General features: G+C 46.4%; 7 protein-coding genes across 13 annotated transcripts; 2 read left to right on the forward strand and 5 right to left on the reverse strand.

The window, feature by feature from the left end:
* Positions 1 to 802: 802 nt before the first annotated feature.
* atrnl1b (attractin-like 1b) lies at positions 803 to 48,167 on the reverse strand. The gene is made up of 29 exons (XM_037463480.2): positions 46,937 to 48,167; positions 44,947 to 45,030; positions 44,657 to 44,770; positions 44,448 to 44,576; positions 43,968 to 44,176; positions 43,323 to 43,497; positions 42,695 to 42,782; positions 41,862 to 42,117; positions 41,422 to 41,605; positions 41,185 to 41,339; positions 41,001 to 41,085; positions 40,569 to 40,783; positions 40,139 to 40,257; positions 39,871 to 40,003; positions 39,011 to 39,198; positions 33,085 to 33,298; positions 32,795 to 32,986; positions 29,890 to 30,123; positions 29,153 to 29,290; positions 27,187 to 27,280; positions 22,402 to 22,454; positions 20,952 to 21,046; positions 20,755 to 20,833; positions 18,936 to 19,093; positions 16,408 to 16,469; positions 12,994 to 13,072; positions 6,579 to 6,686; positions 1,680 to 1,794; positions 803 to 1,160 (listed from the first exon to the last, which is right to left on the reverse strand). The coding sequence occupies exons 1-29, from the start codon at positions 47,185 to 47,187 to the stop codon at positions 1,036 to 1,038; spliced, it is 4,131 nt and encodes a 1,376-aa protein (XP_037319377.2). The 5' UTR covers positions 47,188 to 48,167; the 3' UTR covers positions 803 to 1,035.
* Positions 48,168 to 52,000: 3,833 nt separating this feature from the next.
* On the forward strand, positions 52,001 to 77,735 carry afap1l2 (actin filament associated protein 1-like 2). Of its 3 annotated transcripts, none has more exons than XM_037464011.2 (20): positions 52,001 to 52,554; positions 60,992 to 61,120; positions 63,527 to 63,571; positions 64,716 to 64,807; positions 70,992 to 71,103; positions 71,836 to 71,919; positions 72,305 to 72,516; positions 72,910 to 73,089; positions 73,167 to 73,253; positions 73,362 to 73,446; positions 73,538 to 73,642; positions 73,795 to 74,006; positions 74,834 to 74,979; positions 75,073 to 75,184; positions 75,405 to 75,656; positions 75,770 to 76,049; positions 76,413 to 76,586; positions 76,680 to 76,867; positions 76,951 to 77,121; positions 77,255 to 77,735. In XM_037464011.2, exons 1-20 carry the CDS (start codon positions 52,539 to 52,541, stop codon positions 77,279 to 77,281), a joined length of 2,709 nt encoding a protein of 902 aa, XP_037319908.2. In that variant the 5' UTR covers positions 52,001 to 52,538; the 3' UTR covers positions 77,282 to 77,735. The 3 variants fall into 3 exon arrangements, with proteins under 3 accessions (XP_037319908.2, XP_037319911.2, XP_037319909.2); XM_037464012.2 differs by lacking the exon at positions 52,001 to 52,554 and adding an exon at positions 57,780 to 58,100; XM_037464014.2 differs by lacking the exon at positions 71,836 to 71,919 and having other exon boundaries at positions 52,003 to 52,554; positions 77,255 to 77,734.
* Positions 65,014 to 67,348, reverse strand: LOC119213028 (kelch repeat and BTB domain-containing protein 13). The gene has a single exon (XM_037464017.2). The coding sequence runs from the start codon at positions 67,274 to 67,276 to the stop codon at positions 65,786 to 65,788; it is 1,491 nt and encodes a 496-aa protein (XP_037319914.2). The 5' UTR covers positions 67,277 to 67,348; the 3' UTR covers positions 65,014 to 65,785.
* A 160-nt stretch (positions 77,736 to 77,895) lies between the features above and the next one.
* vwa2 (von Willebrand factor A domain containing 2) lies at positions 77,896 to 87,439 on the reverse strand. Of its 2 annotated transcripts, XM_037464016.2 has the most exons (14): positions 87,351 to 87,439; positions 85,291 to 85,352; positions 83,528 to 83,602; positions 83,172 to 83,305; positions 82,974 to 83,083; positions 81,500 to 81,697; positions 81,251 to 81,384; positions 81,037 to 81,166; positions 80,506 to 80,561; positions 80,290 to 80,397; positions 79,602 to 80,180; positions 78,971 to 79,522; positions 78,746 to 78,868; positions 77,896 to 78,617 (listed from the first exon to the last, which is right to left on the reverse strand). In XM_037464016.2, the coding sequence occupies exons 2-14, from the start codon at positions 85,340 to 85,342 to the stop codon at positions 78,487 to 78,489; spliced, it is 2,382 nt and encodes a 793-aa protein (XP_037319913.2). In that variant the 5' UTR covers positions 85,343 to 85,352; positions 87,351 to 87,439; the 3' UTR covers positions 77,896 to 78,486. The 2 variants fall into 2 exon arrangements, with proteins under 2 accessions (XP_037319913.2, XP_062416076.1); XM_062560092.1 differs by lacking the exons at positions 85,291 to 85,352; positions 87,351 to 87,439 and adding an exon at positions 83,772 to 83,830.
* Positions 87,440 to 87,801: 362 nt separating this feature from the next.
* Positions 87,802 to 97,598, reverse strand: tdrd1 (tudor domain containing 1). Of its 3 annotated transcripts, XM_037463574.2 has the most exons (25): positions 97,542 to 97,598; positions 97,045 to 97,218; positions 96,806 to 96,843; positions 96,658 to 96,718; positions 96,300 to 96,414; positions 96,091 to 96,157; positions 95,883 to 95,963; positions 95,610 to 95,789; positions 95,347 to 95,490; positions 95,064 to 95,229; positions 94,866 to 94,949; positions 94,425 to 94,601; positions 93,841 to 93,948; positions 92,630 to 92,800; positions 92,209 to 92,463; positions 91,849 to 91,980; positions 91,626 to 91,733; positions 91,220 to 91,384; positions 90,700 to 91,044; positions 90,494 to 90,616; positions 90,298 to 90,426; positions 89,085 to 89,252; positions 88,610 to 89,005; positions 88,391 to 88,434; positions 87,802 to 88,243 (listed from the first exon to the last, which is right to left on the reverse strand). In XM_037463574.2, the coding sequence occupies exons 2-25, from the start codon at positions 97,208 to 97,210 to the stop codon at positions 88,172 to 88,174; spliced, it is 3,495 nt and encodes a 1,164-aa protein (XP_037319471.2). In that variant the 5' UTR covers positions 97,211 to 97,218; positions 97,542 to 97,598; the 3' UTR covers positions 87,802 to 88,171. The 3 variants fall into 3 exon arrangements, with proteins under 3 accessions (XP_037319471.2, XP_037319473.2, XP_037319470.2); XM_037463576.2 differs by lacking the exon at positions 97,542 to 97,598 and having other exon boundaries at positions 90,298 to 90,423; positions 97,045 to 97,513; XM_037463573.2 differs by lacking the exon at positions 97,542 to 97,598 and having other exon boundaries at positions 97,045 to 97,513.
* A 556-nt stretch (positions 97,599 to 98,154) lies between these two features.
* On the forward strand, positions 98,155 to 117,953 carry ccdc186 (coiled-coil domain-containing protein 186). 2 transcript variants are annotated; one of them, XM_037463577.2, is made up of 16 exons: positions 98,155 to 98,306; positions 99,497 to 100,510; positions 100,706 to 100,832; positions 101,563 to 101,691; positions 102,930 to 103,142; positions 103,507 to 103,626; positions 104,228 to 104,332; positions 104,767 to 104,865; positions 106,199 to 106,285; positions 106,404 to 106,546; positions 107,391 to 107,646; positions 107,930 to 108,119; positions 109,128 to 109,226; positions 109,408 to 109,636; positions 113,146 to 113,365; positions 115,305 to 117,953. In XM_037463577.2, the coding sequence occupies exons 2-16, from the start codon at positions 99,561 to 99,563 to the stop codon at positions 115,386 to 115,388; spliced, it is 3,051 nt and encodes a 1,016-aa protein (XP_037319474.2). In that variant the 5' UTR covers positions 98,155 to 98,306; positions 99,497 to 99,560; the 3' UTR covers positions 115,389 to 117,953. The 2 variants fall into 2 exon arrangements, with proteins under 2 accessions (XP_037319474.2, XP_037319475.2); XM_037463578.2 differs by having other exon boundaries at positions 109,128 to 109,208.
* A 4,585-nt stretch (positions 117,954 to 122,538) lies between these two features.
* On the reverse strand, positions 122,539 to 124,700 carry adrb1 (adrenoceptor beta 1). The gene has a single exon (XM_037462814.2). The coding sequence runs from the start codon at positions 124,541 to 124,543 to the stop codon at positions 123,347 to 123,349; it is 1,197 nt and encodes a 398-aa protein (XP_037318711.1). The 5' UTR covers positions 124,544 to 124,700; the 3' UTR covers positions 122,539 to 123,346.
* Between the last annotated feature and the right edge of the window lie 3,797 nt (positions 124,701 to 128,497).

Consider the following 128,497-nt stretch of genomic DNA (forward strand, 5'->3'; position numbering starts at 1 on the left):
CATAGAAAAAAAAACAACAACAACAAGTTAACAGCCAGAGGAGCTTATCTTTATCAAGCTCCAAAATGGCATCACAACCCCCCCCCCCCCCCCCCCCCTGTCCCAATGTCCAAGTTCCACGGCTAAAAGACACAAGTACAAACTACAGCAAAGAATCAACCAGAACGGAGAAGCTTCAGCCGAGCACACCAGCGGATCAAATTTGTGATTTTCTTGGCGCATGAAACATCGGTTTCTCCTGAAGTTTTCCGTGGTTCAGTTGGGACGGCAGAAGGGTTCGTCTGCGCCTCCCCCGGTTTGCTTTCCTCGCTGACACGCCGCGGGCCCTGATCAGCGCGTCTCTGATACAGACCTGTAGTGTGCAGCGAATGCGAACGCAGAGCATCACTGGAAATTGGCAAAATACTTTTGAGTGGTCAATGGACTTGATCACGTGTTCATGGGGCGTTACAGTCCTCGGCTAGCGCGTAGTAGCCCCCCCAAAAAAGGCAGAACCATTGCAGTCTGTAGAGCAAAGGCCTGGGAACACTTTAGCACCATAGGATACCACTTGTCTGCAAGCTATTCTGTACATCTGCCAGCCACTACGGTTTCTTTGTTTTTGTTTTTTTTAAATACACCATTATTTCCAACCGAGGGGAAATCGGCCAAAACTTTAATACAATCGAATGTACAGACACCTTTGTTTGTCCCTCACAAACAAACAAGTGTGTTCACTGCTGGAGCTGCGATAGGTTCATCTGTCTCTGACGTCAGACAGGCAGGTCCCTTCAAGCGCCGACCCGTTTGCCCCCCCCCCCCCCCCCCCCCCCCAAAGGGAAGGGTTGTTCCAGTCGATCTATGTAGGTGAGAGCGGAGAAGTAAAAAAAAAAGCTTTTTGTCCTCTCGTCTCGTCCGTGTCTCGTCTCTGGAAAAGACCTCCAACCCGGGGGCTGCTGCATATCGGAGCAATGCGCCCTCAGGGTGGCATTAAAAAAAATAGGAAAAAAAAGAAAAAGAAGAAGGAGGGACCCGAATGGATGGACGGGCCGAGGTTCAGACGCAGGTGCCTTGGTGTGCTGGAGGGAGCGCTTTCCGGCTCTTAAAACCCTGCGACTTCTCCTTAAAGTCGGATGGCTTCTGCTGCGAAATGTCTATCAACGCACTCGCGACGATGATGCCTAGGGGGGGAGGGGGGGGGGGGGAAGAGAAAGAAAGAGAGCGAGACAGATGCATGAGCGTTAGTGGGCAAAATCAGGCATTTTCTACCGATTGCTTTGCTCAGGGAAATAAACACATCACAGGTGTGTGTGTGTGTGTGTAATTCTGCACACAAAGCTTCCGAATGCAACATTTATTCCTGTTGGGATCAGAATCACATTCTCAGCAGCACCACCGGGAGGAAGATTGGGCGCGTTTGATTTATTAGTGACGCAGATACGTGGCTGTGGAGGGATATCTGCTGTGATGTATGTTTAGAGTACTTTCTGACCATGTACACGGCGCGCTGTTTGGGATATCTCAAATGATTTATCGCTTCAGTGACGATTGTGAAGCGAAAACGTCTCAAATCAATGAGTGCAGGGAAATGCGATCGACCTTTCACATCGACATGATTGTGAATAGATTTACCGAAGTAAATATTCGAGGCCGTAGGCATGGACTAAAAGGACGATGCTTCGTGTGTGTGTGTGTTTTACCTGACTGTCCTGGCGGGGGTAGGTCTGAGAGCCCGGAGGGAAGACGCATGAGCACCGTCAACACAGCAGCTTTACCCCCCGAACACGGCTCCATCGCAACCGGCTTGGGTGCACCCTGAGAAGAGAAGAGGCACAGGCTCAGGGGGCCTGAGGAACAAACAGGGGCTCGCCAGTTTTATTTTTTTCGATGCCAAAATGACAAATAGACCTGGTTCCTGGACTGACCGCACCAATAATAGCAATCCGCGATACGGTAGGCATGATGCAAGTACTGTATGGACCCGAGTGCATGTAGCCTCACTTGGAAAGTTTGAAACATTGAAGAAGAAGAAGCAGAGCAACAGTCAGACATTATCCCTCCTCCTGAGACAAACGCTTTGATTGGACACACACTAAAAGCAGTCGTGTGTGTGTGTGTGTGTCTCAGACGGTCCACGTGTTGTGGCAATGACCTCTCCCCCCCCCCCTCACTTAATGGCCAAAACTGCTCGTCTCAAGCGTGAAAAACATGTCATCCCGATAATGAATGTCAGGGGTTTTCACAGCACGTTTTGGATGAGGGGATAGAAATTGGGGAATAATAACACCTCTGAATAGAATTTCTCTTTCCTTTTTTTCTACGCGTCGGGCTGAATTTAAAATGGAGATGACAAAGTCGGCGGCTGCAGAATGGTGGAAAAACACGGGTGCACGCGCACGAGCGAACGAGGGGGGGGGGGGGGTTCGTTTGTATAGACATGTTGCACTGGAGTTGGTTGTGGATGTAAAACGCGTTAAAAACCACTTGATCCAACATGCGTCATTTCGAATGCAAACCCGACTCCAAGCGCCTCGACGAGCTGCACACAAAGAGCATGTTTGTTGCATCTGCAGTTTGCTTCCTAGACGTGAGAAACTGGGGGGGCTTGAACGAGGACCTTCGTCATCACACAACAGGAGGAGAGAACTTTCGGAGATTCCGAGGCGCGTCGCTTTTTGACCTCTTTTGGGAATTAGAATAATTGTGCCGAGGTCATGAATGCTGTCAGAGTGGGCCCGGGTAATTTTCCATTTGCCTGTACTACTAATCACCTGGAACTAATGCGGAGGGACAGAGAGATGAGGTGACCGGAGAGCGGGACAAAGGTGAGTCACGGCGCAACAGGAAGGTCCCCTCGAATGTGAAGGACACAAAACGCAATCGTTAAATCGCCCGTTAAGCGGCACGCGGAGGTCCGCGTGACTTCGGAGCTTCCGTTTCAAGGACCGATTTCATTTCAAATGAAGAAAAACTCAAAAAGGCACATTACAGACATATTTCTGGCCGTATTGTTTTTTTTCTCGCATTGTCACTCGACCCCGATTAGGCCGAATGACCACAACGCAACATTGTGTTCAGGTATATGGATGAGCAAGAAGCCCATGGAGGATCCATCGGTGACATGCGAGGGCAATTAAAATGGCCTGCCATTTCATGACCACTGAAGCGATGCCGCTAATGAATAGCTACATACGCTACGTTGGTGCAGGGGAGCTAATTCAACCTGTGCCGAGTTTTGATATTGAAGCAGATTGTGTACCGCTAGCCGTGTACACATGGACCACTGGGTGAAACGTCTCTACGGATCCTGCAAATAGGGAGAAATGTTGGTTTGGAGGAGGGAACTGTAGCGGTGCCGCGTCGCTTACGTTGAAATAGTGTCGATATGTGCGTTAGTTATTGGAAAGGTCATACATGAAATGCTTGTAAGCCATTACAGCGATTTTTTTCTTCTCCTTCACAAAAGAAGAAGAAGGATGGTGTCTACCACCATCTCACGCTATGCACGAGGATCTCATGCAACTTTAAAAAGAACTTGATAATATCACTAGTATTAGTATTAATATAAATGTGGTACGGATTGTATTGCTTAGAACGGATTCTTGTCTTTTAATTGGGTGACCAAATGATGGCCACCCAACGGAGCAGGCAATTAAACAACGCAATGTTTGTTGTGCAATTTTTCAAACTATACAAGACCATCACATCATTATGGGATGTTTGCAAGGAAAGAATAAAACAAATCATTTTTGTTTGTGTGGAAGGCGGTAAAAACAGCACCTTCCTTCACCTCGCTCACTCCTATTTTCTCTGAAATACTGATATTAATCTTGGATAACAGAAATAATCAAAAACTAATTTATTAATTCAAAGTTAAATGGAAAAATATTTAGAGGAATTTCATTTCATTTCAATCATAGGCATTTTAAAAACACCTTTCTCCACGATCATATCTTTGCAGAGGAGGTTTACACATCCTGCATGTCTGTTTTGCATTACCAAAGCTGTATTGAGGTCATTCATAATCATCCCAGCACACAAACATGCACACACCGAGTGTGTGTGTGTGTGTGTTTTGCCTTTGGTGACATGCGTCATCCATCACACTAGCGGCCCGTTAGTGGTTCCATATGTCGAATGCTGGCCACAGCGAATTGAGACATCTGTGACTCCCAGAACAAGGCCGCACTTCTCGAGCCTCGACTGGTTCCCCTTTCCCGAAAGAAAGCGCCGTCTGCAGCACTTAAAGCTATGGTCGTCTCCGGGGGGGGGTGTGTGTGTGTGTGTGTGTGTGTTCCACAAACTCTGCTCTCAACTTTGTCCCCGAGGTAGAAAAAGAAAAATGCAAGCAAACCTCAGGGGAGAGAGAGAGAGATATTGGGTCTGAGGAACAAACAGGGGTGATATATGGATGATAAAACAGGAAACTAGTGATAATAACGCGACATCAGTGTCCTCTTTGACATCGACAATGGCTAAGTGGCACCAGATGCCGAGCAATTTACCTTTATAAAAAGATAATTGGGCCCCTTTCGTGTGGTTCACCCTCAGCTAGAGGCGAGGTAATCGAATGGAGCTGTATATGGTCCAAAAACCCGATGTCGAGTTTCCTTATGGGATGAGTCCAAAATACACTTCAATGATTAAAAAGCTGACGGGCTACTATGCCCTTGGCTGTGCTTTCATATATATACACCAACTCATCAGTTAAAGACACATCAGCCTAATGCAAATCCTTTCAACAGCTGCAGACTTAAATGGAATAAATTCATTAATCTAGTAATCAGTGAGTAAGCGCTGCAGCAACCTCTGAAAACACACATTTACATCAGAGGAGTGTGTGTTTGGCTTCGGCGTCCCTGCAAGGTATGCATGTGTGACCTTTCAAAAAGTCCCTGAGATATTCATGTCGCATTGTGACGGCCGCGCGTCTGGAATTAGCACGTCACACGCCGCTGAATGTCAGTCGAGGCCATTTCGGAGCCATCAGAAGCTGCTGGGAAATTTGCCGTGGAGGGAGTCAAACCAACATCCCTGAACGAGGAGCTGCTTCGAGAGATAAATGTAGGCTGAATTTACCACCTAGACGTCCACCACAGTGCTTCTTTGTTAAAGTAGTGGGTGGGGCCGAGAAACGGGACACACACACACACACACACACACCTCAAGGTGCTTTTCAGGAAGTTTCGTAGTAACTTCCTGCAAAGCTGGAAGGACGTCCAAGGATAAAAAGAAAGTTGAGCATTTATAGGTTCACTTTGCATCTTGAGAGGGTCAATAAGCAGAAGACTGGAGACTGTCTTTGTCCAATTATCGCTTCCACAGCAGCTTGGGACACCGTTCGCGGCGAAACCCCCCCCGGTTGATGCAGAGTGTCCGCTGCGTTGGCGCAGGAAGTAGGAGGAGCGCGGAATGACTTAACAACAGCTCGACGAGTGTGTAGTTAACACTTTAACTTAAATCTACGGTAGAACCGCTCGGATGGAGACGGAACCTCCCCCCCCCCCCCCCCCCCGTTTCAAAGTTCACCTGCAGCACTGGGAGAGCTAAAAGGCGTCTTCTCCCTCCACTTTCGCTCTTTACGTTGCCCTTCACGGCGCCGTAATGCATGCCGAGCACCACTTAGCTCCATGCGGTAATAGCCGCTGAAAGGTCTCTTTCGCGGTTGCCACAGTGGTTTTATTTCTCTCGGCGGCGGGTGACACAGAGACGGCTCCGGCTGAGGAGGCACTGTTGCTCCTTCGATGGTAATTTAAAAGACGCGCCTCCCCATATTGTCTTACGCTATGCTTTTATCCCATGTGTCACCGAGCCCCCTAGACTGTGCTCACCGATGTACGTTCGTCTATTTTTGTAGGAATATGAGGTCACGCAGCAACTGAACTGGGCTGAACGTTTTCAAATGTACGGAGAAGGCACCGGCTGTAAAGACCATACGGCCCGTTTGCAGAAAACAACCCAGGAGGACAAAAAAGGTTAAAAACCAAAACGGGTACAATGACATCATGGTTTGGAAATCTTTCCAATTCAGTGATGCTTTCCAAAAGTAATGAACAACTTTTTTTTTTTTTTTTTTTTTGCAAGAGGATTAAAAAGAAAAAATGTCTTTTTCAAAATTGGCACTGTGACATCATTTCACATGAAAGATGTATCGTATTGATTGGAAGAAGTCAGAGAGCCTGATAGCAGAACACATCTCGTATAAAAGGCACAGGGACTCGGGGAGAAAGGGCCGCTGCTGGCAGCTTTCTTATTGATGCGGGGAGCGAATCAAAGGCTGAAATGCTGCGAGTGGTTGACTACACCACAATAAGCTCCAATTATGTTGCCCCACAAAACCATTGTACGCATGTCAGTAGCAACACTAACACATCTAAGACCTATTGTATCAGATGCCAGGGCTGAGATGACAAGACGGGGCGGTCACATGGTCTTTTGTTGCTTGTCTAAGCAACAACTTGCAAAAATGGAATGCAATATGTAAACAGGAAATTAAAATCACTCAAAATAAAATAAATAAAGAAAACTCAATTGTTATGCTCTGTATGTTATTACGGTCAGTGTGTGTGTGTGTGTGCAAAGAAGCAGACAACACTCACATCGACCACAGGCTGCAGCAGTTCGGTTTCTTCTCCTCTGGAATCCAGTGCGACCGCAACGGAGGCGAACGGACGGCTGGCCATCTGCTGGCGCTCCCTCATCAGTTGCTGTCAAAAAAATCAAAACCCAGGTGAGCGAATCAAACAACAAGTAGGTGTATACATTATTTACACTTAATACACACGGCGAATAACTCTGTTGTCCCCCTAAGAGGGACGCGGTTTCTGTTGTTCGGGCCGAACGGAAGAAGCCCCCATTAATCAATATTGTAAAACAACTCGTGGCCAAACTTTCATCAGCAACTCAGTGTCTGATCAATATCTAAACAGGCCACCATTTTAGCACCAAGGACAGCGCTGATTGATATTGGATTTGTGATGGGTGTAAGTGTAAGTGTGCAACAGTATTAGGATCTAATTGTACTTTAGATTACTTCTTGATGATTGGCCTTAAGACCTGCCCTTCCTCTGCACCACACCAACATCCATAAAAAAGTAATACCAATACACTTTATACAGTGCAGAACAAAAAATAGATTCTTTATTGAGTGTGCATGCATCATTTCTCTTGTTCCGTATTACTGTGAAATCCTATTATCTAAATAGAAATAGCAAACATTATGTGAAGTAACATGGCTAACTGCATGCACCTGTAGTAACAATCATATTCGCAATTTAAAGAGCTGGGAGGGAAGTGTGTGGTTTTTTTTTTTTTAAGTCTCACCAAAACCAGAAAACACAACAACAAGAATAGGATGACTGAATAAAACACTGCAGCCCAGCGTGACTTCAAAAGGCAAAGGAGCATTTCATCAGCTAACTTTGAACCAACTCCCTCAACACTGCAACCCAAAGAAAGTCGGTTCCTTTTTACACTGATGTTACTCGGGTTTCTGTTACATGGGAACTGTTTGCTGTATCTGCTGCGCATATATAAGATCCTATTCATGGAGCTCCTGTAAAATGCAACAGGTGGACACCGTAAAAAAGTCACGGTTATCTCAACTCACATGGAGCTAATGGTAGAGTCTTAGTGTCATTCTAGCAGTCAGAGATGGTCGTCAGCTGGCCATCAGGAGCCTGCTTTTATCAACTGCCGTCCAAGATATTATTCGGTGAACCTACCTGCCTTTATTGCCGTGTGCCGCTTGTGAGGCATAGCAACAGTAACTAAGGGGCGTGCGGCTCTGCGAGGGGTCAATCGGCCAGAAGACGGAGCCGAAATCAAATCAAATGCTACAATAGTAAGAAGGAACTCTTCAACGCGGGCCCTTCAGAGGAAACCTGTGATTTCCAAGTGCTAGACTCGACTGATTAGACTATTTAAGCTTTTTCCAATTATCTCATACCATCACTCGAATGAAACGGCGTCTGTTTGGGTCGGCTGAGTGAGCAGCTTTCTCGTGGCCATCCTCAATGGGGATTTGTCCTTGGTGTAATAATAAACCCGGATATTCAAGTGTCCAGACCTCCTCCCCCGCACGCCCTACTCATTTTGAATGAAGTATTCATTAGTCTGGCTATTAATTGTCAAAATTTAAGAGGAGCTGGAGAGGTTGATAGCATCTTACTATCTAACAAGTGGGAAAAATTATCGTCTTAGGGGGACAGAGTAGAAAAAGGGCACCGCTTTCACGTATTATCGTTCGGCTCAGGGTGTACACAGAAAATCATTAAAGCTGATGGAAATGGCGGTATTCAATTAAAAACCTCGATTAGATATTTGGTAGCCAACAGTGACCCATTACCAGGACTAACAGGCTGATCAAATCAGCATCTCTCAAAAAAACCTTTAAAATGAATGCCCTTTAAACCTGTCGAACACACTGAAAGGCAAGCAACAACAAAACTTAATTAGTTGCATTTGTATTTCCTCCTTAATTTTTGTCTGCAGTAAACGGCCTTATGACACACTCCCATCTACAGATTTTTATTAAACCCAACCACATATGCGTAACATATCAGTCAAAAATGTGAAAAAGGACTGATGTGGGCGTTTTAAGTATATTCTATGCATCATAAATAATGAAATATTTGTGTGGTCAAATGTTCCTTCACGGGCTAGTTTCACAGACTCACTAATGGGGGTTGGGGGGGGGGGGGGGGGGGGGGGTCGGAAAAAAGTGGCAACCATTTCCATGTAAGGACCCTTTGGAAAACATTCCCTCGGGGACACAAAGCCGAAAAAAAGAAATTGAGATTGATCACTCGATCGATTTTTCTTTTTGCGGGTCCGATTTGAAAACTTTAAATCTGAGGGCCGATGTTAGATTGCTGTACACCTCTACTATTAAACATCATAACCGATAGATTTGAGCTGCGGGGCCACCGCGGGTCAAAATGAGAAATTTTTGCCCTTTTCGAAAAGATAAAAGCAGGATTGAGGGCCCGGCGGGGTTGTGGCAGAACAAGAAAACAGCTCACGGCTTATTATGGTCTCCAACTCAAGAGCTTCAAATACAACATCATTCATCCTAAATGTCAGATAGCAGTAATGTTATTTATCATGTTGCAGAATTCCTTTAAAGCAACAAGGCATAGGAGGGGAGTAGAAGCGGAGTCGGGAAAGGAAGAAAAAGGCATCATCAAAAATGTGCTCAAAAAAGGGCCAGAACAATACCAGGGAGACGCTGCGAAATCAACATTAATTCTGCAAAAGGCAAGTGCGGCTTGTGCAAAGACGCTGGGATTCTTTTCAGGAATACAAGCTGGAGCCATTCACGGCCGTGATAAGGGAGGACACGCGGCGCATTGCTATGCAACTCGATTCATTCTGCAAGTGGGTGCACAAATGATCCGTTTTGTGAACACAGCCCTTTCATGCCCGCCATTTGATTCTATGAAAGGGTGAGGGTCATCCCGTCTTTGAGCCCATTTCACACCGAAGCGGGTCACTTTGTCTTTTTTTTTTTCTTTTTTTTTTTAAAAGTCCACTGACTGAACACAAGACGCTGGCTTCCAAAAATGAATAAGACACAATAAATGATTTTACAGAGCCCCTGGGATTAAAGGAAGATATCCGCAGACTGCAGCCGTGTGGTGGAGTGGTTTTATGTAGGCGGCGGTACAGAGCTCATTAGGAACAGGAACAATACATACGATTGTGCTAATAGGATCTGTAATTAGGCTGATTTCTCATGAAATCACATTTTAGAATTCTGCCTCTGAAGCTCGGTAAGCCGTATCCTCAGCTGACCGCCCCGCACACAGGTACGCTCAACCGCCTCCGACTTCAGGGGAAACGATCGGGATGCACGCGCCAAGCGGAATGCCGGAGAATCAAGGTGACCCGGGAGCTTAGGCAGGAGCAGGATAATCTCATCACGGCCGATCGATGTCCGCTGATTGAGCCGTTCAGGGGGGGACGCGCGGAACGACACTAATATGGTGTGTCAGTTGTGTAGTGTAATGTGTTCCTCTCAGGTGCATCTGTGCGAGCATCCAGGACATCACGCGGCTGAGTAGTCGTCATCCGAATGGATCTTTTACAATGTATTTTAAGTAGTAAATGCATATTTTAAACAATGAAAAAGGAGGTCTGGCAAGGGGTCATTGATCCTCTGGATCTCATGCGAGCCAATCCATCCGATAGTTCTCGCTCAATGATGCTGTCGAGTGCTTTTAGAGTGCGGGTAAAACAAATAAAACAAAACAACGGCGCTCTGCGCGAACGGTCAGCACACGTGTAGCCGAGTGAGTGTGAAGTGTGTGAGAGAGAGAGAGATGGAGATGGGGGAGACGCATTAGATACGGGTTTTTTTTTTTTTTTACGTGTGAAACGTCTTCAGTGTCGGAGTCTTGTGAAATGTCAGCGTCCCCCCCCCCACCAAAGGTAGCTTCAAAGAGGTCAAACTCGTCCTCCTCCGTGGCATTTAGAGTTGTTTGGCCCCCCCCCACCACCCTCCTCGCCGCCGACCCCTCATCTCATCAAATACAACAGCTGCTCCCTTTTGGAACAAGTGTTTTCTACTTCTGCTAAATGAAAAGAAAGCCTTTCTGCGTTTGTTAGATTGACACGGAGGCGAGTCAAGGAATTAAGGTTGGACGTCTCAGAGAGGCAACTGGTGGTTACTATTCCAAGTTCGGAAATAATGGACAAACTCTCCCGACTTGGTTGTGTACCAATACTCGTTTGAAAGCAAATTCGGAAGTTCAGTACGAGGCATCCAGGCGTCACCTGGCTGGATGGGCGACTGCTCTCTAGAAGCCTCATTAAGGCTCCTTTGTTTCCCGTGTCCTCGGGTTAAATGTGGGCTCGTGGGCATTAGATGGCTTCCGGGCCCAAAATCCATGCGAACGTTGGCGCCAAGCGCCGTGAGGGCTGTCACGGACTAACTGGACACAGCAGCACTCAGCGAGGAGGGCGGATCGGCGATCGGAACTCATTCAACGCTTCAGCATCTCGACCAATGCACTCACCAGATCCACGCGCCCCAACAGCTGTTAGTAAGTTGCTGCTATTGACGGCCATCACAAGCCCTTTGATTACTTGTATAAAATGCGTTGGTGGATGCGTGATCATTCGAGGCCGGTAAACCGATTGTGCCACTGATAACGTCTTTTACACTTTCACCCATTCTTCCTGCAAAACAGGATGAATGCAGCTTTTTAAAACCTGATGCGATCAACTACTCAATTGTAAATTCCGATTGTGCTTGTGGGAGTGTGTATATCTCTGCATATTATGTGCTTTAAATGCCACATAATCAAACACTCGCACGAATCTCTCCCTTCAAAGGGACTTAATAAAATCTTCAAACTGTTCAAAACGGCTGCTTTGCTTTTGTTAACAGTTGTGAAGGAGGAGAGCAGTGTTTCCAAAGGACCGCCTCGCGTGGAAGAAACAAACCAAACAAACCAAACGCCAAAGCAAAGAGAGTCCTTTCTGCGACACACGGATGGATTCACGCCTAATTACCTTTTGAGCAGCCAATGCCACCAACAGAAGATCTGATTTTCTCTGTGGTTCTTTTTTTGTTTTTTATTGATTACTTTTGCACCTGTCAGACACTGATAAAAGAGTTGATCAAACCAAAAGGGATCCAAGCTGGAGGCTGTTCACAGCATTGTTTCACACCTCGACCGGTTGGATTTTGCTACAGCCATACGGAAATTAAACCCCTTCGTAAAATGCTTCACTTTGGAGTGATTCTAAATAGGGGGGTTTTATCCGAACAAACTGTGGTTGATTGGAGGGCTGGATGAACATAAAAAGCTTACATCGATTGCATCCGACATTGAAGAAACTAAGCTTAAACAACCGCTAAAGACTACAACGTCATAGAAGAACCTCCTCGAGGCTTTTACACCTTTCAGCGAAAAGGACAAACATTCTATTTGAAAGTAGGGCAGCCGAAAAGGCCACGAGGAACCGCAAGGTATCATTTTTCTCAGGTCTAGTGAAGCCATGTGATAGAAACCCTTTGTGTCAGAAGGCATGAAGCGGCGGTCGGACCTCAGGTCGCAGCGACGGGTTTTTCTGCATTTATTCCCCCTCAAACCTGATGGCTGGTCCCCAGAGGACTTCCAGGTTGTCGGATCAAATAAAGAAACAAATAAAATAAAAATACACGGTGAACACTTTGAACGTTCCAACGTTCCACTGGAATTGAAAGAATGGTGTGTCATCAGCAAATAAATCCTTATGTCCTTCTTGCTGAGTAAAAACTACTTTATTGCTGCAGCGACTAAACTTTTCCACCACCTGAAATTAAGAGATGAGTGATTTTTTTTTTCCTATTTTCACGCGGCGGCAACAAACCGATGAACAGAGCGCCGCTGGCAGACGGGAAGGCGAGCTGGGTTTGAAGTGACGTGAGCCCATCTGCCCGCATTCATTTTTATTGACTTTAATTCTTCGGATTTGGAGTCTATTTATTTTCCAAATAATCAGTTAGAGGATACAACACTGGGATCTTAGGATTATCAATGTCATCCCCAAAGGGGAGATGCATTGGAGAAATGAGATGGATGCAGACGCCTACAGAAACCAGGAACCACCTGATGCAGTTTGGGTTCATCGGGAGGAGGTCAGTTTTTCATGCATTTACTCTATTCCTCAATTTCCTGCACCATATTCTTCTCACCTTTATTTATTTATTCATTCATTCATTTCTAACTCCAGTCATCTCATCCTTCAACCCTTTTCACGTCCAGCTCTTCTCAAATCTCTTTCATACCAACGCTGAATATTAATCACTGGTCCTGCCCCCCCCATCCCTTTCCTCCACACCGCTGCATCTGCTGCCATCAAACCTTCTCCACTACTCCACTTGACTTCAATGAAAATTTCATCCTAAATCTCATAAAGTAACTATTTAAAAGCTGGGACGTCACGGGCGTTATCAAAATACTGGCCTTGGGTAACATTGAAGGAGTGTATCCCACGCGTCAAAAGAATGTTTAATGGACTTACTTCTCTGCGTCTCGACGCCCAGCAGGTCTGTTTGATCTTCCACACCACTGCAGCCACCAGCAGTAGCGATAGAAAACAACTGGAGGGAGAGAGAGGAAACCATGTCAAGCGAGACGAAGCAGCCGTCACAGAGAAAGTTCACACGTGTGTCCTCTGTGCGCAGGGAGACCACTGCATTAAAAGCGCTGTTGTGTCTTTTATTCATAGCATTTCCTTAAGTAGTTAAAATAACTACAATAATCCTGCCGCAAGCCGCGAAGACCTAATAAAGTTTGATTTGAACACAGAGGAGATGACACGCAGCGCGTTTTGGGGAATATTTTTGGCAGATTACCTCGATTAATAACCCAAAAGCAAGATCATTAGTCAAGGGGAATTCAACAAGGTCCGAGCGCCACTGGGACACGAGCATGTGACTGATCGAGAGCTTCCGCTTCATTATCCTCCTGACAGATGAGCGTTGACGTTATTACGGGCTCTACAGAGACACTTGAGCACTTCCTGTGAGCTTCAGAGAGCACCGCGTTGCACAAGGGGAGGGGAGGTGGTTAACTACAAACAAATGGCCACAACACTTAAATATATATATATATTTAATTCCAAATAATCATCATCAATCACGTCAGCAGTGCCGTCTAATAGTTCTCTAGTGGCTGAATTACACTTGAACACGGCCCATCAGGAGCGGGGGGGACACGGCCCCCGCTCCTGATGGCCGAGAACAATGAATCACATCTGGATTTGAAACCCAGTAATATGTAATAAGACCGACGTCGGCCGTTTCTGAACCGGGGCGGCCCGGTCCACTAAGCCCATTTCACCGGAGACACTCGGGCGGCTCGGATTTCCCGGGGGCCCGTCTCTTTGATATTTTAACTTGAGTGGGCTTTCCATTGGCCCGCCTACACCTGCTGGGTTCTTAGGGCAAGATTCTTTGAAGGGGGGCGATAACGTCTGTGAGGATTGTGATAACACTTGGGAGACAAAAAAAAATGAAGCAGGAAGGAAAAGAAGAAGGAAAGTGGGATGAAAGTGTTGAGTGAAGGGAAACTGTCCTTCAAGCGTCTCCTCGCTGCACGTAGTGTTTTTGTTGTGTGTGTTTTTTTTTTGTTTTTTTTTTTAAAAGGTGCACGAGCTGGGAACCCTTATAATACTTCACCATCGCAGCCTTTGAAGATAACAGTGATTGAAAGTGAGTTTTGTGGGGGCTTCAATGACATTTACATGCCGTGGAAGTGACATCCTTCGACAGGCTTTCACTGTTTTAGACGGTAAAGAAGCTTTAATCCCCTTTGCTTCTCCTTCTGCTGTCAATAGAAGAGTCTCAACGCCTCCAGGTGGAAAAGGACATTTACACAAGCAAGTGCGTTGTGCTTTAAACAAGTCTGTTTGTAAATCTTACAAAACAGTAAGGTGTGAACTTTCCCCGTTTCGTGTGAGGTAAGCAAGACATTAGGAAGCTGGGACACGGTCTATGGATCCCAGTCAAATCCCACTAAAGACACACGGATATCCATAACTGCTACCTGCTGGTTTCTGAAACATCATCCCGGATGCTTTTTAAAATGAAAAATAATGAGTATTTAATTCTTGTAGGATTCCCAGTATAAGTGACATTGGGAAACGCCTCCTAAAAGGACATTACATAGATTTAGTTTGCTGTTCTTCCACCCAAACTACTTGATATATGAGGTTTGGTGATGCCTGAGTAACGAGTGCGTGCCTCTTACTGCTGTGCCCATCTATGGTGTAAACACGGCGATATGAGCGGAATGACTCGGGTTCATTAGTATAAATTAGACCGCGAGGCTCCGCCGCGACAGCGCAGCATCCAATTAGCAAGATTCTACAGCATCCAATCAGAAGGCATGAAACCATCAGACTCAAATGAGATCTTAACTAATTTAGGCGAGTAAGTATTGTACATGAATGCATGAAGAAGAAATGGGAGAGGGGGGGGGGATTAAGAAAATGACTTGGAAGCAGCTCGCGGTGAAAAGGGGGAGGAAATATTTGAACAGAAGGAGAAATAAGCGCTCGTTCCTGCTCGTGCCGTCATTCCTTCTATCTCTCATACGAGGAGGTCTAGAAACCCTGTGGGGTGATATGACATTTTTGTCATCAGGCTGATTATGTTTACCGCAGGTTCATCCCCTCCAAACCTCCCTGGCACGCACGCACGCACGCACGCACGCACGCACGCACCTTTGTTTGAGGGTCGGTGGGAGCAAGGACACAGAAAACACTCAAAATAATTATTAGAATCTGCATGACAATAGAAAATATATAAATAATAAAACAGGGTACACACTGAAAATGAGGCTTCCAACAGGGAACGCGGTGCTGGATCGTTCGCATTAGATTTAGGAAGCACTGGAATACAACCTACGATGCACCGCAGAGAGAAATTGATGACAGATATACAAAGTGTTTAATTGTTTAAGTGTGTCATTATCAATCCAACATGATTTTCCAATAGAAAGGAGTAAAAAACTATGGGTGTTTCATTTGTTACTTTTTGTGACCCTTTTTTAATACGCTTCCCTGCGAGAAGCCTTCAGCAAAAAAAAAAAATGTTTCCCCCAGACAAAATAAGCCGGGCCCTTCTCCACCTTCCCCTCCCGAACAAGTCCTGGATGGGGCTATTGGACTGTAATTTGATCGGATGGAGGCAGCAGATAAGTGACTGCGTGACAGCTTATATGGAACGTTATTGTGGGCTGGGCAGAGACGGGCAGGGCCCTCGGGCCCCGGCTGTCTTATATTCCAACCTTGACAGCTGCACAGATAACACCTTCGTCGATCGGGCTACAGCGGGGAGCACACCTCCAAATGAATCCAACAGACGCGGTCACGGTCAGTGACTATTAGTGTGACGAGAACCATCCGATTAATGCAACCAAGACTATGCAAAGGGGCTGAAGAGCTCATTTCTCTTTTCTTTCCGTTATTTTTATTTATTTTTTTTTAAACGCCAGCCTCTAACTGAAGGCAAACCCGTTCCAATTACACCCACATCCTCTGCGTGTATTCAGACTTCGCTGTGCTTTCGGGTGAACTCAAATCGACTCATTTTCAGCATTTCAATGGGAAAAGATTCCTATCAAAGCTCGCAGGATGAAAACTCATCAAGGGCCCCCCTCGCGTCTTGATGGCCGCCGCGTTCCCCTTCAGATGGCGCTCACAGCGCCATATGCACCTGTGCAAATGGCCACCGCCGGCTTCATTTGCCACTTGGGAGGGAAAAAATAAATCCCAGCCTTGAAGACACAAAGAACATTTATATGTGCTTGGCTACCACAAACGGATCAAGTAACTCAATAAGCCCTGAGGGGCGGGCGGCGGGGTGGCGGGGGGGGGGGGAGCGGTGGATCAGATTCTGGCTGGGTGTATTTAAGGAGGCGCATTTTTTACCTGAAAAACGTCACGAAGAACTGGACGAGGTCCATGATGCTGTTGTGCTGGGAGAAGGCGATCTGGGAAAAAGACAAAGAGAAGGAGACGTTGGACAGTGGACATTTGGACCTTTTCGTACATTACGGTACTATTCCGGTGTATTTTGGTCCAATACATCTCAGAGCTTCATACCATACGTCATTTCAACTTTAAAAAAATGATCAACTTTGATTGAAACACGCGGGGATTTTTACACATGAGCCAACCGTGTACTATTTAATCAGAAGGAGGCCTTCACCAGCTGCAACTTGAAATAACATTCTTCTGAGATACGTCATTGCTGCGGAAAGAGTTTTTGCTGCTATTTTCAGGCTTTTGTCCTTGCACATTAAAAGCACTTTAGAAGAAAAGTCTAATATTTACCTGCCAATGTGAAATAAACATTGGTGAAAAAAAAAAGATTTACTGATGGAAATTAGGCTGTTACCGGAGACTTTAAACAATAAAATCGATATGTTATTAAGAAAATGATTTAATTCCTTAAGTGAGACACTGCGGTAATATGGCGCCGTGAGTTACAGTCGGCAATAAGAGCAGAATGGACGAGCTGAAAGGTCGCCGACGGGACAGGCTCTGCTTGTCGAAAAAGAAAGGAAAAGGAAAGTGATTATATAATAATAATAATTAATTAAAGGCCACAGCGCTTTATGTTCATCGACAACGATAGCTTTCCCCTCAATTATTTGGAACTTTTGCCTCGAGTCCTAACTTTTGTTGTTTGAGTTTAAATTTCCACAAGTGGGCCAATAGCTCTTCAGTACTTTTTTTAAAACACCCGGAGAGGAGAAAAACAAATTCATAGCGATTTTCTTCCATTGACGAAAAGGATAAAACAACCTGCCTGCTTTTTCGTCATAACATATAGCTCTCCTATAAATGGCAGTGAATAATGTACCAAAAACATATTTTACCTTCATATAAAAAAAGAGCAAAGAAGACGCAGGCCTGGCACCTCATAGAGACACGTCATTATCTACTTCAGATGCCCTCAAAGCACAGAAACACAGCCTCATCTGCAGCTAATGTTGGACGATGTGGAACAATCACTAATTTATGTACGTTATCAGTAATTGACAAGCTGTGTGTCACGCGGACATCGAAGAGACGATAAAGGTCGGGAGGCCAGACAGAGTCTTCAGCGGGGTGACGCTCCTAAACGCCTCCCACCTTTGGCTCTTCCATACTTTAAGTAGAAAATAAGAATCAGTGATCTGAAATGAGATGCTCGCTGACATGGCCGCCGTGACTCAATGGGACACATTACGCAGACATTTTGTGGAATTTTCCAGTGAGTAGGCCAGTTCCATCGAGTGTCCCCGGCCTTTCTTTTCATATAATATGAGGTCAAAGCAATACATTTGGGGTTATTTTAATTTCAATTCTATCAGACAATCAATAGCACGATTTGAGAATGTACTTTCATTACTAGTTTATTACATCGAGCAGTCCTCGTGGGTGACAATTCTGCTCGACGGCTGGTGATGTCATGGAACTACCTTAGCTCAGGCCCTCCCCTAATGACATTTACACAGATTTGAATGTTTGTTTTACGGGCAAAGAGCCATAAAAACAAGGCTCATAAGTGCGTTCTCAAATTCGGCTTCATCTCATCCAGGTCAACGCTCTCATAGAACCGTATCCTGTAACAAAAGCTATTTGCTTTAACAGCTCGGGCCAGACCATAATAAATAAATGACTGCTGGCCAGGAAATCTAATAGAAAACTATTACTGGTGCACCTACACAGATGGACTGACCCCAAAGATATCATCGCCATACCGGGGTCCAATCATCTGCCAACAACAAATCCAAAAATCAATACTTGGAAGTGGACTAATTACCAAAATGGGAACGGTGCGCTATTAGGAGGAATAATACAATTGTTGCAGACTGAGTGGCTTCCATTCATTCCTTGGCATAAACATGGCATAGGTCATCTATACCTGCGCCTCATCAACAAGTCAACCCAGTTGTTAGTGAACATTTATGTATATTAAAACATCCTGCAAATAATGGAGAAACGTTAGCATTCATTGGGAGTCTTCTAGAAGACTAAACGGTGTATTTTTTTTTTCAGCTTAATTGACAGCTCTCAGCAAACCCAGAACAACAAACAGCCAAAAGGCATTTTATTTTCTACCCGGTTGTTTTCTCGCTCCATCCGCCACATCAAAGCCTCAATCTCCACCATTCAGAAAAGGGGGCCAGCAGGGGTTAAACGGTGCTTTGCCTTTTTTCCGCCAGCTTAAAAAAAAAAAAAACAGCTGTGCAGCTATAAGCAAGCTAACCGTCGCTCATTAAATCTGTAATTAGAACAAAGTGCACTTGGAATCACCCTGAGCGGCAACATGGACGAGCCCCGCGTCCACAGGGGGGGGGGGGGGGGCTCCTTATGTGCTTCACGTAGGACCGATGCGTGATCGATGGCGCGATGATCACCATGGCGACCAGAGAGACGCGGGCTCGCGCGGTGGCGTGGGCCTTTACCTGGATCTTGATGGGCCATGAGAAGTTACTGACGTAGACGTAAAAGGTGATGTTCGGGTTGCTCCTGAAGGTGAACTTCTCACAGGAGAAGCTGTCTCTGTATTCCTTGATGTTGGTTTTGGACACGATGGGCACCTCCTCCCCGGAAATGGTCCCAGCTGTTGGGACAAAGAGTTCACGCTGAGCACGCTGCCGTCGGGCCGCTCGGACAGTGATGGATGGCGCTGGACCGGCGGCAACGTATCATTATGGATCCATTAATGGGTTTGTCAGGCAAAATGTCTCATCAGCAATTATTGTTATCATTGTCTTAAGTGCATTCATCTTCATCCCGGTTGCCGTGAAACAGAGCAGAGCTTTATTCTGTAATCACACGTGATGTCAGCGTTTCACAGTTAAATGGGAGTGGGAGAAAAAGGCGAAGCTCGACGGGTCATGACGAGTCATGTTAACACATAGTCACCGTTTGAGTCCATAACACTGCCGTCAGCTGATGTACTCAGACCGAGAGAACAGCATATAATACCCTTGGGGTGGATGCAGGTTACCCAAAGGCAACAAATATCGGCAAAGATCCACTTTTATTTATTTCAAATACGTGCGTTTGCTTCCATTCGTGGTCAGCGGGGGGGGGGGGGGGGAGCGCGTGGTTTCATTTTACGTCGTTTCAACTCGATAGAATTCAAAATTAAGTTTCTAAATCCCCAATCACGAACTCAAAAACAAAGTCATCTCCAAGCAAAGTCTATTTTGTGATCTATCTCCACGTCGCGAGTCACTTCTTTTTCGTCCTCGTGCCAGTGGGTCCCCCGCATTGACATTCCAACCCACAGCCCTGAAACAAAAGAACTGAAAATGACAGCTTGAGTGTGGCTACGTGAGCACGTTTATCTTAATTGAAATCACCCTCCTCCTCCCTCCCCCCCACCCCCACCCGAAGGCGCCTCGACGCTCTTGTCGATTGTGAAGAGGCTCCCGTTCCTTCGGAGACACAATATATCTTTGTGTGTGGGGGGGGGGGGGGGGGGAGGTTCAAATATTAATGGCGATACTCCAAAAAAAAAAGAAGAAGATGAAAAAAATGTCACAGCGAGGAAGGACGGGGGGTTAACGTTGTTTTAGTGGTTGGAAAATGTCAACGTTGTGGGGAGGGACGTGAGAGGAAGTGGGCCGACGGGGGGTGGGAGGGGGGGGGGGGGGGGGGGTAAACAGTGGCACTGGACCACTGCAGTGTCCTTGGTTGTCTTTCATCTGGGGGGGGGGAGCTCTAATACCCACTCAACAGTGAGAGGGCACACTAACAAGAGCAGGTACATCACATTTTATGGTTCCTTCAATAGGCGTTGTACCAACTCACTGAATTATTGTTATTGTATTAAATAAGAGCACCTTTAAAAGGACAAAAAAGGGCTCTAAAAGGGCAGCAAACCAAATGTTTTGGCATCTAAACTAACAGCATCACAGAAAATCTCTTATTAATTCATAAAATCAATTAAAAAAAATTGTTGGAAATTATGGAAGGTGTTTTGACCTATTATCTAAAATTATTTAAAAAAATATTTATTTATTTAAGAAGGGATTAAATCAATATGTACGACTAGAGGGGAACCAGGAGATAGCTTATATTGTCCACATTTGTAATATGTTTTCCTTAGTTAGTGAGAAGGGGAATAAACAGTTTGGAGAACTTCCTTCCTTCCTTTATTCTGATTATCCATTAACACCAACGAGACTGGAATCAACACATATTTATCACGAGGAAATTAACATCAAGGACTCTGTCGAATAGAAAGCGTTTTTAATAAACAACGAAAAGTACCTGTTGATCCCACCGACCAGGTGATGTTGAGGTTAAAGTTGTTGGAGGCATTAATGGACATGTCCAAGTTCTTGTTGGCCTTCAGACAGAGAGCATAAATAGAAGATTTTGACGTGATGATAGCACACAGACGGACACGGGAGCATCGTAGTGACTCCATAGAAAAGAAGTGTGTCAGAGTACCACTGGGTAGTTACCTGCTCAGGTGAGGCCATGAAGTTGATGGCGGTGTAGTGATTATCATCTTCTTGGATGAGGCTGAAGGTGAACTGGTAGTCGATCAGGAGATTGTCTGTTTTGCGGAATGGGACAGGAAAGACAGGTCTCATATCCTTTCACGTCATTCGACAGAATGTAAACAGTCTGAGCTTCCAGCTGGGACTACTGGTGGACTGACATGAATACAATAGGGAAGTTCTTCATGGAGGGGATGAACTTCCCAGCAGTAGACTGCATGACGGAGACAAGTGAAATCAAAATGTCTGTAATCAAGTCCAACGGCAGCAATCAGGGGCTACAATTTTCTCCTCAAGTGGGGAACAAGTAGGAATACCTGACCCTGACAGCGAGCTACGATAATCCCCCCGGAGTGATTAATAAAGTATCGAATGAGTCACCGACATCAGGGAAAAATGTCATTAGATTCACTGAATCCTCGTTTACAATTGTTTTGAAAGAAACTGGGCAGTAGAGGACTATTTCACAGGGAATAAATACATCCTTCATCCAAGCAGTTTGTAAAAAAAAAAAAAAAAAAAAAATACAACTACATGGATTTAAAGGTTTTCTTACTCGTGCTCACTAAAATCGGGTGAAATCGGCGCTTCATTATATATCAGCGATCTAATCAATGAGAAAAGTGAGAAGCCAACTTATACAGCGCACACGCACGCACACACACACAGGATAACGTCACAATGAGCGCATCATCTTAGCCCGTGTGGCCTTTCTGATGGTCGCGGGTGTCCTTATTTACTATTTAGAAAGCCCCGTCGGTGCGCGGAGGTTAAAGGAAGCTCTGAGCTTTCAGCTCCCTTCTTTCCCCTTCGTTGAGCTGCCTGTCAGGCTGTGGCATTTTAAGGAAAAAAAAAAAGAAGAAAAACTTGGCAGAGGCTGTGTTGTCAGTGGCAGAATGTGGAAAACAGGAGATACACCGCAGCACCGTGAAGGACGCCACGTCGCGCAAATACACAAACAAACAAACACAGGGACACCGGGGCCCTGGCTGTCCATTTTCATGTGCTCCTGTTTTTTTTTGTTTTATTTTTCTTCTTCACGCGTCGCTCACCTTGATCCATCTGCGCGTCGCACTCACGACAAACTAACATTTAGTCAACCTTCTAAACCAATGAACGGTTGGGTCGCGGGGCAGGGGGGGGGTATTTAAACTCCGTGTCCTTGATTAGCTCAATCACTCACTCCTTCTGATGCACTTGACATTTTCAAGACGAGTCATTCTGTCACTGAACAAGCGCCCTGGTGCCATAGTGCTAAAATGCTCCATCTGCTCAGAGCGGAAGAGTGGAGGTAGAGAGAGAGAGAGAGAGAGAAGCAAAATGTGTGTGTGTGTGTGTGTGTGTGTGTGTGTGTGTGTGTGTGTGTGTGTGTGTGTGTGTGTGTGTAACTGCCCCGTGCAGAATTACTCACAGTAACAGGTCCCTCTGAGTGGATTGCCAAGGTAACGGTTTTCTGAGTCACATCTGCAGTGAAGAAAAACAGAAGGCGCGAATAAGATGAAGAAGAGGACTGGGAGATTGAGAGGAAGAAGGTGTGTGATGCCAGCGCATTAACTCCTGCTGTTGGCGACTCATTGCAGGTTTTTTTTTATTTATTTTTTTACTTATGACAAACAAATTTAAAATCAAAGCAACACACTTGCAGTGCAACAAACCCAACGCTGATCCCCAGAGCGGCATCTTAAAAAAAGGTAACGTATCGAGTTGAATCCCTTCGGGACCTCGGAGCAGACGGCGCAGTTGATGGAAACGACTTCCTGCTTGATCATTTGTGAAACGTAATCCCAAATACGGAGGTTAGAAGCTGAATCAAGAGCAGCCGACGATCAAGGGAAATGATGAGACGAGACGGCGCCGGATGCGCGGCCAGCGAGTTTGGGAACAGGTTAGAAAAAGCCCAGGGCCGGTTTTTACTCGCGTGTTCATCAGCTTTAGTTATTCAGACGTGATGATCAGAGCTCAGGGCGAACATCTTCACAACTCTCACTTGTCTACGTCGGTGGAAAACGGGGTCGGCGCGTCACTTTTCATCCTCCCCTCGATTCATAAAAAGTTACGCTTTAGGGAAAGGTTGGGGGGGGGGGGGGAAGAACCGTGTTCTGGAGCGGACTTCAGTCTCCAAAGTGTATCCAAGCCATCTAAAGTGCAGAAGAGCTCTTCCTAAACTGTTGTTATGACACCGGTTAAAAAAAAAGAAGGAAAAAAACAATGTTGATGAGGAACAAAAGCTGAATGATAAACATGTTATTAGGAGAACGTCAATGGACTCGTCATTTCTGTCTTTAGAAATGATTTGTAAATACATGTCAGACCTTTCTTTCACCAAAAGAAGCTTTAAGATGTACAAAAAAACACAAATCTACTTCTGACGCATTCTAAACCCTTTCCCTGTTATACAGATGACTTTAAACAGGAAGCAGTTATAAAAAAGGACACTAATGGGCTTCACGAGGAAAGAAATATACAGTTTAATTTCTCCTTTAAAAGACCCGGTGAGTGAGGCAGTAAAAAAAAAAAAAAAACGTTCCAATTCTTATGATAAACACAAATGTAAAACTGTGACAAATCAGAAGGAAACCAAAAGTAGTTATTTCCTAAACCGAATATATATATATATATATATATATATATATATATATATATATATATATATATATATATATATATATATATATATATATATATATATATATATATATATATATATATAGAGATAGATACATAATTACCCCACATGGTTTGTGTTTTTAGCAAGTGTGAAATGACAGAACGCCTGAGGCGGACGAATCCATAACTCAAGCTAATGAGTGTCCTGACCCAGGGCCAAACACGGTGGCAGAATCGGACAATTACTAAGTTCCATTTGCCTGGAATCCATTGTTATTAGTTGGTAAACACTAAATCTAAAGCTTCAAACATCACAACTGCAGCCCCCCCTCCCTAGATAGAAACAGAATAGAAAACACAAACTGATTCTTGACAATGAAAAGTTGCACGTCTTCTCTCACCACCTTAAGCCGTCAGTCCATTTACGGTTCGGCCAAGTTGGATTAACACTAAAATCAATACATTTTAAAAAGAGCCTTTTCTCCGACCGTTGCCTCTGCACCCAGTGGATCTACGGTTGTGGACGGGGGTTCGGCGGGGTCCTGTAAGGTCACGCGTGTTGTTCCCAAGCCACGAAACACGCCCGTATCGTAGCCTTATCAGAATCAGCCCGAATTTTAAACAAAGTGCGTCGTTTGACATTCAGAGCGCCATCACCCCGTTGCGCGTGTTAATTAGGCTTAATGAGGATGAACATATGGCCGGGTTCATTGGATTAAAGTGTTGGGTGCATTTAAAGTGATCTCCCTTTAAATGCACTCCCCCCCCCCCCCCATCTTCAACCGTTCACGATTGACACCGATCCCCCGAACTCATCCCTCTGCTGGAAGGAGAAGAGCTGGAAGTGCACCAAACCAGAGAATATGACGTTGAAGAACGTCAGAGAGGAGACACCAACGCTGCTGCTGAGGAGGAGGAGGCCAAAAAGAGCTGCTACAGTGAGTGACTCGGGCGCTAAAAATATCGCATTTCGGATTCACGGGACAGACGGCATCACACAAAAACACTGTCAGTCGGATGTGACTGCAGACGTGCTCCGACACCCAAAGTATCAGAAGGGAGCAATAAAAGAAGAAAAAGGAAAAGTTGTGGCCGTGGCTCTGGTTGGGTTTTAGAAACGGACTCGTTTTGTTTCGCACTAAAACGCACGCTTCAACGGTATCAACCCGACTCAACATCCACTGGGCAGCGCGCTCCTGCACCGCGGGATGGCAAGAGGCCATTTGTGGGTGGCCAAGCACACGCAAAAGCGTACAGCGCCACACGCGGGATCTTAATTCAAATCTACACCTGCACGCACGCGACTGAACTTCAGCCAGCGCGCCTCCGTTGTATCTTAATTTGATCCGCACTCAATTCAGAACCTTTGTGGAGAGAGGGAGAGAGACAAGAACAATCCAGACTATTTGTACGCATCCAAATAAGCGCCACAATAAGGAATATTCCCCTGACCGCTCTTGTTTGACTCATCGCGCTGTAAACGCAGCGTGGACTTCATCAATTGTTTTTTGGTTTTTTTTTTCAAAATCCATTTTATTCTGCACTGATGGAGCCCCGTCGCTTCATTACTGCGGCTATTATTGTGAGGGCCTAATGGCGTCTGCATGTGTGAACGCGTGCACGCGTGGAGAGATGAAGGAGTGCCCCCTGTGCGGAGGTCTTTGTTTCAGGGGTGCTGCTGGGGAGGCGGCGAGGGGGCCTGGCACTGATTACATGTAATGAGACACCAGAAATCGCATCATCATTAAAAAGGGAAGAGTCGGTCAACACAAAAACACACAAATCACATTAGACTTGGTTGTAAAGCGATATGTCCGCAACGTTTGAATGTGAAAACGCAAAGTAAGGGGGATGGGAGGGGGGGGGGGGTCAATTAGCAACATATTCTGACAGTTTATGTCACTAGCGAACTTCTAAGCGATGGGTTGATAATCAAACCACATCCTCTAAAGGGTTGATGCAGATTGTCCGGCTGGTGCCCCCCCGTCCACCCCCCCCGCATTGAGGCGGCGCTCTGATTCCAAAGGACTGGAGACTTTGGGCCCTCGAGCCACCTGCTCTCACAGAGTACGTCTCTTCTCGCCAAGACGTCATCCCCGCTGCATCACACGCGAGACCCACTCAGGAAACAACGCGTCCCTGCAGATGACTCACTGCTCCAAGTCGGCACACAGTAACTTTCGGATTCACGGGGGTGGTCGGAGTGCTGCACCGAGTGTTTGGAAGAGCGAATTCAAGACAACCGGGTCGCGATTTGATGCAAACGAGGTGATTTGCGTGACTTAACAGTCTGAACAGTGATGGTTAAACATTCAGTATGGTTAGCTCACTCCCAATGAGGGAGATACTTATGAAACAAAGAGAACCATGGATTTGCAGGTCATCTTCCCACTACATGATCCACAAAAAGGAAAGGAAGAAAAAGACTAAATGGTGAGATTGGGTGACAACGATATACTTTTAAAATCGCCTTAACAGACAACCGTGTTTTGATGAGATACAGAATGTACTTCTCAAAAGAATCAACTCTGACTGATATATATACATTATATTTTAATCATAGGGTTCCGGTTTATTTAGATGCAACACAAAGTGATGACAAAACACAAATCTGAACATGTTAGAGAAAATTGGGGATGTGGTCTCAGAGAGAGCGGAAACACTCTAGGCATGGTGTGTGTGTGTGTGTGTGAGCATTTGTGCTATGCCAGTGACCCTTCCATAACTCCTACCGCATTAGGGGAATTAAAAAACATCAGTCCATTGCGCTTACAACTGGGAAAGCAGACAGCTAAGAGAAGATGGTCCTCCCACACCAGAGGAATCCACCGCATCAGCAGAAATTGTGCTGGAGGTGGAGTTCCTGGCCAATAAAGCCAACTGATGGTTTTCGGTTGTTGCACCACGAAGTCCAATCCTCCGTTTGAGTAGGAAGAGCGCGGCTCTTAGTGAACGGAAATCAATGCTCTCGAACTGTGACCTCAGTCTGTGAATCCCATTACATAATTAAAAGTCTCAGTGAAAGTCAGACAATTTCCGGTGTCAAGGGGTGAATAATGATTCAAAATTTAAAAAATGTAAAAGTTCAAAATCAATTCATTCTATAGTAAGATTAACATAACACTGAACAGATAAACAGAACTTTTAAGTCATGTTATGATGAAATCTGATGAATTAATTGATATGAATAACTATTTATTGATATGATTTATTTATCTATAGTGTCTTTCTGAATCATCCAGAAAAACCTTTCAATATGATGCTTAATGTAGTGTTATCAATAATTGTGACCAGCTATATTAAAACCAACAGGGAGCCAACTCAACGCAAGCTGTTCAGAAATATTGTGAAATCGTAGAACCAATGTCGAACCTCAAGTCAGTGAATTTCAGTCGGAACATTCCTTCTCATTTTACCTCCGGTTGCAGGTCGGGAACTTTTGAGAACAACTTGAAATGGCCGTGTCCTAATGTGCTTTTAATAAAAAGCTAAACCATGAAATGCTGGACAATCTGAAGATCGACCAAACAGGGTCAAGCCTCGTCTGTTTCTCAGTGTGTGTGTGTGTGTGTGTGTGTGTCGTACTCACAGCTGGCACTGGTCCCCTTTGATCCCCTTGGTGGTGCAGAAGCACTTGCCGGTTAACACCTGGCACACATTGGCATGACCATTGCACTTGCAGGCTGGAAGAGGCGACGAAACGCGGACAGAAAGGGAGAACAGAGGCATTGGTCATTAGCATTGAACAAAAACAAAGTGAACGATGAGGTGTGTGTGTGTGTGTGCGTGTGTGTGTGTACACTTGCAACCAGTCAGTGATTTCAACCATCCTGAAGGTACAGTAAATTTCCCCATTGCCTGCATTGTATGTGCTAAGCTAGGCTAGGCTAGCGGCATCTTCTGTGCCGAACGCGCGGAGATGAAGCAGATACTGAAAACAAGTGCATTTCCCAAAAGACCGGCTGACCCCGGAAAAAAAGAAAGAAAGAAATATGACACCTCTAGATAGGACGCTTCGATACCTGCGAGGCATCGGCTGTGTGTGGAATACAAATAGGTGTCTGAGATGATGCTCTATTGAGAGTGCTTCTAGTGCGGCAGCTTTTCAGGTTTGCACCTTGAGGGGTTATAAAAAAATAAAAGAGAACGGACCTAGTGCTCGGTTGACAGAGCTTAAGAACAACGAGAAGGTGTATTACAGAAGGGTCAGTGGACACACAGCGCGGAACCGCCTTCGAGCAGATTTCCCCATAATACTACGCGGGAATATTTTTAGGGTGACGGGGCCGCTTTCAACGGAGCGCCACAGCTGGCAAAACCGTGAGTTAGTTGTGCTCGCCGTGTGGATCGGAACGGCTTCCTAAGCGCCCGAATGGGTCCGTTTGAACGCAGAATGATTGGGAGGAATATTCCCTTAACAGGTCTCCCCACGGGTTCCCGGATATAGCCCATGCGTTAACAGATGCAATCCGAGACTATGGTGAGGGGGGGGTGGGGGGGGGCGGGGGGGGGCTCACAGTCTGGCAACAGTCGCCTCCTTGCAATTTCCCAGGAATGCTATTCATGTCTCATAAAGGAGGCCAGTGCGGCGGCTAAATCCCCTCTTCAACAGGGGAGCTTCCAGACCATCTCGTATCTACTTACTAATGCAACCATGACACAGCCATCAAATGCACAAAGCATTATTACATATTTAGTTAGAGGCCCGTTCCTTTGCCAACAGATTAATGTTTACACCCATTCCCCGCATTAAATTCCGCAAGCATTATGCGCCTTTGCTTTGTAAACATGAATGCAGTATAAATTATGGCTCGCAGTCACTCCAGTAAATTCATGCTGCAGCGAGCAGGAGACACGGATAATAAATCTGCATTATGTGCAATTCAAATTTCAATCAAAAACACTTTTATATGCAGAGAGAACGACCAGAGTACAACTACTTGACAATTAGTGCAACAATTAAATCAGTGGGGATAGGTGTTTTTTGTAGCATGCCTTTATTTTGTCGATGTTTCAAAAGCTCAACAGTCCTGTATGTGTGCGTCCGTGTGTATTCTCTTTATATCCACAATTAAGAGGCGTGTTGCTTTTTTAAACGTAGCAGGGCTTCAGGGGGTGAAAAAAAAAAAAAAAACAGGAGTCCGTATTTGACCTTGAGCTTCACCTACAATTCCCAGTGTATCACATCGGCTCTAATGTCAGCAAAACGGTTCATCTTTAGCGAGACTGGTATTATAGACAGAGTTAAAACAGCTACCAATAAACCAACAGAGGCCAGATGTCAGTTTAAACTTGTGGTTTTTCTATTTCACTCTTTATAAAACCAATTAAAAAACGGAGAAATATTCTCATTAATGAAAGACCGACCAATTGTCATCATTCTTTTATCAATACACAACAGTGCCCTCTGTTGGTTCTTTCTATGACACAGTGTACTAATTAAAGTTTGAAAGGAAATCAAGAGTTTGATTTTCCTTTACACTGCAGCCATGGTCACGAATGAAAGAACATCGTAAAAATGGAGTCAATCTATCAAGTCCCACTTGTGCACTCACCTTGGCATTTGCCGCCATTGGTCGGGTCTCCATGGTAACCGGGCATGCAGGTCTGGCACTGAGGACCAGTGGTGAGGTTGCGGCACTGCTCGCACACACTGCCGTTCACACACGTGCTGTGGCCGTTACATTGGCACGCTGAGGATGAAACAGAGCGGTCATGGATTATTATTTATTTTAACAATCAGGGGTGCGGCCGCAAGCGTCTTTATCTTGCGTTTGTGTCCAGGTAACGCAATCGTTTTCATCGTGCTTCTAAACTGCTAGGATTTCACAGCAGACCAACAGAATGTACTAATGTAATGTGGTTGATGTCGTTATTGTTTCCTGGAAAAGCCGCGGCGCCATCAGAGCTGTCAATAGCTTGCGCTTGCCACGTCATTAATTACGATTTAAATCGGAATTGCCTTTTAAAATCGTTTAAGTTAAATCAGCCTGCAGGTGCGTCTCCAATTGAAAACACAGATTCAACAATTAATGGAAAAGGATAAATAAGTGATTATTTTATTTAAGATTTTAAGTAAACCTTTAGATTTTCAGTTGCCTTAAATGTGGACTGTGACAATCCACCATTAAAAATGTTCATTTGAAGACACATTACGGTGTGCAACTAAAGGCGTATACCGATAATAAGGCGAGGAGGGAGGGGTTGGTTTCCACGGGGCGAAGCTGTAACATGAAGCCTCGATAGGAACACGCGCTGGTGACAAAGCACCAGGAGACGTGGATTCCCTTACCCGGGCAGTGAATGAAGGCCCACTCGTAGCCCTTGTCCTTGGGGCAGACGCCCGGGTCCAGGATCATGTCCCCGGACGGGATCAGCTGGCCCTGCTTCAGCGGTCTCTTCATCGGCCCCCGGTAGGACCCCTCGGTGCAGAGCCCCTTCCCCGTGCTGCTGGGATCGCCGCACCAGCCGCACTCGGGCTGCTCCAGGCACTGGGAGCACGTCCGCAGGCCCGAACAGTTCTGGGCTAAAGGGAGAGGAAAAAAAACAACAACAAGAGGGATGACGGGTGAGGGGTTTGTATTCTATTTCTTGCCGTTCTGTTATCTTTAAAAAAGGGATTTAAAAAAATGTGTTTTCTATATTTTTTATATTCCTTTGTTGGACACATTTGTCGATCTCTTTTCATTTGAAAATGCATTTACCCGCGTAATCATCTAGTTTATTCTAACAACAAAACACCAAGGTAGGTTTAAAAAAAAAAAAAAAAAAAACAGACAACTTTGGTTGTTTTTTTTTAAAGTTCAACAGGACCCGCAGATTAAGGAGCACTGAGGTGTTTTGAAAACCTCAAGGTGCTTATCGGAGGAGCGTTTAACAGTTGATTGAGAGGCGAAAAAGGCAGCGAAACGAGGCAGAAGTTTACGACTCGAGCAAAGTTCAGTGAAAGGCTTAAATGTGATGAGTGGAGTGGCACCTCGCTCTGAACCCAAAGGACCAATACTGTGTCGTGGGGGGGGGGGGGGGGGGGGGGGGCACTAAACTGCTTGACAAGTTTCACGCCGCCACCTCCCTGCCAGATAGACACTTGAGGAGGGGGGGTGGGGGGGGGGGGGTCATTCTATTTCAAGGAGACAAACACCAAGTGCTTTTACCTCAGTTTATGTCAAACAAATCTACAGCTATTCCTCTAATGGATGTGAAACCATGGTAACAGCGGAGAGCAATCAGTACAAAGTATTGAGAGCCATTTACGCTTGTTTTGACGACTGCAGGCGAGTGGCAGATCTCTCACTCAAGCAAGACCAAGACTTTTGTCTTTCTGCCGAGGCACAAAAAGGGCATGTTGAAACACAAAAACCCGCCATAAAAAAAAAACTAAATCCAGACAATAAATCAATACGTGAGAGTGTGAATGACTAAATCTGGGGCCTGGTTTTCAGCCGACTCCATAAAAATGAAACCAGTTTCCTGATAACAGCAATTTAAAACAAAAACCTCTTTCTTTAGTATTCCGATGGTGCAGTCGGGCCAGGGCCCCTTAAAATACAATGAATTCTAGTTTGAAAGCCCAAAGCTCACTCTTGCATAATGCGATGGCCACAATACGGGAAGATGTTCCAGGGTTTGCAATGAAAGAAAATCAACAAATCTAACTCTAATCTCTGTGGCCACTCATGGATAATTGGTTAATCTGCATATTATTTTCTCAATCAATGATTTGTTTTTCTTTATTAAAAAGTGTGATTTAACAATCATAACAGCCCAAGTCACAGATTAATGTTACCGTCGTACATCAGAGGTGCACCTATACGGCCTTTCTTCCGTCCCACTACGATACCTGAGAATAAACTCCATGCCTCGCTGTGTTTTTGCTATTTTGGCATTAAAAACAAAAAACACCGAAACATTGAAGCAATTATCTTGTCCAATTCTTCAGTAAATCTCACCACGATGTGGTAGGGGGCCCCCCTCGGGCCGGTGCTCCTATCAAAGATCCAATCAAGCCCCCGAGGAAAAAAAAAAGAAGAGCAAGTCAACTCGACCGTGCACGTTTAAAATTCTGTCTGAAGGATATGCAGCTTCGGGGGAGAAGGTCCACAGCAGAGCGTGGACATCTGTGAGATTCTGGATCACTACTTTTAGGTGAGGCAGAAGGCAGATAGGTAGAACTAAGGGTAAAAAGGGCCCATGCAAATAGCAAATAAACAAACTACCAACTGAGAGTAAGTTACCAAAAACCATGTGAGATGGGACCATTTCGTTTTCAAAGCCAAAAATGGGCCATTTATGTTTGGTTTGAAGCACGTGTGTGCAGGGCACTCGGCGTCAAGAAAGCCTCTCTGAGAGGAAAGAAATAAAGTAAGCGAGGTAATTCCAGACTCAAGTGGTGGTTGAAACCTAAAGCCAACGTGAAAGTCAGAGAGAGCAAAAAGAAGGAGAAAGCACAAAGAGAATTTAGAGGATACCCTTCTTTGTCCTTCAAGCCAAAAAAGGGAATAATTCTTCAACACAAATATCCACAGAGCGCGGAAACGTCTCGGGGTTACACAACACCAGCCAACACAAATGTATTGCAGACTGCACCCTTCAGGTCACTAAACTGACCAGAGATCTTTTTACAATCTCACACAACTAGGGCGATAAAAAGGACTTTGCCCGGATTGTTTCGTAAAACTCAAAAAAGAGGAAATTGGAAATGACCCCATCATCTTTAGGGCGTTTAGACGTTTTCTAATACAGAGGGTATCTGGCCTATTTGCCTTTTGCAGCGCAACAATCCATCTCGGGATTGAACTGCGGCGGTACCATAAAGTTCTTAAAGCGGCCTCCAAAAAGCACAATCGGATTACCGCACGTGCCGCCATTCCCACTCTGAGTGGAATTATTTGTATTCTTCCAATGGGACTGGATTAGATCCTCTTACGACCAGCTAAAAATAATAGTCCCACCATAGGGGTCAACAGGGAAATCTAAAAGTTGGGGCTAATACATACACAAGAGTAATTGGCCTTTAAAGAGATTTAAAAAAAATAACCAATCACAGGAAACTAACCATTTTTGCTGTGAGACTGACACCTTCCACTATTGACCTCTTGGTGAATATTGGAGGCCAACAGAACCGCTTTCAGGCGGTACTACAGACTATTTAAGATGAAGTTTGGTAAAAAAAAAAAAGAAAAAAGAAAAGCCCTTACCCACACAGTCGAGAGTCTGCCACTCCAGACACTGGCCGTAGGGGAACGAGATGACGTAGGTGGTGGAGTCGACACAGCGCTGCGTGCTGCCGCACCACATGCACTCCATGGAATGGCTGGTGCAGTTGGCACAGTTGGTGTGCAGCGAGCAGGGCTTCTTACAGGCAGGCCGGGTACTCTGATTGGGGTTTCCTGGACAGGTAAAAAAAAAACAACAAAGGATGAGATGGAAGCAGTCAGACTGATCCTATGTTATCTTTGATATTTGGGTTGTATACACACACACACACCGGTGGCTTTTTCACAGATGAGGCCGCGGGCCGCGGCCGTGCACGGATTGGCCTTGAGGCCGGACACCTGCGGCTCCTCCAGGTACGCACAGAAACCCGAGTCGCTGGGCTCGCCGGGCAGCCAGCGCAGGCTGCTGTTGGTGAAGGGAGACATGTCCTCCCAACCCCAGTACGACACGTTGATTTTCCTCAGGCCCACCCAGGGAGACAGCCGCTGCGGAGACACAGAGAGAGGCTAAACACGCGAAGGCCTAACAGGCCACGGATGGACGCCGGACCGCGCGTTTTTTCTTCCGCTGCAGCGTGTTATTTACGGCGAGGGACCACGACGCTATTAAAGGTCTGGTGAGAGTAATCTCAGAGGTGTGATTACTTCTTTGCCTTCAGGATTTGTCTTGTAACGTAATGGGAAATTGATGGGAAACGAATGGCGCGCCGAGATTCGGTTTGGAACCAAACGGGCACATTTCAGCCCAGCAGACAACAAAAGTAAAAAATATTTCCTAGCTGAGTGAGGCGTGGATTAGCATAGCCTTGTGTGGTGGTGGGGTGTGATTAGCTCAGCTGCAGGGGGGGAGAGCTGGGAGGAGGGGTGCAGGGAACGGTGCCGGCAGGTAATAAGCGCAGCTGGGAGGCATTTAACTGATTGTCTCCCTGTGCTTAAGAACAGTGAGCAGGTCTGGAGAGAGACGCTGAACCCGGCACACAGAGCTCGGAACGCAGGAGCGAGCGCGGGTGGAGCGAGAGCGACGGCGTGCAACCCAAAAGAAATAACAAAATAACAAAATAAGGAAATAAAGAAATATTGAACTGAGCTGCCTGGTGTCCGCGTGTCACTCCCTCGGGATCTCTGCTACAGTGGCACCCAACTAAGGAATGGAACCCGGCGATCACCACGCGGAGGGGATGGCGCAGCCGGCGGTCACGCTCGGGCGGATGCTGGGCGAGATCGCCGCAATGCAGCGTGAGCAGGCCGAGTCTAACCGGCACTTTCTGGGGGCGCTCCAAGCCCAGACGGATCGGCAGACCCGGGTGTTAGAGCAGTTGGTGGCCCGGCCAATCGCGGCAGCACCGCCGACGGGTCCCCCGGCGTACGCGGGGGTGGTGCTGCACAAGATGACGCCGGCGGACGAGGTGCAGTCGTACTTGGAGATGTTCGAGGCGATGGCGGGGGCGTGCGGGTGGCCGGCGGACGAATGGGCGATCCGCCTGCTGCCACTGCTGACCGGGGAGGCGCAGACGGCAGCCCTGGGTCTGCCACCCGGGGCGAGGCATGACTACGCCGGGGTGAAGAAGGCCATCATGGACCGGCTGGGGCTCTCCCCCGAGGACCACAGGAGGCGTTTCCGGGAAGCGAGGCTGGGGCCGGAGGACCGTCCATTCGCCTTCGCTCAGCGGCTACGAGACGCGGCCAACAGGTGGCTGCAGCCGGGGGGCGCGGGCGGAGCACCGGCGGTGGTGGAGAAAGTGGTGGTGGAGCAGTTTCTGCAAGGGCTGCCGCCGCGGACCTCGTCGTGGGTCCAGTACCACCGCCCGGCGACGTTGGAGGCCGCGGTCACCCTGGCGGAGGACCACCTGGCGGTTCACCCCGGCGGACGGGGCGACGGCGGACGCCCGCCCGCGTCACCGCAACCAGTCCCCACGCCGCGAAGGAGGACCCAGCAGCCGGCCGCGGCGTGGCCCCTGCCGACGCCGCGATCACCAGCTCGTACCAGGGGGGGCGACCATGCGGAACCGACCGGGGCCGACACTCTTCCCGACCCGCCGAGAGCGCCTCAACCGCCAGGGCAGGAGTGTTGGAGGTGCGGGCAGCCCGGGCACTACCGGCGGGAGTGCCCACTGATGGAGGTGGGCCAGACGGTGAGGGTTGCCAGACCTCCAACACCCTCCCCCGGTCCGGGAGCGACGTACTGCGTTCCGGTAAGGATCCAGGGGGGTACATACCAGGCGATGGTGGATTCGGGCTGCACGCAGTCCATGATCCACCAGAGGCTGGTTCGACCCGGGGCATTGGTGGAGGCATCGCGGGTGTGTATTAAGTGTGTGCATGGGGATGTTCACGACTACCCAGTGGTACCGGTAGAGATTAGGTTTGGGGGTAAAAAGCATAAGATAAAGGTTGCGGTTAGCTCCCGCCTTACGCACCCCCTAATCTTGGGGACGGACTGGGCAGGGTTTCATAAGCTAGCGGGGCAGTGTGCGGGGGTGCGATCACGATCAGCAGGGACATGCGGGATGTGTGCGGTGCTCAGTGGTGACGCGAGGTTGTCCGACACTGCAGACAGGGACGGGGAACCGACGGAGCCTCCCACGGAGACTCCGCGGGCTCCCGAATTACGCTCCATGGAAGATTTTCCACTGGAACAGTCTCGTGATGATACTCTACGCTCTGCCTTCGACCAGGTGATACGTATTGATGGTCACATGGTGCGCCCTGACACCGCATTATCATACCCGCACTTTTCATTGATCAGGGACAGGTTATACAGAGTGAGTCGTGACACTCGTACAGGTCAGGAGAACACCCAGTTGGTAATACCAAAAAGCCGTCGGGAAATAATTTTCCAGGCGGCTCACTATAACCCGATGGCGGGCCACATGGGTAGTGACAAAACTATGGACCGGATAACGGCCCGATTTTACTGGCCAGGCATTTGGGCGGATGTGCGCCGATGGTGCGCGTCCTGCCCGCAATGTCAGCTAGTGAACCAGCCGGCCATTCCGAGAGCGCCGCTGCGACCGCTCCCGTTAATGGAGGTGCCGTTCGAGCGCTTAGGTATGGACCTTATCGGGCCGTTTCACCGTAGTGCACGGGGATATCGCTTTGTGCTAGTTCTGGTGGATTACGCAACACGATATCCCGAGGCAGTGCCATTGCGCAACATCTCCGCGAGGAGTGTTGCGCAGGCGCTGTTTCAGGTCATCTCCCGCGTTGGAATCCCGAAAGTGATTCTGACGGACCAGGGCACCTCGTTCATGTCACGTACACTGCGGGAACTTTACGAATTACTGGGAGTTAAGTCTATTCGGACCAGCGTCTATCACCCCCAGACCGACGGGCTGGTGGAGCGGCTGAATAAAACCTTAAAATCCATGATTCGTAAGTTCATTCACGATGATGAACGTCATTGGGATAAATGGCTTGATCCTCTGTTGTTTGCAGTACGGGAGGTGCCTCAGGCCTCCACGGGATTTTCTCCCTTTGAGCTGCTGTTTGGCAGGAAACCACGGGGGGTGCTCGACCTGCTTAAGGAACACTGGGAGGAGGGTCCGAGCCCCGGTAAGAACGAGATTCAATACGTCCTGGACCTGCGAGCCAAACTCCACACACTGGGTGAGTTGTCACGTGAGAATTTGCTCCAGGCCCAGGAGCGTCAACAACGGCTGTACAACAGAGGAGCAAAGCTGAGACAATTTACACCGGGAGAAAAAGTTCTTGTATTGCTTCCTTCCTCCAGCTCAAAACTCCTCGCCAGGTGGCAAGGGCCCTTCGAGGTCACACGGCGGGTGGGGGACGTCGACTATGAGGTGGTGCGATCTGACAGGGGCGGAGCTACGCAGATCTACCACCTCAACCTCCTCAAACAGTGGAGGGAGGCGGAGTCTGTTTCGCTGGTGTCCGCAGTAGCTGAGAGAGAGGAGCTGGGGCCCGAGGTTTCTAAGTCCACCGATCCGACCCGGCTCCACTTCGATGCCCATCTCTCTGCGGCCCAGAAAACGGACTTAGCCCGGTTGCAAAGTCAGTTTAATGATGTGTTCTCTCTCCTGCCAGGTCGCACGGACCTCATAGCGCACCACATTGAGACGTCCCCGGGCGTGACCGTGCGAACACGGCCCTACAGGTTACCTGAACACAAGAGAAAAGTGGTTCAGCGGGAATTAGCGGCAATGCTGGAGATGGGGGTAATAGAGGAGTCCAACAGCGCCTGGTGCAGCCCCATCGTCTTGGTCGCTAAGAAGGATGGGTCTGTGCGGTTCTGTGTGGACTATCGCAGGGTGAATGACGTGTCACGTTTCGATGCCTACCCGATGCCCCGGGTCGACGAACTCCTGGACCGATTGGGCACCGCACGTTTTTTTACGACACTGGATTTAACCAAGGGCTACTGGCAGATTCCCTTGTCACCAGAGTCCAAGGAAAAGACGGCTTTCTCCACTCCGTTTGGGTTATACCAATTCGCCATGCTTCCCTTTGGGTTGTTCGGGGCCCCGGCCACCTTCCAACGCCTCATGGACCGGGTGCTTCGCCCGCATGCTGCATATGCTGCCGCCTACCTGGATGATGTGATCATACACAGCACCACCTGGGCGGAGCATGTGCGGCAGGTGGGCGCGGTGCTGGAATCCCTGAGGCAGGCCGGGCTCACCGCCAACCCAGGGAAGTGTGCAGTTGGGCGGAGGGAGGTACGGTATCTGGGGTACCACTTGGGGGGCGGGCAGGTGCGCCCTCAGGTAGACAAGACCGCGGCTATTGCGGCCTGCCCGCGTCCCAAGACAAAAAAAGAGGTGAGGCAGTTTCTGGGGCTGGCCGGGTACTACAGGAGGTTCATCCCGGGCTTTGCGGAGCTGACCAGCCCCTTGACTGACCTGACCCGGAAAGGTGCCCCAGATCCGGTCCAGTGGACCGAGCGGTGCCAATGGGCGGTTGAGGGGATAAAACAGGCTCTCTGCGGGGAACCTCTCCTCCACACACCTGACTTTTCTCTCCCTTTTGTCTTGCAGACTGATGCGTCGAGCAGAGGGCTGGGGGCCGTTTTGTCCCAGCAGGTGCAGGGGGTCGACCGCCCAGTCCTCTACATCAGCCGGAAGTTATCGGAGAGAGAGGCCAGGTACAGCACCGTGGAAAAGGAGTGCCTGGCCATCCGGTGGGCGGTCGACTCCCTGCGGTACTACCTCCTGGGACGCTCATTCACCCTCTGCTCGGATCACGCCCCGCTGCAGTGGCTCCACCGCATGAAGGATACCAACGCCCGGATCACTCGGTGGTATCTAGCTTTACAGCCTTTTAACTTCAAGGTGATCCATAGGCCCGGGACGCAGATGGTCGTGGCCGACTTCCTCTCCCGCCCTCCGGAGAAGGAGGAGGGGGGGGAGTTGGTTCGGCCGGACGGCTCCCCGGCCTAAGTCGGGCGGTGGGGGTATGTGGTGGTGGGGTGTGATTAGCTCAGCTGCAGGGGGGGAGAGCTGGGAGGAGGGGTGCAGGGAACGGTGCCGGCAGGTAATAAGCGCAGCTGGGAGGCATTTAACTGATTGTCTCCCTGTGCTTAAGAACAGTGAGCAGGTCTGGAGAGAGACGCTGAACCCGGCACACAGAGCTCGGAACGCAGGAGCGAGCGCGGGTGGAGCGAGAGCGACGGCGTGCAACCCAAAAGAAATAACAAAATAACAAAATAAGGAAATAAAGAAATATTGAACTGAGCTGCCTGGTGTCTGCGTGTCACTCCCTCGGGATCTCTGCTACACCTTGTTTGACGGGAGCTGTATCTCAGAGCGAAGGCATTGTTGTCTAGTTGTAATTGCGTCACAGTGGAAAACAAACCGTGTAGTTTGCGCAAAGTGGAAACAATTTGAGGGGGGGGGGGGGAGGGGGGAAATGGTTTAGTCACAAATTACACGAGCTAAAAGGCAATGCCGCAATCATACGGGAAAGCAGAGCAGGCGCATGTGAAAAAAAAAAAGAAGAAGAAAATCATCAGGAGAAAAATCATTTCAGAATGCATAAGTCATCAGAGCTGCTGACAGGCTCGATGAGCAGAAAATCACTCCCTGCTCTCTTCTGTCAGCTGAACACCAAATTGCACGCCACATACCCATCAGCCGGCTTCTGATGATAAATTGCTATATATATCTATATAGATATATATCTATATATGACTTCATTGGATACAGTTTATCATGTAGGCACGTACATCACATGTATATTCACCTTGTCTTGTTGCTGGAGCTTCTCCAATTCCTCCAGCACAAAGTCCACTTGTTTGGAGGTGGTGAGTGAAGCGATGTTCCCGTTGAGGTTTTTGCAGTAGTGCTGGGCGTTGTCGTAGCTCTCGTGGCTGGAGTTGATCCTCAGGCAGGCTTCCCCCACCTGGCTCCATCCTTCACTGCACTGCTGGGCTGGAACAAACAAAGAGAATGGCGTTTTTAAAACCTACGCTACGATGTCGGGAACAACAAAAAGGCATTTAGAAGCAAAATTAGTAGTAAATTATTGCTTCTCGTAAAAAATATGATGGTTGTCATTTAGACTGTGTATCCATTTTGAACACAAGAATCGTGCCAAGACACCGTTCCACGCATAAAAGCACACACACACGGTTTGCAGCTCGCACAGCTGCAACAAGCCCTCAGGCGACAAGGCTTCACCAAGTGAAATTATGAAGCAACTGCAAACAATTCTTCAGACTCTGGTCTGAGTCAACATTCGGGAGGGTGAGAGGTAAACTTAATAATCTGCCAGAACTGATAAACAACATCAGGATGACATCTTGGAAAGTACATCCCTGCAAATAACAAAATGCTGCTTACAATACGCTGTACAAATCCTCAACCTAATGAATATCTGTTAAATAAATATTCCCTTTGGTTCCTAGTGTCAGTGGGGGCATTCCTTACAGACAACATATTATCTGGCAACGTAAGTGCCTACTCATACCACCAAGGAGGTCACGTATAACAGTAAGTGTTACAGTTACAGCGTCATAGATTGGGTTAGATCTGATCCCAAACCGTTCAATTAGATGTTGTGTGTTTGTGTTTATGGAACTGTGCTTCTGGTGTCCGTCTCACCCGGCGAAGCGTGACACACCGACTGATTCTGGTCCCACTGACAGTTGACGTTCAGCGAGCAGCTCTTGCAATTAGCGAGCTTGCTGCACACGTGCTCGTTCCGCACTGGACACTCTGTGAAGTTCCTCACGTTCTGTAGATGAAGAGGAAAAAAAATAGAAGTGACAGGTCAGCTAAGAGAAGCTTTGACGTTTTGTTGAACTTTGGATTCAGCGCAAATGTTTCAGAAGAGCAGAAGTGCTCCGTCGCCCCCTGGTGGGCCACTCACTGAGGTGCAGTTGCTGGAGGCGGAGAGGCACTTCTTGTCATCACACCACTGGCATCCGTTGGTGTTGGCTGTACAGCTGGCGCAGTCGGAGAAGCGGTAGCACCGCTCGTCCACCGTGACTGAAGAAGATAAAGAACAGCAGTGGTCAGTGTGCGTATGGTCCAAAAGCAATTTCTGGAATACATAAACAGTATTTAATTTAAAATAAATGGAAATGGAAGTAAGGAAAGAACGGTTTCTTTATAACTGAGCTGGCATGTGACAAGTCGATGATATAAAAGTATCAAACTTGTCATTTAGAATAGCTGAGAGCCTAAATTACTGTGGTGTCACAGATTTGCATAGAAATAGTATTTCAGATTTTTTTTTAAAGCTATGAATCTACCAGAAATCTAAGCATGAATACCCCAAAACAGGTTGGATGTCTCACCAGCTTTAGTGGGGCAGAACGGGGCGGGACCAAGGCTGCCGTTAGCCATGCTGGGTTCCCAGGAGAGACAGCGGCCTCTGCTCCAGATGCAGCGGACCCCTGGCCCGGCGTTCACACACGCGTCCTCCGCCGAGAAGGCCCGACAGCTGGGGGGGCGGTAAACGAGCACGTCGTTGAGCAGCACGCCGGAGAAGCCCCCGAACACATACATGGACCTGCAAGGAAACCGGTCGGCAGAGGGTCACCGAGGGAAATACTTGATGATTCTACTTTCTTCGGCCAAAAGGGCAACGACATAATAAAAAGGGCAGTAAAATGTAATGTGATATTGAGGCCTCAAGCAGCCAAAGGGTAGGTGTTCTGAAACGTTTGGTTTTCATGCCGCTTCTGTCCAGTGTCTTTTAGAGCGCGGCTTCCCTCAGAGAGGCTCACCCGTTGCTGACCACAGCAGAGTGACCGAAGCGGTTGACGTCCCTGTGCAGGTCGGGTTTAGGAAGGAGCCGCCACTCATCACACGCTGAGGAAGAGCACGAGGGAGAATACGTCAGGGAGCATCCGGTTTAACTTTGTGCTTGTGGGGGTTGGGTGGGGGGGGGTGTCACTACGGGACGCCTACCGATGTCGTAGGCGAGGAAGTCGGCGGAGAAACACTTGGCGCCGTTGCTGAGGGACGAGTCGTTGTGCGTGTTCCCGCCAAAGACCAGCAGGGTGCCGCTGAGCAGCGCGGCCGAGTGCAGGTACCGCGGGAAGCCGCTCTCTCTCAGGATGAACCTGGGGCACACGCACGGCAAGGGTTAACGAACGCGGGTCGCGTGCATGGACGCCGACTCGCAGTGAGGCCGCGTTGGTTTACCACGTCCGGGTGTTGACGTCGTAGCGGTAGAGGTCGTCGACGAGGCCGTATTTCTTGGCGGGCAGCGCCTTGTAGCCCCCGTGAACAAACACGCTGCCGCTGGCGCCGTCGTACGTGCTGCTGTGGCCGTAACCTCCCTGGGGAGCGGCGCCCTTCGTCTCCGGGACCAGCCACGTGTTGGACCCTGACGAGGACACGTGTACAGGACGCGATAAAGGCAGGAGAAGGACAATGTCCTCCGCACCCTTAAAATAGTCTCTAGTTATATTACATCCTATATTCTTAGGTATAAAACATGTGATAAAACACAAAAATTGTTAATCTCTTATTAGGAGGTTCTATGCATATAAAGAGTCTGAAGCAGATACCTTTTCCTACAACCTACATGAAGTCACGCAATGGGAGGGAGGAACAAACACTGTGTTTGAGCTGCGACTCACTCAAGTTGTACTCCTGAACGCTGCTGACATGGCTGTAGATGGGAGAGTAGCCAAAGATGACCAGCATAATGGCCTCGCCCTCCTCCAGCAGAATGCAGTGGGCTGAATGACCCTCCACAGCGTAGATCTGAGCCTGGGGGCCAACCGCAGGGTTTCTCCGCTGCCATGTGCGAGTGGGCACGTTGAACGCCCACAGCTCGTCCGTCACGTTGCCCCAGCCCGCCTCCAGCTTCCCACCAAACATATAGATATCATCCTGAAACGAGCAAGAGTTGAGTGTTCAAACAAGAGCATTGGGAAAGAAAGTGTAGTGAAACAGTAACTTTTGTCAAATATTATGATAAAATTTACAGCTTTTCGAACAAGCATTTTTTTGTTAAAACCCCTGGTCACAGGTCATACAGCTTGCAGAGTTTAATAAAGAGACTATTGCAGAATTATAACCATTTCCTTATAATCACAGACACATACAGTCAAGAGCTTTGTGTTTGAGAACAAAGAGGGTTATTTTAATACTAAAAATGGGCCCTTCCCTCTTTGAAAGCAATATACAGGTAAAACTCGAAAAATTACAATATCGTGCAAGGTGAAACTAATATATATATATATATATATATATATATAATAAAGCCAGAATCAAAACGATATTAAATAAAGGCTTGAAATATCTCACTTTGCATGTGATGAGTCTATATAATATATTAGTTTCACCTTTTAAGTTGAATTACTGAAAGTAATGAGCTTTTGCACGATATTCTAATTTTTCGAGTTTCACCTGTATGTGGTTTCTCTTTGGGGCAGGAAAAGTTGAATCTCTGTGTGTGAGCGTTTACCTGGTAGGCAGCAAGTGAGTGTCCGTATCGTGGCACAGGGCCGCTGTTGATGGGAACTGTGTTCCAGATGCCGCTTTCCAAGTTGTAGCTGCAGAGCAACGGAACAGTACACTTTAAACGCATTGAAAAGAACACAAAACCTATCGACTTTATTAAAAAAGGTAGCCATTTGCCTCATGCTGCAGGCAGCACCTTATTTTTCCAGTCACAGAGGGTATTTGTGTTTAACTAGAGGCTTTGCACATTGATGGCGGGGATGTGACTCAGCAGCGCTGAAATCAGTTCATATTTGATCTGGAGAGCCGTCCAGGAACACTTTGTACTAAATTCTCAATTTAGCTAAGTGAATGCACGACCCATACATTCATAAAGCTCACCGAAACCGGGACTCTCACTCTTGCCAGAGAAACAGCCTTGAACACTAGGTTATCCATTTCTCCCGGGACAAGGAGGGCCTTCTCAACACTTAACCTTTGAGCGTTTCTTTTGCTCTGATTATTATTAAGTGTTCATTCAGGTTCAGAACATAATCTGAGACTGGGGGGCTTTTAGTAGAACAAGATAAAGAAATCTACATTGCTATGGGAAGAAAAAAAAAAATCAAAAATGTAGCTATGCTACGACTTACTTGAGAATCATCTGGAAGGAGCTGTAGTTGAAGGTGTATCCACCCACCACCCACATGACCTTTTCGTGCACCACGGCCTTCTGGGAAGCTCTGGCGAGCGACGTGCCGAAGGGCTTGACGTTCGGTATCACCCAGAAGGACTCGGTCGAAGGCACCGTCAGCGAGCAGTCCGGGCCTGCGAGGCAACGCGAGAGACAACGCGAGGTTGTGAACATGTTAGGACTGAGTGAGACTGAAGGCCGTGCTCCCAAGGAAATAGATAACATGCAAGATAACATGCTAATGATGCCAATGGTCACGTGCCACATGTGTCGGGTCTGATCACGTGAGAGCATCGTATCACCCCGGCTGGCGGCTCATAATGGCGCCCCGTCACGGGGGCTTGTTGATGCGCTACCAATCAGCATTATGACGCAAAACAACACAGCTGTTCACGCTCGTCTGCTGACACAGTCTCCATTACATCTTCCGACATCACTCGCCACAGCAGCCATGGCAGGAGCGTTTCACAAATCTAGATGAATCATACCCTACACGCTTTTTTAAATATTTTGTCGCGGCCTCTACAAAGCAATCTGATCATTATTATGAAGAGCAAAGATATGCTAATCGGATGGAGCCATTGTTTGGGATCTGGGTGTTTACCTTGCCAGCTGTCGTTGCAGACACACAGCTTCTCTCCGGTGAGGTCGCAGTAGCCGTGGTCTGGGCTGCCGCAGTTGTTCCTGCAGTACGGGATGTCACAGGCCTCGCCTTTCCAGTACTTGTCGCATTCACAGTACACTCGGCTGGCGGCGGAGTTGCCGGGGGTGCACTTCCCGTGGCCGGAGCAGTTGTTGGGGCAAGAGTTGACCCTGGGCAGAAGGGACGTTCAGAAAAAGTGCAGCAGATAAAAAAAGGGTCACTAAAAATGAACTTGTACCAGCCTCTTTGTTGTGGAATACAAAAAAACATTTTTCCACCAAGCAGCAGAAGTTAATGGGCCTACAGACAAACACAACATCAATGAAAGCCTCAAAAAGGTGGCTGAAGCCAAACCGCAATGTTCTGACAGGATAAACAACGGACGGTTTTCTTTCCCGTCGTGTTTTGCCTTGTATTTTAAGTTCAAAGTTGGTTACTCACGAGTAAAATATTTCAAAGCCGGTCAAGTTGTAGGCCGCGTCGCTGAAAAAATGTAGTAGTGCGTAGCCCGAAGTGGTCTCAACCTCAGGAACCGTCTCATTTCCTCTGATCTCAGGCACGATGAGGCCGCTGTCAAACAGAAGTGCGGAAATGTAATTGGCACAAAATCCTCAGCACTTCAAGTTACGTAATGTATTACGCTTTCTCACCTGAACACAGCAACCAGGGGGGCATATATGGAGTCGCCGTCATAGACGTACATGTGGTCCCAACCACATTCTGTGGCAAAGTGGTTAAATCTCAGCCGAAGAACCGCATTTGGACTGCGGAGGAAACAATGGAATGAGTTTCTAGGTTTTAAATGACATATTGATCAAAACATAGCAGGACAGGTTATGCTGATTGGCTCATTTTAATTGCAACAATCAGTTGCAATTAAAATAATACAATTTGGCCGTGCACTCGACGTCCGTAGAAGGCAATTTCCTGGAGTACTTACTAGCCCTCGATGAGCCAGGTGCACTTTGTTTTGAACTTGTAGTTGATTGGACCATCGGTGAGGTATCCCGAGGGCTCCGTCAACCTGAAAGGTCGCAGACAACGGCACAGTCAGAACACGTGTACCGTTGGAGAACATGTGAAGTCAAACGAGAGACGTGGATCTTTATGTCCAGACAGGCGCTTCCTGCGATGGCAGCAGATGAGGTGCAGGAGCATCGTTGACCGAAAGTGATCAGCGAATTTGTGACTACGCAAACGTCTCATACGTAAATGACAATATGCATGTCTGTATATTGGGTCAAATCTATTCTCTCGTGAACAGAACGTCATTTCAACAAAACCATGCAATCATCTGCCTCTTAAAAAAGGGTCCTCTGCTCCTTTCTGCAAATGCAATGGGTCAAGCTTGACAAGGGAAACACTATTTTGCACATTTTGCTTTGCAGTAGGGTCAAGTTCAACAGGTTATTTACACATTTCAGGAAAAGGATACTAAAATTTGGTGGCAGCTTGGAAATAATTTATATTAAGCCTTCAAACCCTTTCTGCCGTTATAATCCCCAAAGGATGAAACATGGCAGAGAATTTGACAGCCCAAATGAAGTACACCCGGGATAAATTGAAATTGATCACAAGGAGGAGACAAATAACCACAAACTATATTCTCCAGACAGCGAGGCCTTTTCTAAACAGATGACTCTTTGATAAAGAACCTCATTTGGATGTCAAAGATGGGACGACACTCCATGAATCCACGAGATGAGCAGCTGTCAGTTGATAAGCCTGGGTTCTTTTATTTCTGACGCGGCGAGCTTCACAAATACATACCGGCTCTCTCGGAGCACTGAATCTATTACCTTTTATGTCCATGTGATATACAATATTACTTTCAATTTTTTTATTTATTTTTGTACACGATAGTGGCGCATAGTCGCCTGCCATGTCCGGTCCTTCTCCATCTAACATTTTTTGGTTGTTTGTCTCTAGCTTATTCCCCGACTACATGGCTGCTGCTGACAACCCCGTCAAACCATCACTCGCATCACGGGCAGCGGTAATAACTGTGATCAAAGCTCTTCTGTAGCACAGAGTGCACCTCAGGTGGACTGGGAAGCCATTAGAATGATCCCGTCAAGAGTCTCGCTCAAGATATCATTAGAGAGCAGTTTATTCTTAGGTCACTCTCAGTATTACAGCGCCTTTCTCTTTAACTGTTACCTACGTGCACCCAATTGTTAACTAATTGCACCAAATGTGGGGTCGCCATGTCATGCGCCGATGTTGTTCAACACTCATATTCTTCCAACTGGGGGAAACAGTTTGCATCACCAGCAGGTAGGCAGAAAGGCTGAATCGGTTGGTTGCAGACTTTGGAAAATTATTAAACAATGACTAAGTCAATGTAACAGAACATGTTAAGAGTCCTGGTTTTCTGGTCCCTGACTCCTTAGTTAAGACGACCATTACTTTACTCACAAGCATCAGACAAGTGATGCAATGCCATTGCCAATGTAGCTCAGGAAAACACAGAAATCACACATCTGATTAATTGACTGACTGAACGAGGCTTACGGGCGACGACAGAAATTATATTGTGATTTTGGAGTGCAAGTTGTGAGGCAACAAGTACTTTGAATGGGTCAGCGTGGGTTTTAGGACATTATGATGGGCCCTTTTCTAACATGTTATGGATCAAACCATGAGGAAACTAATAACCCGATTCAGAAACACACAAATACCTTTATGGGTTACCTATTATCAAAGCTTTGGCTAGTGATTAATCCCGAGCATGTTCATCCAAAACTCTCATTAATAATAATAATAATGAGAAATAAGCCCAGCTGAGTCTTAAGAGCATTCAGCTCAACAGGCCTCCAGAGGCTTTGTCGATGATGATGGTGGAGTGCTAAAAAGGAGTATTGTCTTTGCCATTTGCTCACTCAAAATGCAACCCATCCAGCAGGAACCTGGTCTGAAGTGGCACTTACTTGAACCTCCCCTGGCAGTGCTGGCACTGGTCCCCGACCCATCCTCGATCGCAGACGCAGGATCCGTTGACACATTTCCCAGAGAGACAGTTCTTGTCGCAGGGCTTCGCCGGGGTCGCGTGGGTGACCAGCACGAAGTAAAACAGGACGTAGGCCACCAGGTATCTGTTGATGCCCCCCAGGTCGCCGCGGGTGGCGGGTCTGGCTCCAACAATGAAGAGTTCCGTCTTACATTTGCCCCCCGGATGCATTTTTTAATCGCCCGGGTTTGACCAAACCAGAGTAAAAGACCCGGGGCCCTTTATGCCTTTTGGTTTTAGGGGATTCGGTTGCTCAGGCTGTTTCACTTGGAACACAGAAGTCCTGCATACTTAGCGGAATAGTGCGCATATCTGCATCCAGGCTAGGCTGCGCTCGGTGGCTAGGATAACGTCACGTTAGCCCTCAATAGTTTGCCCGTTTACTCGCATGTATTATAGATTATATGTGGAGTGGTAGGGATTCCCTTCACTCTTGTAGTAAAGAAGAACCTACCAAAAAAATGTAAGCTATCTGAGCGGGCTAACTCGCTAGCACGTAATGTGTTAGCATGCGTAGCTAATTGGCCGTTTGGCCTCGGCGGAGTAACGAAACGTTACTGCGTTGAATCGGGACCCTCTCTCCCTTCCGAATGCCACCCCAGCAGCCATTTTAACGCGTAAACAAACCTCCACAGCCTGACACGCCGGCGCGATGTTATGTCGCAACGTGCGGCGGTTCCTTCGCACGAACCCCGCTTACAAATTTAGCCGGATCTCCGCCGCGGAAGAACGAAGGGGTCGCGGTGTTGTGGTTTGACCCGGAGCCGTTAAGAAGGCTGCCGCGGGCAACATGGATGTGGCGTGAAGGTTGAGAAGTGGAAGGGGGTTTTCCTTGACTACTGGTGGGGGTCGGATTGAGCAAGTACTTTGAACTGTTGTTGATCCCACTGGTCTATCCCCCCCCCCCGGCAGCAAAAAAAATAGAAATATGAACGCCTTCGAACGTGGCCTTCGCTGACAGCAGTGTGCGGCGGTCTATCCTCGGACTCCCCGCAGAGGAAGAGGGAGAAGGAACAACAAAAACAAAAAGCCCTCGCTGTTTCTCTCAAAAAAAGAGGACGCGAAACCGGCACCGATGGGTTTGCTAGCGCAGCGGCACATCAGTCAGATCCTCAGGTTGGAGAAAACTAAACACGGGCTGCGCATGCGTAGTAAACGCGGTTGTTATTTAAAGGTACAGTGTCGGTTCTATGCGGCATTTAAAAGTTGGACGTGTCTTACGTTTTTGAGGTCAAAGGTCCTCCAAACGCACGCTCACAGGCTGTTGATAATTTAACACACTTTGTGAGAATTTGGCTTTGTTCTTTTGCAAAGTATTTTCTATTGAAAGTAGCCTATATGTAGATATCACATATATATATGCTCTGCTGTTTAAAGCACTGGCTGGAATTAAGGGTCAAAAGCATAAAGCTGTTCAGTCCCAGTAAAACAAATATCAGCTCAAGTTCTGCCTTTTTAAAATCACATCAAAGCACATCCCTGAACACTGACCCCGTGGGATGACAGTGAGGATGGTAAAAGGTATAACAATACTAAAGTGTCCCTCATGGTTCTTACGGTCTTTTTCACACCGATTATCCCGCTGAACCAAAGCAAAGGCTGAACTTCTGCCTCCGCATTTGGAGTGCACCTGATTTACACGTACATTTTCCCCGTGGAAATGATGTTCACATCGTACTTGACGTCCTGGCACATCTCACGAAATTTCAGTACTTTACCCTAATGGTTGTTGCAAAAAATTCAGCGACAAGGTCAAGGGGAGACAGGCGGCTTTTAATAAAGTCTCTTGTCCTTGGCGTGTTGGAGGAGGCTCTACTGTCACCGTGCTCTGACATCAGATGCAGTGCGTCGCTCTGAGAGACCACTTGTCTGGCTTTGAGACGAGGCTTGTCACAGTGGAGTCTGACTGATCTGGGCCGTGGGGTCATATTCGGTGAAGCAGCGGGGTTAAGACAAATGTTTGTGCTTGTCATACAGATGTGAAACACACCGCATCTTTAAATGGCAGAAAAGAGAGTTAAAAATCGTTAAATTTCAAGCATGCAGTAATTCCCCCCCCCCCCCCCCCCCATTCATTAACCGTTTATCCAGAGCTGTTCACACTGCTGGACCTGCGCCTCTAGGCGGCAATGTTGCAGCAGAGTCAACCCAGACTCTAGGAGGTAAGAATAAAAGGGGGGGGGGGGAGAAAAACGACTTTCAAAATAATTTAATGGGAGAGTTCACCTTAACATTTCTCAGCTCAAATCATCATCTACATTTAAACCTGTTTGTCCATAAACTAAAAACAATCACAAAAAAAATCCTGGATCTGCATTGCAGACACAGTGATAACGACCAATGGAACGACTACTATTGGTCATTGTGACACGCGGTGTCACACGTTGTCTCGTCACACGCGGTGATTCCAGTGGGATCACAGATGTTTTCTGTGTCACGGCTGGATTCGTCTACTTATATTCAGCTCCAAAAGTCATCTAAAGACGTTTACAAATCCAACCCCTGATGCTGGGACTTTACATAATATGGATAATTGTTATTGACCGTGTGTGTACACACTGCCTTTACGGACCAAATGCTCCAATGTTGAGGACAAAGTAACTTTAACACAGCCAGTGGGAAAGAAACAAGGCAATGTGTTTCTTTTGGGCACGTTTAGGAGTCATCAAAACACGTCCTCTCCTCCATCTCACAGAGACACCAGACATCTCAAATCAGCCTCGGTTCTGCCCAAACACAACCTACCAGGCTGGAAAGATTTAAGCCTTCACAAAAGCTATCGCCCTCTCAACATTTTGTCAGCTCTCACACGACTCATCGGCACACACTTTGAAAACCTCTCCTTATTTCCCACAGAGGGCTGCTGAACCAAACACAACGTTATCTCACTTTGACTTAACATTCTCCTACTTAAGCCGCGGGGGAACCTGTTGACGTTTAGTCAGGTGCACGCACCTCCGTGGTGCAGGGAAACCAGAGCCATCTTCACAGGGTGCGCAGTGTGTCTGCAGCCAGTGCCCTCACGCATTCTTGGTCCAAACGTTTCATAAAACAACAGTGAGGTACAGCAGAGTCAGTAGTGGATTCAGGTTTCTGTGGAAATTCCCAGACATAACAGTAAGAGGTTTAGAACGGATTAGATGAAAATACCTAAATCCATGGGGGTCTATTTTCAGGGGGTTCGTTGTGCATCGTGTGTTTGTGTGTATGTGTGTGCGAACACGGTAAAGCGGCCTGAATCAAAAAGAGGATCGACTGCTAATGTGGTGTGGAGTCAGTGACCTTTGTCCCCTGATTCACAGCCGAGGAATGCTTTTCGTGCGGAAGCGGGACAGAGGACCGATGCCCGACTCCACTGATGCACCTTTGACTCAGAAATGTCCTTTTGTAAAAGACAAAGTGCGTCGGACCCACTGAGAAGGGATCACGCGTCCTTGTGCCACCACTACCTCACACACGGGGGAAAGCAGGATGAGCAGATATCATCCGAATCTGAACGCTCACGACTTGAAGTCAGCCGTAAAGCCGGAGACTCCCAAAAGGTCTGCCGCACAATAGGAATTCCCCGGCTGGGTTTAAGAAGGCGGCTCTTTTGCTGTGGAAAGACAGACACAGACGGACCACCCTCTTATTCAATTCATGCCGAGCCATCATGCCCGACTTCGTACTTTCACAGGGCGCTCAAGGCTACGCCAAGTGTAAAAAAAAAAAAAAAAAAAGGTTAGATCACCAGTTGGCTTGTTGCCGACCCGTGAAGAGTGCAAACACACAGCTTCAGGGCGAGAAACTGAATCATTAGGCATTATTCCTTGTAGTACAGATGACCTCAAGTGCAAATTTTCTTCTGGATTTTGTGCTCAGCAACAAACACAAAGTATTGAGCCAGGAAGTTGACACACACACACGGACAGAAAAAGGCATCAATTGTTCAACTGTGTTGTAAAAACAAAGCGTCAGCCCGAAGAAGACACAAGAGCCGGACTTTTTCTTCGGCATGAGAACTCGACATCTTGAGGCAGCACAACACCCTGAAAACAGACTCTGTGCCTTAAAACATTTACACTCCAGTATACTCAGCCACATCATATTGCGTATTCACATGTATCATTTGTTTGCATTAATACGTGTTTCTGTGGGAAAGAAACAAGCAGAGGAGAGATCCCTAGTGGCAATGTTTGTAACTTTATGACAGATGGGGTTGCACCTGGAAAATGTATAATGTATACACTGGATTTGAACAAGACACTCTACACTCAGAGGAACTAGTTATGGGCCGTTGTGTTTGCACGACATAAAAGAAAACCGGGCAATAGATGCTCAGTGCTACCAATTTAATCTTTTCTTTTTTGAAGTTGAAATATCTGAAGAAAAAACTTAAAATCTTTGCACATAGGGGCGGGAATTCTTGATTTCCGATAAAAAAAATACTATGCGGGATCATCAAATTTGTGTGATTACAAAGGTCACCAGTTGCTAAGAAACAAGGTAAAGCTGTGAAGTCCTCAGTTGTCTCCCCGGCATCTGTCGTGTCTCCATCTCCAAGTTTGGCTCCTAACCTCGTCTGCCCCCGTCGGACCCCGGTGGGCGCGGCCTTCAAGCTGGGGTGTCTTCGTTTCCCCCGACCCCAAGAAGAGCCGGACCCCCTTCCGTGACTAATGTTACTTTACTCAGACACGTGACCAATTAAAGACACAATGTCCTCACAAGGGGGACTGCAGAGAGACACGACAGAGGGACTGTCCCATGTCTCAAGAGTCGTATGTAAGGCCCTCCATAAGTATCACGCCACGGTGAAAACTGGACAGCAGTAACCCAAAGCGGGCCCCCCATCCGCCTGCAGTCAGATCGTCACAAAGAGGGGGAATCGTTAACCAGCTGCAGATGACGTCACGGCACTACCACCTGCCCTATTTTCTATGCTGTCATGGGGCGTGGCTGGGGCAATAACAGGCAAAAGTAACCTTTACCGAGGGCTTCTCGTCATGCCTTTAATCCTTGCTGTCCCTCACACTGCGTGACATTCCTCTCGTACCCGCGTCACGTCGCGACCCTCCCACGGCTTGTTTCTGCACAGAGCATCGCTTTTCTGCTGCCTACAGTTTAAAGACTCTTAAGTTAAGTCGGGTTTTTTTTTTAGCATTGATAGTCGGCATCGGTGAGACATACAACGTTGCAGATCTTCGGATGAGTTTTTTGTTGTTGTTTTTTTCGCAGAAAAATTGTCATTTAATCATCCGAATCTGAAGTCCGTAGGAATCGTTTGCGTCGGGGATTAACGTGTCTCTGACTCTCTGACACCCAAAGGGCACCGTCACTGTGCACCATGCCGCATGCGGGAGGAGGAAGAGGAGGCGCGGCAGAAGTAGAATAGGAGGACGAGGAGGGAGCGCTGTTGTTTGCGTGGTCGGAAGCAGCCGCTGCGTTCCGCCGTCCTTTTGCACTCACAAAAGTGGTCCGCAAACTTTTTTTTTTGGGTGGGGGGGATTTGTTTTGATTTGTATGCGAAGAGGAAAGCGAAGGGAATGGAGACGCACAAAGGTAAGCGGATAAGGATTCAAATGTACTTTCTACACCTCTGAGGCGGCTGCAGCAGCAACATGAACCGCTGACTTGTCTCCATGTCACCGCAGACAAATAGTGAGAACATGGTTAAAACGACAAGCTGACATTCATATACTTTGGATGCATTAGAGATCCGGGTAGAAATGCTTTTTGTGTGTGTGTTGTGGTTCACTCTTAGACACCATGGTCATATAAGTTAATTTGAGTTGCGATTGGTCAATATTGACAGTACACATTGGCTTGGATAGCCTAGTGCCTGGTGACCTTTCTCTAATGATTTTGACATAATTACATAATTAATACCTAAACGGACTAACTGTCATTGTTGAATGGATCCTGTGTCTCCGGTGAAATGAAGACGTGTGGCTCATCCCATAACCGCCTCGCCATCCCAGTGGGTTCTATAAAATCGTTTACACTGTGGCCACTGATGAGTTCAAATAGCAGCAACATTGTTCTCAGAGCATTCCTAAAATTCCTGCGGTTTATTTGTCCATGAGAGATGAGCAAGGCCTCTTAATACTTCCTGATGGACATAAACAAATAGTTTAAACGTAGTCAGTTTAATGATTGGCCATGCAGTGCACCTCACTTTGCCCGTCTGATCCCCCCCTCCCAAAAAAAAAACAGGCAACAGGGAGTAGTTCTAAGGGGAGGGAGCTCATCAACATGACATGTGGACCAGCACAAACCCATTACAAATCCACCTCGCCGTGCGCTGTTCAGGCAACTGGGTGGATTTGCTTATACTGAAAACAATGAGCGACTAGTCTGACTGGAATGGGATCACCACAATTTGAAATTCTTGATGCAGCATTCTTGCTCCCCAGCTGACTGGGCAGCCCGGTCTGTTTACTCCCACACCCGTCCCGGGGTAAAGGACCATTGTGGAAGCTGGTTCATTCAATTCTTTTGCCATGTTTGATCATTTTGATGCATAAATACCCTCGGGTTTCAGCTTCTCAAATGTGAAGATATAGAGCCTTTGCTCATTTTTGTAAGATTGTGAATTGAATATCTTTTGGGTCTTGGCCATTGTAATGACATTTTTTAGAAATAAACTGTTTGACGACTGAAAAAAAAACAAGTTGTATCAATTACGTGAAGTTTGCAGCGCTAATCCTGCTCAATACTTCAGCGTAAATTGATTATGACAAAGTGTCAGGGGAGGGGGGGAGTTGAGCATCTTTGGACTGTTGATACTCACGTGTTGTAATGAATACGCCAATGCCGCAGCATCAATGTGTTTATGATCAACTGGTCAGGCTTTGAACGCATCGGGAGGGTCTCCAGTTGAAAACCTGGTTTGGCAGCTGTATGCAGCAGCACCGGGACACTGAATTAGATACCAACAGCCCCAGGCAGCCGGGGGGGGGGGGGGTGGGGGGGAGTCAGTGGGATGCCCATAACAAGGCGAGGCATTGTTTTGATATCGCTCCATGTTACTCAAAGCTGACTCACGCAGGTTTCATTTCGAGAGGAAGGCGTTTCAGCAGATCGCGTCGCTGGTTCTCACACCTTCTGCCAGGGATGAGGATCGGATTAGTGAAACCACCTGGAGCCCTGTTTGGTTTGGGAGTCCTTTTGGCCCGTGATATTTGAGACTCGCCGTTGCGGGACGTACTTCAGTGGCTCAGCAAACGGGATGAAGGAAGAATTTTAATGCATTTTATTGCTTGTTGGTTACTTTCACCATTTTTTGGGGAAAACAGCCTAAATAATATACAAGTACATATTTCAAAATAAATGAAAGTGTGCTATACATCAATATTCCGATGAAGGAAATGTTTTGTTTCACAAGATCCCCTCCAGTATTTGTTACCGCAATTCCCTTGTCAATCAGTGCCTTCCTCCTCGTGCCCTCGCTTGTTTTGCTTTCCGAGTTATTACGGAGCCCACCGGCCTCTGGGTGACGCACGTCCAAGTCCAATGCCAAGTTGCGCGCACTGTGCTGGCTGCAGGCTCTTTGCAGCCGGGCTTCACTGAGGAAAGCAGCGACGGGGCTGGTGATGACGGCTCCGTCTCTCGCCTCCTGCGCCCGCCGTCTTCCCTGACAGTTCTGTGTTTGCCCGCCAAAATAAAATGCTAGGACAAACGGAGGCGGACTGATGGATGCATTGATGGACATTATTGAAGTGAATTGTTCGCTTGTCACACCCAACCACTCAAAAAACCAAAATCTGTTGGCCTAATGATTTGTTTTGGCAGGAGGATTCGCATTGGATTCAGATGAAACAGGAAACCAAAATATTGTAAAAATGCATCTGCAGCACCATTTCTGTGGTTATGGGTTTTAACCATAACATTGTGTGCACAGTATTATTTGATGTTGTGTCAAAAACAAAAAGTCATTTGAACTTTTATTACCACGTGTGTCCCCAGTATTGGCAGTAGTTTCCGAGCTGCCCGGGGTCCTAATAGCCAGTCTGTGAACAGGCAGCATCATGTCCATCCGTCAAAATAGATCCTGCAGTTCGGGTGATATCGGTTGAAAATGAGCACGACAGTGCGACACAGTCGACCTCCCCGTGAGCTGAGAACGCAGGCAGGCTGAGATGAAGGCCATCAGCGCCGGCACGGGGTCTCCCGGTTCACGTGTGTGTGCGTGTGTGTGAACGCGTGTGTCATGGGCTTTACTTGCCGACGGGGAGCGAGCCGAGTGCGGGTAAACTCAGGAAGCCGGGGCTGTAAAAATGATGAAAAGAAAGACGGATCCTCCTGATACGTGGCAGCGCTCCGTGGGAGTGTTGGCCCCCTTTTTCGCCCTGTGGGTCTCGCTCCTGTTCATTTACAACACATCAAACATGACTTTGTTTATGGCGTACAGGAGCTCTGGATAAAACCGGTATTGTGTGTGCGTGTAGGGCTTTTTTTCCTCTCACCAGGTACTCTTTTAAAGGAAATTGTACTCTTGTAATCACATACACATGTACACTCACTAGTTGCTACTCTCCCTGCAGCCCTCCTGGCCACTTATCTGTGGAATAATAACTAAGCAGAGAAGCTTTTATGTGGGTGACCTTTTATGCGGCATTGCTAGTTAGCTTTTATTTGTCAGCGACTGCTTCTAGTTTGTCGATTTTTATTTCTCATCAAGCCAAGAATATGGAGCCCCTTTTTCCTTACGTGTGAATCTGCATGGTATGAAGGTACGTGCACACCTTAGAAGGTCTGAAGAATGCACGGAGGGAGGAAGACTGATCAGGAAACGGGTCCCCATGTGACACAAAGTCATTTGATCCATTTTTAACATGAGCTCAATTGGAGCAGCATTTGTATATTTTAACATTTGTCATTATACTGAGCCAGCTGAAGGCTAAATTCACTGGTCAGGTTTCTATTATCGGGTTAAAGGAATTCATTTGTCTCTGTAAATCAGATTTATTTGGATTTCTGTGCCTTTTCTTGCTTGCCACATCTTCTGAATACTCTCTCACACAAACACAAGGGACACAGATGCAAACACACACACACACACACAAACTTTTTATCATCAACTGAGCCAGAATGTTGAACCATCAGCTCAAGCCTTCATCTGCAGGGACTACGGCAGCGTGCACTGCCTCCTAATCATGATGACTCAGGAACACCGGGGGCCCCTTGCTATGAAGGAAAAAATGATTTACTTGAATGCTATTTTTTTTAATGCTATGAAAAAAAGACGGCACAGATCTAAAGAAGGAAGGGGAAAAAAAGGACGTGGGGAAAGATAACGCGTGAGATGAATAAAGGCCAGACTCAATAATGCATGGAGGGAAGATGAAAGAGGAAAACACTTGAAATAGAGTGGAACTATGCCTTTTAGGTGACTCCTCTTAAGGCTTGATTGTTCCTTTTTTTGCGACATCAGGATGGATGCAGCACGTGGAGTCCACGTACTCTCACTTAACTTTCATGCTTCAAGTGTTGAAAGGCTTTTAAAACGTTTTAGCTCATGTGACCAAGAGGAGCTCAGAATGGTATCGATTTAAACGGTGGACGCGGGACGTTCCAGCGGTTCACCGTGAGGCCGACGGTTTCAGCCGACCTATTGCCGACACCCGGATTCCACCGACTTCCTCTTCTCTGGTGGAAGTAGTGACGAATGGCGCAGACGGGCTGCGGGCCGCGTCACGGCCAGGGGACCCCGTAGACCGCAGGAGCGCTCCTCCTACTGCACCTTTTTTTCCCCACAGTGTCAAAGACGCTTCCTGTCGCTGGCATATGACCTTTCTGACCTCGAGCGTCAACAAGACTGACACCGATTTTTTTTTTTTTTTTTTTTTTTTACCGCTTTGACGTCCTAGACGCGTCAAAGTTGTTTCCGCGGTGCGTGCGTGGGGAGGAAAAATGAGCCCAAATGAATTTAGCAACAATGAGGCGCTACTTCTGAACCTTTTTCCATCAAAGACGAGGAAGTGGCGCCCTGATGAGAGTGTGTCGGAGAGTGAATGCACAATGCTTGCATGCTAATGGTCCACACTCCCCCCCCGGCTTACTGTAATATTCAGATGAGCATCATCTTCATCCTCCATCATATACTCCGTATTCCATGCACTCAGTCATCTGGACGGGGGAGGGAAATCCGTTTCGGGAATTAGTTTCTCATCAACTCTGTATCAGTGTTATCAGGTAAAACAATAACCTTTCAAGTGACTTAAAATGCCCCACTTCTTCTTTCTAAAGAGTTCTTTACAAACGGATTGAGATTGCTCAGGAGTTCAATATCTTCCTGGTCTTTACTGGTCTGTTTTCCTCCGTGCACACGGTGTCGGCTGATAACAATATTTGCCAACTCTTATTTAAGGTGTGGACGTTTTTTTTTTTTTTTTTAATCTGCACTCACAAACAAATCCATGTTCTACCTGAGATGGACGTTGTACAACATTTCCGTCGGCACGGAGCGCTCTCACTTCTCTCTCGTGTCCCTTTTTGACATTTCATTCGGTTTTTCACCCGCAGTTCCTCCAGCGCTGCTATCGGACATGGGCGGGCCCCTTTCTCTGAGGTCACCAAGTTGACACCCCGCTTTTTTTTTCTTTTTTTTTCTACGTTTCTACGGCAATAACAACAAAAACACAGCTTGGATTAATCGGGCCCGTGTGACGGACCAGCGGCGTCTGTTCCATCGCTGTCAAAAAGAATCTGACCAATCCGACGTGGCTCCTTCCCTCTGCTGTTTTGCATTTAGAAAAACGGACCCGCTGAGCAACGGTCAATGTCATTGGGGTGTGTTTTTCCTCCCTTGGAGGTTTGCCGTGCAAGACTCCAATGATAAGAAGCCAACGCGCTTCGTTTCCGTCGGGGTCTTTCCCCGTCCGCTGAAGCAGAAACCAGCGTGTAAAAGTTTTTAATGTCAGTTTTTTGGCCACAGGTTGCAATTCTGCTTCTTTCTGCCACTTCCCTTTTATGTGAACTTGTAGCGCTGTCTGTTATTTACAAGGTGACTCTTAATGGAGTAGGGGCTGGGTGTCCAACTTGATGATGTGAAGTTGGTCTACTACCAATCTACCAATCATTGGTTTCTTTCAACATGGATTTATGTGAGTATACATCCTTATTCACAAAAGAAGGAAAATTAATTTAACTATTACAGAGTGGCAAAGTACATACATTAACCCACTTTGGGATAATGTACGCTTTGCACGTTGCCGATGGATAGAAAGTCAATGTTTGTCTTCATTTCTTTATACTAGTGTTGGGTTAGCTTTTTTTACCTAAACTAAAATATGATCTACTTTTTTGTTTCACGTTGGTTCTCAATAATATTTGTATTTATCTGCAGTTTATAACATCTCAAAGTGTTTTTTGAACTATAAATACGTGTATGTGTGCCCTCATACAACATTTGCTGCTCTAGCTACAAACATTGATACATTGTGAATAAGTTATTTTATCATTAATGAATGGCAAGAACATGCTTGAAAACAGGACAAATATGCATCATTAAAAATGAATATTTCTTGAATTTATATGCTGGAGTTGTTTTGTTGTGGTCAGACTGCTGGAAGAAGATGATGTAAGGATGAGAGAAAACGTGAAAGTTGAAGTTTTATTTTGAAAATGAGAAAAAGATTAAAGGTGGACGTACACACCAGTCACACAGGTTTGTGTTTGTTTTTTAAAGGACTTTGACGTCTATGGGTTTTCCAAACACGCTACTGATGAATTATCTCTGATGTCACAAGTCAAAGGTTCAAAGTTCAAATTTAGCGCGAAATAAGTACCTACTTTACTTTTTAAAATGCACTTTCCAAACCTTATCAGTCAGTTGCTACTTATTGCCGTTGTCAGGGAAACCCAATTAGACTATTGTCAGATTATATTAGCCCGGCATGTTTTCTCGGCTGATCCGTCCAAGTTCATCAAGTGCATCACCGACTCCATTTAACAGGGAATTAGCCTGATTGAAATGAGAGGCCATGCCTGCCTCGTTCATTCAATAAAGTGAAGGCCCGGAGTAAGATATGAGTGGTGATGCAGGACCTCGAGCCCCCTTAAAATAAGGAAATTCTGCCACGACCCCGACAAGACTCTCTCCTCACGTCTTAATGAAATGGTTTAGACATGGGCCTCTTGAATGCAATCTACTTCTGCTCCATTGCATTTGCGGTTTGTTTCAGTAGACCGTGGTTCCTATTGAGACCTTGTTGTCATCTTTTAATGACAGACAGAGGAGTTTATCAGCCGAGATCGTTGAAGATTAAAGAGATTGATTTGTGTTACAGACGCATATTCCCTATCAATGAAAGCAGCGTAGCGATTTGGCTGGCTGACGGCGTCTCCCGATTCCTTTTTCGGGCCATTCAAAAGAATTGCAGCGTTTGCGCTGCGGCCACTCGCTGGACGTTCAGAGGGAGGCCGTAGCCCACGGAGACGGCCTCCCAACAGACCTCCCTGTCCTGTCAGCTGACTCGCTTTCCCAGGGTCCTCCGATCCAAAAGGCCATCGGAGTCAATCTCTGCAAACACACAATGAGGAGAAGCTGGAAAAAACGTTTGGATTCCTTCTCAACAGCCAAACAACTAACAGAAATGTAATAAGTTTGGATCATTATAGTAACATCATTTTAATTACTCCACATGACCATATGTGTGTGAGTGTGTGTGTGTGTGTGTGTGTGTGTGTGTGTGTTTTCTATGGCGCAGGGCCTCTCTGCAGACGTTGACTCAGCTTGAGCAGGAGTCATTTAAAAACGGCAGCGCTTGCTGTTGCTTTGGGAAAGCCTCTCGTCATCTCCGAGGGGCGAGGCGCCTCGTACAGGGGTCCCGACACCTTATGTTGCAGAAAGGTCCTTTTTGATGTGTGGAGGACGTTGGGGGGAGAGGGCATGAATGTTCCCGTTAGTCATCCGTTTGAGCCAGAAGGAGCCTCTCAAACAGAGTGAAGCTCATAGATGTGTGATGCCTTTTTATTATGAGGACTTCAATTATAAGGAGTAGGTTTCATGAGGGCGATTTGGATCTTTGTGACCTATTGGCATTTTTGTCTGAAATTTTCAGTTTCAATTTTGAGGTGTTTTTTTCACCGTTTGTGATACTTTGTTAGTTTGTTCATGTAATATTCAAAACTTTCAGGTGTTTTTGTTCTCATGTTTGATGCTTGGTTGGAAGACGAATTAAGGGATTTATCAATATAGAGCCGAATAGCTTGTGTACCCAGGAGCCTTGACCGAAGGAAACTTTTGATATTCTAGTAGTTAAGAACAGTATGATATACACACCACCATACCCTTCAATAAAATCCCCCTTCCTTTTTTCTTCTTCTTTTTATCCCCCTCTTTTGGCAAAGCGCTCATGCTGAGGCCCTCTGTCGCAAGGGGCCTATTCATGAGGCCAAGAGACAGTGAAGGGAGGCACAAAGAGCTCCCCACACGGCGATGACCCCTGAAGGATGTGTGTGGGCTGCACCCAGACACAGAGGCTGCTCCCCCCCCCCCCCAACCCGCCCCTCCGCGGACTTGACCTTAAACTAAACCCATGCGACTACCAAAACAGACGAGTAACCGGCAATGGCGAGTGGGACGAGGGTAATGACTGAATGGCGCGGGGTCTGAATGGAAATCTACGCGGATAAGCCTTCCTGAAGAGTCTCTCCCGTGTTAAATGTCGCCGCAGCTCGAGGGCACAAACTGACAATGGAACGGCTAACAAACTCGCAGCGGACTTCAGCGTTGAGAGGCGGGTCTTTGATTTGAACTACAATGTCCTCCATGAGCTGAAGTATCATTCTACCTGGAAACTCCCCCGTTTTTTTTTTTTACCTCTCTGTCTCAATGGTGGGAACTCTCACACTTCTGGTCTCAAAGCCGTCGTTTAAATGCTCCTGCGAACTATGGCGCCAGGAAATGTTTTAGCAATAACCAGCATCAAGGGATATTATTTTTGGATGTTTTCCTCTTTTGAGACCGTCTTTGTCTTGTCTGTGCTTCCAGTGCTGGACCAGCTCCTGATGGAGCTCCACCGATTCCTGCACATCCTGGACAAGGAGGCCCTGAGTGGGAACGCCACCGTCCAGAAGGGCTTACTCACTGATCTCCTGCAGTCCTACAGGGCATCCAATGGTATGAAGGACACGCCGTAGTGGATGTACAGTGCGTACTGTAGAGCACGCGATTGCGTTGAAAAGGCGTGAGTAAACTATGCAGAGTGCGTACCTGAGGATAATTTTTTGAAGCCCCCCCCCCCCCCCCCGTAACACAATTTCTAAAACGGCCTTACTTGAGTTCCCACTTTTTTGTCATTTTTTTTTCTCCAAGAAATCCAAAATAAATAGTTAGTCTGAAACATTTCCTTAGTTTATTTATTTTTCTTGCGGTGTGGTATTTGTGTGAACCAGAAATCCTTAAACACGGATGGCGGTTAGTCTGCCTTCATGCAAAGTACGTTATGTAAAATGTGGTCAAGCCCTGCTTTGCTATCAACTCAACGATCTTCGATTGTCTGCTATCAAACAACCCACTTGGTATTATTTTAAACTTTCAGCAGCCACATGTAATAAATGTACTCTTGCAGGCTTCAATTAAAAAAATACACTTGGTCTTTTTTTTTTATTCCATTTTGGTGGTTGAAGCATTTCTGCTTCCCAAAATAATCCCAAGTTTTGCCCTTAGAAGCCCGAAATAAGGAAACCGCTCATTTCTTCATTGTAAAACATCACAAGGTGTGTGACTAATTTGGAATATTGAATTCACTCCTTCAAAAATCTTAACTTGTGATTCTTAAGTGATGAAAATATTAACCAGTAAAATGATTGGACATCATTTCACGCTAATCTTGGCACAGGTATATATTGACACCTTTATGACCCAATCATTTTGTGCTCACTGTCACTTTTGAATGGGGGGAAAAAGACAGCGTGAGCTTCGTCGATCCCTTTCTGTCCCTCTCGGTCTCTCACACACTGACAGAGCTCACACCCCCCCACACACACACACACACACACACACCAGCAGTCATGCTTTTCCATGTTCGGGTCCTGGACTCGTCTCTCCGTACTTCCTTTCCTGGCTCCAAGCTGTATCATTTTTCCGAAGCTGCATTTATCCTCTCGGGACGCACACTTCCTTTTGAGCAGCTTATAAATAGCATTTCAACTCTTCCAAAAAAAAAAAAACAGTTTTCACTGTACAGGCAAAACATAGTTTGAATCCGCTGTTGTTTGGTTTCACCTAGCGATATCTATTTCAAAGCGTAAAGCTTCTCTAGAGTATCACCCGGGGTTGGAGTTCTGTTTGGTTTTCTCTCAGGGCATAATCTTAGTCAGCTGAAATATTGAATTCATTGAAGCCATCCTCCTCTAAAACTGCGCTGAAGCTCCGGAGCAGATTCCCATAACAGGTTAGAGTAACCAGCTGGAGCCTTCTGCACCCAAGCCGCAGGGTTTATTGTCTGAGAAAAGACATCCATTCAAACTGTTTATGTGGCGATGTCATGGCGACGTTTTCGCCAGCTTGTAATTACTCCACCATGCTAAGACCGACTCAAACAAAACACAGTGCTTTTCTCACTGGGCTGACTTCAGCACCGGTGGATGTCTCCGGGTTTCATCATCTCCGCTCATTGCCCTAATGATACCGTTGCTCACGCTGGCTCGTAAATATTTACATTTTAGTGCAAGTGGAAGTCAGTTTCGTCTGAAACGACGGCCCTTGATTAATGGTCCAGTGATGTTTAACTTCTCTCACTAGCGCTTCCTGCTCTTTGACTGTACTCCCAGGAAACCATTATTCAATAAGAGTAGTTCATATTGTGACTCTAATCAAATACTTCCCTTTCTGACTTTGTGTGTTTTTTTTTGCCAAAAGATTAATTCCATGCAGAAACTAATTCCATCTCAACCCGAACCCAACCTTTGGTCATAATGTCGAAGCAGACAGGAGCCCCGCGTATATTTTTAGCCGCCGTGAAAGATCGAAGCGACACAGTGCTCTATCTGTGCAGGAAGGGACTTTTCTGACCGACGTTCGATGAATGCCGACCACGGTGAGGGTGGGTGTCAATAATGGGCCCATGTGTCCACACAATAGGCCACTTGTTTGGGGGCGAGTTACCCCCCTTTCATCCTGGACTTCTGACAAACACGATGAGAGTTAGTCCGGCTACATGGTGTTACATACAGTTACATTACTTGTGATCAGTATATGACGATGTCTTTGTTCTATTGAGGTTTAGTACAACTTTTAACAAAGAAATTAAGTTTTAGATTTCTCAATTAAGTTCAAATAGCATCCGTTGTATAGTAGTTATCATAATGAAATGTAGGTAGGTTATCATAATCCTAATAATACTGTTAGCGGTTTAGGCATCTATCAATGTGATACATGACGTTCTCTCGCGCTGTATTAAAATACCTTCTTCTAGTGTTCTTAGCATTACACAATGTTGGTGTTTGTTTTTAGCTACCCACAAAGTATAACGGAACATGCACATGACAACTGTTAACCGCCCTCTGCTATCTCTCCGTGCAGGTGCTGATGAGGAGTATATCTACATGAACAAAGTCGTTGTTACTGGTAAGGACAGAAGCTGCAAAGGTGTGAGTTTTGGAGGTGGAGTGGAAACAGTCTGCATATTGTTTTCTTTTTAATAACAAGACCGAGTGATGATACAGCCTCTGTAGCAATGCCAGCGTGGCTCTATGGATGATCATCTCAGTCACATCTCCATTTTAGGTCCAGACTGTAATAACTAATGCATGGATTGCCACGGACTTGCGTGTAGATAACAATGGTGCAGACACTTTGTCTGAAGACACCCACACCTGATAAATATCAGGCGTGCTGCTGTTGCATGCTGAAAATACCATTCAGCTTAAAGAACTGTGACGAAACACTTATTGTGAAGCGTTTTAAAACTACATTTCCTCATCAGTCACACCCTCATCAGTAATGTGAAGTGCCTTACTCTGATGTTTTAAAGTCGTCAGTGTCGCTCAAACGCCGGCGCAGACTCGATGTGTCATTGCATTTTAAACTCTTTGATTTGACAAAATGCAAGTGAATAGCAGATATGAGATCAAGCTACCACAAGCCCCCTCAGCTCCCCTCCTCTCACCATTTCCTGTCTGTTTCTGCGTAGCCACTCGCCATCTGAGGTTGACCTGTTTTGTTTGGACAGTGTTGAAGAATGTGGTTTCAGCGAGCACTAGACTTAACACACATATTCTCGGCAGCGACGCTTGCAAAGCCGCACGCTTTCTTTCACAGAGACGGCGGGAAAGCGAGGGCTGCGACCGCTGTGTGGGGGCTTCTTAGTCATTAATTCAGAGCTGATTTTTTTTTTTTTTGCTCATTTTCCTGACAGCTTCTTTTAAGGAGGTCCTGAGCCACAAAGGTTGGGAATCACAAGTACATTTAACAGGGATCATTGTTAATGAAGTAGCATATTCAAAAGCAACGGCGCTTCTGAAATATTGGACCAGAAGCCTCTTCTCTGTCTTTGTGTTTTGCACAATAGGTTAAAATAAACAATGAAGGGGCTCGCTTGCTGCGAGGCTTAGGCTCAGGCAGGAAGCGCCAATATGCCCGGGGGACATCTGGACATCTGGAAATGTTGTTGAATCAAAAAGTGGACAGCATTTTGTGGTTGAGCAGATAAATATAAATGTATTATTTCTGTTGTTTGCTGAGGTCCCTCTCTGTACTTGTGCTGAAACAGATGACCGATCGGATGCCCTGGTCAATGGAAAAGCAGCAAAAAATGTCCTCGTACCACAGAAGAGCCTCCCCAACCTGCCGCCCCCCCGAGCAGTAAGTGTAGCTACCGCTTTGTTTGCGTCGGATTGAAATAACACGTCAAATGATGATTTTTTTTTTATTTTTTATCCTCTGCGACTGCGGTCAACTGGGAAAGATCAAACTTTGAATGTAGCTAAAGGTATTTTGGTTTTCTGTTACAGAAAGAACTTAAGTATCACTAAGCGTCATCAGTATTGAGAAAAAGTTAACTCCACATGTTGGCAGATCATTTTATCGATTTTTAATATTCTAAAACAAATGCAGTCTGTGTTTGTACAAGCCAAAGGATTTTTCCCACCAGCGGTGGTCACAACCTCAGGGCTACGTGAAATGCATTCTCCCACAGAAACAGGTATTTAATCCGTCACGGGCCAGAGCCAACCTGAGGAAGTGAGTAGCCTGGAGCACGCGAGAGAGCCGTGGTGTGTTTTATGTCAAGTGGGAGGCCGGTGGCTCCTGAATTGGCGCAGTGTGACTTCAGGAAAGTCGTAGGGGATGAGAGGTTTAGAACATCCCGTCAGAGCCTTTGAACTTTACACGCACGCACACACACACACACATGCACAGTAGCCTTGCCATATATAAACTCCAGCTGTTTCTAATCAGACTAAATGCGTAGTGTCAGCACGTGTGTGTGTGTTTTTGCAGAAGTGAATGCATTACTATCATTTTTGTATTCTGAGACTTGTATTGAAGCTCTAAAAGAGTAGCATTGTTTCCACTAGTCTTTCAGTGTAATCATTTGTGCTGTCAAACGATTAAAATATGTAATCATGATTAATCGCATTTATGTCATTGTTAACTCAAAATGAATCGTCCTTTTTTAATTTTTTTCCATATACATTTTTCACTTTTACATTAATGTCGTTGACAGCACTAGTATCCATATCAGTGGTCACACGCTGCGATTGTCCAGGTTAGGGTACCTGTTTTTTAGAAATCAATTTCTACTTCCTCATAAAAACAAACACACTTATTTTAGCAGTATTATCACATTTGCATTAGAGCTTCCACAAATCCCTCATATTTGTCCGGCGGCGACATTTCTTCTTCCGCATCCTGCGACTGTGGCGTGACGGGCCCTGTCGTGGGAAGCCTGAGCAGACATGTCCACAGCGAACCGCTTTTTGGGAACTCGTTCATCTGCCGGCGGGGTTTCCACCCCTCCCCGGTGATGGCGTATTCCAGGGTCAGCATGTGCTTCACCGTGAACGCCGAGTCGCCCTTTACCGCGGCGGAGAACAGCGCCCCCTTGCTGTTGATGTACGTCCCGGGCATTGCTGTCCACTGGCCCGTCGTGATGCTGTAGCGGTCCATCAGACAGCGCAGGAAGTCGTCGCCGGGCCCGTTGCGCATCACGTAGAGGTTGTCCCTGTGCGCCACCATGCAGTGGCCGTAGCTCTGAGGCCTGACCATGGTGGTCGCAAGTCTCCACTCGTCCTCCGCTGGCACGTATTCGTAGATGTCGGTGGTGTCCGGCGGCCGCCAGAAGCAAACAAACATCCGCCGCCTCGCGACGGCGCACGCCGCCGAGGCCACGGGCCTGGGCGCAGGTCGTATGAACGACCACTCGCCTTTGTCGACGTCGTAACTCTCCGCCGTGGAAGTGGTCTTCTTTTGGAGTTCTCCCCCGATGGCGTAGAGTCGGCCCTCGTGCCCCAGCAGGGTGAAGTCGTACCTGAGCTGCTGAGGACCTGGGAGAATGCTCCAGACCCCCGAGTCGGGGTCGTAGCAGAAGCCGCGGTCCACCGTGTCCTTACCGTAGCCGTACACTCCGCCTACGATGTACAATCGGTTGTCGAGCACCGCCACTCCCGCCATGGAGGTGCTGCACAGGGTTGGGAGATTCGTCAGATGCTTCCAGTCTCCTTCCTTCTCATCGAGGTAGCAAACCACCCTGAAGGAGTCCTGCAGCAGTTCCATCGAAGGAGAGTGGGTGCCTATAGCAACGTAGGTAGCGGGAGACAGTGACCGGGCATAGCGAAGAAGGTCCTCGGGTATCGCGCTCTCGGCCGCTTCCTCCAAGTCGCCGAGAGCGTCGCGGAGGAACCGCGCCGCGCTGCGATAGAGGGCGCGCACGCCGTAGACGGAGGCCGCGTGGTACAGCAGCAGGCAGTTGTCCGAGTCGACGATGTCGCAGAGGTGCCGCACCAAGCACGCCACCTGCAGGAAGGCGGCGCACTCCACGGCCTCGACGAGCTCGCCCGGGTCACCGACGGGGGGGGCCTCCCCCCTGCAGACGGCGAGGGCGACGAGGAAACCCCTCGCGCGCACTCCTCCCTTCAGGTGGAGCTCGTCCCGCCGGCTGTCCGTCATCCCGGAGCGGAAGAGGGCGCGGAAGTAGTCGCTGCACCTCGCCAGCGAGGCCCGCCGCACGGTGAACCAGCTCTCCTGCACCCGCACCCTCAGCCAGTCTCCGTCCCCCGGGGCGGTGGTGGCGTTCTCCGCGTGGGCGTCCCGGGGGAGTCCAGGCGCTTCCATGGTTCCCCTTGAAACCCCCTGGGGCTGTGCTGTCCTCCTCGAGTGGCAACGCTGCGTGCTTCTCGGATCGCAGTTACCCCCAGCAGTGGGGCAGGGGGCAGGGGGCAGGGGGCGGGGGGGGGGGGGTAAATAAAGGTTTGTGGGACTTCCACTGCGTCCTGTCGGCGTGGCCTGGAAATAGAGCGGCGCTAAAGATAGCAGCTGGGCCGCTCGTAGGCGTCAAGCAGGGGAAAGGAAAGCTGTTGACATGCACACTGGGCGGTACTGTGGCTGAAGGGCAACCGGCGGTTACCGTAACCGCCACGTGATTGGTCAACAGGGGTATCTGCTGCGTTATTCGCGATGACACGGCCTGCCAGCGCTGTCCCTTTTAAAAATCCACAGGGAGACTATTTCAGTTTGATACGTGCTTATTTCATTTTATTTTTATAGTCAGACATTTTGTGTTCATGAGCATCACAACAAAATTGGGAGGTTGAGATGAGAGGAGGTCAAAGTATTCCCAGACTAAATAATGATGGGATTTTATTTCTGAGCTGCCTTGTTTTTCTTCCCCCCCGTTTTCATTCATGTTTTAAATATTAAATGAAAGTTTTCCTCCTACTACTACTAAACTACTACTATGATACAAGTGGTGGAGATACAGTAAAGGCCCACAGTTGTCCTCAATCTAACTTTTCAAAGCTGATTATTTTTATCACTACTTTCTCCTCGGCTCCTAGCAGGCTCTCAGATACACACACACACACACACACACACACACACACACACACTGTGTGTGTGTGTGTGTGTGATTCCGCTGTGCCGGATTCTTGGCATGGGAACCAGGGATTTTCCATGTTCCTCTGACTGTTCGCTTTTTGGGCTCTTTTTCCCACTCTTTTCTCAAAGCCCCCTCCACAACACCCCGACTCCTTACTTTGTTATTTATGCTCCGAGTCCTCAATCCATTCCTTTAACACAACGTTTCTGTGGTGAGGGTGTGTGTGTGTGTGTGTGTGGGGAAGGGAAGGGGTTAAAGGGACTATTGGAGAGTGTTTCCGGGACAAACACACACCTGGTTTGTTGGATATCAGTCCAGCTGGTTTGATGAATGGCTCAATGTCCTCTTCAGCCTCGGCTCAAACCAGAGGCAGATTTCTGTTTTTGGGAGATGAGGGAGAGAAAACGAAAGAAGATGGAGCTACGGGTTGTTGGGCGGTCGGGGAGGAGGTGCGGGGGTGCTCTGGAATGCCTGGCTCTTTGTTTTAATTAATAACAGATGTCTGAACTGCTGTTTTTTCACAGAGGAGCAGTTTACCCTGTCGGTGCCGTGTGTATGTGTGTGTGTGTGTGTGTGTTCACTAATACTTTGCAGTCTTTTTTTACGAATTTCCTGTCGTTTTTTTGGCCGTTTGTGGCTGTTTAAAATCTTAATGGTCTTTTAAGAAGGATGAAGTCTAGTTTTGGCTCTGGTCAAAACGACGTTGACACAATACCCCTTGATCCTAGTTTTTTTAATAGTTTTTCATTATCAAAAACTGATAAATCAGCATTCTCTCTTTAAGTCACCGGCACATATTTTATTGGAAACCCTTGATTACCACTATCATGGTGAAACTGGCTTAACTCAATTGTCATCGTCCATCTCGGTCCCCCAAAGCCAATCAAGCCGGGTTGTCCTCCGTATATACGGGGGCTCGGTTGCGGAGGCTTCTCCTGTTTTGTGCTGCCGAAAGCGTCAATGCAAGCCTCCCATTCGCCGGGATGCTTGGACATAAGTAAATAGTGGAAATAAGGAAAAAAGTGTCCCATGGTTTAAGGTGCAGCTGATATCATTAAGGATTGTGGTGCACCAGTGAGCTGGTAGGCAGCAAATTAAGGCTTCTGATGTTTCTGTTTGCTGATTCTTCCATTTATAAAAACGGAAAGTGGCTCACAAGCAGGGAAACACCTGTTTATCGTGGAGGCCAGGCCCACGTCGGAAAAATTAGGATTTTGTGGTTTTTGGAAGAACAGATTTGTTTCTTGGTATTTTGTTGAGCTGTAAATCTCTATTAGCGCGTCACTTTTTTTTTTATGGGATGGAAGCATGGCTACACATGAAACATCATGAAACAATTGATTTCAGCGGTTTTTGCAGAAAACAGAAAAGAAGCAGCTTTGACCAACTAATATTCACCCTCAATTAAACCCTGATATCCAACTTTGATCTTATGAGATACTTAAAGACGGACTCGGCCTCCCTCCGGCAAGCTTTGCATGATAAACGCAGCTCCCCTGCCTAAGGGTGACATTTCGTGTGATCTTGCAGAGAATGTGACAGCGTTTTTGGAGAAACGCACTGATTGTGAAGGAATACAGGCGGCGTGTTCACTTCAGTGCTGGGAGAAATCGCTTGTTGTCATTCGGCTTGAAGGGTTTCACAGAGGGTTCACTTGAGGAAAAAAAAAAACTCTTTTAAAAAGAAATTTTACAACAGATTAGATGAAAGGATTTTTACATTTTGGGGTCTACCGTATCAAGTTCTTCTTTGGCGTCAAAACCATCCCTCCTCTCCTCCATGGGCTTCTGTCTCTATCATTGATCTCTACGCGTCATCCTGTTATCTTTTAGTGGGAGGAATGCGTCGATATCATCTTGCCCGCCAGTTGCAGGGTTTTTTCCCTCTGTCTCAGGTCTAGTATTTACAATCAACGTGCACATCTCCCATGTGCCGCTTTGCACCACAGACATGATGGTTGAGTAGATAAAAGAGAACGTTCTAAGATGGCGGGGAAAGTTTGCGTTTCGGAATGCTGAATGCAGAAAGTGAGTGGTGTCAATGTCTTAAATAACCACACCTGATACTTGACTAGTGTGATCTCAGAACAAACTGCAAACCACGAACCATAATAAACCTGACCCCAAAGATAAAAATACATGTTTTGTTCCGGCAGAACATCGGCGTCTCGACTTTTTTGCTGGAACTGATGTGGTTTTCCTCTGAATGTTCTCCGGAATTTGCAGCGACGGCCAAGTGTGTGGAAGCGTGACACCCTCCGAGATGAGGGTCAGCGATGTGTTGCAAATCTCCTCGACCCCCGAAAGGCAACTTCCCGTCTGCCCTGTCGAGCTCGCTGCATTTCTACATTGAGTAGATTGCGTCCTGTTAAATGAAAACAAACTCAATCCAGACCTCCGGTTTCCCATTTTAAAAGGGGTGCATTTCAACAAATGAACAACAGCTGAATCCGAAAAGTGGTGACGGGGGTCTCCAAAGTACATTTTATTTATCGTGTAAACTGACTGAGGAGATACTTTTTAACGAGCGCGGCCTCGCGGGGAGAGTCTGGTGCTTTCCAGCGCGTGGGAAGGGTGCGGACGGGCCGTCTTGACCACACAGGAGATGACAAGAAAAGACAGAAGTGAAGCCAGACTGCTGATTGATTTCAGGACAGCCACAGGGCCCCCACACACACACACACACACACACACACACACACACAAATTAAAATGCATGCTTTCTCTTTTACATGCTTGTGCACTGGCATGGAACACTCTCGTGCACGGAGCCTCATGTTCAGCCGGGGGGGGGGGGGGGGGGGGGAGGAGAACATGCGTTAATGTTAACCTAGAAACCTCCCTCTGTCTTTGAACGCACCTTGACGGAGGCTCTACAGTTGAAGGGCATATTACTGACACTAAATGTTACATGTTGTACCACCCCCCCCCCCCCTCCTTTCATCTGTCTTAGGGTGCGATGTGTCGGGAGCCGTTCCCTTTGCCTTCACTGCCCGCTCCGGCCTGCACAGACGGCTCAGAGAGTTACTACGAGGAGGCTCAGCCCTACGAGGAAACTCTCAATGGTGAGAGCTCTGGTTAAAACCTTCTCTTTGTGTCTGTTATAAATCACATTACCTGCTTTCTTGAGGAGTTCCTTCAGTTTCCCCAGGAAATCAATTCTACGTTCCCACAGGCCCGGTTTAAGGATTATCACATTAAGTACTTGGTTATCTCCTTTCTGCAATTCTACTGCAGAGGATATGCGTCATGGAAAGTTTTTTTTTTTTTTTTTTTTGATGGTGCTCGAGCATATCGATAGAAGCTGAACTTTTTGCAACCACAAACCACACATGAGTGTCACTCTGTGAACTTGTGAACCATAATGGAAGGTAAAGGGTGCGTGTTATTCAGCGGTTTGATGCCCCAGAGGGGCAATCACATGACCACTTTCTGTAAGGAGCTTTGGTCTGCCGAGACGGTGCGTCGACCTGTGCTTTAAATACGGCAATTGTTCTGTGCAACCCACAGGGTGACGTGTGTCAACTTCTCAGGCTGAAGGTATCTCTTCAGAATTTTGCTGCGTTGGGATCACAACGTCCGATTTTCGCTACATAATTATCGTGTTTCAGTGTAATTTAGCTTTTTACCATGCTCAATCCTGGTATATTACTACACCTCTACTGATATGTTATGACATAATCACATAGGTTTATATTAAAATAATACCATTATCTTTGGATATTTTTTCCCAATCTTGCTTCCTTCTCCTCCTCCTCCTTCTTCTTCTTCTGCCTGTTTCCTTTGACGTTGTGTAGATCTGGACTGTTTTGGCCACTTCTCAGGGCCCTGGATTCGAGTACAGAGCTCTGACAGTGTGGTCTATGCTGTTATCAACAGGGGTAGCTACCGCTCCATCTCCGGAACGCGCGTGTTTGTGTTTGCCGCGTGCACGGCGCCGACGAGCATGCCCATTGTCCAGCATGACCAGCGTCCCTGCATGTGGAGAAACCTCAGTCACCCATCAATCAGTCCCATCTTATCAATTTACTCATTGTAGCCGTTTTCCCGTCATCCTCTTTCATCAATGCGCCTGGCGAGGGAATCCTCCTCAGCTGAAGAATGTCATCAAGCCCAAGAAGTCAGGCACTGACTGATCATTTGCCCCCCATTGAGTTCATTTAACCGCGCGATGCTCGTTGTCGTTACTCGTGACCCCCCCGGCGCCGCGCAGACACGGGCTTTGCCTCCGTTCCCTACCACGTCTCTGAACCTTCTGTCCCTCAGACGACGGGGACGCCGTCAGCAGTTCGTACGAGTCCTACGACGAGGAGGAGGTGACCAGGGAAAAGTCCCCGTCGGCGCAGCACCAGTGGCCCTCGGCGGAGGCCTCCATCGAGCTCATGAAGGACGCTCACATCTGTGCCTTCCTGTGGAGGAAGAAGTGGCTCGGCCAGTGGGCCAAGCAGCTGTGTGTCATCAAGGACCATCGCCTGCTGGTGGGTAAAAGATTGCGATTTGAAAATCGGATTTCAAAATGGGGGAAACGTTCGGGGCCACGGGCACAGAGGTTTGTTTATCACAGCGGTTCAATGTAACTGAACGTGGAAAAAGAGATTTAAGTAAACAATCCCTCGGAATAGATTATTTACTGTGAGATTCAGCCGTCACGTGCTCTCCCACTTTTGGCAGTTATTTTAAGGCTGGAAAATACGAATACAATAAATTGTATTAATAGCACAGTCTATTTGTGACCACTCTCTGAGAGCTAGATGACTTCAACTCTCGCAGCTTCGATCAATGAGGTCATCGATGACCCTCCGGTAGGGTCAGGGTCAGCCCTTCTCCGAGCCTAATGTTCAGTGTCATCGCTGCCCCCCCGTCCCCCTCAGTGCTACAAGAGCTCCAAGGAGCAGACGCCGCTGCTGGACGTGAGCCTGCTGGGCTGCAGCGTGGTCTACAAGGAGAAGCAGCTGAGGAAGAAGGAGCACAAGCTGAAGGTCATTCCAGTGGGAGGGGAGGCCATCGTGCTGGGCCTGCAGAGCAAGGAGCAGACGGAGCAGTGGTTGAGGGTGAGACTGGAACGCCGGGGCCTGGGGCAGCGGGGCGCGCTCAGACGCTCTGACTCTTTACCCTTTACGTTCGTCAGGTGATTCAGGAGATCAGTCCCAAGCCGGCGGAGAACTGTGACCCGCAGCACTCGGCGTCCGACTCCCCGAGGCTCATTTGTACAAAGGCAAGCTCATTTTGAACGTTGGGGTTGTTCACCTCGTGGGGTACGTCGTTTGACCGGCTCGACCCAACACGCCTGCTGAATGACAGCCGCGTTTATTCCAACCTTCAGGGAGAAATGGGTGAAAGATACTCGGTGGCCTCGGAGAGCGGCAGCAGCACTGACAGCCACGCGGAGGCTCCCGAGAACAAAGAAGGTGAGATGTTCCAGGCATGGCTTTAAGGCAAAGTATTTGACTGCATGAACCTCTGAGAGATTCATCTCAAACGTTCTTCTCTCGGCCACAGCGAAGAAAAGGTACGGTGGCGGGTTGAAGTTTAGCAACCTAATGAACATCGGCAAGAAAAAGCCCTCCTCAATGGAGATTCCGGAGAAGTGTGTGGACACCTCAGGTGAGCCGAGATCTACTCTACATGCTATATAATCCCAACACGTGTCGGGGGCTCCTATTCTTTGACACGTGTGGCTCTTTCATACCACACCAAGCATGTCGAGGCTCTCCCATGCGCATCCTTCTAAACCGAGGTCGTTTGCGTCACGCCAGGCTACCTCAACGTGCTGGTGAACAGCCAGTGGCGGACCTGCTGGTGCCTCATAAAGAACGGACAGCTGTGGCTCTACCAGGACAAGGGCAAGAACAAATTGAGCCAGCCAGCCGTGCCCCTGGGGGGCTGCAGCGTTCTGCCCGACCCCAGCCCCGAGCACCTGTACTCCTTCAGGATCGACATGGAGGGGACGCAGCTGGCAACCCTCGAGGTAGACCACCACCACCACCACCACCACCACCACCTAGTGATGCTAGTGTGGGTGCTTTTGGGATTTAGACCTGAACACTTGGACGCGGGTGAAACCAGAGGAGACAGTTTCCTGCATCTCTGAGTCTGTTAACTCCCGAAGGCCACGTATTTTCTGAACATTGTGACATTTTCTTTAAATGGCGAACACCCTCGCTAACTACTTTTTTTGTAAGCTGTTGGAAATATTTAATGTCAGCAAAAGAAAATATAAAAAGATGACGGCAAAATAAGGAAGTCTCTCAAAGGTCCACGCGATGTAGCTTGCAATGCTCCTCTTCGGTTTGACACGCCAACTCGAGCGTTATTTATAGTGGACGATGGGTCGATGCTAATGTTTAAAAAAAATAAAAAAAATAACCACAAGTCTAACGTGTCAGGAGAGAAAACAACCAACTGCGGCACAACTCCTGGTGGGAAACACAGACATGAAATCCCGTTCTGCTGACATCCAACTCAGCCGGTGTAATATGAGCGAGCGCGCAGGGGTGGTCTCTGTGTTTGTGTGCATATGTTGGTGGGACGGGGGGGGGGGTGAACTGGGATTTTCGGGGACTAACGTTGCAGCCTTTTCCATTAGGTTTCCAGTACCACCCTGCTGCAACGCATGCTTGGCACGTAAAAACCATGGAGTTTGAAGTTGTAAAGCCTCTGACCCGTTCACGGTTCTTTCTCCCGCCAGTACAACAACTTTGGGGAATGATTGTGTCAAAACACAGCGAGAGGGACGGGGTGGTTTCAAAACTCGCGTGCTTGATTCACTCTCTCGCTTTTCCTCTCCTCTCGCAGGCCAAGACGTCGGCGGACATGGGCCACTGGCTGGGCCTCCTGCTGTCCCAGACGGGGAGCAAGACGGACCCCGAGGAGCTCGCGTACGACTACGTCAACGCCGAGAGGATCTCGAGCATCGTCAACGCTGCCAAGACTTCCCTGTAGTAAGATCCCCAGAGTTCTGTCCACTTCAAGGTGTGCGCGTGTGCGCCATTTGAAGCTGACCCGTTGCGTGTATTTCCTGTGTCTCTCGCTAGCTTCATGCAGAGGAGGTATTCCGAGCCAAACGCCTACATAGACACCCCGCCCTCCATCCCCCACAACTCTGAAGAACTGTATGATGATGTGGCATCCATAGCAGATCCAGAGGTATGTTATTCTTAGGATTAGCGATACAGCCAGACAACAAGCAGACACAAATCACCTAAGGTGCCGTTTGTGTCTCTGACCAAAAAAAAAACCTGCAGCTTTCCGTTTTGCGCCACATTTTTCAATTCCCGTTTCATTTTGTTTTTTTTTTGTGGACCCCCCACCAATCGAACCACACCTTGCCGTTTCCTCACTCACTTCCTCCTCCTTTGCGACACAGGATGCTGAAGGGAGCAGCCTGGCGGACAGCGAGGACAACAATCCCCAGGAAACGCATGAACCGTGCGCACAGGACGCCAAGGACTCGGAGGGAGCAGCGCAGGACCCCGATGCCCGGGTGTACCTGGACCTCGTCCCTCTACGCTCCTTCCTCCACACGCCCGGCGCGAGTAAAGCGCCTTACAGGGAAACCTCGAGAGACTCCCCAGTCCCATCGGAGGAGGAGAAGGACCCCACACCTCAAATGAAAGAGGTAACGGGGACTTTATTATTCATTTATTATGAAAAATAAATAAATTTTAACCTTCTACTTGGATAGAATCATACATTTAGTGCTATATTTCTGTTTTATGCCTCATTTTCCAGGTCACAAACGCCAACTGTATTGAGTCGACACCTGTGTCAAACGGAACATGTTCGCACTCCAGCAAACCAGAACCAGAGCCCCCCCTGACTCCTGCTCAACCACAGCCCCAAACCCAACCAGTCAAGACCTTACCCCAAAGCCAGGAGACCTCCAAGAGGACGAGTGTGGGAATCCCACAGGCCTTCTGCTCCTCCGGGCCCCAGATCAATAAAGGCCCCCCGGCTCCTGCTGGGCTCCCTCCAAGTCCTCGCCCCCTGCGGCCCAAGGCACATACCATGGGTGAAGACCAAAATCCTCCATCTTCATCACTACCTTCTCACACACACAGATATTTGGAGAGTTGAATTCAATAAAGGGATAAAGTGGGGGGGACTAACAGTATGTTTTACTGAGTACATTTTGCTATCATTGTTTTTCTTTACACTGACCTACTTGCCTTTTCAAGTAATCTTACATCACCACAGCGCCCTCTAGTGAAACACTGCGTCCTCTACAGTCTTCAGGGAGGATAACATACTTATTTTATTTGGATTTTATTTGTTTAATAATAAAGGCATCATTTTATTTCCTCCTTGCATTCTTCAGCAAATGTCCTGATAAACATTGTATGTTGTTTTACAAATATTCCACCTGGATGCCCAGGGTCTCCCGGTGCGGTCGAAGGGAAACTGGGCAAGAATCGCACCGAGGCGGACATCCGCCGCTACATCGACGAGCGCGACCGCCTCGAGAGAGAGAGGGAGGAGGTGAGGGGCAGCCTGGCCAACCTGAAGAAGGAGAAGAGGGAGACCAAAGAGGAGCTCGGCGCCTGCCAAGGTACGGTCCAGTCCAGTCCTTCCCGCGACACTGCCGGCGGTTTCCACAGCGACCCTGTGTGACTGACAGCCCCGCCGTGCGCTGTACCCTCAGACCCCAAGCAGCAGACCTCGTTAGAAGCCTTCCTGAGGCAGAAGGAGGAGGAGTGCCGCGGCGCCGAGCAGCGCAGGGTGGAGGTGGAGCTGCGGCTCGTGGAGGTGAAGGAGAGCCTGAAGAAGGTGGAGTCGGGGGCCTTCACGCTGGGAACCACACTGGACAGCAGCCTCCAGGACGCGCCGACGGTTAGTGCGCAGATGATCCGGGTGAGCTCTGGAAGTGGAGCCTTTAACCCGCTCTAATTGGTTGGGTTTCCCCCCCCCCTCAGCATAAAGCAGCAACCCTGCCTGGTCCCCAGACATCATCATCATTATCATCATCATCATCCCAACCCTGCAACAGCAACGTCAGTGCAGACCCAGTCAACTCTGCCTCTGCGCTAAAGAACAGGCCTGTTTCCATCATGGCCACCAAAGGCAAAGTCCTGCAGAAAGCTATGGTGAGACTAAAAGACCCACAAAATATTTAAACTCCAAGCAGGACAGAAATGTGTATTTTTCCACAGGTATCCTTATTATTGCATCTACTTTGTACGGTCAGTGAACCTAGATTTCTATTTTTCTTTAAAACAGGAGTGGGAGAAGAAGTCCACCTCGTAGAGGGCAGTCCGGCTGCCCCCCTTGACACCTCAAATCCACTTATTTCCCTCGGTGTGGTCCGCTGTCCACAACAGGAACCCCCGGGCTACCGGACCAAAAAACAGACCAGTCGAGCATTTTCCCTCAGCGCCTCCCTGCCCAGACAACAAAAGGCCGACCAAGCAGTATTCTCAAACACCAGTGGATAACCGTAGTTGTTGTTGTTGTTCTGCGTTTGCTAAGGACGGACGTTGATGTAGTAGCGTTTTGGTCAGCCTAACAATTGATCTTAAAGAGCCCGATGAAAGAAAGACACCCCTCAACTAAATTTTGTACAATCTAGATTGTAGCTTGGTTCGTATATGCTGGTAGCCAACATGTAAATATATTTACACCATCATTCAGCCTCATTTGGTTGTATCGCTAGCTAAAAATGCACTTTTTATTCAAATAAAATTGTACTGACAAAAATACTGGCTCAAAGATAGTTCATAGAAATGCCCCCTTGGTTTTTAAAGTTACAGTCCAGCCTGTCTGTTGGAAATGGAAAGGTTGATCATAGTTACAACTTTTTAAACATGTGCATCATTCTGGCTGAGGGTCTACTGAAGGTTCGTATTTCCAATTTTATTTTTTGTAATTACAAATATGTTAATTGTAGGGTTTGTTAGGTGTTCACGAGTGGACTAATTTTACAATTAGAATTTAGATACTGTTTACTAAAGCTGGACTGACAAATCAAAGATTATGGATCCATGGAGAAGGAATAATTGTACAAGTACAAGGGAAATTAATATAAAGTCTGCTATATTAGATCATTGTAGTATACTACAGTGCCAGCTTATAATATAGTAGTATAATACAAAAATTAAAGGGAGAGCAAACATCTTTTAAACTGTTGAAACCTGATCAGTTGAGTGAATTTAGAGGAGTAATTGTAAAAAAAAGACATAAAAAATAGTATTTGGTATAAAGCATTTTTTAGATGAAAAATAATCGATAAAGTATATAATATAAAAGTTTACATCTTTTGAATAGAAAACACAACGGTATTGCAACAATTGCACAGCAGTGATTACAGTGACAAACTAGGACACAAATGGACAATTCAGTAGAAATACATTTGAGTGCAGGTTTAAATATTGAAGGTTGTCCATTGTGAAGTCACACACATCCTTTGTCCATAGTGTTACTGTGAAGTGTGTGTGTGTGTGTGTGTGTGTGTATCAGACGGCATGTCTCCTGCGGTGCAGTTTGTAGAGATGCAGAAGCTCCTGGTGACTCTTCTTCTGCCTGCTCTTCTTCCTGAGACCCGCGGGCCTCGGGAGATCTCCTCTGGATGGGGACCTGCCGCTTTCTACGTTTAAAAAAATAAAATAAAATACACACAGAGAAACTCTCAAATAAATAAATAAGATAAGAAGAAAGGGTCTACATGATGAGATGATGATGATAAAATGGAGAAGATTCATTGATGCCGCTCACTTGTTTCACAGTGTGGTCCTTCATAGCCGTTGCACTGGCAGCGGAAGCTCCCTCCAGACAGACTGCAGGTCCCATGGTTCATACATGGGTTGGGCCTGCACAGGTTTACTGGCTTCTTAACCTCTATTAGGAGGAAATGCATCATGGATCAGCCGTGTCACCGTGGCATTCACAACCTCCGGATGGTGCGGCACGTCACGTCCCCCCCCCCTCCATTATCCTCACCTGAACACAGCATCTGCACCAGCACGTCCTCGAAATATTTGAGATCCTCATAAAACGGCACCGCGATCACGTGATCCTCCGAGCCGGCGATCCGCAGCAGCCGCTCCTTCTGCACGTCCCCGATGCCGACGACAAACAGGGAAACGCCGTCGTCTCTCAACGTGTGCGCCGGGGCGACGGCGTCGTCCGCGCCCGACCCGTCGGTCACCACCACCACGGCCTTGTTGACCCCGGGCCGCGCGCCCCCGGCCGCGGTCAGGACCTCGGACCGGACGTGGAGCAGAGCCGAGCCCGTCGAGGCCACTCCGCCCAGGTAGTCGGCGCCCTCCACGGCCCGGAGGACGGCGGAGCCGCTCTGGTGCGTGTCCAGGTCGAAGACGGTGGCGGCCCTCCGGCTGTAGGCCACGAGCGCCACCTGCGCCACGTCGCGGTTGATGTCGAACTGGACGGTGAGGCTGCGCACAAAGTCGCGCAGGACGCCGAAGTTGGCGGGGCTGACGCCACCGGAGGCGTCCAGGGCGAACACCAGGTCCACTGCTTGGCCAAGACAACCTGGAGAAGAAAAACAAATAAGGCTGTTTCTAAGGTTTTCAAGGGAAGTGCTGACGTTTGATGGATTTAATGTGGGCACCTTGTGTGTCCACGCTGCAGATCTTGGCCTTGAGCTCGGGGATCTTGGCGCTCAACTCCGGCGGCGTGTAGGCGATGGTCCTCTGGGGATTTCCTGTGATGTTGTTGAGCTGTCCCCTCAGGCGGTCCGGCCCCACCGCTATCAGGAAGATCTCCCTGTCCCGCGCGTACTTGGACGGCTCCACCACCTCGTCGGCGGCGCGGGTGGCGGTGAGCAGCACGACCACGCGGGGCAGGTCGTCCGAGACGTCGGCGAAGACCGGCGCGCTCACGAAGCCGCGGCGCGCGACGTGGCGCAGGGCCTGGCCCGTCAGGGTCTCGCCGCCGATCGGCTGAAGGGCCTCGGCGGCCCGCAGCAGAGCCTTCGGGTCCCCTTTGAACTGGCCCACTGGGACCTCGACGCGGGCCTCCCCCCCGAACACCGCCAGGCCCACCCTGCTGGGGCTGTCGGACCCGATCACGGTGCGCAGGAAGCGCTTCAGGAAGGACTTGAGGCGGAGGAAGCCTTCCAAGGGGAGCGTGGCGGAGCCCTCCGTGAGGAACAGCAGGTCCACGGAGCAGTCCAGCGATAGCGCCGGTGCTGGAGAGAGGGGGGGGGGGGGGGGGGCGAGAGGCCGAGTTAGGTGTGAGAGGTCAGCTCGTGCAGCCGGCCGGTGGCTCTGAAAGTCGAGCGGCGCAGCGCTACGGACCACAGTGCGGGTCTCCCCCGTAGCCGGGGGGGCATGCGCAGCGGTAACCCTCTGGACCTTCTGACACGCACGTTCCGCCGTTCTGGCAGGGCTGAGAGTCGCAGGGATCTGCGGGTTTAGTCGTGTGGAGCGAGAGAGAGAGAGAGAGAATAGCAGTGTGTTACACAAACATACATGTGGGGAAAACAAAGAGAAAGAAAAAAACATCGCTGTTACCTGGACAGAGAGTACGATGGCAGACTGTCTGGTGCCTCCTGTAGACCTTGTTGTACCTGCGACACAGGTATTAAATCACATAAGTCATTTCAAGTGGCAGCTGTGCCTGAGTGAGTTAACAAACAACTGAATATGGCTGGAAAAAGGCGTATCCAAAAAGCGTCAGCTAGAAGACATGTAATGCAATGTATGTGCTTTGTATTTTTATGTTTATCCATGAGACAGACGACGTGAGAGGGGAAATGGAAAGCTGCTTCTTTGAACTGTGAGCTGTGATTCGCTTCGGGCCTTCTCACGGCGGCGAGGTTGCAGTGTGGACCGTAGACATGGATTTAGCCCAAAAGGACAGGATTTGAAGTGCCCCGGGAAGGTTGTGACAGAATTACACTTGTTTTTTCCGGATCGCCCTCCAACACCCACACAGCGCACGGCACGGCACGGAATGTAGTCTGCATTTTTACATCGGTCAAACTGTCAAATTTGATGTGGGGCCTCTACACTGCATTATTGGATGCATTGGTGCACACTTGCCTGTAGTGTGGACACAGAGACGTGTAGGGGGAATACCCCTTGGAGCCTTTCCAGCACATGTGATTCCCCTGCATCTCCCTCACAGTCTCCAGTGTCTTCGTCTCGCAGGGAAAGGCCTCCACCAGACAGCCTGGGGAACGGAACAAGGGGGATTAGAGGGGGGCGGGGGGGGCAGGAATTAGTCAGACGTTGAACAAGGGGGGGGGTGTCCCACCTGCGGGCGTGGCGTCGCAGACGGAGGAGGCGGTCAGCGTGGTGCACAGGCCGTTGGCCGCGTCGGCGAAGCGCTCGGCGAAGAACACGTGGCTCTCCGTCGGCTCGCTGGCCAAAGCGCGCAGCTCCTCCCAGCTTGGGAGACAGAGCGGAGCATCTTTTTAGAGACGCGCGTGACCTTGGCGTGACCCGTTTATCAATTCCCCCCCCCTCCCACCCCCCCCCCCGAACCCCGGGGCGGGCGACGCACTTTGGGTGACGGATGCCCACGGCGAACAGGGCCACGCCCGTCTCCTTGAGGCGAGCGGCCGCCTGCGCCGCGTTGCCCTGGGACCTCCCGTCCGTCACCAGGATGGCGACCCGGGCCGCGGCGGAGGCGTTCCGACCGCCCGGGAAACCCTTCCTCAGCACGTACTTGAGCGCGAGGCCCGTCTGGGTGCCGCCTCCCCTGGGAGTTCAGAGGATGAAAAGAGCGTTTTTATATTTATTGTCAGAGCAAAAAGGGGAAACTGAACAATTGGAGCATATGTGATGTGATGTGCTGCAGGAAGCCAGCAGAACTCAAAGTCCACCCCGCAGCGCTGCCAAAGTAAACCACGTTCATTTCCCGGACGCCATGTCGGGAGGCCCCCGGGTTCAATAAAACGATTTAAAAAACAATGACATTAAACACAAGACATTTGAGGAGACGCAACCGCTTAGAAAAAAATGGAGCCACTCGGATTTCTCATTTTGATCCTATTTGTCTTTTTTTTTTCCAACTGTGAAAACGATGTTGCATGGAACGATCAAACTGTTAAACAATGTGCTGGAAGGGTTCAAAGGCTTTTGGACATTTTTATGTTAAAGCTGCTGTAAGCAAGCATGCACTTTACTTATGTTTGAGGTCATATCAACAGAGAGAACTATTGTAAATGTACATGATAGAAAGGGAAACAAAAGGTGAAGTAAAGTAAACCAACCCCGATGCTAATCGGTCTTAGTTTGATCTGAGGCAAAGTGACAGCTAAAAATTCATAACATGAATAGCAATTTCAAACCAGATGGCCTTCAGCATGTTGCGCGCACAAACACACACGCACACACCTCGAAAAAATGACCTTCCTCCTGCCTAGCTTATGCACTTATCCAATATCCAGTGACCACATGTGGTATCCCCATCTAATCTGAAGTTAATTTGTTTTCCTTTCTGTGGCGCGTTTGCATCTCTTCTGGATACGTGTCTTCTGCACATGTTTGAAATAACTTCAGGTCTGATCATCTTATTTGTCAAAAGTATGGACAAAATGTTTGCAATTTTGTTGATGCTCTTTTTTGCCATTGTTGCCAACTGGTTACTTTTGATTGTGTTCTTGAAACTACACTAAAACCACAAAGGTCTCCACCACAGCAGACACATCATTTGTATACCATATTATAAGGTACACAATTAGCAGTAGTACATGATAGTATGCACAGAGACAATTAATAGGAAAATGGCTCACCCATGTTGAACCAAATTCTCTCCCCCAGGTTCACTTTGCTTCATTAATCATTCTCTTCAACCCCAAACCGGAAAAATACACGTCAACATCTTTCATTTGTTAAATAACTAATTGATTTCACTTTGTGGATCGCACAAGTGCTTGTATATCCTCCTCTACGTTTCTCCACCAGCTTAAAGAAAGATCCATCCACCCACTCCAAATCCCCAAAAGATGAAATGAGAGGAGGCACACACACACCGATGAGAAATCTTCTTCATGCGCTTCTTCAGCTCCTCTTTGGAGGTGTACGAGTCCAGGGCGAACTCCAGTCGAGGAGAGGAACCAAACTGGATCAAGCCGACTCGCACCTGCACCACAGCGGAATTACACGATTGTGAGAGAGAGAGAGAGAGAGAAAGAGAGAGAGAGAGACGAAGGAAAAGAAGAGACGCAAACCTTGTCTGGTCCGACGTCCAGTGCTTGACAGATGTGGATGGCGTAGTGTTTTGCCCTCTCGAAGCTGCCCTTCCCCACGCTGTGGGAACCATCCATGAGGAAGAGGACGTCCATGGCCGCTGAGCACTTCATCACTTCATCAAAGCAAACACACACATACACACACACACAGTTAAATACACTGGAAGTCCACGTCCAACCACATTCAGTGTCTTATGGGATTTTCCCAGTTACTGATTAAATGGGACGAAAGTAATTCCGTGACATTATGAGACAGCAACAGCAGACAGTCACACAGCTCATTTTTTTTTATTTCCTCAGGAGCAAACTCACAGCAGAATCTTCTGTCCACTTACTTTCTCCCGCTGCGTTGATCTTTTGGATGTTCTCATGGCTTGTTTGGATCTCCTGCACCGAGGAGCCGGGCCGAACTAGGAGGGGGACGTCAACAAAACGTCTACGCACCGTATTTTCACAAAAATGAAGTATGAAAAATACTCCCGTAAACCTCACATCATTTCCGTTTTAACTTGGTCTAGTCAGTGCTTTAATGTAAAAAATGATTAAACATTATTAATTAAAAGGAAGCTATAAAGAGACCTGATGTGAAATAATGAATGAGATGCTGTCCCTGAAGCCATCACAGTTGGCTGACTCTGTGAGCTAATGTGATGGGACAAGGGAAGAAAACCATTTGTTTTGCTCCATTCACCGAGCGGTCGTTGCTCCATTCGGGCACAGGTCCAGCCGGGGGAGGAGCAGGGGTCACGTGACTTCCTGTTCCGAAACCCGTGTGAACGCGCCTCGTTGTTCCCGGTAACCCCGATGAATCACGGAGTGCTTTTTTTTTTACACACGTCTTTAAATTAATTCTGTATTAGAACTTGATAATTTATCTATTTGACAATGTTTTTCTTTCTTTGAGAAAATTAAAAAAAAACAATTTTACCGGTCACAAAATCTATAAACACAAAATTAAAAGATTCATTCTGAAAAACAGTAGGCTACTTAATGTTTTTGTAATCTTTGATAGATTAGTGGCTTCACTTGTCATAAACAATAGGTCCATTGACACAATCTACATCGCTGTGTAGAGGGTGCAACTGTCAATTTGCATCATGCATTTTGCAAAGCTGCATTAGACCAACAAGTCTACAATCAACTGATTGGAGGAAAGGAGTAAACAGCTTGAGATCATCATCACATCCTGTGTGTGTGAAAGAAAACACATCTGGAACCCAGTAGGAAGATGTTAAGCCGGTAGAGTAGGTCGAATAGGTATTGATCCCCCAATAGATGATATTCCCCTTGAATCAGAGGTGAGAATAGGATCAGCTCAAACATATGGGAAATGTATTTGACGGACTCGATTGCGTGAATAAGCGCCTGGCGGCTCCTCTCTGTCAGCGCGGGGGGGAAAGGGGGCGTCGTGACGAGGTGAAACAGTCTGGTTTTCTCAAGTTCAAAGTCTTACAATGAGCAGTAATAAATACTTGAAATGGTGCTAAAGCTGTCATTTTTGAAAACAAATTATATTGACTCCATGACTCCCGCCAGGCAAATACCGGCCTCACTGCAAAATCGACGCAAATCGGACAGGTCGGAAAAACCAGCGGCACTTGGAGGCAAAGGAGGGACACGACTTCGCCATGACAAGTTTCCGCAGGACCTTTCAAAGAATGGACATGTTCCACCACACGGTCAGAGAAGGCTTGACCTCAAATATGCGCGCAGGGGTCAACAGGCGGGAACAGCTCACTGTCGGTAGCTACTGCATGTCTCTCGCTTTGCAAACGCTTTTTTGTTCACACACCCGACAACACGTGTCTGATATTAAACATTCATCCTCAACACAGACTCCTTTGCACAGAGCCAGAGCTCCATTAGAGTCAGCTGTTTGCAACTTTGAGCTCGGTAATGTTGAGGCAAAACTGTCAAGTTTTTGTAAAAACCTCCTGACAGGGTATTAAAAAATAGTTAAAGATGGCAGGTTTGTGTACTGTAAAGTGTATGTGTGTGTGAGGTGACAACGTAATTTTGACATATTTCCTTCACATATAATTTTTTTCTAAAATGCATCAACTGAACGCAAAAGGTAATAAAAAGCTAATCGCCCAACCTTGAAGAAGCAGCAGCGGCAGGAGGAGGGAGAGGTGAATATCGGGCTGCATGTCGAGAGACCTGGAATGATAAACAAGGGCACACAATTAAACAAGAGATGCAACAAAATACACCAGGGAGAAGAGATGTGAGACACGAGTGTACAGAGGTCATCGGAGCGAGGTTTCATTTACATGGGAGTCGAATTTGAAGTGTTTTGGCAAGTTTGAAGTGCTGAAAGTTTCCAGTGACTCTAAAAAAAGAAAGCGAAGATTGTAGAAAAGTAGAGATTTGTGTAACTGACAAACCTTTTTTTTTTCTCTTTAGCCTCATCTTTTGATTCAGATTTTTTACAAATTAAGAAATTTTACAAGAATAATGAAATGAAATGTCAAAATAAGGTCAGGACATCATCTTACAGAAAGTTTTCATAAATAAATATGTAATGCCATCACACAGGTGTTCCTGGTTAACTTTTATATATATATCCATATATTGAATAAGGATTGACCTGTGTGATCTCTGCTGGGTACAACGGCTGCAGATTAGGTTTGATTAACTCAAGCCGCTGATAAGCTCGGCCATAATAACCCGTGTGTCTTGGTGGGATAAAGGACGTGCCATAGACCCCCCCCCCCCCCCCCACCACACACACACACACACCGACCCACACAGACCGACCCACACACACAGGTACAGCTGTGAGCGTTCCTGAGACAGAGATAGAATTGTGTTCAGGGCCGACATGCAGTGGTCGTCTGAGAAGCCTGATAAACATCGCCATGAGCTACTGATGCTCTATTTGTGCACTCGCTGGTTTGTCACGAGGAAAAGAGATTTCATTACTGCCAGGGGACACACACACAAACACACACATGTGCTTATGGGAAAGAGCAGCCATGCATCACATATAACACACACACACACACACACACACACACACACACACACACACACACACACACACACACACACACACACACACACACACACACACACACACACACACACACACACACACACACACACACTCAAAATTGGCTCCACTTCACAAGCATTCTTCGTGGATTCATCCAACCCTCATCTCTCCGCTCTGCTCCCTTTTGGCTTGCCAGTGACCACCTTTCTGCTGTGGACTGGCTGAAAGTTTGGTCTTGGCTGAAAAGAGTGTTTTGGGGACTATGTGTCACTGAGAATCAACATCAGCAATGGCAATAAAGGCCAGGGTCATTTTGTGAGGTAACATCTCAGGACTTTCCTTCTTGAGAAAGATCATCGGGCTATCGGGCCTTATCCATGGAGAGAAAAAAAATAAAAAAGTAAACTGGGACTTTCCTGCAAAGGCATTCCCTCTATTATGTTTTAAGTAAGTCCTAAGCCTCGGGTGTGCCGCCTGCTCTGATTGGTTGCCAGGTTGGAAAGTGGCTCCACTCGGTAGTCTGTCATTAGGAAAGAGGGCTTGCTTTTGGACCATCATCATACAAAATAACCCAAGATCTCCTGGCCTGTACTTGGAGGTGTCAAACAACAGTTTCAGTTATTTGAAGGTGAGTCACCTGAAATAGCCACTTTTAAAACAATTGATGTGGAAGCAACCCTCCCAAAATGAGACGGTTAGAACAAAAAAAAAGTCCTGGTATGCATGGGTTTCAATGGATCTGCGATATACAATAGAAAAGACTAAATCATGCTAAATCACACAGTCCTGCTCTTAAGTTTAACTGGAGCCGTAAATTCGAATCACATCTCCTGAAACACCTTGTTTTTTAAATGATAGTTTTCCCCCTTGTTGCTTCACTTGTAAATTGTCATCTTGCAACACCTGGTAGGTTTAAGGTTTAAGATGGGGGTCAGGGGTTGTGACCCCGACAGCGAGGTTTACCAGCGATGCCTGCAGCGCTTTAGACTGGATTCATAAACTAATGTACGCGGATCCGTCGACACGAGTATTTTACTAAAGCGTTCTCTGCTATTTACACATTTTAATAAAAGCTGTCTTCGGATCTCAAGTATAATCAATCCCAGACAATCCCCAAATCAAAGTCCGCTGCGCCGTTGGGAAGTCTTGGGTTTTCTTACCATGCGCTGCTCTGTGCGTAAAAGGTCCTTTAATTTGCGCCAACAGGTAGCGATCCGCACCGGCTGCTCAAACCTCTAATCCCCGCACGGGTGTGATCCGTCGGGAGGTTCTGCGCCACACATCCGAGCAGAGACCCCACCTCCTCGCCAAGCCCACCTCTCATGTACCTGCACGGGGGAGGGCTCGATTAGTAGTCTTCTCATAGAGCCCACAACTCGTGACCAATATATTTGAAGCGGTTCCGACTAGATTTACTTGCATTTGAGTTGACTTAAGTATTTGCATTGTATGTATTTCTTATAAACTGAGCATGTATGGAGCTCAAATGTTTTCCTTTGAAACAAAAGGGTTAATTTCATTAATTCTCTTTTCCCTGCACAGCGCAACATTATGAGAAGGGATTATTCCATCAAGAACGTCACAACATTGAACTTTGATGTCACAAAAGCTTTTATGTTGAACATAAATCTGGCAGGACATCCCATCTTGAACAGGTGATGAGGAGTGAACTAAGGAACAGATGTCAGCTCAGCACGCTGCACGACAATTGAAGGAGAACAACTCACTGCAAACATACAGAGATATATCTAAATAAAACAAGGACTGGAATTTAACCACAAGTTAAAAACATAAAAAGCCCAGAACAGAGTGACTGTTTAGTGAACATAAAATGAAAGCAACAAATTAAAACCTGGGTGGCAGTATGTGGACCAGAGTGGCAGAATTAAAACGACATGCTGTATTTAGTTAACTTTCATTAAAGAAACAAATAAACAGGAATGAGTTACAGGAGTTTGTAACGTATTGAAATGGGGGAATCTCATTTTTTCTGTCCCACCAACAGTTTGATGAGAGAAAGCTGCTGCTGCATCAACCGCTCCAGGTCGTCAATCTGTGAGAGGGTGGTGAAAACAATCGTTATTCATTTACACTTCAACTTTCAGATTTTGGCCAGATACTTATCCAGTAGGACACAACAGCGTAACAAAAATAACACAAATTCAAGATGGTTTCCCAAAACTGTAAAAACTGCTCTGACCTTTGTGGTCAGCTTTAGACAGCAGCAGCCCGACGTCTGAGGATCTGAGATTCAAATAGAAATAGAATCATAAATCAGCTAAACTAAATTCAGAACAAATGGGTTTTGTGTGGGACAATTGTTTTGAGTTTGGCCGTCATTGGCAGTCGTAATAGTTCTGACGATCCCAAAAATAACCGAAAACCAACACCACACTGTAAGAAATAGAATTTGACCAACCATCGACCGCCACAGCTGACGTATTTTTCCTTTGCTGGAGAGTCTGGGATTCCGGCTCTAGGTCCACGGGGGGGCCCGTGGCAGCTGCTGTGCTTTCGGGCCCCTTTTCGCTTCCAGAGTTGGACCGGAGACCCTCAGGTAGAGCTGAAGGTCCAGCAGCAGAGGCGCTGCTGTCAATTCGGTCGACCTTCGGAGGACTGCTCGTGGCCCGGGCCTTTAGGGCGTCCGAGATCATGGCCGAGACGAGTTGCCCGCCCTTCTCAGAGGGCAGAGCGAGTGTCAGCACGTTTTCAGTGCCATTGAAGGACTGGACTGTGGCGAGGACGCCACTAAACAGCAGGTTTTCAAACATCTGCTGGACCTCCTCTGGAAGGTTTGCAGGAAAGGGTTCTTTACCTGGAAACAAAGAGGGACGATTACAATAAATACACTTATGGTTTAGTTTGAATTGAGAAATATAACAAGAACTACTCACCATTGAGGGTGCACCGGGTGACGTGAAAGGGGAGCTGTAGCAGGCTCATGGGGATGGGAAGGATACGGGAGAATGGCACTTTCTCAGCGTTGCCGTAATCTGCGTAGATGACACTCGCCTCATTGTCGTCGACCTCCACGACCACCGCACGGTACCAGTTGTTGTCGGCTGATTCAAAAAGCAGAGATGAAAGCGAAGCTAACCCAGCTAGGCATTCCAGGCTAACCAGTATGTGTAGGTCGCCCACAGCTTTAGGAGACCAGGCTAACTAAGCTTTTCCCTGCAGTTGCATTGTATTAATGCAACAGTGCAAGTTAAAAATTAACTTTCTGTTAACACATCACCGTTTTTCCTTGTTGATGAGCCTTTACCTGCTACAAACCATAGACAGCAGTCAAAACTCCATTAAAACAAACCCTGTTGTTAGCTGCGGAATGTATGCCAGGCTGTAGTCTCCTACTTGTATACTATGTTTAAAGGAGAACCGCTCCTACGCTGAGCTCAGCACGCGCTGTGTAATTACATCGACTAGCAGCCACCAAATTACCAGCTTCCGTCTGCAGGGGCACCAACTGCAGGTGGCCGCTCAACACAAACAGTCTGAGACTGAACATACAAACAGGATGCTAGAGGAGGGAATTCATGGTGGCAGATTACTTGTGTGTTTCTTCTGAATGTGATGCCTTAACAATGGATCAGCAGAGTGGGATAGATACCCCGGAGTACCGGGTCTCTCCTCTGCTGACAATATTAACTGTGGGTGTGATTTTCTCATACACCACCATGTTGAAAATTAATTAAACACACTGCATGTGGTTACTGCAATGTAACTACATGCATTTTCTTATTTGCACTGGAGTCACGCTGATGCTTACAAACAATTTACAAGCCCTGCTCACTCAATTCATGTCTAGTGTACTTCCGAGAGCTTTGCATCAATTTGTTTTGTTAATGGCTCACTCTTCCTGCCTCTGCAACAGCTGTGATGGTTTTACAGATGTCAGTTCCATCTGGATATACCAGACAACTAGATTCTGGGCGGGGGAGCAGTGGAAGAGATGGACTAATGATGCACTTTTGTTGCCTCAAGAAGCGGTGCATGGTGTAGCTGTGGACGAAGTTTAAGTAGCAAGATGATGTCCTTACAGATTTAAGTTGATCCCTGCACTTTTATGATGTCGAGAATGTATTCATGTAAATATAAATTCCTCACCAGAGAACTGGGCGCAACAGGCAGCTCCAAGAGCCGGTTTGCAGGGGACAGTGGAGGATGAAGAAGCCTGGATGTCGCTGCAGTAAACTGTCAGCTCCATCATCACCTCCTGAAGCTTCTGCTGGTCTACTGCACAACACACAGCTGTTACAACCAGAAGGAGTACAGAATGTTTACCAGTTGAGCATCTACTGACCCTGAATAGGAACGATGATGTAGAAGAGGGACGGGCCGATGAAGGCAGCGATACGAGGCTGAAAGGTGCTGTTGAGAGGCAGCTCCACTGCCTTCCAGTCCACTGGGAAACCCGGGGCTGAAACTAGATTCAAAACACACACCATTTCAAAACATGAGTCCTCAGAGCGTCAACTGCGTCTTCAGGACACATGCCATCCAGCTGACCTTTTGATGGCGTTGCAGTCTGGCCCTCAGTTGGCATTTCTTTCAAACTGGCTCCAGTCACCTGGTTGGTGTGTGCATGTTTTGGGCTGTGTTCATTTTCCTGCCCTTTCTCTTGGTGTGCATGTCCAGAAACAGCTTCTGCTTCTGCGGGTAGCGCCCCAGGAACTTTGGCTAGCTGCTCAGAAATGAGGGCGTTTGCCACATCCTTCCCACGGCTCTTCAGCTCCAAACCGTAACCCCGATCAGTGACTGAAAGGACACGCGCAGAGAGCTGCTCTCCATCCACCAGCGTATCGAAGCACAGCAAGGCCTCACTGCTCCACTCTGACCCCAGAGGCTCCACACCTGAGACCAAACACACTCTTTGTAAAAAACGTATTGTTTGGTACAACTTATCCAGCTATTCAAGTAAGGCCTAAAATGCTACAGTAATTGAAGTTAACACTTTTACTCTCCCTCATTCTTATTCAAACAAACATTTTGCTCTCCCTCCATCTCTCATTACACACACACACACAACCTGTGAGCCAGCAGCAAATAGCCTGAAAGGGTAGAGTCAGGAGTCTGTCTGTAATGGATCGAAGGTGGTTCTTTTCAACTTTCATGGTGTAACCATAGTCCACAAAGTAGACAGACACTTCTTCGGACAGAGCCTTCACCATTGCCCGATACCACTTTCCATCAACTGTGGAGAAAATAGAACATTGTATTGAACTTAATCCCTCATAAAAAACATGATTCAAGGCGGTTAGGAAACAATGTCACACATGTGGCACCATTTTGAAAAAGCAATCTCGACAGCATTAAAAATCAAGCCCAAAGCATAACCTTGTTTTGACTCGTAAGGCAATGTGCGAAGTCTTTCATGTTTTAGCGGTCTCAAGAGCTGAAAGTGTTGAAGACAACCGGTGGTACAATAAACTCACCAGGAAACATGGCACAACACGGCTCCCCTACTTTGGGTACAAAAGGAGACGCCGCTGCCTCGCAATGCTCCTTCAACTGAGCTCCCAGCTCCATGAGCCGCTGATGGTCTGAAAAAAACACATGAAATGTGGACTGTATGCCAGTATCCAAACACCTGAAACCATCAAATCCTCAGTATAATGCACTGTTTGTGTTTCCACAGGGAAGAACAGACAGCCATACCTGTGGGGTTGTCGATGCGGCAGTAGAACTCTTGAGGGTTCTCCACGACACTAGCAAGCAGTGCCACTGTCTGGCCGTCACAGGGAAGCTCATTGCAAGACCACACCAGAGGCTCACAGGCGGAGGTAGGCTCTGAACAGCACATTCATGACACAGAAAAACCCCCATCAATTTGTTCCTGTTTGCTCTAGGGATTTTAGAGCCAAATACATAATATAAATCATAAATTTCTCTTATAAATAGACACTAGTAGGTCTATTAAATTAGATTACGATTAGAATTGGCCGTTCAGTTAAATTAACACTACTCTGAGACTCCTCCTCCCTTTTAGATAAAATCTTAATTTCATACACCTCGCACCTTGGGGGTCCACAGAAGCACTGGCGGTCTGGTCCGCCTGCTCGTCACTGACGGGAGAAACCGGAACGGCGAAGCCAGCAGAGCTCAACAGCTCGGCGACATTGGCCTGAGGATCGCTGGCCTCGTCGATCATGGTCACTAGAAGCTTGCCGTCGTGTTCTCCCGTGATCTCGATGTGCAGTATTCGGTTCGCTACTCTCCGCTGCAGAGCCAGCAGGCAGTCTTCTGTCCAGCTCTCCCCAACTGGCCGCACACCTGGAAAGGAGCAACGACAGATGCTTGAGAGACAACTCGTTTCAGAAGAACACAAATGTGCATTTTGAGATTTGAGTCAAATTAACATGAGGTGTATATTCTGCAGTGTTAAACATGCTTAAGTTCTAACCAGTTACATTGTTTTTTTTATAGTTGAATACACTACCTGCTAGACCACAAGGTATAGCTTGCATTGGCAAGGCCAGTAGTGAAGTGCTGATAGGCTGCAGGTTGGCTAAATCCACTTCCTCAGAGTTGCCAAAATCAAGGTAGCCAACACAGATGCGTTCCTCTGATGAATAACCCAAAACCTTGGCCCTGTACCACTGCTTGTCCTCTGGAAGAGAGACACACACACACACACACACACACACACACACACACACACACACACACACACACACACACACACACACACACACACACACACACACACACACACACACACACACACACACACACACACACACACACACACACACACACACACACACACACACACACACACACACACACACACACACAAAGGTTGAGCTCTGATTCAAAAAGCACGCCACAGGAAAGTACTAATTTGAAAGCTTAATGTAGAAATGTAGACAAACAAAACTATCATTGAATCTGCAAATTCATCAGATGGAGCAGGTTTTTATTTTTAAGTTATAGAAAAACACTTTAATACAAGGAAAAAACTTCCTACCTTTAAAAAATATTCAATCTCTGAAATGTTTTGCATCATGTATTCACTTCACAGTTCCCTTCAGTAGTAAACAGAACCAAACTGTGACTAGCTGCTATATGTTTCAGCCTCCGGTAACCCACACGGGTGCTGTCAGTTATTGTAGCTGATCACTTTGCTCAGGCTGAGATTGGACCGGAGCTTTGATGGGAATCTATAAAGTTACAAATACTCATCTACCAAAACCAATAATGCCATTTCCCCCGTCTAAATAGATTTAACAATTTAGATTTGTTTTTATTCCCTGATTTGGACATCATCATTTTACGAGATGAGAAGTTATTGTTAAAAAATCTATCGACTTGAATTTTTCAAAACATTGGTTAATGAGTAAAACCTTGTGAATAATACAGCCTATTCTTACAATCCTGATTTTATGTGTCTTTACTTACAAATTGTAAATCAGAAAACCCGTAGATTAACGTTTGTGTGATAATTTAATATGCCAGGTTGAACACCTTCGTTTTTTAACTCTGTGGGCAGCACCATATTTACCGTCACAACCCAATGAATTGTAAGTAATACCCTGAGGCAAAATCTGCAGTTATAAAGACGCACATTATGAGTAGACGCATAAACTAATTTATATTAACTGTAAAAAAATATGTGTGACATATTTCAAGTATTCATGTGTGTTGTACCCGAGAACTGTGCACAGCAAACTGTGCCGGGGGCCGGCCTGAAGTTCTGAGGCGCTGGGACCTGAGAGCAGTGCTCCCTCAGCTTCAGCTGCAACTCCCGAATCACTCCTGTAGACAAAGAGCTCTCAAGTGAAACAGGCATGTGGAAGTCTTGGGTTGCACGTACGAGGACTCTGAAGCGAGCTAGAAAGATTGTTGCCGACCCCTCTAACCCCGTGCCAAAACCTGTTTGTGCCCCTTCCATCCGGCAAGAGGCTGAGGTCCATCAGGACTAAGACCTCCCGCCACACAAACGGTTTCTTCTCGTCGGCAGTCAGAGAGCCCGGGTCCCCCCCCACTGACTCTTCACATGTACATACACTTGTCACTTTCTGTTGGCTGGTGCACTTTATCTTTATTTTTAACTCAACTAACCCAAAGCATATATTTCATTAAATTTGTATCTTATTCCTGCACTATGTTGTCTGTTGTCCATTGTCGTACTGTCTGCTGTCCTGCACCAGCCACCAAGTCAAATTCCATGCATGTCTGACATAATATGGCAATAAACGTTTCCCGATTCCTGAGATTAAAATTCTACTCACCGGCGTTCTCTACCTTCTGTACAATCATTTCATTGGGTGACTGGAGGTGGGTGATCAAAACATAGAAGGAGTCCCCCACTGCCTGTGTCAGTGGCTCTGGTAGCTGAGCCCAAGTATTGTCATCTTTTCCATCAGAGAGACGTCTGAAGTTGTCCAAAGATGCAGTCACCAGAGCGTCTGAGGAGAATTTAACTTTTACATCGGCGAATACACATGGGTCTTGTTGTTTTAAAAACGACGAAAAAAGCACAAATAATGTCAGATGCTGAATCACATTTCATGTTGCCAGGAGATACATCTCTTGTATTACTTTAGCAAAGGACAAAGGAATACTATATTTCAGGAAACTATGGTGTTATAGTGGACATGCAGTTATTCTCTGTGCCAAATACCTGGTCTGAAGTCGGATTTCACATGTGTGGTTGTATATATATGACTTACTTATTTCATTCATAGTTGGTGCTGTGTTGACAGCTTCCTCCTCTGCATAACCATGATCAAGGAGAAACGTGCTTAATTTCTTTCCTTAAAAAAAAAAGGAACAATTGGTGTTATGGCTTCAAAACAAATGCTCTGTGGTTGCCTGTCACAAATAACACGTTATCCGTCATCAACAGTATTTCAAACCTCTACACCTACCCATTGAAAGTGTGATATCCACGGAATGTATGCGACCATCTTCCTGTGTTTCCACCATACTAGTAGTCAAAAACTTGCCGGCCAAAAGCTTTTTCACTGAAATACAGCACTCTGAAGACCAGCTGCCAGCCGTTGGCACCACCCCGATGATACGGCACTGCATTGCCTGGAGGAAACGGACGCAAATCACGATGCCAGTACAAACTCAGCAAACTGTCAGCGAGAATGTAGTAGGAATTTTATCATAATCACGCTTAAAACAATTGTGTGAATATGCACTCACGCATGGACAAAATGGCTGGATGTTGGCAGCCAGGGGCTTGATCCTGTCCACGGGGACATCCTCTTCATTGCCAAAGTCAATATAAAGGATATTAGCCGTCTTCTGGTCAGCAGCTAATGTCTGGACAAGTCCTCTGTACCAGTTCTGAATGCATAAAATAGAAGCAAACACACATTGACACAGTGGAAAAAATACAAAGACATTATTATTTCACATTAAAGTTTGGTTCTTTTATCAATTTGCTCGAGAAGGCCTCTGCTTACCAGATCACAGGAGAACTTAACCGCACAAACTTCTCCAACATGGGGAACATAGGTCGTCACTGATGGGCAGCTGTACGTTTTCTGAAGCTCTGCGCTGATGTTCTGCAGAGCTTCCAGAAGTTCAAGGTTTTGGGCGAGAAGGAAAAACCTGCCAGGGTTGTAGAACTCTAAGACCGATGCCTGAAGACCACAGACAAAGCAAAAAGATATTGCCCTTTTGTATTAATTTAACATTGGCTACATCCAACGGTTGGCAAACAGGTTCTGTCGTACCTGGATGTCGTCTCCCTTAATGATTTTAGTCAAGTGCAAGTCCTTCAAGTAGACTCTCTGGGGGCTGGATGCATTACCTTGCTTCAATAAACAGAGGGTGAACATAGATAACAAATCCCTTACAGAGGATTATTTGAAATAATTAAAAACATAAGCTTGACTTCCTCGTTGCATTAAAGAACCTCAAAATTAATTAGGACACGATTACCTCGGACACAAGCAGGCTTCCCGTGTCTCCTGTCAATGGTGAAGCTGTAGTTTCTTTAGGTTTTTCACTTGGATAAAGAAAAACCATGAGGGAAAATTACATATTGGAATTTATTTCATAATTAAAATCCTGACTGGTGTGTTTTTGTTGGCATTAAAAAAATGATTCAGAGCTCATGGTGAGGAGTATTCAAAGTTGACATATATTACGTTTGAGGTTCTGAATCAATGGACTTGCACATGTGCCTGTGTGCCTTCCAGTCTTCTGCCTGACACGCCACGGAGCAGTATGGCGTGTTCTTGCAGCGCTTGCACCGCAAATTTCCTGTCAAGTGAAAACTGGTTAATTCGAAATGTTCAATTTCATGCCACTCTGATGTGGGATGAGCTTTGGTGATGCAAAAATAAACTTTTAAAATTGAAATGATCATTTAACGTCCTAATAATAAAAATATGACATCCTTTGATACTGAGAAGGACCAACACTTGTATAGTGTCAACACTAATTGGTGCAAGACTGCAGGACCTTGACATTCACCTTTACAAGGTATGTAAAATTCAATATTACCTTGCTGACCACAGTAGTTGCAGAAATATACAGTCAGCGGTGGTGGTGTGGATTGGAACAACTAGGAAAATAGAAGGGAGATTTGTGGAAAATTGACGACCTTGAGCAGATTACATCAATTTATCCGTCAAAGAAATGTGTAACTTACTGCTGATTGATTCCTGCCTACTGATACGTTCGTCAGGGCTGCAAACAAAAGAAAAGTGGAACAAAGGTATTAGATCTGATATCATTGCTACGTTTTAAGTTTAACATATTCCCGCAAGTCAGTTAATATTCACAATGTACACGGCTGTCCAAATTAAAAAACAAAAAAATGGTTTGCCAAACAGGTAACGTTACGTCAAGGCATGGGACGCCCGTCGGATAATGACGGTACTGATTTACCGTCTCCAATGGCGCCCGACGCGGTGCACGCAGCCGTAGCATCGGGAAAGGAGAGAGGTGTCGCCGGGGCCGGAGGCCTCGGGGTATAGAGAGCCACGGGGCCCGATGACGGCTTCCTCAAGGGCAAGTTGGGTCGAACCAGGTTTGGAGAGAATGCCCGATACATGGCGGCAGCTGGCAACGTGATGAATTGTGTGTAAAAGTGAACGTAGGCGTCACATGTATACAGCAATGTCGCTTTGAGCTAAGGTAAAACCCAAAGAAGAACCTAACGGTTAACCTTAACTGCTAGCTAACATTAGCTGTTAGCCCTTACTTGTTAACTAACGTTAGCTTAGAATTAAGTTCTTCTAACATAACGTCAGTTAGCGTTACACTTCACGGTGACTGACATTAGCAATGCAAACATTACTTTGAATAATGGTATACTAGGAGACGCAACTGGTTAATGTAAACCCAAAGAGTAAAACAGCTTTATCTGTACTTGAATATTTTACCTTGTTGCACGTGTCGGTAGAAAACGTTTAAGTGTCGCACATGCGCAGTACATTCAATTGGGGTTAGGGCAAAGGGTCCGGATGAAGTTAATTCTGAAGTATGTCCGTAACAAGAAACATTTAGTTCATTTTTAACTTGATGTGCACTGTCCTGTTCCTGCAGAATTGTATCTATAATTGATACATAAATTTTTTGTTTTAATTGAAATAATCCTTCATAAATATTGAAACTTTTTCTGTCCTTTAAAGTGATTGAGGTACTCGAATACAAAAATTAATGCACTGGAGTGAAGACAGAGAAGAAAGTTATATTTGCCTTCAACAGCTGTGGAGTCATAAGTGTCTTGAAAATATTTTAAGCCCCCATGATGTGATCTCTCCTCATATGCATTGAAAGGTCTCGGCCCTTGCACAAATAACTCTGACTTGTGTCACTCTGAGTTGTGTAGTTGTTATGCGACATATATTATTTAATGGGGTTTCTTGTAGCTATCTATAATAGAGAATTTTCTGTTCAAAAGAAAAGCTAAAACAAAAAGCAGATGAGGCTTACCTGACCTGTGTTGACGTCACACTGACGTCATTCTCCCCGGGCTTTTGATTGGCTAATATCGCCTCATCGTTTCTCCTGCAGTGGCCATATTTGTTGATGTGTCATATCAAAGTGACTTGTTGGGGCTATCAGCTGGTAAGGTAGAAATCCCAAAGTTAACTATTACCCCGGTTCTCTCCGCATTGGACTACACCATGGAGCTTTCGCATTCGGTGGGTGGAAATGTTACCATGTTACCATTTGTCATGTATGTTAGATGGTAGCATTAGCCACGCTAGCTGCTGTGTGGGGCTAACGCCTCTCTTATCAAGGTTAGCCTAGCTAGCTAAAGTAAGCAGTTCGTCCATACAATATGTCAGTCAGCAGATATGTGTTAACCTTATTTGAACCGTCCCTGTTTTGTTTGCTCTGTTACGTTAGTAACGTCGACGTTTTTCCAAATTCAATGTCTCGGATAACTAAGCAGCTAGCAAGATTAAATCAGCTTTGGCAGGGCTAATGAACCGAAGTGTTAATAAATCGGCCGTAGATCGTTAAATCCAAATGGCACAAATGCTTGCTAACTACACTTTTAACCCGATGCAGGGGTACATAATGGGTGCCTTTTAAATGACCGCTGACATCACGTTAACTGCTTTAACATGACACCTGTCGCAAGAGCGTCATCGCCATTGTATGGGGAAACGTGATGGTGTAACGAATCATTCAAAGACTAGAACTTAATAGATCTGTATTAGAAACGACTCGCTGCCAGCGTTTCCCCGTCTTGGTGATTAATAAAACATTAGACGCTGGCAAAAGCCATTTTCCGTCCAAGTGAATAATGGATTCAACCCATGACTGCGTTTCAGACAGGGCTACTTTGTTTATTAACCTTTCCCGTAGCTTTAGTGGTAGATGAAGCGAACGAGAAAAGGGTTAATATTTCATACTCTTGAAATTCGTAAGATACCAGCTCTTAGGATTTTTCATATTAGACAATATCAGAAAATGTCCTTTGCTGAAATCATTGATTCTTCAACCCAAATAATTATTTTCATATCCACCTATGTGTGTTTGCAATGATAATGCAAATGAAATGTAATGAGGTTGCTTGGTAATCTTAAATACTTGTTAGTTGAATGACATTCTCCACCATAAGTGGCCTACTTGACAGGACCACGCCCCGGAGGGTGTGTCTGTTGGGTATGTCTTTCGAGGTATGTGATCCTTTTGAGGAAAGACAACTAACATTAAGGATATGATTGTATCTAATGACCAGAAAGGCAAACAATGCAAAAATGGTGTCAATCCACTTCCGCCTCCTCCCAGAAAAAGCGTTACCCAAATACTTTGTTTTGTCTTCGCGTCACCTCCGTCTCTCCTTCTGCTCTGTGTCTGCTTCTCCATCTGTCTCCACTAGATTTGAACCAGAGAGCGGCCGTGGAACAGCCTGCTCCTGCGTCAGACACACACACACCCACGCAATGGAAGGATCAGAGGTTGAGTCAGCATCGCAGGGTTTGCCACCGGTGAACGAGCCTCACAGCAGCACACCTGACGTAAAAGAGGAGGAACAAATCTTTCACAGCATTGCAGATGTGTCAGAAAAGTGCAGCCAGGCAGAAGATGAAGCAGCGCTCGACGGTGAATTGAGCGATACAGCGACGGATGTGCCGGCAGACATGAAGACAAAGTCGGAAGCTCAAACTTGCAGTCAGGAACATGAAGATGGGTCTGAGCTGGATGCCGATGACGACTGTGACAGACACGCCGTTCCCACGGATTGCGGGATGCCTTCACACGAGGCTGGAGGAGCTTTGGTAGCCCCCGTCACCATTTTGGAGGATGTGGTAGAAAGCTCTCCTTCTATTCCTGAAGGATCAATAGTAGCCAAGTTGAGCTTTGAAGAAGAGAAGGATCCTCATGTCACCATTCCCAACGAGCAGCCATCAGTCTTGATCAGAAATTGTTCTCCAGAGCCATCGCCCGCTGATGATAGTGGTTCAGCTGAGAGTCTGTCATCCTCTTCTGTCCAAAGCGCTTCCCAAAACTCCTCTACCGACCCGATCACCACCTCGGGGTTCTGTAATGGCCCTTCTAGCCCCAGTTCAGACACGGTCAGCTCTTCCCTCGCATCCAGCCCACAAAGCAGTGCCAACACCTCAGCCCCCTCACAATCATTGTCAAGTCCGTACGACACTGATTGCAGCCGGAAGCTTATCTCCCAAATCCAGCGCTCGCTGTCACAGGAGTCGCTGCTGGATGAGCTGGAGTCCGAGCTTCTGGCTTGTCAGCTGCCCCAGGGGGAGCGTGGAAGTGAGGGGAAACGGAGCACACACGTCAACGGACTCTCCACAGACCAAGAGGACTGCACGTTGGTCTTTGAGAAGTGTGTGCAGCACAAGTATGCACAGCAGGAGAAGTCCATTCATAGGTAAACTGTTATTTTGTCCGTTTACATAATGCTCTAGGTTAGATTAATCTATGTCTCTCTGTCTGGTTAATATGGTGCCTAGTGTAGCTGATGATGTAATAGGCCATCATCGTCTTGATTCTCAAGTACTTTGTATGGGCTTGATCTGATCATTACTGTATGCTAATTAGTTTGTGTGTGGTGCTTTGTTTGAAGGCTGCTTGAGGAGAACAAGAGGCACCAGGAGCTGATCCTGGGTATCTGTTCAGAGAAAGACAACATGAGAGAAGAGCTGAAAAAGAGGGCAGAGACCGAAAAGCAACACATGGCCATCATTAAAAAGGTCAGTTTTGTTTTCTATGGTCTATTCACATTTATCGGTCACAAGGCACCAACTGTTTTGGAACACAAACGATGTGGTATCAACAAAGGTAACAAAGGTATTCTGTAATAGTGGGCTATATTTCTCCTGCATGGCTCTCAAAGCTATTTTTAATCTGTTTTGCAAATAATAAAAAGGCTATTTACATTTACAGTAAGGAAGTGTTTCCCTGTCCGTATTTGTCTGACTTCCTGTCTGTGGCTGGCAATGACATTGTTATAACATAGCACCTGCATTTTTGAAAAACAAGACAATTTTTCCAGTTTTCCATTGCTCTTGACCGGCTCCATGTGACTGTTTTTTTTATAAATGTTTTGATTCTCTATTCAATGGATTGGTTCTATCATTGCTGTTCCCATAGAAAGAAAAACATTTGCTGCATGCTGTCTAGGTAACGTCGTATGTACAAGCCTTGTGTAAACACAAGGATGTGGGAGGGTTTTTTTTAATTTTATGACGCACAGTATACGTTAATCTCTCTTTACCTTCGCTCTCAGTGTCATTATTTGATGCACAGCTATTTCAGTCCCCTTTTACAATAAAATCCTCCTGTAACAATGCTTGACTGTCACCCTCTTCCTGTTCTGCTTTCTCAATTTACCTTTGCTTCAACATTGCGTATCACGTGTAATCTTGTGAAGCAGGTTAGCCCAGTCTAACACGTTGTTTTTCCTCTTCTACTCTTCTGCAGCTGGAGGACAGGGTGGAGGAGCTGCTGAAAGAACTTAAGGAGTCGCGGGATAAACTGATTCACCAGGACCAGGCAGCAAAGGCTGCACTCCAGCAGATGCAGAAGGACCTGTCCTACAGGCTTGAGCAGGTACAACTGGGTCCTTGATAAGCAGCGTACACAAGTTCAAGTAACAGTCTAACCCTTATTAGCATTTCTTGCCTTATTTAATTTTGTCTGCTCCTGCTGAATTAGTCGTCTGAAATATACTATAGATTTGCATTCATGTGCACACACACTCCTCTGCAGTATCTGTTATATCTATATACTCGGATTATGCCAATGCGTCAATTCCACAGTCATTGAGACGAGTCTAGCACCTTCCATAACTGAATGTTTTATTCATCAAGGTTATTCACGACTTGCAGAAAGTAAATCGATTTTATTTTTTTGCAGCACACTCAATCCCATCTATCTTTGTCTAGTTTTTTCACACCAACTTGTCATTGCAGATTCAATCACATAGTTCAGGAGAGCACATTTATTATCCAATAGATCCACACCTGGTTTGAACCATGTACGGCACTTTTCTCTTGACAGTTTCATTGCACTTCACAGTTTTTAATTTCACTGTTCAGTGAACATTAAGAGGAACATTTGCCACTCAGTTGTCCTCTTTTACTGGTTCTCCTACACCGGTCTTCCCTTAAGATGGTTACACTGTCCTAATCAGCTGTTATCCCTTAGGTTTGAAATTATTTTCTTCCTTTTATAAAATATGTGCTAAGAGCAAAGTACACCTTGTTATAGTGATTTATTAGAATACACAACTGTTTCCATTAAGTCCACTCTTATACAGTTTTCCCCCTCCTTCTCTTGAAAATCCAGCTTGATAGAGCTTGCATATAGATTTAGCAAACCGCATAACGGTATTAACTGACACAATAGGAATGGCACATTAGCGTCAGCGTCATATTGACATGAGGAATCAACACACTAGAGTGAGAGCAGTAGTGACAATGAAAAGGCTCAGTCAGTGAAGTGAATATCACTAATGAAAATGCTTATGTTTCAGCCTTAGTTAATATGTGGTTAAGAAAGTCTTGGTGCTTTTACTTTTTTACTTTTTTTTAAACTCTATAATAAAGTAACAAAGCAACAGAACGTGGGCTTTCAACGCTTTCAAAACTGTCAACACATTGCTGTGTTGATAGTTTTGCTGCTGCTCTTCAAAGCAAGAGCCTCCATCTTCTGAATCCTACTGTCCATCTTTCATTACGTGTTTCAGTCCAGGTTGAAGTTGCAGTAACTGAAGCCCATTCATCAGGCTTTCTTGTGTAGGGGGGGTAGGATAAAGCTAATTCCTGTTTTTCAAATAATCACTCCAGGCGGGAAAGAAGTGTGACGAGGCACGCCAAGAGAAGGAGGGCATGGTGATGAAATATGTGCGGGGGGAGAAGGAAGCCCTCGACCTGAGGCGAGACAAGGAGGGTCTGGAGAAGAGGCTCAGGGAAGCCACCAAGGAGGTCGACCGCCAGGCGCTCCGAGGAAACCAGCTGGCTCAGGATAAAGGTCGTCTGCAGCAGCTGTATGATGCTAAGGTAAAGGCCGTGTCGGTTTTTAAGAGCGTGCGAAAACAGTTGTAGCAGGATGTGAAAGACTCAAATGATGTTAAGCAGAGATTTTGTCATCATCAGGAAGTTAACCTTGGATAAAAGTGTGCCCTTTTCTATACACTGTGTTTGACCTGCTGATGGGCTAAAAATGAAGTATACTTTTCCTCTAGAGACATAATAAACATGCAAACCCCGGATTGAGTCCGCTATCTTAGCAATTTTAGACATCCCACGTGGGATTTATTATCCTATTAGCAATGGGACAACATGCAGCCTGCTTGTTTAAAGGAACCTCAGCTCAGCCAAAGATCTTCTCCTCTCATGTTTTTCTCTCGCCCATCTCTCTCAGGAAGGCGAGGTGGGCAGATTGACCCGAGAGGTGGAAAAATTGAAGGAGGAGCTCAACTCGTATCTCATCAAAGTCAAATGGGCCCAGAATAAACTGAAGAGTGAGGCCGATGCACACAAGGTAACGTATCCGCCATTTTGGGCTAAGCCTGCTACTTATCAAGCCATTCTGCCTCGATCTACTTTTCCAACAGAAGGGCAGTCTGACACAACTTCCAAACCATAATGACTTCATGCAGCTAGAGTTTACATTTTATTTATAATATTTATACATTACTTGTATCTGCTTGAAAGATGTACCTCGAGTTTCTGGTTAATGTTGATTTTCAACGATGCTAAGTATTCCCAGGAAATGAAGGACATCCCCTTCAGTCATTCTGTCTGCAGCCGCCTCAAAGGAAACATGATTACTGAGGACGTGTCTCCTGATTTGGAGGCAAAATGAAATTGGGTGAAAAGGCCACATTAACGATCTGGCAAGGATATCATTGTTAAGATCGTTGCTATTCTTGGACATTTCTATCAAGAAATTAGGCTTTTAATGTTTCACTGCCACAAGCAAATGCACAACAATGAACAGAGGAAAAAGCCCCAGGAGCTGTGTGCGTGTGTGTGTCTCACACTGTCTGCACAAATTCCGTAGGCATTTGCCAGGAAAAAAAAAATCGCAACAGGAGCATTTTGCAAATCATTACACGGCTTTGTTGTTTATCTCTGCGCAGGAATCTAAAGACAAACTGAGAGAGACCGCTTCCAAGTTGGCGCAGGCCAAAGAAGAGACCGAACAGATCCGCAAGAACTGCCAAGACATGATCCGGACATACCAGGTTTGTGGTATTTCTCACAAAGAAGTATTAGTTTGCTCATGACCAATAATGGGAGGCTTAAATCTAATACATCTCTGTATGAATTGGGAAACGCAGTATGGCTGGATATGTTTGATGTAGGTAGATTGATTCTTATCACTTTCACTTGTTCGCTTGTCAAAATTAGGGACACGTGAGAACAAACTGTACTGTTATGGACAGCATTCATTTATATTAATAGTATTATAATAGTAATATATCAAGCAGAACTTGACTGATGTTCCTTGAGGAGAAAATAAGTTCCAATGTATTCCTTGAGGTGGTGGTAGAGAGCTGATTTTAGATTTCCCCGTGTGCTTGTTTGAACCATGATCGTCACATCAGCCCCTCTCTTAAGCTGCGCATTCTCTCTTTCACCCTCGTCGTCGTTGTTGTCTTGTTTTTGAATCTTCCAGGAATCTGAGGAACTCAAGTCCAACGAGCTGGACGCTAAACTGAGGGAGACGAAAGTAGAGCTGGAGAGACACAAGCAGGAACAAACAGACCAATTAGAGGTGCCGACCGCTGTGCACACATACAACACACATGTTCTCCCAATGAGCTCCGTGTCAGCAGCAGTATTTAAATGATGCGCTAACTGCATTCTTTTGTTGAAGAACACCTTTTTAATGGCATCTTTGTGACAACAGACCACAAATGAAAATTGAAACTGATCTATTGACTTAAAGTGAAAAGGGCATTGTTTAATTTTTCATCCTTTTTATTGACCATCTTCTATCTTCTTGACTATGTTCTTCTAGTACATATAAATCGATTTGAGATGTGTATTTGCCCTAAATTGGAACGAGTAACAAAGTGGCACGTAGGCTCAACAGGTGGACACGCACGCGCATACGCACATTTCAAACACAACGGCCTGTTTTTCTCCTTCATTCTGAGGGGAATCACACTTTAAAAATACATGGCCTAGAAATAATCAATATTGAGCTCAGGGTTTCAACAACAACCCAGAGGACGTCACTTATTCCTTGCCATCATTTTGCATCTCGTTTTTTTTTTGCCAGGGTGTTTACACATCTTTGAAATGAATGTCAGAAATAGCGGCTCATTAAATTGTCTTAAGTGAGTTTTAATGTATTCGCTTGAGCTGAAATGTGACATTTTAACCTTTTTTTTCTTCATATTATTGTCAGTAATGTCTTCATCAAAAGATGACTGATTATCTTACACCTAGGTGATGTACAGTATGTTTTGGGCGTATCACTGTGTGCAGATTATTTTTCAATGTTGCAGATTTTGTGTGTTCTGCTCAAATTATAGTGCAGCCTAGTCATAAATTATGTGGCAAAATAACAAAACGGTTGGGTTTCCATTACTAGTGGGTGGTGGTGTTAACTTGAGATAAATAGAGTAACTAGTCCGTACATGTACCAGCATCTCCATCACTGACATGTTGTCTTGGATACCGGCTAATGGCTTCTTGGAAATGTTTTAACATTAATGGCTTTGTTCGAAGGATGAGACGAAGCACTATTAAGCTTTGCCTTCGCATATGTAATGACTGCGTAAACAAAATAATGTTAATGAATGCCACAAATGGACTGCCAGCAAACGCATCTGCAATGAAATTATGCTAATGTGAGATTTATTTATTTATTTTTCAGAAATAAATATTTGAGTGTTGCGTTAATGGCTAAAACGATTGAACTGAATACTAATGTGTTTTTAAAATCTTGGTCCTAATGGTTGAACTGGCGGAAAAACCACCAGTTTTAAGAACTAGGTATGGTTTAATGATTATTTTTCCCAGGCTTAGACACTCATAGATCTCTGTGTTAACCTTAACAGTGGATACATATCTAATGCAGACCTCGATGTATCCGACAGGTGCACAGAGTGAAGGCCAAAGAGCTGGATGACTTAAAAAGGAGTTACAAAGAAGGCATGGATGAGCTCATTACTCTTCGAACCAAGGTTTGTAATACGGATAATGTGTGTGTGTGTGTGTGTGTGTGTGTGTGTGTGTGTGTGTGTGTGTGTGTGCATGATATCATAAGATTTCAGGGTTAATCAAGGATGTGTCTTGCTGTAGTTAAAGTGTCTAGAAGACGAGCGTCCGCGCTGGGAGGACGAGCTGAACAAGTACAGGGAGATCATCAACCGGCAGAAAGCCGAGATCGGGCGGCAGAGAGAGAAGCTGGAAGAGATCACGGCGCTCCAGGAGCAGCATGAGCGGTACACACACACTCTCACGCACCGATCACAAAGCCCTTGAACTGTAACTGGTTTTGAAACTACAGTGCACACCGTAATGCAATTCTCCCTTCTCACTTTTCTTCTTCTTTTTAGCTAGAACATTATTGCAGGTTTTAAAGATAGGCCAGGGACCAATATAGCGCGGAGGGCAGGAAGGGACTCTGGTCCCTCTGCGGTTGTGTGGCTCTGCCGGCCATGTGCAGATCACTTGATGGAGTTTTCCTCTTATCAAAGTGGTCCTTTTTCTGGGTGCCATAAGTAGGTGGCTCCAACCCAAATAGATTCATGCAAAAGCTTTCCAAATGTTTTCTTGTTTTCTGCTTTTTCTGGCAGTCACTTTGGGCAGCATGATATTTATTCAGCACAATGTTAGTGTTTGGAAAGTAAAATTGATGCCACCATCTCTTTGGTCTGTTGGAAGCTTTAGTATAAGTGACGTTATGAGCTTTATTTTGCTGTCCTTTATAGGCAGTCTCTAAATTAGAATGAAAATGTTTGTGGTTGTTTTAGCTAGCCTGTAGCTATCAGTGCTCATGCAACAACAACCTTATTTGAATAAAATGATGGATTACAGGTAATTGAAATTGATTATGTACTTTTTTTTTCTCCTTAATTTAATAATTACACTTTGTTGGATAGTTTTCTTGAACATGATCAAACATACAAACTCACGTCTTATACATTATATTCTTAATAATACAATTGACTTATACATATGTATAGTTGTGTCCCTAACAGTATGCATTTCTCACACACACACATATAGGGGGCACCGATAGCTGCAGTCTTAACACCCTGCCAATGACCCTTCTTTGTCCCGCAGTGATAAACAGGAGGTCGGGTCGCTTCGCGATGAAGTGGACGGCCTATCCAACCAGCTGGCGGACCTCCAGCGTGATGTACAAGGCAGCAGAGAGCGTGAGGCGGAGTTACTGGGCTTCACTGAGAAGCTGAGCAGCAAGAACGCCCAGCTCCAGTCAGAGAGCAACTCCCTGCAGTCCCAATTGGATCAGCTCAACGGCAGCTTCGCCGAGCTGCAAGCGAAGCTGGAGGAGACCAACAGGCTACTGGATGACAAGGTGGGCCAAGTGTGATCACACAGTTATGTAAAAAATGGTACATAGCAGCTGAGTAGTCTGACCTGGAACATGCAGTGTCCTGGAACCGAACTTTTCTGTTCTTTGGCTTAACGATCAGAAGAAAATCTTCAAATAGTTAGTGCTATATTGCTTTCTTGTTCAGTCACTTTGTGAATTTTGTTTTTCAAAACGAGCAGCCGTTGTCTCAACATCATGCCGCTCATTCATGTCTGCTGTTGCATCGTTAGTCTCATTCAACCTCCCGCCTCTGTTACTCCCGTAGTCACGGCTGCTGAAACAGGAAGAGGTGCTGAGGCAGCAGGAGGTGCAGGGCCTGCAGGAGGAGCGGGCAGCATTGCAGACCGAAGCGGCTCAGCTGAAAACCAGAGTTGAAGAGCTCCGCGATGAGCTGTCGACTCAGAAAAGGAAACAAGCTGCCAACATCAAAGACCTCACTAAACAACTAATACAAGGTTAGGAACCCAACCTGCCGTATGTTTTCTGTAGCTCCTTTGCATTAAAGTATCCCATTTATTGTTTATTTATTGGCATAATCCCACGTGTGAGAATACAGAACAAAACCCTGCAATTATTACATTTTAATTTTAAAGCATATGCTGTACACCATACTAAAAATACAGATATCCATTTATTCTTTTTTATTGTTTGCTATTTGGAAGCATAACGGCTGATGTTCACGGCGAGCCAATACTGGCAAACACCACTTTTAAATTGACATGACTGTAATTCATAATTGCAAAATATATGATGTGAAAATAAATACAAAACACTTTTTTTCTTAACTCCAGGTAATCAAAATGAACTTGGAAGTGTCTGACAAATCACCTACTTTTCTTGGTTTCAAACAGTTTAGTTAAAAGAAACTGTGTCAGAATGACTTTATTAGTTTGGTTAAAATGAAGAGCTGTCAAAAGCCCCGCCGTACACCTGGTATTTAAAACCACATCAGAATGCGTAATGTGAGAGTGATAGATTTCCTGTTTGCTATCGTCCAGTATCACTTCGCTCTGACATGTGTCTTTGTCTCCACTGAGGGGAACGTCCTTCACTCAGGATTTGATGTCAGGTCACACGCCCCTGCTGATAACGAGGAGAGCGTGTGCAGCGATTAGAAACCAGGGGGGATGGGAGAGTACAGATATCGGCTCCTCTCATGCTAGGATTATACTTGGTAGAGTGAGCCAGTTTCCCCTACTTGGTTCCCTGTGGGACCCACACAGTCACATAAAAGGGATGGTTTTGTGAGGTTATACAAGGTACTTATCTATAGTCGGTGTGTTACCCACAGTGGATGGTGAAGCATTTTGTTGGCACCACTTTCCTATGTTTTAAACATTGGTGTGAAACTAGTTCCTCCAGGTGCCTTTTTACATACGTATACAGTGCTAACCTTTTTTTTACGCTGCATATAGTCAATACACATGAATTCAAAGTTCTTTTATTCTTTCTCTACTCTGTAGCCCGTAAGAGGATGGAGCAGGTAGAGAATGGAAGCTGCGACCGGGATGCCAGCAGTATGGGCAGTCGCTCAAGTTCCTCAGGTACTGCTCCTGGATTTGGTTAGTATTTAATGTGCAGAAGTTATTTCCTTAAATACGTTTTACCTAAAAAATGATGTCGCAAATGTCCCTCCAAGAAGGTAGAATTAAAGAGAGAAAAAAAATGCGATAAATACTGTGTGCTTTTTAATAAGCATCAAACGCTTGTAGGTTGTCTTTTACAATGACCTCCATTCACCAGGATCCTTGAGTGCACGCCATGGCGGGGGCACCGGCGTTGAAGACCGCTTGCCGGAGAGCCAGTCCGGTCCCTCGGTGGTGGTCGTGGACAGCTTCCCTGAGGTGGACAAGACCGTGCTTGTGGACCGCATCGTCCGCCTGCAGAAAGCTCTCGCTCGCAAGCAGGAAAAAATCGAGTTCATGGAGGATCACATCAAGCAGCTGGTGGAGGAGATCCGCAAAAAGACCAAGTGAGTGGCCCCGCTCAGGAGACGAGGCAGAGAAAGGGAGATGTCCAGATGTTTTTCATTAAATTGTTTTCCTGCTTAATGCCATGGTGAATTACTTTTTTGGAGCAGTTTGACCCCTGAGGATGCGAGGTCATCATATGCAGGGGATGGTCGGAAATGCAGCAGTTTCTTGCTGCTGTGGTAAAAGGATTAAAAGAACCAGGACTAAATGCAGCATATGGTTATTAGCGACGTGCGTCAAACACCTCTGGAAAGCTTTTTGGTGCAAACAGTGCAGATAGATATACTGACCAGTAGCGAGTTTATTGGATTTTTGCACAGTTTTCAAGGGAGCTCACTCCTCGGTGTGTACCTCTGCTTCAGCTCACCTTGATCTGACACCGTATGCACACGCACGCAGTTTATTATCACCCTCTTTTTAGTGAGGTGCCATCCATATTCACGGCCATCGACCCCAAACCGAAGTGATGGCGCGAAGGTCGATGCAGCTATCTTAATCACATCGCTGCTTTATGTGACGCTTGGGCCTCATAATGGATTGTGAGGCTAACACGGCGTGTCGCTATCAATTCAACATTACAAAATATAATTGTTGGAACCAAATAAACGGTTTCCTCGATTTAAATAAAATCACCATAATTGATAGAGATGTGGATCACTCCAAACTTTTTCTTCTTCTTAATGTCACGTTGGCTCTTGTTGCCAGATTATTACAACAATGGGAGAAATCAAATCATCCCTTCTTGACTCTGCTTGGATCATCCCGCGCCTCATCTCTTTTCTCAGCCACACACTTGTATTGAAGCCATTAGCCTCAACCTACATTCGAGAGTTAAGATCGAGGACGAATCCCACGGTTACTGGGCTAAATTTAGCTCTGCGAAATCTCGGTGAAGTGGAGGGAGGGATATTGCACTTCCCAGAAGTTGGAAGTGCATTTGTCCTTTTTGCCTTTTCTGTATCCATCCTTCCAGGTCAGCCTGGTGAAACTGGATTTCCTGTCAGCCTGCAGCAGGGGATGAATGATGACGCTGTTAGTGGGACAAATAGTGAGAGAAAGGGCTACCGTTGTCACTTGAAACTGGATTTCCTGTCAGCCTGCAGCAGGGGATGAATGATGACGCTGTTAGTGGGACAAATAGTGAGAGAAAGGGCTACCGTTGTCACTTAAGCTTCCATCGATTTGTTTTGGGTTTTTTGCCCTTTTTTTAAGCTATTTTACTGTTTCCAACGATTGCAACAGTTAATGTCTTATTAATGTATTTTGTGTACTCACTCTATTCCGAAGAATATACAGTGACAAAGTGGGTGGAGATATTTTTGGAAACACCTGGTTGAAAAAATAAAAGTTCCAAGATCTCAATAAGAAATCTCTGAACACGGAACTAAAGACTGGCAAAGCGTCAAGTCAATGCAGTTGAGAAACCCAATAATCCAATCTGCTGCTTAATTCAATCGTCTATCAGATTGTGGGTGAACTTTGGATGAATAATCAACTTTATGTGGAGGTTTTTTTTCTTCTTTTTGCTGTAGCTTTCATTCCTGCAAACATCAATTTCCATCGTGGTCAAAAAACATGTTTCCCTGTTGGCTTTTCACATGTAACGTTTATCAGTGTGGTCTCACAGCCATCCAAAAGCTCTCTCATTTGCATGAATACGTAATATGATCACCGACGTTCAAGCTTTCATTTGCGGACATCAATGGAAGCTTTTGATGTTTTTTTTTCAAGCCGATGGAGAAAAACCAACATGTGAAAGCTGGGTTGAACTAATTCAAACGGCCATAAGATCAGCCGTAACCTATATGATCGTTAGGTTATTTCGTGTAAGTGGGCAGCGTACTCCAACTTCGGTCAGTATTTCTTCCGAGTGACTTATTCATGAGCCGCCAGGAAGTCGAACGTGGGCCGTTGGCTAGAAGACTTCTACGCTACATGCGATTGGTGGTAAATGAGGTAAAACATGCAGAATGGGCAGCATCATCCCTCATGGGCAATGCTTTCTGCCCTTCAGTACCCACACCTGGTTATTATGGGCATTTAGCCTAAATGATGCCGTTATAAACCCAATGAGCACACAAAAAAATAGCACTTTCCCCAAATAAATCCTTGTCTCGCTGACTTGTGCACCCCAGGCTGCAGACCTCGTGACCACATCTTTAATTTGCCCCTTTTTTTTGCTTTCGTTAAACACTGTCGTGATGGACCTGGGGTCCATGTACGGCCCCTACTGAGTCTAGTCAGAGGTAAGTCGTGTGTGTGTGTTTTGTTAGTGTGTAGTTATAGGTATAATGCAACACACATTTTAAGGGTTTGTGTGGTGCATTTATATAGCTTTTAAAGCACTTAATAAAACTGACACAGAGCACATCTATTCATTTAATTAAATGCATCATAAAAGATCTTGATACTTAATACTGAGAGGCAGTATTTATTTTATCCTCCCTCGTTCAGAGTAGGTTTAAATTCTATTTTGGTATTTAGAAATTTCATGGCAAATATTAATAAATGCTTTCACATTTTAAGAAGACGTGTCAGGCTGCTGCTGCTCTTTTATCTTGGTATGTCATTTACATTTATGATTAGTAATAGAATAGAAGTAATAGAATTTCCAACCTTGAATTCATCTACTCCGTAGGCATCTTCTTAAGAAGATAAGAATCTTTTGTGCTCTACATTTCTAGGAATCTCTCTCAAAACGTGCAAATTACCGAGTGGAAATGTTACTGCGGACTCTCTCTAGCAGAAAAGTTCCCTTTGCTCATCCTGCAGTTGCCCACTTTCCGAAAGTCACTCTCAGACCCACCTGGCATTTAAACCAAACAACGCCGTGGTTTCAGATGTACAGCAGCGTTGAGCGCCTGTTTTTGAAATATCGATTACCGGCCCATCTTGAGAGTCACAGGAGGGTTGTTGTTGACCTTTTGCTCGGGCATCACCCGATCCTCTTCATCCACGCAGACCCCCAAGTCTTCGAGAGGAAAATTTAAGAACACAGTGGCAAGCGTGAAATCTTTTCGGCTCCGGCATCGGAGGCGTTTAATTTATTAGCTGGTGAACTTGGACGACAAAAAGTTTAGCGCTGTGAAGCTAACGATTTCTCTCGCTCTCTGACACAAACGAGCTTCAGCACGTTATTGTTGCAGCGACGGAAACGTTCCATGAAGATTGAGCTCACTTTCTCAGACGATCCGGTTGATTGATTGAATCCTCGCGGCCCCCCCTCTCCATTACCTCATCACAGGAATCCTCTCCGTAACTGTGACTGAATTGACCGCGTGCACGGGTTCAACAAGCCGTCCCACTGAAAATCACAATTCTACAAACGTCTGCCGCTTTTGCTGCTGCTGCTTTCATTGCTCTCCATAAATCCCACTTTCCTCAATTTCCCTGCTCGACAGTCTGCAGTCACTTTGCTCTTCCCCCCCCCCCCCCCCCCCCCCCCCTCCCCCGCCTCCTCCTATTTTTGAAGCACAAAGTTGTACACCTCTCATTCCCCCCCCCACAGAATTATCCAGAGCTACGTGCTGAGAGAGGAGTCGGGGGCCCTCTCGTCCGAGGCGTCGGACATTAACAAAGCCCATGTGAGCCGGCGGGGGGGCATCATGGCTTCGCTCTACACCTCCCACCCGGCGGACAGCGGGCTGACCCTGGACCTGTCGCTGGAGATCAACCGGAAGCTGCAGGCTGTGCTGGAGGACACGCTACTGAAGAACATTACTCTCAAGGTAAATTGAACCCCAGCAGGCCGCCCCCCCCCCCCCCCCCCCCCCGACCCCATACACCATTAGCATTGTGCTGTAACTGCATTAACAATTGCACATACACTGGCAGCATTGACATTACGTGCAGTTTCAATAAAACCTGCGTAGTGTGCAGCGAGAGATTTATTGTTTAAACTCGGGTGACCTGCGCTATTAGCTGTGTCAGTGTCTCCACCATAACTCTTCAGTGTGCAAAACACATTTAGATTAGAAACCTCGCACAGTTTCCCATTAATACGGCTCTCATTGTAGCATCAGTTATTGCACAGGTAGTGTTTCTGTTTTTAAAGGTGCATTTTTCTATTCCCAAAGCCTTTAGAATATTTTCTACCCCTCAACATTTTATAAAAGTGTTTTATTACAAATAATTCATATAAAAGTCTGTTGCTTTTTTTCATACATGTTTTTTAATTGTTACATTTAGATACTTTTTCTTTAAACTCTCCTCACCTACACAAGCCCAGATGACCGCAAGATCCTCTTCTGCAGCACTTTTGCACAGTACAAACTGCTGATGATACTGATACTCATTTATTTTGTAGGTCCAGGCAACCGCTGTTGTGGCCCTGTACAGATCAGGGGCTATTCTTGGGTTTCTTAGCACAAGATGTATTCAACTTTCACATCACTGGCCCTTTAGACATTAACCACTACAAAGCTGGATGGAAAGACGCTGTCTGGTGGTTTCTATTCCCCAAAAATGACACCATTGCTTGAAGGCTTGCCAGAGAAACTCATTTAAATGAATTTAACATTTTGATTAATGGTGTTTTAATTATGTATCTTTGTGACTTTAAGTCTACGAAAGGGGAATGGTTTTGCTGATATGAGTTGGGCCCAACCTTGCCCCCAGAAATAAAAGTTTAATAACAGATAACATTGATGTTAATTAATGTTTCTTAACAACTTGAATAACCTAAATATCTAAATGGGATTTCATGCTTCACATTAATTGTATATGTTTTTTTTAAATGCTTTATCCTAGAAGGACCGCGGCCTCGTTGGGTTGTCTCCGTTATCAGAGAGATGAGATGTTGGGAATCGTGATCTCATTCAAAGTCTGCATTATTGATGCTAACGCTAAGAAAGGAAACATGTGCCCCAGTGAAACTGACACGTGTTCGTCCTCCTCGGCAGTCCATGATCTGAATAGTTTATTCAGCCCACATTCACAGCACTCGTCCTTGTTCAGCATGCACGTGTGCTTTGTCCGGCTTCTGCGCCTTTGGGTCTTTTGATAATTGAATTGAATTGAATTGCGATTCCGGCTGAACCAATTTCCCGATGCGTTGGTCATTAAATGAATGGGTTGCATATACACCAAGTGCCGAATAGAATGGGTGAAATCTATGCTTTGCTTTATCTGCACTTTTGTGTTGACGTATTAGATGCTTTGTTTGTAACAAGCAGCTTCATGTTGTGTTAAACTCGTCTTAAATGAAGACAACCCACGTAACAACTTAAAAAAGAATTGGAGTGTGTGTGTTTTCTGACAGCTGTTTCTGTGGCTGAAGGATGATTGGCAGGTAGTTATTTTTTAAAAAAAGCTTACAATGCAACAAAAAGCCCTGACGTTTAAATTTAAGGCTTTAAGTTTCCTCAGATTGGTCATTTAGTTTTGACAATTTTCCGGTGAACACCGGTGATTGTTGTTGTGAGAATTAATAATGGGGATAATTGTTTCTTCAATATGTACGAACATATGCGCGCTATTTTCAATCCTGGAAAGGAAACACTTCAATCCAGTAATATTCATCCAATCACTCTTCTGATTTTTGTTTACTCTGGAGAAGCTTTTATTTTTCTTCATTTATTGATTTCCATTAACAGCCACCGCACACAAGTCTCTTTATATATTGGAGTCTACAAGTTTTCACTCTTTTTTTTAAATTTATTTTTGCAGGAGAATCTGCAGACTCTGGGGTCCGAGATCGAGAGGCTCATAAAACAGCAGAGAGTTCCTGAGGACGGAGTGAGTAGGAAGTGACAAATTCACCAAGGAGGACATAAGGGACCAGTAACTACTCAAGCGACCTCGAGCCCACCCTCTCTGAAGGGACGGGAACATCTAAGACGTTCTTCCAAGACACCCAGGGGCAAATGCGATGTAAGTGCCAGTAGCGCCTCGGGCTGCTCTTTGGAGGACCTCCTTTTGAATTCTGTCCATTTTGTGGGACATGTCTGAGCTTACTTGACCTGTTGTCATTCCGTCCACATTGTGCCACCTCCGCCATCACAACAGATCTTCCTCTGCCTCGCGTCCGTCTCCCCCGGAGACCTCGCCAAGATAAAACTCTTCAGTCTGTCTTGTCAACTCCTTGATGCCATAATCATGAATGTATAAAGAAGAAGAAGAAGAAGAAAACAATGATTTTGACCATTACTACATGCTAGAAAGAAGACATTTGTCCCCTCACAGCTGTGTACACAGCCCTGGCCTGGTGGGGGGGGGGCGTCTCGTGTGCCACGTGGGCATTGCTCATCAACTTTTGCGCCGCGCAGCACTTGGAGCCCTGAGCTGGTGAAGCAGGGCGACATCAGCATCAGCATCAGCACCCGTCTGTGGGACTGAAGGAAGCACTCCGCCTGCTTTGCAACGTTTAATGCAGCCGACAGCACTATTCCATCAGCGTGGAAGTATTCTAGCGTTGAGCTATGTAAGAAAAATGTATGACGAGTATAATATAATGTTACGGTTGAAATGTAGAGCTGGTCTTGAGTTTGGCCATTTTGAATGTGAGTTTTCTTTCTTTGGCTTAAATCTGTCTGATTATACATTTTTATTTTTTTATCATGCGTATTCCTGTTGGGTTGTCCTCTTTGGCTTTTAATTTAAAATAATGAACACCATTTTTGCATCTCCTCCTCTTAATTTGTATGATTATTACTGTTAACAACTGTCAATCAGACATGAGCATTTAAAGCTGTGTTTGTAGCATTCAGGACACGGAGACAAAACCCGCCTGTAGGAACATCCTTTGCACCGTGTGCACAGGATGATCTGGTGAGGGAGGGGGGAGGGGGGGGGGGGTGGACAAATGTTCACATTCTGCGCTTTTTCTCACTTAGTCCGTTGAAGTACATCAAGTGTAGGAGAATCACACGGACAGGAGATCTGTAGCTGTTTGCTCAGGAAACCCAATGGAACCTACGGAAATATTTTCTGGGACAAAGTGCAATGCTGTTCCTTTCATTGATTATTTTTTTTTTCTTGTCTTTGTTTTGTTCTGAATGGATTTCTGCGACAGTACTGTTTTATGTATGTTTTTATGCTTGTATTCATGCAAGTGTGTGTGTGTGTGTGATATCCTTTTTTTTCTTCTAACCTCTCAAGCTATTTTGTTCACACCTCGTGTGCATTCTTCAGCTGTCGGAGCTTCTTGGATTCCACCTGATCGACCATGAAGTGTGTTTCATCCACAGCAGCGCCGGTACACTCGATTTGCATTTAGAGGCTTGTCAGACACACACACAGCTACACAAAGTCTCTCATTTTAGAGGTTGAGTCTACACACACACACACACACACCGTATGAAGCTTATGAAGCAGGCGAATAGCTTGATTGAACCATATCAAAGTTTCAATGGTCCGTATTTGATCCGATGCAGAAGCTGTCAGAGCGTAAGCCTCAGTCTCTCGGTTCCTTTGAATCAGAAATCCTCTTTTATGGGTTGCGGCTGGTTGCAGGTGGATCGCCCGCCCTGCTCAGCGCGAGGCTACGTTCAAATGGCCCCCTATGTGAACAGAGATGAAAGTTTCCAGGGTTGAAGTCGGAGTCCTTAATACCTTGCTCTGCGTTTTTTTAAATCCAAACTGAATTTCTCTCTGCGAGGTAGACGTCAGGACGGCACGCCTCACAGATTACACCTTGATATCAAAGCTTGGTCACCTTTTTAACCCCCCACCCCCCCCAGAAGGTTCAGACGGGTTGCAGTTTGATGATTTTTCATTCACGCTTTTCTGTTTGTATCAAGGCTGTTCTTTCGAAACCAAGTCAATCTGTACGTTTTCATGATTGTTAAACAAAAAATAATCTGCTGCCAAATTGGTGGAAATCATGATGCTTTTTGTTGTTGCTTTTACTGTCAGATTCTGGGAAAAGAGGTAAAGTACAATCTATGCAAAACATTGCATAGGATGTGCTTATTAATTCCAATTCTCAGAGGCCGGCCTGGCCGCTACCTGTGCGTTGGTCACTGCGTCCCTTCTGTAAGGACCATGCTGATCCAACGTTTCACACATTTCCACAGCCTCGAAACGTAGCAACGCCGCTTGTGTCCGAACAGGTGTGCGTGTGGTGTGTCAAAATGTGAGATTTAAGCTGGAAGTCTGTCATTCTTCCTCCTGCTGTGCAATGATTCTCTGGCCCTCTTTTGGTGGAATATTCAAACTGTGATTATAATATACATTTGTAAATATGTCATTCTGTAAAATGATTATGAGAAGTTTTAAAAAATAATGCTGATTCCAGATTACATTTGTGTGTGTGTGTGTATATATTGTGTTTCCAGGGAATAAAAAGAGGTGAGTCTTGACTTTCTCTTAAATGTGCTACGGTGTCTCATATGTTTTATGGACTCACCTGACCCAAACATCTGCTGCTCTGGTTTGAGTTTTTTTTATTTTCTTTATTATTTCAGCGGAATGAAGTTTAATTTGAGGTTGGGACATTTTACACAGAATCCTTCATTCTCTGACTCCTTGTGACACTTTTTAGATTTAGTTCGACCAACAGACCCAGCAATATTTCTTATGTCGGTAGGAGGAGGGGACGACGATTTACAATCCTTTTCAAAGTGTAAATAAAACCAAATGAGGTTCACGATGTTAAATAGGTGGAGTATACTCTTTCAATGCTCTTCATCTTTGCGTTACACCTTTTTAGTTCACGTGGAGAATTTGTGTGGTCACCATGTCTCATCTTTTGGATCAAAGTCCTAATTTGTTGAACAATAGCCTTAGTCACCCTGTCAAGCTGCACACATCCAAATTGAACATCATGCTTGAGCTTACTCTCCCACGCCTGCACAGGCGCAGGATTATAAAACACCTACAAATCAGCTAACGGCACCTGCCACAGATAATAATCAAGATATTTTATTATTTGGACATTCTTGTCACGTGTCGGTGATATTTTCTCGGCACGCAAAGCGGCACGCGGCAGGTTCAAATGGGCAATTCAGGCCAAGAGTTAGTGTTGGGCTATTTTTAGCTCCCTTATAAAGGATACTTCTATCGGCGTAGATGGCCACCCTTGAATTCGTGAAGCATCGCCCGTGTCCTTTGGACACAGCGGCAACCGTGGCAGAAGCTCTCGAGCTGCAGAGTTAATAAGCCTGCCTGCCTGTGTCTATTTTTCTTTACTATATTACAAATCCAACAGCTGCAACATTAGGATAAGACCTATTTGAATATGAACGGCATAATGAGTGTTCCATAAGCCCACGTGTCTTTCAACTTCAGTGTTTTATCATTCTGTGTTAAAAAAATACCCTTTTTTTAATTGGGAATATTCATGTATCCATAAAGTCTATTATTAGATAGCATTAGAAAATCCGCCCTTAGACGTGCAGAACGTCACGGTAATGCTTTGATTGCATGCCACCCCTCCTGCTCTGCTTCTCCTCATGCCTCACTTCAACCTCTAAGATGGAAATTGAGTGTCTGTCTTTTTTTTTCTCCAGCAGTTCTGTAAAAATGCATGGAATGAATGGACTTAGGAGCACAATGTATTTTGATTCACGCTGAAACCAGAACTCACTTTTCCAATCTTCATGCAGGAGGTGCAGATGAGAGTAGAGCGAGGAAGGGGCCAGGGGCCACCTCGGCCTCGAGCGGGATGAAGGCGTGCAAAGTATCCAAGGTCATATTTATTTAAGTGCTCTGGACTACCTTGTATTTCTATTCCCCTAAACGTCATGGATGTGCCAACTGCTCCTCCTAGTTTGTCTTTCTTCTGGTTAATATCTTAGAGAAGATAATATCTTGATTTATGAGCTCTTCACATATAAACCGTTTTCATTAACCCCCTTTGAAAAGGTCATGTTCGAGAGGAAATGACACCGCCGACACCAAAGTAAAATAATTAAAGATTTGTTTAGAAGAAATTCCATTTGTCATTCCTTTTATTTTGATTTCTAATACCGTGAAGGATCTGTATTTAACATCTTGAACATCAGCAGCAAACCACAAACAGCTTGCTGAAGACACAGCGGCGGCGACGTCCACCTGAGCAGCGGGAGAAGTCGCTCTTCCTCTGTGCGCTAGGAGCTAACCCCTCGCCTCGCTAAACACGGCGGCGCCTTTGACCTCCAGCTTCACTGGGTCGACAGGCCCCACCGCCCGTCCACCTCGCGCCGCTCTCATGCGGCGGTTACACCCGTTAGCGCCGTTGTCGCCCAACCAAGCGTCGAAGGCCCAGAGAAAAAAAGTGATGGGTTCGCACGCGTCGGCGCTGCCGTCGGCGTCGCGAGGAGCCGAACGCAAAGGCACCTCCCTCTATTCTGTCCTCCAGACGGGCAGCTCTGCACGTGCAGGGTGTCTACTGCGCCGCGGCTATCGTGTTCTGGCGTGACACAATGTCGGTGAAAGTGGTTGCAAAAGAGCACCCAATGTTGTTTTGGACTCTTGACCTTTTCAGAGGGCTTTGAACAAAGATCGATATCACGGCGGAATCCGTCTGTTCAATATGAGGGTGGAGCGAGAAGCTGATTAGTTTAGCTTAGCTTAGCGTAAAGACTGGAAACGGGGAAATAGCTTGTCTGAGTCTGTTAAACAGTTTGCTTGTGAGCTTTGCTGGTGAAGAAGGGGGATATTGTTGACTTTAAACAGGGCCTTACATCAAAACTCTGCAAGTGAATAAAAGTTGCATTAGTCTCAAAGATAAACTAGGTGCCAAACACGGCGTAACAAATTCTCCCCAATGTTCAGATTACATGAGCGACAGTCAAAGCAAGCCGACGCACGGCAGATGGGGAACGCTGAGCGCCAAGTGCACGTGGGAATCCAAGCAGATGGACACACGCGGCGTGTGCACCTGCTTTTGGCGCCGCGTCCCAACAGTCACAGCGTGGTTTAGACTGGAAGGAACCGCGGAGGAGTTTGATTTGACAGGGTTTCGAGGCATTTTCGAAGTCAAAGAAAGTTGAGCTTTATCAATGCTCGGTATCAGCTGCTGCGTCTCCACATGTTAAAGCTTCTCCTCTAGCTACACTAAATTTAGTTTCCCGAGTAGCTAACTTTATCTCAAAATGGCCACTAAATCCATCACTTGGGTTTAAGTTGTGTGGCTCAATAGCCAAATAAAACATGTTAACTAACATGAGTATGTTACAAAATATGTTTTACGTCTAACATATATGTATAAAATGGATAAGTACACTTCTGTAACAATTGGTGTCAACAAACAAGGGAAAAACGGTGCACTTTTATGCTGCCGTTGCATTTAGCACATCAGTGGGGACGTGATAAGGCCACAATCAGCAGCAATCAGCAGTAACTGTTACCAGGTGCTGACATTCCTTTTGTTCAGAAATCCCTGCGCTTTGTTTTTTTTTTTTTTGGAACCTCGGAACAACTTCCCCTCCAACCTCCCCCTGAAGAAAATGACAGTATTTGCAATGAATTTAAAAATGATCATGTTTCCGATAGAGACACTTTCTACGGGAGTCCTCTGGGTTTGATCCACAGTGTCAACAAATCATGATTTCGAGGCTTGTTACGTGTGTCTTAGCGTCAATTTGAGTTGCATTTGGATAGAGGGAACATTGCCAATTCACAAAGAAGTCTCCCAGCTTCAATTGTGTTTTATATCTTCTTTAAAGCTCCTGTTTGTCTTGGTCAGATGGTAGTCGGCAGTAGGCGGTGGTTAGCAGAGGCCATATTCATTTGGGCGAGAGGAGGTTGAGTCCATCTAATAACTGAATGAAACATCCCACCTGTTGCCTGAGAAGGGGTCTGACGGAGCTTATTTAATGTGGTTGTGGTGAATTCGGAGGATATGGAAACTGTCTCGCCTCATTATGCTTTGAAACCACGTTTGAATTTGATTATAAATGCATAAGAAGGCTCGGAATGAGAGAATTTCATGGGGGAATGACTGCACCTGGTCTCTTCTGAAATACCTTCACACTCCACGGACAATGAATATAAATTTGACCATATTTAAGGAGGAGAAAAAAAGCAACACAATTAAAGAAACAGTTTTGATAAATGTGGTTATTCATGCCGAGAGTTGGAAATGAGTTTCAATTTGACTATTCTATATGCGCAAAAAAAATGACTGACATTTCTGCTTTTATAGTTTATATGCATAACACATTTTGAATATCATCAAATGTAATGTTGTTGATCAAGTATTAAGAATATTATTTGGTGACAGTGCATTTAAAGGAATGTTTTGTCAACTTTATTTTACAAATACTGCAGTGAAACACAAAGGTAAATCACCAACCCCTGTTGTTTCTGCATGTACACTGTGTTTACTATGGCGTAGTACTAACCGTTGCTGCTGAGGTCAAAGTGATTACAGCTAATCTATGACTTGAGCAGCCAGAATGTCCACTGATACACAAGCGATTTAGAGCAATTATTCTTAAAGCTGCCGATTAGCTCCTCCATCTGTGAGCCCCTCGCTAATCTGCCCAAACTCAAACATCCTGCCAAACAAACAATGCTTAATAATGACGCAGATCTTTGCCAAGAGGCCTTCAAATATAATGGCTGCACTGCTGTTGTTATTTTTCCTCAGTCGAGCCGTTCATAAAAACGCTCCTCATTGGCCACAACAGCCATTAAGGTTTTGATACTGTCAATCTTTCTCGTGTCACATAACAACTGCCAAAAAAAACCCCCAATATTCTACACAGGTATCATCAGGATAATTTACAGAAAGTCTGTGAGAAGTGGGACTCAGGAAGCAGTGAGGGTCCAATGAAAGACACCTTTAAGTTGCATTATGGTAAATAGAGGACTTAGATTTCGAGTTTCTGGAGCACGACCTGTTTTTTTTCCTGAAACTGATTCATCTTTATCACAATCTCAATCTTAACCCAATCGTTTATGTTTTATTTGTATACTCCAATGGCTGTGTCCTCATATGAACCGTGATCAGATCAATAAAGTAATTAACAGTAAATAACAATGAAACATCCTTTTATTTCACAGGAGTCAACACGCCACCTCACAATTGCATGTATAAAGCTTAAATACAAAGAGAGAGGCTCAAAATCCTCACTTGAGTCTTAAACACCGAAAGATGCACAAAGGGCCTGAATCAGTCCCACATTCACTTGTTTAGTTGTAAAAGACATGGCGGAATAAATATATATAAATATATATATAATTACATGAATGTTTAATGTAAACAAATACCTGTCGTACAAAATTGCACATTGTGAGCACGACATGGCTGTACAGTATCACTCCGACAAATGTCCCCGCTCATGTCCGCTGGATTTAAATAAACATTCACTTAGTACAGATGCGTGCGAGCGGTCATCCTTAAGAACACACGACGACCCGTCTGGTAGCCGCGTGGGCAATTGCAAGGCATCCACTGCGCCTTTCACTGATAATCCGCGTCAATATACACTGTACTCCGGGTCCAATGAGGGGATGAAAGCGTGCGCTCTTTGGAGAGTCCATCCACTGAATCCATAACACGCTCAGCACCGAGGGTGTTTATCAGGTCCGCTGAACAACAAAAAAATGAGGGTTGAAATTTAAAAAATGGGATCATTTCTGAACATCACCGAACTCATGGTGATATTTACGCATTTTAGAAATGATAAATACTGCTTACAATACAATGCAATGTCGCCTTTAGTTAAGTTGCGGCTGTTGCGCACACCTTTTCCCCCCCAAAAAGAAACCCCCGTTCATCCTTTCATCCTCATGAGTGAATTGTAATTAATCCACCACACTTTGACCACTTTTCTTTCCCTTCACAGCTGCGATTCCAAGTGCGACAGCTTCGCGGCCCGAGCCAAGCTGCCGCCGCCGCCGTCGTCCAAGACGGCGCAATCGGACCACAGCCCCAGCGCGCCGGGCTCCAGCGCGGAGACGAACCCGCCGGAGTACCGCGACAGGTCACACGAGCTGACGTGCAGCCTGCGGTCGGCTTGCCTCGGGCAGCACAGCAGCCGCTTGAAAGCCTTCCTGAAGTCCGGGCTGCGGCAGTAAATGATGGGGTTGAACGCGGAGTTCACGTACCCGAGCCAGTTTAGGAACACGAAAAGGTCCTTGTCCACCACCTCTGCGCAAAACACGCGCACCACGTTGACGATAAAGAAAGGCAGCCAGCACAGAGTGAACGTCCCCATGATGATGCCCAGCGTCTTGAGCGCCTTCTGCTCCCTGAGCGCCAGGATCTTAGAGGGCCTCTTCTTGAACTTCGACGTCAGCCCCGTCAAGGTGTTGTGAAACCTGCCCTCGCACTTGTCGATCTTCATCAGCTGCTGTTTGGCCTCTCTGTACACGCGGGCGTAAACAAACAGCATTACCAGCAGAGGGATGTAAAAAGATATGATGGATGAGGAGATGGCGTAAGCCCGGTTGGTGACAAAGTCGCAACACTCGGGGTCTTCGTAGCAGGCGGTGTCCACGCTGTCCCGGGACCAGTGCATCAGGATGGGGAGGAAGGAGACCAGCGCGGAGATGACCCAGACCGCGCACACCACCGTTCTGGCCCGAGCTTTAGTTAACAAGCTTTGGTAGCGGAACGGCGAGGTGATGGCCACGTACCTGTCTATGGCGATAACGCACAGGGTCTCGATGCTGGCGGTGACGCAAAGGACGTCCGCGGAGATCCAGAACTCGCAGAAAAAGCTGCCGTACAGCCACGAGCCGCGCACCTCGAGCGCGGCGCCGAACGGCACCACCAGCAGCCCCATGATGAGGTCCGCGCCCGCCAGGGACACGATGAACACGTTGGTGAGCGTCTGCAGCCTCTGCGTTTTGGCGATGGCCACGATGACCAGGATATTGCCGAGCACGATGGACACGACGATCAAGCCCATCAGCACGCTCATCCCCGCCATCCACCGCTCGGAGGCGGCCGTCGCGGGGTCCGGTGCGTCCGGCGCCTCGGTGCCAGAGCCGTTCGGGAAATTCACCGCAGAGGACGCGCCACCGTCCCCCATGACGGGCTGCTGCGCTGTGTATTCGGGACCAGGCCGAGGTCATCAAGGCAGTGCGAGGCAGCCTTTCTAGTGGGTCGCGGACGCACGGGCACACCGATCTAGTCCAGTTGCGCGCCAAACTCCATCTGGAGAGGCTCTCTCTCTCTCTCTCTCTCCCTCTCTCTCTCTCTCTCTCTCTCTCTCTCTCACACACACACACACACACACACACACACACACACACGCACACGCACACTCGGATCTGCGCAAGGTTCTGCACCGGCCGCCGCGGCGGTGACATCACCGCTCCTCGGGACCAATCAACGTATCTCAGCGGAGAACAATTGTCCCAACGATGAAACAGAGGAATCACAAATGCTGCATTCAGTGCCGCTTTATCGCGTCGTTTTTAACCCTAATGTGCACGAATGGATGAATGGAAGACACGTGCGTTTGTTAAGAGGGGTTCGTTTTTTAATCACACTCCACCCCCAAACTGCCCTGTGACTGCTATCTTTCTAATAATCTGCCTTGGGACCATGTGAAAGCAATTATGGAAATCCAAAATCCCACCGTGATGTTATGTACTTCAGGGATTTGGCTGTTTTTTTGCCACTTGCCATTACAAACAAGGTTTATCTTTCCACTTGCCCATATTATATATTTTTACCACAAATAATACATTCCGAAGCTGTGTGGCCAGGCCACAGATCTCCCCCCAGCGTTATAAAGGTCTTATGTCATGAGTTAAGACTATAACACAGGGTTTGTCCAAAAGTCAAACTAATTCTGGGTCATTGAAATACATGCAAAAAGATGACAATCTGAAACAAGCTGAAGAGGTGTCTTTGTTTTTATCAGCCTGTAAGGGCCACAGAGGCTGAGGGACAAACATTCCTTTGTACACAGAAAAAAGACCAGTGGGGCCTAAAATTATGTTTCATTAAAACAGAACTGTCCTGAGAAGTCAGGTGTGTGGCACAGTGCTTATTCTGTCAACATTTTAAAACATTTACTCATTTAAACGTTAATCTTCACAGGGGGGGCAATCTGGAAATGACAGCAGCCTGTTTGCAGCCTCCGTCGCGTTAGAACCGGCCTCTAGACACACAGACACACATGAATGCACCTCTTTGTCGTTGTTTGTGTTTTTATTAGGGCCGGGAATCGATTAAAAATATTAATCTAATTAATTAGAGGCTTTGTTATTAATTAATCAAAATCGAAATCGCATTTTAATTGCATAAGTATTTGACCGGAAGTATTTGGCAGGAAGGCTGATGTGTTGAGGATCCTCAGTTCAAACCTGCTCTCTCAGAAGGAGGGTTTGGTTGCAGTCAGGGCTTCAAACTGTAAACTTTGAAACAGTTTTGAGGTTTAGTAAACAATCCCAAGGTCTAATATGAGAAACGGACACAATGAGGCATGTGCTTCAATAGCACAAGGGAACAACTGAAGGGCTGCAGGCTCCAACCTGCTGTCTGAGGTTGTGGGTTCATGCCCCTTCATGCAGACATCACTTCTGCTTTTAAAGAGTTTTGAGGTTTGAGTACCAGTCTCAAGGTTAAATACGAGAAACAAAGGTTTGATTAGTGTGTGGTGAAGTAGCACAGTGGAAGAGCTGCTGCCACAAGCCTGCACTGAACTTGAAGGTTGTGGGTTCAAGCCCAGTCTTGGGTTTGAGCCTTTGGCTTTACTTCAGGTTTGAGTAGCAATCTCAAGGTTAAATACCACAAACAAAGGGTGGTTAATGTGTGGTGAAGTAGCACAGCTGAAGAGCTGCTGACATAAGCCCCTGCACTGCACTTGAAGGTTGATGGTTCAAGCCCAGATGTGGAAATAGCATTTAAGAGATTTTTAAAGTTTAACTCACATGCTCAAGGTTAAATAGGAGAATCAAAGTTGCTAAAATGTGACCAGGACTGGTAGTGTAGGGGTGCAAGCTAGAGCCCAGAAGCCTCTGTGCGCACCGCCAGTGGGTTCAAATCCCACTCGTGCCAAGTCTTGAGCACACTGCCGCGGAGGTAGTTGTGGGGGCATTGTCCCCACGGTTGTTTCTGAGAAGTGAACCCTAGGGGTTATGCAGAAACACAAGGCGTGTTCACTTGAGTTATGATGGCATTGTCAAGAATGATGAAGAATCTTTTGCTGATGAATTGAATTTGATGTTAATTGCTTTGCTTTAGCCTTTTAGCACTTATTAGCCATGCTACGTAGCCTATAGGGTTCCACCTTTTTGACGGGAGAGAAGTAAAGATGAGCAGATGTGTCTCATTCAGTGGTCACACTGACATGAAACTTATTACAGCCTCTGAGGGCATTTTTCAAGACAATCACATGTTTGTCTACTTCAGGGCATCCTGTGGACAACCTTAAACTGACAGTCTGGCACAGGGTGTAGATTTGTTTACCCTTTTTAGTGCATCCACCCTCCAATTCTCTGTTACATTCAAATTCAACTCACTTGTGCCTTTACCAATGCAGGAATCCTCCAAGATGCACCAATCCGTCTCTGGGGCAATATCCCATTATGATTTTTTATAAAGGTAAGTTACCCAAAACTAAAAAAGGATTTAGGAAGAGCCGCCATGTCCCTTGAGGGTTGAACCCAGATAAGGTTTAAAGTACAGAAATTTGGGGCATTTGGCATTAGTGACAGGGGCGTGTAGGTTGCTCCATCTAAGATCATTCCAGTCATGTCATGGGAAAAAATTATTTTGAAAAAAGTCAAAGATTTTTTTTAAAAAATAGGTCAAAAATTATTATAAAAAAATATATATAAGGTAAATAAATATATAATATATATTATTAGGGCTGGGACTCGATTACAATATTAATCTAATTAATTGGAGGCTTTGTAATTAATTATTCAAAATTAATCGCATTTTAATTGCATAAATAAGTGAGAAGTAATTTTTTTCACATGGATTTTTATTATTGTTCAACCAATTCCAGCAGACAAGTGTAGCAATAGCATATTTAGAAATATAGTACTTTCAGAAATTCAGGTAGCCTATAGGTAAGTAGACCTTCTGTAAACTATGTTTTTTTTAAGTAGACCAATACTTTCAAGTACATTCAGAACATTGGATATTTTTTCAGACGTGGACTTAGTTACCCTGGTCCTTAAACCAGTCATCTGGTGCAGTGTGGGTTGGGTGTGGGTCCTTGTACTCGGGTCGGGCTAACGTCCACGCTAGCTGCTAATTGTTTTGCGTTGAGGTGATACTTGAGGCTCGATGTGAATTCCTTGTTGCACAGCTTGCACACAACCACGCTCTTATCGACGCTTCCATCCGTGTGTTTATTATTATAAGATTTCCCATTCACGGGCCACCCGACACGGTCTCGTCAGCTTCTTCGTTCATGTTCACTGTGGTTTGTTGTTGTCTGAACGCTAGTTAGTGCTCCAGTATAATCGGTCCTCCCGAAACTCATCCAGTGAGAAACGTTCCGCGGTGCAAAAAATAAGTAAAAATGCGTTAAAATTGTAAGTAGACCAATACTTTCAAGTACATAAAAAATGTTTAATGTGTTATTTTTTGTGTAATTAATTAATCTTAATTCACATTGTAATTAATTAATCGTAATTAACGCGCTAAAGTCCCGGCCCTAGTTTTTATGTGTGATTTGCACGCCTGTTGGTGAACCCGACGACCCACCGCCAGACACGAGTGACCCAACGTAACGTGGCCCATATCAGATCTTCAACATCAGCTGCTTGGATGTGCACCTCGGGCACTCACAGCCACCTGCGTGTTTGGAGCAGGCATTTGATACGAGGAGGCTGAAACAATGAGGCCTCAACATTTACACTGCTCCAGTCGCTGGTCTCCAACTGTGACGACGCTTCCACTCCCCTTCATTGCAGTGCATCGGTGGCGGGAATCTGGAGTGAACCCGAAGCTATCAGCATGCATGTACATGTTCTGGAAAGCAAGTAAAAACAAGTGATTGTCATTGGAGTGAACTGCT

The sequence above is a fragment of the Pungitius pungitius genome, chromosome 21 (assembly GCF_949316345.1).
Source record: "Pungitius pungitius chromosome 21, fPunPun2.1, whole genome shotgun sequence".
NCBI classification, from domain to species: domain Eukaryota; kingdom Metazoa; phylum Chordata; class Actinopteri; order Perciformes; family Gasterosteidae; genus Pungitius; species Pungitius pungitius.

Coding starts and splice junctions, on each gene's coding strand:
- atrnl1b (XM_037463480.2), bottom strand. CDS start 47,187: ATGCATCCGGGGGGCAAATGTAAGACGGAACTCTTCATTGTTGGAGCC. Junction 16,470..18,935: donor CATGGCCCATCAAGATCCAG/GTAAAGGCCCAC, acceptor TCTTTTTCCCAG/ATCGCCTTCTCCCAGCACAA. Junction 6,687..12,993: donor GGGCGTCGAGACGCAGAGAA/GTAAGTCCATTA, acceptor TTTTTTTGACAG/CAACTGATGAGGGAGCGCCA.
- afap1l2 (XM_037464011.2), top strand. Junction 73,090..73,166: donor AGACGGAGCAGTGGTTGAGG/GTGAGACTGGAA, acceptor TACGTTCGTCAG/GTGATTCAGGAGATCAGTCC. Junction 73,254..73,361: donor CGAGGCTCATTTGTACAAAG/GCAAGCTCATTT, acceptor TCCAACCTTCAG/GGAGAAATGGGTGAAAGATA.
- LOC119213028 (XM_037464017.2), bottom strand. CDS start 67,276: ATGGAAGCGCCTGGACTCCCCCGGGACGCCCACGCGGAGAACGCCACC.
- vwa2 (XM_037464016.2), bottom strand. CDS start 85,342: ATGCAGCCCGATATTCACCTCTCCCTCCTCCTGCCGCTGCTGCTTCTT. Junction 80,398..80,505: donor CCATCGTACTCTCTGTCCAG/GTAACAGCGATG, acceptor CTAAACCCGCAG/ATCCCTGCGACTCTCAGCCC. Junction 80,181..80,289: donor CGGGGGAGACCCGCACTGTG/GTCCGTAGCGCT, acceptor CCCTCTCTCCAG/CACCGGCGCTATCGCTGGAC.
- tdrd1 (XM_037463574.2), bottom strand. CDS start 97,210: ATGTATCGGGCATTCTCTCCAAACCTGGTTCGACCCAACTTGCCCTTG. Junction 96,415..96,657: donor CAACTACTGTGGTCAGCAAG/GTAATATTGAAT, acceptor TTCACTTGACAG/GAAATTTGCGGTGCAAGCGC. Junction 94,602..94,865: donor ACCAACTATGAATGAAATAA/GTAAGTCATATA, acceptor AATTCTCCTCAG/ACGCTCTGGTGACTGCATCT.
- ccdc186 (XM_037463577.2), top strand. CDS start 99,561: ATGGAAGGATCAGAGGTTGAGTCAGCATCGCAGGGTTTGCCACCGGTG. Junction 108,120..109,127: donor CACTAAACAACTAATACAAG/GTTAGGAACCCA, acceptor TCTACTCTGTAG/CCCGTAAGAGGATGGAGCAG. Junction 109,227..109,407: donor AGGTACTGCTCCTGGATTTG/GTTAGTATTTAA, acceptor TCCATTCACCAG/GATCCTTGAGTGCACGCCAT.
- adrb1 (XM_037462814.2), bottom strand. CDS start 124,543: ATGGGGGACGGTGGCGCGTCCTCTGCGGTGAATTTCCCGAACGGCTCT.